The 134,365-nt window shown below is 32.6% G+C and overlaps 25 protein-coding genes, 2 long non-coding RNA genes and 1 other non-coding gene across 35 annotated transcripts in view; 15 read left to right on the forward strand and 13 right to left on the reverse strand.

Moving 5' to 3' along the window:
• Nucleotides 1–9,868: 9,868 nt before the first annotated feature.
• Nucleotides 9,869–11,146, forward strand: LOC108469304 (ethylene-responsive transcription factor SHINE 2-like). Its single transcript, XM_017770197.2, has 2 exons — nt 9,869–10,170; nt 10,250–11,146. The coding sequence occupies exons 1-2, from the start codon at nt 10,091–10,093 to the stop codon at nt 10,743–10,745; spliced, it is 576 nt and encodes a 191-aa protein (XP_017625686.1). The 5' UTR covers nt 9,869–10,090; the 3' UTR covers nt 10,746–11,146.
• A 4,738-nt stretch (nt 11,147–15,884) lies between these two features.
• On the forward strand, nt 15,885–20,354 carry LOC108470293 (DEAD-box ATP-dependent RNA helicase 15-like). Its single transcript, XM_017771592.2, has 12 exons — nt 15,885–16,068; nt 16,154–16,273; nt 16,494–16,594; nt 16,933–17,105; nt 17,214–17,445; nt 17,532–17,650; nt 18,194–18,250; nt 18,340–18,524; nt 19,127–19,271; nt 19,364–19,447; nt 19,528–19,591; nt 19,969–20,354. Exons 2-12 carry the CDS (start codon nt 16,158–16,160, stop codon nt 19,977–19,979), a joined length of 1,287 nt encoding a protein of 428 aa, XP_017627081.1. The 5' UTR covers nt 15,885–16,068; nt 16,154–16,157; the 3' UTR covers nt 19,980–20,354.
• A 547-nt stretch (nt 20,355–20,901) lies between these two features.
• Nucleotides 20,902–22,340, forward strand: LOC108469177 (probable sugar phosphate/phosphate translocator At5g25400). The gene has a single exon (XM_017770069.2). It carries the CDS (start codon nt 21,032–21,034, stop codon nt 22,082–22,084), a length of 1,053 nt encoding a protein of 350 aa, XP_017625558.1. The 5' UTR covers nt 20,902–21,031; the 3' UTR covers nt 22,085–22,340.
• A 391-nt stretch (nt 22,341–22,731) lies between these two features.
• On the reverse strand, nt 22,732–24,422 carry LOC108469105 (uncharacterized). Its single transcript, XM_017769991.2, has 5 exons — nt 24,052–24,422; nt 23,873–23,972; nt 23,675–23,774; nt 23,512–23,600; nt 22,732–23,243 (listed from the first exon to the last, which is right to left on the reverse strand). Exons 1-5 carry the CDS (start codon nt 24,275–24,277, stop codon nt 22,931–22,933), a joined length of 828 nt encoding a protein of 275 aa, XP_017625480.1. The 5' UTR covers nt 24,278–24,422; the 3' UTR covers nt 22,732–22,930.
• A 354-nt stretch (nt 24,423–24,776) lies between these two features.
• Nucleotides 24,777–28,125, reverse strand: LOC108467605 (uncharacterized). Of its 2 annotated transcripts, none has more exons than XM_017768311.2 (4): nt 26,265–28,125; nt 25,731–25,801; nt 25,231–25,621; nt 24,777–25,143 (listed from the first exon to the last, which is right to left on the reverse strand). In XM_017768311.2, the coding sequence occupies exons 1-4, from the start codon at nt 26,382–26,384 to the stop codon at nt 24,949–24,951; spliced, it is 777 nt and encodes a 258-aa protein (XP_017623800.1). In that variant the 5' UTR covers nt 26,385–28,125; the 3' UTR covers nt 24,777–24,948. The 2 variants fall into 2 exon arrangements, with proteins under 2 accessions (XP_017623800.1, XP_017623801.1); XM_017768312.2 differs by having other exon boundaries at nt 25,438–25,621; nt 26,265–27,694.
• Nucleotides 26,903–28,580, forward strand: LOC108468342 (uncharacterized). Its single transcript, XR_008287114.1, has 2 exons — nt 26,903–27,034; nt 28,105–28,580. It is a non-coding gene; the product is annotated as an uncharacterized LOC108468342 (long non-coding RNA).
• Nucleotides 28,581–31,112: 2,532 nt separating this feature from the next.
• On the reverse strand, nt 31,113–32,125 carry LOC108468344 (agamous-like MADS-box protein AGL80). Its single transcript, XM_017769233.2, has one exon. It carries the CDS (start codon nt 32,088–32,090, stop codon nt 31,317–31,319), a length of 774 nt encoding a protein of 257 aa, XP_017624722.1. The 5' UTR covers nt 32,091–32,125; the 3' UTR covers nt 31,113–31,316.
• A 1,492-nt stretch (nt 32,126–33,617) lies between these two features.
• On the forward strand, nt 33,618–36,303 carry LOC108469885 (APO protein 2, chloroplastic). Its single transcript, XM_017770978.2, has 4 exons — nt 33,618–33,757; nt 33,952–34,094; nt 34,495–34,847; nt 35,280–36,303. The coding sequence occupies exons 1-4, from the start codon at nt 33,727–33,729 to the stop codon at nt 36,109–36,111; spliced, it is 1,359 nt and encodes a 452-aa protein (XP_017626467.1). The 5' UTR covers nt 33,618–33,726; the 3' UTR covers nt 36,112–36,303.
• A 45-nt stretch (nt 36,304–36,348) lies between these two features.
• On the reverse strand, nt 36,349–39,204 carry LOC108469887 (uncharacterized). The gene is made up of 8 exons (XM_053017956.1): nt 38,683–39,204; nt 38,347–38,388; nt 37,729–37,811; nt 37,547–37,646; nt 37,244–37,460; nt 37,057–37,151; nt 36,738–36,977; nt 36,349–36,645 (listed from the first exon to the last, which is right to left on the reverse strand). The coding sequence occupies exons 1-8, from the start codon at nt 38,822–38,824 to the stop codon at nt 36,599–36,601; spliced, it is 966 nt and encodes a 321-aa protein (XP_052873916.1). The 5' UTR covers nt 38,825–39,204; the 3' UTR covers nt 36,349–36,598.
• A 706-nt stretch (nt 39,205–39,910) lies between these two features.
• Nucleotides 39,911–45,422, reverse strand: LOC108469945 (ubiquitin carboxyl-terminal hydrolase 23-like). Its single transcript, XM_017771077.2, has 11 exons — nt 44,869–45,422; nt 44,397–44,511; nt 44,086–44,196; nt 43,659–43,831; nt 43,142–43,468; nt 42,760–42,885; nt 41,708–42,328; nt 41,445–41,618; nt 40,722–41,355; nt 40,479–40,575; nt 39,911–40,336 (listed from the first exon to the last, which is right to left on the reverse strand). The coding sequence occupies exons 1-11, from the start codon at nt 45,208–45,210 to the stop codon at nt 40,177–40,179; spliced, it is 2,880 nt and encodes a 959-aa protein (XP_017626566.1). The 5' UTR covers nt 45,211–45,422; the 3' UTR covers nt 39,911–40,176.
• A 578-nt stretch (nt 45,423–46,000) lies between these two features.
• On the reverse strand, nt 46,001–48,103 carry LOC108468837 (40S ribosomal protein S12-like). The gene is made up of 5 exons (XM_017769698.2): nt 47,968–48,103; nt 47,809–47,852; nt 46,548–46,836; nt 46,359–46,424; nt 46,001–46,261 (listed from the first exon to the last, which is right to left on the reverse strand). Exons 2-5 carry the CDS (start codon nt 47,814–47,816, stop codon nt 46,208–46,210), a joined length of 417 nt encoding a protein of 138 aa, XP_017625187.1. The 5' UTR covers nt 47,817–47,852; nt 47,968–48,103; the 3' UTR covers nt 46,001–46,207.
• Nucleotides 48,104–48,106: 3 nt separating this feature from the next.
• TRNAT-AGU (transfer RNA threonine (anticodon AGU)) lies at nt 48,107–48,180 on the reverse strand. Its single transcript has one exon. It is a non-coding gene; the product is annotated as a tRNA-Thr (tRNA).
• A 3,899-nt stretch (nt 48,181–52,079) lies between these two features.
• Nucleotides 52,080–55,639, forward strand: LOC108467540 (VAMP-like protein YKT61). The gene is made up of 6 exons (XM_017768189.2): nt 52,080–52,597; nt 52,989–53,086; nt 53,585–53,689; nt 53,819–53,884; nt 54,916–55,002; nt 55,252–55,639. The coding sequence occupies exons 1-6, from the start codon at nt 52,405–52,407 to the stop codon at nt 55,300–55,302; spliced, it is 600 nt and encodes a 199-aa protein (XP_017623678.1). The 5' UTR covers nt 52,080–52,404; the 3' UTR covers nt 55,303–55,639.
• A 1,300-nt stretch (nt 55,640–56,939) lies between these two features.
• Nucleotides 56,940–59,074, forward strand: LOC108467976 (uncharacterized). Its single transcript, XM_017768814.2, has 3 exons — nt 56,940–57,368; nt 58,434–58,457; nt 58,566–59,074. Exons 1-3 carry the CDS (start codon nt 57,173–57,175, stop codon nt 58,865–58,867), a joined length of 522 nt encoding a protein of 173 aa, XP_017624303.1. The 5' UTR covers nt 56,940–57,172; the 3' UTR covers nt 58,868–59,074.
• A 1,383-nt stretch (nt 59,075–60,457) lies between these two features.
• Nucleotides 60,458–64,755, forward strand: LOC108467869 (calmodulin-binding protein 60 E). 3 transcript variants are annotated; one of them, XM_053018086.1, is made up of 8 exons: nt 60,458–60,986; nt 61,604–61,679; nt 62,191–62,249; nt 62,574–62,674; nt 62,783–63,067; nt 63,160–63,320; nt 63,410–63,613; nt 63,721–64,755. In XM_053018086.1, exons 1-8 carry the CDS (start codon nt 60,889–60,891, stop codon nt 64,459–64,461), a joined length of 1,725 nt encoding a protein of 574 aa, XP_052874046.1. In that variant the 5' UTR covers nt 60,458–60,888; the 3' UTR covers nt 64,462–64,755. The 3 variants fall into 3 exon arrangements, with proteins under 3 accessions (XP_052874046.1, XP_017624172.1, XP_052874047.1); XM_017768683.2 differs by having other exon boundaries at nt 62,574–63,067; XM_053018087.1 differs by lacking the exon at nt 61,604–61,679 and having other exon boundaries at nt 60,863–60,986; nt 62,574–63,067.
• A 56-nt stretch (nt 64,756–64,811) lies between these two features.
• LOC108469188 (two-component response regulator ARR12-like) lies at nt 64,812–68,223 on the reverse strand. The gene is made up of 6 exons (XM_017770083.2): nt 67,733–68,223; nt 67,347–67,499; nt 66,801–67,196; nt 66,634–66,713; nt 65,259–66,395; nt 64,812–65,073 (listed from the first exon to the last, which is right to left on the reverse strand). The coding sequence occupies exons 1-6, from the start codon at nt 67,872–67,874 to the stop codon at nt 64,996–64,998; spliced, it is 1,986 nt and encodes a 661-aa protein (XP_017625572.1). The 5' UTR covers nt 67,875–68,223; the 3' UTR covers nt 64,812–64,995.
• A 7,688-nt stretch (nt 68,224–75,911) lies between these two features.
• Nucleotides 75,912–76,792, forward strand: LOC108468975 (60S ribosomal protein L39). Its single transcript, XM_017769847.2, has 3 exons — nt 75,912–76,113; nt 76,280–76,383; nt 76,516–76,792. Exons 1-3 carry the CDS (start codon nt 76,111–76,113, stop codon nt 76,562–76,564), a joined length of 156 nt encoding a protein of 51 aa, XP_017625336.1. The 5' UTR covers nt 75,912–76,110; the 3' UTR covers nt 76,565–76,792.
• An 880-nt stretch (nt 76,793–77,672) lies between these two features.
• LOC108469804 (beta-adaptin-like protein A) lies at nt 77,673–83,732 on the forward strand. 2 transcript variants are annotated; one of them, XM_017770851.2, is made up of 11 exons: nt 77,673–78,376; nt 78,526–79,042; nt 79,137–79,261; nt 79,415–79,613; nt 79,987–80,215; nt 80,331–80,497; nt 80,584–80,793; nt 81,278–81,388; nt 81,501–81,677; nt 82,537–82,983; nt 83,205–83,732. In XM_017770851.2, exons 1-11 carry the CDS (start codon nt 78,324–78,326, stop codon nt 83,493–83,495), a joined length of 2,526 nt encoding a protein of 841 aa, XP_017626340.1. In that variant the 5' UTR covers nt 77,673–78,323; the 3' UTR covers nt 83,496–83,732. The 2 variants fall into 2 exon arrangements, with proteins under 2 accessions (XP_017626340.1, XP_017626339.1); XM_017770850.2 differs by having other exon boundaries at nt 78,067–78,376; nt 78,505–79,042.
• On the reverse strand, nt 83,414–86,698 carry LOC108469805 (uncharacterized). Its single transcript, XM_017770853.2, has 3 exons — nt 86,268–86,698; nt 85,173–85,264; nt 83,414–84,872 (listed from the first exon to the last, which is right to left on the reverse strand). The coding sequence occupies exons 1-3, from the start codon at nt 86,415–86,417 to the stop codon at nt 84,467–84,469; spliced, it is 648 nt and encodes a 215-aa protein (XP_017626342.2). The 5' UTR covers nt 86,418–86,698; the 3' UTR covers nt 83,414–84,466.
• Nucleotides 86,699–87,408: 710 nt separating this feature from the next.
• On the forward strand, nt 87,409–90,018 carry LOC108467845 (pentatricopeptide repeat-containing protein At5g25630). Of its 3 annotated transcripts, none has more exons than XM_053031486.1 (3): nt 87,409–87,598; nt 88,002–88,820; nt 88,935–90,018. In XM_053031486.1, the coding sequence occupies exons 2-3, from the start codon at nt 88,038–88,040 to the stop codon at nt 89,823–89,825; spliced, it is 1,674 nt and encodes a 557-aa protein (XP_052887446.1). In that variant the 5' UTR covers nt 87,409–87,598; nt 88,002–88,037; the 3' UTR covers nt 89,826–90,018. The 3 variants fall into 3 exon arrangements, with proteins under 3 accessions (XP_052887446.1, XP_052887447.1, XP_017624139.1); XM_053031487.1 differs by having other exon boundaries at nt 88,007–88,820; XM_017768650.2 differs by having other exon boundaries at nt 87,410–87,598; nt 87,912–88,820.
• Nucleotides 90,019–90,634: 616 nt separating this feature from the next.
• LOC108468866 (uncharacterized) lies at nt 90,635–92,957 on the forward strand. The gene is made up of 6 exons (XM_017769726.2): nt 90,635–90,987; nt 91,128–91,255; nt 91,367–91,470; nt 91,551–91,638; nt 91,851–91,912; nt 92,515–92,957. Exons 1-6 carry the CDS (start codon nt 90,875–90,877, stop codon nt 92,665–92,667), a joined length of 648 nt encoding a protein of 215 aa, XP_017625215.1. The 5' UTR covers nt 90,635–90,874; the 3' UTR covers nt 92,668–92,957.
• A 1,854-nt stretch (nt 92,958–94,811) lies between these two features.
• LOC108467581 (TOM1-like protein 9) lies at nt 94,812–100,976 on the forward strand. The gene is made up of 10 exons (XM_017768268.2): nt 94,812–95,222; nt 96,197–96,275; nt 96,405–96,503; nt 96,583–96,693; nt 96,864–97,024; nt 97,676–97,757; nt 98,165–98,250; nt 99,002–99,190; nt 99,632–100,089; nt 100,310–100,976. The coding sequence occupies exons 1-10, from the start codon at nt 95,122–95,124 to the stop codon at nt 100,885–100,887; spliced, it is 1,944 nt and encodes a 647-aa protein (XP_017623757.1). The 5' UTR covers nt 94,812–95,121; the 3' UTR covers nt 100,888–100,976.
• Nucleotides 100,977–101,638: 662 nt separating this feature from the next.
• On the reverse strand, nt 101,639–107,116 carry LOC108469132 (uncharacterized). The gene is made up of 12 exons (XM_017770020.2): nt 106,874–107,116; nt 106,673–106,800; nt 106,494–106,556; nt 106,032–106,150; nt 105,572–105,687; nt 104,658–105,465; nt 103,838–104,569; nt 103,473–103,694; nt 103,290–103,385; nt 103,013–103,207; nt 102,771–102,884; nt 101,639–102,089 (listed from the first exon to the last, which is right to left on the reverse strand). The coding sequence occupies exons 1-12, from the start codon at nt 106,966–106,968 to the stop codon at nt 101,829–101,831; spliced, it is 2,949 nt and encodes a 982-aa protein (XP_017625509.1). The 5' UTR covers nt 106,969–107,116; the 3' UTR covers nt 101,639–101,828.
• Nucleotides 107,117–108,470: 1,354 nt separating this feature from the next.
• On the forward strand, nt 108,471–111,418 carry LOC108467404 (probable beta-1,4-xylosyltransferase IRX9H). Its single transcript, XM_017768004.2, has 3 exons — nt 108,471–110,011; nt 110,370–110,619; nt 110,714–111,418. Exons 1-3 carry the CDS (start codon nt 109,104–109,106, stop codon nt 110,879–110,881), a joined length of 1,326 nt encoding a protein of 441 aa, XP_017623493.1. The 5' UTR covers nt 108,471–109,103; the 3' UTR covers nt 110,882–111,418.
• On the reverse strand, nt 111,254–114,087 carry LOC108467403 (protein NRT1/ PTR FAMILY 1.2-like). The gene is made up of 4 exons (XM_017768003.2): nt 113,880–114,087; nt 113,569–113,786; nt 112,255–112,784; nt 111,254–112,176 (listed from the first exon to the last, which is right to left on the reverse strand). The coding sequence occupies exons 1-4, from the start codon at nt 113,974–113,976 to the stop codon at nt 111,288–111,290; spliced, it is 1,734 nt and encodes a 577-aa protein (XP_017623492.1). The 5' UTR covers nt 113,977–114,087; the 3' UTR covers nt 111,254–111,287.
• A 7,952-nt stretch (nt 114,088–122,039) lies between these two features.
• LOC108468345 (uncharacterized) lies at nt 122,040–123,723 on the reverse strand. Its single transcript, XR_008269558.1, has 2 exons — nt 123,174–123,723; nt 122,040–123,095 (listed from the first exon to the last, which is right to left on the reverse strand). It is a non-coding gene; the product is annotated as an uncharacterized LOC108468345 (long non-coding RNA).
• Nucleotides 123,724–124,330: 607 nt separating this feature from the next.
• LOC108468007 (protein NRT1/ PTR FAMILY 1.1-like) lies at nt 124,331–129,185 on the reverse strand. The gene is made up of 4 exons (XM_017768852.2): nt 128,892–129,185; nt 128,586–128,803; nt 126,136–126,683; nt 124,331–125,314 (listed from the first exon to the last, which is right to left on the reverse strand). The coding sequence occupies exons 1-4, from the start codon at nt 128,986–128,988 to the stop codon at nt 124,426–124,428; spliced, it is 1,752 nt and encodes a 583-aa protein (XP_017624341.1). The 5' UTR covers nt 128,989–129,185; the 3' UTR covers nt 124,331–124,425.
• A 1,611-nt stretch (nt 129,186–130,796) lies between these two features.
• Nucleotides 130,797–134,365, forward strand: part of LOC108469561 (casein kinase 1-like protein 3) — a 4,527-nt gene continuing 958 nt past the window's right edge. The window contains exons 1-13 of one of the 2 annotated variants that reach the window (XM_017770443.2): nt 130,797–131,148; nt 131,268–131,308; nt 131,658–131,727; nt 131,837–131,985; nt 132,119–132,214; nt 132,310–132,380; nt 132,609–132,670; nt 132,759–132,822; nt 133,002–133,086; nt 133,186–133,312; nt 133,539–133,621; nt 133,847–133,907; nt 134,126–134,247. In XM_017770443.2, the coding sequence (XP_017625932.1) occupies nt 131,073–131,148; nt 131,268–131,308; nt 131,658–131,727; nt 131,837–131,985; nt 132,119–132,214; nt 132,310–132,380; nt 132,609–132,670; nt 132,759–132,822; nt 133,002–133,086; nt 133,186–133,312; nt 133,539–133,621; nt 133,847–133,907; nt 134,126–134,247 (1,107 nt within the window). In that variant the 5' untranslated portion in view covers nt 130,797–131,072. The remainder of the gene's footprint in view (nt 131,149–131,267; nt 131,309–131,657; nt 131,728–131,836; nt 131,986–132,118; nt 132,215–132,309; nt 132,381–132,608; nt 132,671–132,758; nt 132,823–133,001; nt 133,087–133,185; nt 133,313–133,538; nt 133,622–133,846; nt 133,908–134,125; nt 134,248–134,365) is intronic. The other variant, XM_053017943.1, reaches the window with a different exon arrangement.

Below are 134,365 nucleotides of genomic sequence, written 5' to 3' on the forward strand. Positions count from 1 at the left end.
CTCTAATTGCTCCTTAGTGAGTGGCAGTGTTTCCAGAGAAGCTTGTTGCCCACATTCCTCATTGGTCATTTGAAAGGCCTAGCTGTCTTCTAGTTGGGCAGTTTTGTATGGATCTTTTAGCAAGTCTTTTAGGTGTGCGAGTATTATTCTTTCTGTAAAAATCACACCACAATATCTTTTTCTTGTCATCTTAATTTTCAGCAACAAAAATGGCAAGAATCTATTCTTTGATTCCAAATTGGATATGATTTTTGTTTAACATTCTCCCTTATTTCTTCTCACCTAATTCTACAGAAGGTTTCTCACATAATATTGGTATTTTTTTTTCCTTTTTTTACCATATTCATAATTTTCTCTTGCATTATATTTATTTTTTCACATTGATACATAATTTTTTTTTCGATTTTCATATCTAAAATGTAATTGTTACTTTTGATAAAGACTACTAAGGGTACTAAGAGAAAGCGAGGGCCTACAAACATCAAAGATATATGGAATCTTCAACTTGGAACTCAGATAGTAGTAGATGCGAACCAATATGGCCACCTATTGGGATGGAAGCGTCCAAATTGGTGAATTTCTAAGATAATTGCAAGGATCGTGTAATGACCTAATTTTTAGTGGTGTCGGAACAGTGATTCGAGATCACTAAATCCAACAAATGAGTAGGAAATATTATTAATTTAGTGAGTATAAATTAAATGTGAAGTTAGGAAAATTTTGATATAGTGAATAGTGTACTAAAAATAAATATTAAAATAATTAGAATCGAAAACGAGGTATCGAGACCTCGAGAATTTTAAATTGAGCCATAAAAATTTATGGAGTGTTAATATGTTAGTATTAAAGTTTCGTCAAGAAATTTTAAAGTTCTGATAGTTAATTGAACAAAAAGGACTAAATTGTATCAAATGCAAAATTGTGGGAAATGATTAAATAGCTTAATTGATAAAAGAAAGAGGGTTTAAAAGGAAAATAGACCTAAGGTCTATTTGGGCTGGACGGCAAGGGCATGAAATCAGCAAGAAAATAAGGAGAATTAAGGGCAAAATTGAAAAATTGCAAAATTTACTTAATAAAGCTAGGACTAAAATGGAATTATCTAGATTTCTCTTTATTTTTCTGCATTCTCATCAGAAAAACTCCATGGAGGAGTTCTATTAAGCGGGTTTTTCATATATTTACTCCAAGTAAGTTCAATTCTTGATTATTTCTTGAAATTTTGTGTTTTTGTGACTTTTACAACTAGGTCCACTTGTTGAATTCATTAGTTTTTGATTCTATGAAAGAAATTGAAAGTTTCTATACATATGTGCTGGAAGTATATGATGATTTGGCATGGAATTAGAGTTTTAAATTGTTTATATGTTGATTTTATTGTAAGAATTGGATAGAAAGTGAATGTTTGGGACCTAATTGTAAAAGAGTTTGAAGTTAGAGTTTTATGTGGAAATTATGAATTTCAATAGTTATGAAATAACTTATAATGTTTATGAAAAGTATTAATTGAGAAAATTATCTTAATTGAGGGGTTAATTGAGCAAGGACTGAATTGTATGAATTGTGAAATTTGGGGCAAAATGGAAATCAACATTTTACACTAAAACTGTTTTGGACAGCAGCAGTAGTCTAACTTTTAAAAATCACCAAAAATTGTAGAAATGAATTAGAGGATGAATGAAATATGAAATTAAAGTTTATTGAGTCTAGTTTCTTATAGAATAAATAATGTAAGCGATGGGATTGTAAATCATGAGATATGATAAATTTTGTGAGACAATGTCAAAATGATTTCGGTGTTCCCTGTTCTGACTTTGTAAAATCATCAAAAATTGGAAAAAAATAATTAGGGGCTTAAATTTATATGTTCAGAATTTTGAATGAGTCTATTTTCAATATAAACAAACGGGAACATCATTCGAATCCTGTACGATGAGATAATTAATTTTTAGTGAAGAAAGGTCGGAACTGTCAGACAACAGAACAGGGGAGACTTCAATGAATAAACTGTATTAATTGGCCCAACTAAAAATTATGAAATTTTTATGGTAAGAAGACATATGAGTCTAATTTCTGGGAAAATTTATGGATCTTAATTTGGAGTTCTTTAGCTCAAGATAAAAATAATTTAGTGACTATGACATAGATGGACAGCTTGAATATTCACATAAGTAGATAGTGAAAATTATAGATAATGTTACCTACAAGTGTGTTGTTTATACTAAGGATGTGGATGGAGAGGAGGAGGAAAATATACAAAAATATATGAATGACTCGTGTATAAATTGATCACATGCCCGATTATAATCGATAAGTGTTGAATTAGAAACGATATAATGTTTTATTTGGAATATTTATTATGAAATTATGATTATCGCTATAATACAAAAATCGAACTTGTGAGTTTATATAACTAAATTTAGTGACTATTTGTTAATATTATTAAATTTCAATATTATTTTATGAATGGTGATTAATATTTATGTATGTTAATTGTTGAAAATAAGTAAATTATGTACAAAAGTTATGAAATTAAACTGAGAATTTCGGAGGAACAAAACGCAGGAAATGAGTACAATCTTTCAGTGAAAAAGATGAATTGACGGTAAATTACCCAAGTAAACCGAGATTCAGCATTTGTTGCGAATTCTCGTATTTGCTTTCCGTTTAGCTCTTACGAGCTTCCGTTAACTCATATGAGTTTCAGTTAACCCTTTTGGGGTTTCAGTTCAGCACTTATGTGCTTCAATTAGCCTTTGGGCTTTCGTTTAGCACTTATATGCTTCAGTTAGACTTCGGGCTTCAGATCACGATGTACTCAAATCCGTAAGCTGTTCCTTGAATGGACAAGTTGGTAAGTCGTAAATGTAACATGTGGAAAAAGAAATGTAAGTAATGTTATCATTATTATTATTGAGCTCAATTATGTGATTTTGTCACTCAGATATTGTGTTTGACAGGATATGTTAGTAAATCATGAGTATGTGAATCAAAGTGACAGAATTTAAACACCTAATGAGGTTGAGCTCATTCACACGAATTTGTCATTTGAAATTGTGATTGACAGGAAGAAACAGTGAATTGCATGCTTATCAATGGTTACACATAATTATCTGAAAAACAAGAAAAATGACGGTTATTGATATATGGAAATGTGAGACATTGATATATGAATGTAGAATATGTTTGATAAATGTGTTCATTCTTAATTATGGAATTATGTACCTCATGTGTGCTATTTGCATAAAGATGATATTTCAAATACTTTGGTGAGTAAAGCTTAAATATGAAATAGTATGAAATCGAGACAAGTTGTTATGAAAATATATTTAAATTATCTGTAAGTGTTTTTGTACTCCTCGGTAATGCTTCGTACTCTATTCCTGCGACGGATACGGGTAGGGGGTGTTACAGACTGGTTCTATCTGTCCTTTGAATACAAAACATTGGAAACATCTTTCTAAATATGTGTTGGAAAACATATTGAGAATCGTTCATGTATGTAGCACATAATCATTTTCTAATTTAATTTACTGCAATAATTTTGCATTATTTGAAATTGTATGTAATGAGTACTTGTTACATTATTTTGTTATATGTGTAGGAAAACTTTGATCTCCAAGGTAAGGTGGAGGACTCTGACATCCTCTCACATGTTGGAAAACTCCGGAAGGAGTTTAAATCGCTTTGAAAACTAGATACTACAAAGAGATGGTCCAAGAAGGTCGATCGATTGAAGAAATATACGAAAACAATCCTCCTAGTGTGCATGATGATCAATGGAAGTGGTTAGTGGACCGATGGGGAACACCACAAGCTGCGGTATGCACTCTATTACACTAAATGTCTTTTGCTTGCTTCCAATTACTATATGATAAAAGTAGGGGTGCATAAATCTGCATATGTTGAATGATTCATAATAAATTTAGCTTTCCTATTACTCTTATATTTTTTCTCATTAATTTAAACAATAGGCACAATCAGAAAAGGCGAAAGAATCCCAAACAAAGGTGCGTTATGCACACACTGCTGGTCGTACAGGATATGCGACCCTCAATGCACAGTTTGTAAGTATTACATATTAATCAATATGTAACTTATATTAATTATTCTGCACTCATTGGTGAATATTGTTAACAACTATTGTTTTGTTCTATAATAGGCTGAGAAGGAAGGCTGTGAACCGTCGCGTTTGGAGCAGTTTAGATTTCAATATTTGCACAAAGATAGGAGTGACAATTTCAGGAGTGATGCAGCAGAACAAGTTTATGTAAGAAACAAATGTGTATTATTTATTTATTTAGATTAATTTTGACATCAATTTTTTTATTTTTCTAATTAAAGAGAACTGTAGGATGAAGCATGCAAGATGGTTAAAGACTCTATGCCAATACTTGAGAGTTCTTTCACACCTTAAGATAATGTTGCAACAGAAAACAATGTCTATACATAAGTGTTCGGCCCTGGCAAGAATGGAAAAATGTTGGGATATGGACGTAGGATGACCAAATCCAGGTTGTTTGGCTATGGGTCAGTCACTTGAGGAAGCCAATCTGCATCGGCCATCAGTAGATTAATTGAAGAGATGAATGCTAAGCATGTCGAGCAAATACAAACAATTCAAGCCGAACAAGCAGTTCGAGAGAAAACTCTACTCGAAGAAGTAGAATCTCGATTTCGTACTGAGGTTGCGGAGCGAGAAGCTCATTTGATAGCTGAGGCAGAAGAAAGATTTATGAAATTAACTGAAATTCGAGAGGCAAAGTTCATGGATATGTTGGATGCTCGTGAGAAAAAGTATGAGGCTCTTATCAATGAGTGTATGGCAAAGGGAATGTCAAGTAAGTTACAAGGTTTTTCATAGTAAGCATAGTAAGGTGACTATTTTATAACTAAATTGTCAATAAGTTTGTTAATGGTTTAATAGACATTGATTGTTGTAATTGAATGCTGGGTTTTTATTTGATGTCTTCATTGCTTGCTCAACTAATAATTAGTAGATGTACTGATGAATATTCTTTATTTAGCTTCAATTTATGGTTCTTTGGTTAATATTAAAATATTCTTCCCATGTCTTCATGTTGTTCTCATCTTACTCGTATAAATACAAAATGTACATTGCTATTTTTGTAGTTGAATTTCAAGTAGCCGACTTGATGATAAAGCCTTCAGTTCGGATGATGATGAATGAGGCTTGCTGCATATTATGCATTACATATATATGTTATAGTGGTTGATGAATGCAGTTGTCTCATAATTTTTTGGTGTCATGGGAATCAAGTCGACAAAATGTTTTGTATAATTTTTTGATATCATGGGAATCAAGTTGACAAAATGTTTGCAACGTGTTGACTGTTTCTATTAGGATGTTGTATAATTTTTTGATATCATGTGAAATATGTTGGCAACATGTTCTCAACTTGTTGACTATTAGGATTTTGTATATAAATTACATTATTCAATGATAATTTTTATTTATATGATCTTTTTATGTTAATTAATTGTTCAATTAATATTGATTCAAACTTTTCCAAACCCAATGCATACAACTTTGCTCATATTTCACCAAAACAGGCTCTTAAAAATCAGGGGAAATGTTGTAAAAAAAAGTTATTTTAGACGGGTTTATCCTAACTTTTTTTAAGTTACATTAGAAAAGGTCTATCCTAACCTTTTTTAGTGTTGCTGTAAATAGGTCATCCCAACATTTTTAACGTTGTCTTAGATAAGTCAATACCAACCTTTTCTAAAAGTTACCTTAGACGAGATTTATCTCAACCTTTTTAAGGTTACCTTAGATGGGTTTATCACAACCTTTTTTAAAGGTTTCATTAGATAATATTTATCCCAACCTTTCCAAGGTTGCTTTAAATGGACCTATGCCAATCTTTTTTAAAAGTTGACTTAGACAAGGTCCATCCCAACCATTTTAATGTTGCCTTAGATAGGTCTATCCCAACATTTTTTAAAGGTTGCCTTAGTTATGGTCTATCCCAACCTATTTAAGGTTGCCTTAGATAGGTCTATCCCAACCTTTTTTTATAAGTTGTCTTAGACAAGATCTATACCAACCTTTTTAAGGTTGCCTTAGACGGCTCTATCCCAACTTTTTTTATAAGTTGTCTTAGACAAGGTCTATACCAACCTTTTTAAGGTTGCCTTAGACGGATCTATCCCAACAGTTTTTAAAAGTTGCCTTAGACAAGAACTATAGCAACCTTTTTAATGTTGCCTTAGCAAGGTTTCTCACAACATTTGAAAATGTTGGTTTTGACTAGGTCTATCCCAACGCTTTTCAAGCGTCGTTATTGATTAAGGCTTATGTTGACTTATACCGACACTTTTTCAAAAGCGTTGTCGACCCTATACCAACTGCAGTATATACAACCTTTTTGGAAGCGTCGGAAGAAGCGTCACGAAACCTATACCAATCTTTTTTGCGTCGTTTTAGGTCAAAAAAAGTGTCGCTGTAGGGTTATTTTGTTGTAGTGATATAATTCGTAATAAAGATTAATCTATACATATATTATTAATATTATGTTGCTTCATGTATATAATTGCTTTTGAATCTATTCACGTATTTTAATATATGTGTTCGTATATTTTATGTATTATATTTGACTATTATTAGATATATACTTGATACATACATTTGACATACATACATTATTAAATCTATGTTATTTTATATATGTAGTTTCTTTGAGGTCCATTTATATACATAATTATATTTTAAAAACTATTATATATATATATATATATATATATATATTGTCTATTTTAAATTTTATATGATATTTAGTGATATTGTTTTATAGGTTAACTATTTTGAGTTCTTTTTATTGTATATTGTAAATCTTTTATTATTTATTTTGAGATTTTTATGTTGCTTATATTAAAACTTCTTATATATTGTCTCATATATTACTGGTTTCAATTTTATTTTTCACATAATATTTGTCGTAAACTCTTCGTATGTTATTTCAAATCACTTTATAAATTATTTATTTTAGTTGTTCCATGCATTATTTTATTGTTTTGTACATGGATAATTTTAAATTGTTTTATGTAATTTATTTTAAATTCCTTTTAGTAGTGTCTACCTTAAACATGTTTTTCTATATATTATTCGTCTAAGATTACCTTTCATTTATTTTAAACTATCTTACATTATTTATTTCAATTTGTTTTGTACATTATTCGTTTTAAATTGTTTCATACATTATTCATTCTAATTTATTTTATACTAGTTACTTCAAGTGGTTTTATATACACTATTTCGTTTCATTTTATCCTTAATATTGACGCCAAACAATATGTGTTGTCGTTGTATTTTACAATTCTTTATTCATATTTTCATGCTTTTATAATTCATTATTGTAATATTTATTCGCAAATCATTATACCATGTTTGATATCATTATTTTTTCTCGTTCCATCTAAATCACGTCTTGTATTAAAGTTCAAATGCATGTTTTTAATATAGACTATTTTATTTCAAACAAAATAAACACCCATTGTTTAAATATCGAATTCGCTATTATTTAATAGAAAAAATTTCAAAATAAGGCAATGTTGTGCGTTTTGGAACATCGAAGAGTCGTTCCCTAACTTACGGGGTTTCGATTTTCTCGTTGATTCTAAATAGCCAAATATCCTTTCGATTTTCTTTTAAATACACGAAATTTCAATAAAATTAAAGACAAGCTTGCATTTGGGATTTCATGGTATTGTGTCCTAACTTACGGGATGTGATACCCCGATATCTCGAGACAAGAAAATCTTTAGCAATCGTTTTGAGCTAATTCAAGTGTTTTTTAATCGACATCAATAAAAAGGGATCGTATTTTAAAACTATTCTCGATTTTCAACGTTCGACATTAAGACACTAACTAATCAATTTGGTACCAACTTTTGGGCGTATTGAGGATGCTAATCCTTCCTCATACGTAACCGACTCCCAAACTCATTTTCTGATTTTCGTAGACCAAAAATTATCGTTTTAGTAAATCTTAACTTTTATTAAAATGATTAATTTAAGGTGATCCGATCACACCTCATTAAAAAAGATTGGTGGCGACTCTCACATTCGTTCTTTCATTTTCATCTTCAAAATCTAAGTTGATTCCCGTTTTCCAAAAAAATGGTTACAACAAGGTGATTGTTGGTAAGTTATCGGAGCAATTATGAAATATAGAGATTTCAAAGTAAGCTAATAGAATAAAAAGGATCAATATATCTTATAAAATGGCAAAATGTAATTTAACTGAAAAATAAAGTGCAAAATTTATTAAAATATGAATACTTAATTTATCTCTTTCAAACTTATCCAATTCATAAATAAATATATTCTCCTTCTTTTCCTCTTCCTTTGTAATTGTTTAGCTAAATTATTTAAATAATTATTTAGGATAAATTTTAAAACTAGACAACATTATATATTAACTTTAATTTTGTGTAATTTTTTCTCAATTAAGAAAGATATTAATAAAAGAAAGAGTCCTTACAAAACACAATCAACTAACACTAAAAATGCAATAGCAGCAAAACAATATCAAAACTGACTTAAAAATTATATTTATTTAAATGTATATAATTGATTTAAAATATATTTATTTAGTATAAAAAATTAATGTATTTATTTAAATACAAAAATTAATTTAAAATTAAAGATTCATATACACTTTTAAATTATCATTTAATATATGAAATTACATTTATATATGATTTTAAAATTTATGTAATAAGACCACGAATCAGTAATAAAAGTTATTGCAAACTATAGCTTTTTAGTTGAAATTGTAACCACCACATCAATTTCGCCATTAATTAATTTGCTCTGCCCCCTCCTATCCATGGATCCAGCAGTAAATCAACTCCACTAATAATAATTTTATACGTATATCATATGCTTTGCCTTTACCTATTCACCAATGGGCTTGCATCTTTTTCCCAAGTAAATCATTTCTACTACTTTGCGTTCACGATCTAGCATATACACACATAAGTACTAGAGAAGAAAAGCAGCTCTCCAAGTTTAAATCTGCTATTTTTGTTTTCAAAAAGGTTGGAGTCATTATGAAAATTTCACCAATGGGAGCCTAGCCTTTGTAAAAAATAATATTCTTCAATCGGAAAAGAAAAATATGAGGTAGCTTAATTGAATGCTATTCAGCATTATTCTAGCTATTAGCTCCTTTTTATTCCAATATAATTTGTCATATTCATATGCAAGCCCAAGTTTTGTATGATTTGTTTTGTTTTCTTTTTTTATTATTATGGAATTGTTGGCATTAATACTAAATTGTTGGCAAAACACGATATTAATAACACTTGTATCAATAAGAATAAAAAAAATGCATGATATACAAATTTTAATTAAAATTTTTCTAGAATTAAACTAATCATTTTAGGGTTTGTGGGTGTGTGTGTGAAGAAATTAAAGCGATAGTGATAATGACCCTCAAAAACCCTAGCATGCATCTTAGCCAATCACACCTTGCCGCCGGAAGTAAAAAAGTTAAAAAGGCAACCAATAAGTAATGGAGTAGTAGTGTTTTTATCTTTACCACTAAAAGAAGCCACTTTTTGCCATAAAAATCAGAGTCGGCTCCGTCGTTAATAATAATAATAATCAACTAACTTATTAGATTCCTATTAGTATTTAATATGCCAACTCAAAAGTTGCAAACTCCCGTGCCAATGTAGAAAACTTTGATCACAAAAATTCACTCGCTCACATCATGCTTTAAAATGTTGATGATCGTTGATAAATATGAAGCCAATAGTATAATGCATTAAACTGTGAACAATCCTTGATGAGCTGGTAAAGTGAAACGAGGAGGATGGTCATTTGTCAACATGTTATTCATTTATTCTTTCTAGTTGTGAAACCTAGTTCTGACATGGCTGCGTAGGTGAAAATCTTTATTATATGGAGTCTCCAGTTTCCATTCAAATCCGCCGACAGCGCAATAATTTCCAACTCTTTAAGGCAAAGATCCCACCATCCTCTTAAAAACTGAACCCCCTCTCAATGCTTCCATATTTATGAGATCTCTGCAAGTTTTTTTCTTCAAACCAAAAAAACATGGTACAAACAAAGAAATTCAGAGGTGTTCGGCAGCGTCAGTGGGGCTCTTGGGTATCTGAGATTCGCCATCCTTTACTGTAACTCCACCCACTCTCATCATTATCACCTTAATTGCCATATCTATATAAATGATTTATTTTATTTGTGTGTGTACAGGAAAAGAAGGGTATGGCTAGGCACGTTCGAGACGGCTGAGGCAGCGGCAAGAGCATATGACCAGGCTGCCATTTTGATGAATGGACAAAATGCCAAGACCAATTTTCCTCCTGCTACTGCTCACAAAGATGATTCTCCATTGCCTCCCAAGGCTCTTTCTGAGCTTCTCAATGCTAAGCTCAAGAAATGTTGCAAAGACCAGTCTCCATCTCTTACTTGCCTCAGGCTTGACACTGATAATGCCCACATTGGAGTTTGGCAAAAACGTGCAGGCACTCGTTCCAGTTCCAGTTGGGTCATGAGGGTTAATCTTGGGAATAAGAAGACAACTACACCGCCATCGGAAGATGGACCGGCATTATCATCGCCACCTATAGCCGATGAGATTGAAGGGGAAAGTCACGTATTGGGAGAAGAAGACAGGATTGCACTGCAGATGATAGAAGAATTACTCAATTGGAATTGTCCTATGGTTTCAACTTCAAGTGGAGTTTAAAAAAAGCCATATCCATATAGCTTGCTCATAAACACCATTGATCTCACTGTAAAACTGGTGCAATAAGCAGTATTTTTTTATTTACCTGGTAACTGTGAAATTTACTATATCAACATAAAGCAAGCACCAATGCCAGTGGCTTCAGGAACCTGAATTACCCATATGCTTGAATTGTCAACTTCTCCTTGTTCCCTACTTTTGTTACTAATATATAGGTGTCTGTCATGGTGGGGTATGAAGCAGCAGCTAATGCAAGGGTTAATAGATCAAATGACCTTTTAAATGTGTCTTATTAATAGGTTAATGTTCTAAGTAGGGCTAATTACATCCGTTTAGCTAGCTGCTGGAATATTTAGGATCTTGTAACGTATTAGCAGGGCTATGCTTTATTAATGAATAACACCTTTCAACTTTCAAAAACAAAACAAGTCTGTCATATACATTAAACACGGTCATAACCTAGGTAAATCGGATTTTGTATTTTTATATACAAGGCACCAAAACACCAAATTATCATCACTACTAGTAAATCATTTTTTTAAAAAAATTCTTTTAGTACGAAATGGAACCCTTAATTTGGTTAAATTAAGTATGTAGTGAGGTTTTTTTTTTCCTTTTCATTTTCGCCCGCATACATGATACTCTAAATTAGGCAACTTATACACAAAACCAAAGCAGTTAGATGATAGTTAATGATTTTTAGTACGTAGAAAAGTGAGAGAGATGTACCTTGTGATGTTTATTGATAGGAACTTGATAAGAGAAACATGGCATGATGTTGAAATCTTTCTAATTTTCCATTGTTTTATAATTTGTTGAAACTTAAAAGTGATGGACGACAATTCTTTGTCGATTCCTGTTGATTCGATGAGGTTGTAGTTATGGCCATGGGCCCTTGGCTTAGCCTGCCTGCATGCATGCATGACGACATAACCCATTGCTTCCCTCACCACAATCGCCTTCTCTTGTATTAATTTTATGTCTTTTTTTCTTTGTCGACTTTACAGCATGTTATATGTGATTATATGAACAGCACAATTATATTGTATTTTAAACAAAGCTTTGTTTTATTAATAGCAAAAAGAAAAATATTTGAAGAAATTACTATTACTATATACCAATTAGACTAATTACTGTCACCCTTAATATTCAACTATATATATTATACACTATTAATACGGTAATAATTAGGGAAACTATACAAATGGTCCACGTTCCTATTTTGGTCACGTAACTTTAAAAGTTTTCAATTTAGCTAGGCATTAATATTTAAATTTGTTCTTGTTTTTAATCATTTGCAGTTCAATTGGTAAGGAAAAATCTTTTTCTAACTGGTTTAATAACATATTTAGTCCTCAATACTTACATATTTTATCAATTTGATCCTAATTCTAAATAATTTAATAAATTTAACTCTTCACATTTACAAATTCTACAATTTGATCCTCAAACTTCCTAGCCAAATCTTTCAAGTTTTAAAACAAAGACATTCCACATCTATTAATTATTTTATTTTGGTACATAAACATTTTTTGTTTATTTTTTTAAATGTTAGAGTTAGAAATTAAATAAACACCATTAAAAATAATAGAAAAATATAAAATTTGAAAATCTAATATATATAGGAAAAGTACATAAATAATTTAATATTTGAAAGAAAGAAAATTTCACTCTACTAGCATAATTTTAGTTCTTAATTAATTTGGTAAATGATTTGACACTAATTCAGATTATTAATGATATGTGTTGCTTATTGTGAATTTAAAATTAAAATAAATAGAACACATAATAATGTTTAAAAATTTAAAAAATCATTATCAATGTATCAAAAGGAAATTTCTTTCATATATTTTCTTATGAAAAATTAAATGTTCATAATTTTTCTTATATAATTATTGATTGAACATTTGGATATTTCAAAGCCATATTTTTAACTTTGGATTTAAATTTAAATTTCAAGGACCTATTTCGAGGACTATTTCTATGTACTTTGAAGGAAATATCATATTGTTAACAACAATAGTAAATCTAACATGTTTTTTAAAGGTTTTTCATTTTATTTAGCCAAAATTTTATTAATCAAAGGGTCATAAAATCTTATATTTAGAAGAAAACTAATGAAAAAAGGAAAAAGAAATGATAAACTCATTCGTATCAAGAATTGGCTCGAAAAATAGCTTGTTAGTTGAGAGAAGGTTTTTTTTTGGGGGGTTACAAATTTATACTTTAAACACTAAAAGCTTTGGTTAGAAAATTTAATGATCAAATTAATAAAATTTGCAAATATGAAGGGTTAAATTTATTAACTTATTTAAAATTAGGATCAAGTTGATATAATATGTAAATATTGAGGACTAAATTAATGTGTTATTAAACCAACTAGAAAAAGGCATTCCGTTATCAATTTAAAGGCGAGTGACCAAAACATGAATATATTCAAACGTTAGTATCAAATTTTAAAATTTTTAAAGTTGAATGACCAAAAATAGGATCACGGATATAGTTGGATGACCATTTGTATAGTTTACCCAAATAATTAATTGATAAATTGATGAATTATTTTCGAAATTATACAAATTTGTCCCACTTATTATTTAAGCTGTCTCTCTCAGTCAACTTCCGATACTTTCACCATGGTAGCTAGCTAGGTTTTTTGGACTTGAAATAGATAGGACATCACAAAAAGGAGTCTCCAACGTGGAGCAAAACGGCTTAGATAATTTTATGTTTTTTTAATTGAAGATATCAAAATATTATGTTTAAATCAATGTAGTTGGTTTCTCGTCGTTACACCAATCCATGTGTATTATTTCAGTAATAATTTGAAATATCATTTCTCTTATCTGTGACAAAACATTGCACATGAGCTTATGTATGAATAATGCTAAAATATTTTTTACCAAACTTTAAAATTTTTATTAACCAAATTTAAACTTTAAACTTCAATTTATGTAAACGAGAAACTTTAAAAAAAGAAAAAATTTAAATAGCAAACAAACTCAAGAAAAGAAAAATCTAAATTAAGCTTCATAAACACAATGCGATATGAAGTGATATTATTGAGGATATTTTAAAGTAATGTTGTGGAATTTTGTTATTTAATGTGCGAGATACTTTTTTCTCTTGTTTATTTTAGATTTATTAAATGATGAAGTTTTATATTTGTGAATTTTATTAATAAATATTTTTTTATAATTAATTAATATTTTTATATACTAAATAGTTTTCAAAAACATCTATAAATTTGAAATGGTATATCAAAACAGACCAATACGTATTAGTTCTAGTAAAAATAATGATGCGGTACTAACTATTTTAGTTTAAATAATGATACTTAAATATATATTCATGTATGTATCAACACATAGATATTTAAAAAATAATAATAATAATAAAAGAGTTGAAATAAAATAATAAATTTATATAAGAGGTCAAAAATGTTTGACCTTTTGAGTACTCTAAAAACAAAGATGGCCCCTCTACAGGTCTCCTTCCTACTAACTAAAAGTCTACTACTATTTAAGTTACGGTAAACCATATGCTGACTTTGAAACTCTTTTAATGGAAAAGTAGGTAAATTTTTAGTTGGCAATGTCATACTCATTAATTTGTTTTTGTTACATAATGTGTCCAATGCAAGACTAGGTATCACCTAATTTCTGACTCCTTCCCTAACACCACTTAAAAGGAAAAACAAATAAAATTGTAGACAAGGATGAATTTCGTTGTAATAACTTTTTATTTGTCTTGGGCACACGTAATTCTGTTGGAAAATTGAAAAATGGGAATAAATCAACCGAAAAAACAATGCTAATTCATCTGACACGTTCATAACCATTTTTTTATTATCTAGAACTTGTTTTCATATCCTGTGAGGGGGGTTCATTGATCTGGCTTTGGAGATGTTGTTGTAATAACCAAAGCTTGATGTGAAATAATCACGTGCTGGTAAGATACATAGAGGAGCATGCAGCAGAAGGCAAAGCATGAAAGGAGTTAATGGAATATGTTATACATAGTAGTGATGGATACTGACCGAGCAGCTTTTATTTCTATATCCCTTGGTGGTGAAAGTCCTTATTATTTTTAAGCGTATATATGTTTGATTTCCTGAGAGAGAGAGAGAGAGATGCGTTGAGAAATATCTCGGCATCATCATGTGCTGGTATTGTTGTTAACTATAAGCATGGTTATGCATTTTCACCTTCACGTAGCATCTACAAGTTTCTATCATACTTTTGAAATTTCCATTCTACTATACCTTTTTCAATTCAAGTAGCGATAATGTTTACAGAAATCAAAACTAATCCTAAACCCTTGCAGTTGTTGTTTTATTATTTCGGCAGTATTCATCTAATTATGAAAAGTTATAAAATCGTCATTCAATTATTAATATATTTTTTATTATCCAAATATGAAAAATTATAAAATGATCATTCAATTGTTCTATTTTATCTTTTTGATAACCAATTATTTTCATAATTAATTGATAAAAAATTTCATTAATAGTTAAGTGATTACTAATGTAATTTACCCTAATTATCTTTATGGTGGTTATAAGTTTAGGGTTAGCTCAACCATAACTTTGTTTGGAGATATATAGATTATGATGATTGTTCTAACTCAGTTGAATGTTTATATAAGCAAGTAACTAGTGAACCATGGTTCGACCACCATTCTATCGGTCCTTCTCATTAGTGCATATAATAATCTTGTAAGATAAATATTAAAACTATACATAAACTTTGATTAAATGTGTAATGTCATATATGAACTTTGATTTTTACAATTTTATACATGAAATTTTAATTTAATTTAAATTTCACAAATCACTAATAACATTATTGAATTAACACCTTTTATGTTGATATATATATACACAAATAATTATATTAATTCAATATGAAAATAACATATATAATTATTTTTTTAACTGTGTATAATTAAATCAAAATTAAAGTTTTATATAAACATATAAAACACAATTTAAATTTTATGTGTATGATTGTACCAAATTAAAATTCTTATATTAAATTACATATTGAATCAAAATTAATTTATAAATATATTAAGGAAAAAAGCTTTGGGGCCCAAAATGGGCCACAGCCAACCGGGTGGGAGGGGGTTGAGGGTGGGATGGTAATTAGCGAAGAGCAGCTAGGGCATTCTGGGTCATAAGCTAGAAGAATTTCTCCCCAACTCTCTAAAAATCTAAGTTTTGCTTCCGTGAACCAGCCAGCCTGTTTTCGTTTGCAGTAGTGACTCTCCAAACCCTAACCCTAGAAACCTACTAGTTCTGCCCCTCTTTTAATTAATTTCTCTGGTAAATCTCTAGTCAAACTTGTTTTTAGCTATTTTCCGTCTTTTATTTGCTAAATTCCTAACTATTTTCTATTCGGATTTTGTAGAAAAATGGGAGAAACAAGGGACAACGACGCTTATGAGGAAGAGCTTCTCGACTACGAAGAAGAAGAAGAGAAAGCCCCTGACTCTGTCACTGCTAAAGCCAATGGCGATGCGGGCAAGAAGTGAGTTATACCTTCTTTCTGTTATTCTATTTTCGCTCTTTTTTTTATTCTCATATTCTTCATCTTATGCACCTCTGGTAGGAGAAAAAGAAGAAAATTTGAATGATAGATAGTTTTTCTCGGAACGATTATTAGTTGTATAATTTATTTTTGGTTTCAAATAATCCATGGAGAATTCTTTTTCCATCTATCTAATTTGATCTTTTCTCTGTCATTGTAGGGGCTATGTTGGGATTCACAGTTCAGGATTCAGAGATTTCCTTTTGAAGCCAGAGCTGCTTCGAGCCATTGTGGACTCTGGATTTGAGCACCCTTCCGAAGGCAAATTTATACTCTCCTTTTTTAGCATTTGTTAACCTATATATGCAGTTCCATCCCTAAAATTAGCTAGAAGGCTTGTTCATTAGCTGTTTGTTACTATGATAGTGTTTTCTATGACTGGGATAGTATGCAACGTGTTTGTTTCTGATTTTGACGTACACAACTTTTTCTGAATGTTTAATGTGTAACCTTTTCTCTGGCCTAAGATTTTAGTTTGTGATGCACTGCCTTTGCAGGTAATATACCACTATCACAAAGTTTCAATTAAAAGGATCTGGGAGGTTATATTTTACTTACCAGGGATTCCTTCGAAACAATTTTCTTTGGTTCTTCATCAGTTCAACATGAATGCATTCCCCAAGCTATACTGGGTATGGATGTTATTTGTCAAGCTAAATCAGGGATGGGGAAGACTGCGGTTTTTGTTCTATCAACATTACAACAGATTGAACCTACCCCAGGGCAAGTTGTTGCCCTTGTTTTGTGCCATACTAGGGAGTTAGCTTACCAGGTAAGAGCAAGTTCTCATCTTTTCTTGGAAGTCCTCTGGTCATAAAAATTGCCTTTGTACTAGTTATATCATACATGTCGACTCATTAGTTATGCCTTGAACATGTAGATTTGTCACGAGTTCGAGAGGTTCAGTACTTACCTTCCTGATATCAAGGTTGCTGTCTTCTATGGTGGTGTTAACATTAAAGTTCACAAAGATCTACTGAAAAATGAATGCCCTCATGTTGTTGTTGGCACACCTGGAAGGATATTGGCTCTGACAAGAGACAAGGACCTTTCATTGAAGAATGTGAGGCATTTCATTCTTGATGAATGTGACAAGATGCTTGAATCACTTGGTACAGTTACTGAAGCTGGATGAGGGTATATGTTTTTAATGTTCCATTTACTGCTATTCCTTGTATTTATTCTACTTATCTCACAGACATGAGGAGAGATGTCCAGGAGATTTTCAAGATGACCCCTCATGATAAGCAAGTTATGATGTTTTCTGCCACTCTTAGCAAAGAAATTCGCCCTGTCTGCAAGAAATTTATGCAAGATGTAATGTTCCGTGGCCAATACTACTTAAATTTAGAAGTACCTTTTTAATTAGTCCCAGCTTTCTCCAAGAGTTTTGTTTGCATCTGATGGGTCCATGTGCATATACTTCCCATTGGTTTTGCTTTAGTGCTGTGGCTCCTATTAGTCATTTATGGACTATGCAGATTGAAAGGGGAAGGTTAGTGGTGAATTCATGGGTTTGCAGTGGTTAGATTATTGAAGTAGTGTATCTGTGTGAGCTTATTTTTACTTTGGCTTAATTGTTTTTAGTTGTTCTCTATTTAGTCTATGGGTGTGGGTTTGGAGTGGGGTAACAAAAAGGGTTAGGAATCTGGGTTAGGGAAGCAGTATCTGTCCTGTAATAATGTTTTTGAGGGAGAACAGAACTTGCCTGTTTTTACTAAGTAAGCATCTGCAAGGAGGCAAGGAAGATGGACCTTAATCTCAATTAAAGGGATGTGCAACTGTAATTCATTTCATACTGGATTCCATTTGTTAAGGAAGCTCCCTAACATGAGTTACCGTAATGTTTGTTCCTTTCAGCCCATGGAAATTTATGTCGATGACGAGGCCAAGTTGACCCTTCATGGTCTTGTGCAGGTATCTTCCAAGAAGCTAGCTCCTTACCTTCTGATTTGTTTTTTAAAAGATTATTTAAGATCTAATCACCAAAAGGATTCTATTGACAGCACTACATCAAATTGAGTGAGCTGGAGAAAAACCGCAAGTTGAATGATCTCCTTGATGCATTGGATTTTAACCAAGTTGTTATATTTGTTAAAAGTGTGAGCCGAGCAGCTGAGTTGAACAAGTTGCTCATGGAATGTAATTTTCCCTCTATATGCATTCACTCTGGAATGTCACAGGAAGAAAGGTTTGTACATATTGTGTATCATATATTCTTGCTACCTTGTCTTTTTTTAGAAAGGCTTTGGTGTACTTTGTTCTTGTAAAAAATAAATGACTCAATAATCTTTATCTTGTGGAAGGATCCCTATCAAAGGCCTTTTTTATATATATTTTTCCTCATATTACCTTAATGTACCGATTTATGGTGGTATATTTGTGTATTTTCCACGGGGGAAGCTTTGGTACGGTTAGAACCCCGAAAATTTTATTTTGCCTTATTTGGTGATATGTTCAAGTTGTGTTAATGCTTCATGGGTATCTGTTATTTTATTTTTCTTCTTGGAGTGGTGCAAAACATACTTGAAGAGAAAATAGTGGCATTTTTTACTTTATTTTGGTTTTTTAGTTTACTAAATACTATGTTTTTCACGTGATCCCAAATTTAGGCCTCTTGTTTAGGATTTGGCTGGTTTTCAATTTCGACTGAATACTGTTATATCTTTTAGAAGTTCAGATTTCTTTTTCTGTTCAAGTAGGTTTATATTCCTTGTTTAAATATAATGTGGTTTGGCTTTTACCAATTAGCTTTGTTTTATAATGTATGCATCTGTAATGAATGCTCTATAGGTTGACTCGCTACAAAGGTTTCAAAGAGGGTCATAAAAGAATTCTTGTGGCCACAGATTTGGTTGGAAGAGGAATTGATATTGAACGTGTTAACATTGTTATCAACTATGACATGCCAGATTCTGCTGATACATACCTGCATAGGGTAAGCTTTGTTTTGACTTCATTGTCGTGGTAATCTTGCTTCTGTTTTCTGAGTACAAGTTATCTGACTGATGTTTCGTGATTCTTTGGCAGGTTGGTAGAGCTGGCAGATTTGGCACCAAGGGTCTTGCAATTACATTTGTTTCGTCTGCTTCAGATTCTGATGTGCTCAATCAGGTTTGTATTTAGAACTTGTGAATATTGTTTTGTCCCATTGATATGCCCAGCTCTAATTAATTTTGTTCAATCACATGCAGGTCCAGGAGAGGTTTGAAGTGGATATTAAGGAACTTCCAGAGCAGATTGATACATCTACATACAGTATGTTTTTCTGCCTTCCCTCTGCTTTTGATATCCTTGTACAATTTTATTAGTTTTAAAGATTTCAAGATGCTATTAGAATGCTTGATTACCAGCATGGTTCAACTTTCTTGTGGAAAGCGTTTGTTCTGCTCTACTATCAAGGCGCTTTTAGAAAGCTTGATTACCAGCATGTTTTAGCTCTCTTGTGGAAAGTTGTTTGTTGAATAGTTTAGTTTTTAGTTTGCCAAATTTCATAGCAGGGTGCTTTGAAATAATTGAGACCTTAAATATTTTGTTCATGTGCTGGCAATAGGATATGGATGTCGAATTTTATTCTCAATGTACTTGTTTGGTAACCAAATTTTCTAAAGCATATAAAATATTTCTTCATGTAGTGCCATCATAATGAAGGTTGAATCAGCAAAAGCAGTGTCTGATGCCCAAATCATGGATCCAATTTGTCTTGCTGGATATCATGGCCATGTGTACTTGTTGAATGAGTTGCTTGGGAGGAGCAGCACCCACCATTTCCTTGCAATGTTGGACTGCATCTGAAGAGTAGTGTTTGTAGCCATTTAAGGCCTCAGTTAATTGAGATTTAGCTCTGTTTCCCTTTTTTTAGGACTTGTTTTTCATTTTGCTATCTATAGATATTATGATGTGTTGTAATTAATTTGGGAGAGCATAACCTCTGTTTTTGAAAGTCCGATTTACCCTGTTATGAAACAATCATATAAACCAATATAATAACGTTATTGTATAAATCATGCCTTTTCTGAAAGATTGTCATCTTAGTGTGATGCTCCTCCCTTAATTGCAATTTGCAAACAGTGCGCGCGCGTACGTGTATATATTGGAAAATTTGACTTGCAAGTAACATAAAATATTTGTTTGGCCAGCAAGTCAGTCATTATTATTTGTTCGACGGAGTGATGGATTCGTCGTAGCCTACTCTAATTTTATAAACGGGAAAAACAGTTTTTTTTTTTTATTGTAATAAACAATCGGGTTAGATTCATTCAATAATTACATTTTGGAATAATAGTTTTCAAACAGAAGTTAGAATAATAATAAATAAAGATTTTGGATTAAAATTAGATTGTGTTTTATCTTTTTACTTAAAAATAGATAAATATATCTTAGATTAAAAAGTTAGTATTTTTGTTAAAATTTTATTTATTTTTATTGTTAAAAATTAATTTTTATATGTCAAAATGAGTGTACATTTTTTAACAAAAATGCTAAAATGTAATTTTACTCTTATTATATTTTATATTATTTTTCTATTTTTTCTAGCATCATAACAAGCCCAAGAGTAGGCCCATTGCCGCAACGAACCATTATGAAACCGAACTAATTTGAACTTCCCCCCTTGAATCCGCTCTGAGTCTGACCCCTTCCTGTTTCAGCAATCATCTCGATTATCCTCATCTGATCTGGTCAGGGTGGTCTGCAACAATGGGCAAGGGCGGGTCTTTGAGTCACAGCGTCCTCAGGAAGATCCTTCTCTCTTACACCTACGTTGCTATCTGGATCTTCCTCAGCTTCACCGTCATCGTCTACAACAAGTACATCCTCGACAAGAAGATGTATAATTGGCCTTTCCCAATCTCTCTCACCATCATCCACATGTCCTTTTGTGCCTCCCTCGCTTTCCTCCTCATCAATGTCTTCAAATTTTTCGAACCTGTTTCCATGTCTTCCCACCTTTACCTTTCTTCCGTTGTCCCAATCGCTGCCCTTTACTCTCTCAGCCTCTGGTTCTCCAATTCCGCTTACATTTACTTGTCTGTTTCCTTTATTCAAATGCTCAAAGTCCTCATGCCTGTCGCTGTTTATTCCATTGCCGTTCTTTTAAAAAAAGAACCCTTCAAGCCTAATACTATGCTCAACATGTTGTCCATCTCTCTTGGGGTCGCTATTGCTGCCTACGGAGAAGCTAGATTTGATACCTGGGGTGTCATTTTGCAATTGGGAGCCGTTGCTTTCGAGGCTACCAGGTTGGTTATGATCCAAATCTTGCTTACTTCTAAAGGGATCACCTTGAACCCCATCACTTCTCTGTATTATGTTGCACCCTGCTGTTTGGTTTTCCTGTTGGTGCCATGGATTTACGTTGAATTCTCAGTTTTGAAAGAGATATCAGATTTCCATTTCGATTTCCTGATTTTTGGGACCAATTCTCTTTGTGCTTTTGCTTTGAATCTAGCTGTCTTCTTACTGGTTGGAAAGACTTCTGCATTGACCATGAACGTAGCTGGTGTTGTCAAGGACTGGTTGTTGATTGCCTTCTCATGGTCTGTGATTAAGGACACCGTGACGCCCATCAACTTGTCTGGGTACGGGCTGGCCTTTCTGGGAGTTGCTTACTATAATCATTCCAAGTTGCAGGCTTTGAAGGTTAAAGAGGCACAGAAGACGACTAGAGAGGCTGGCGAGGAAGCTGGGAGTTTACTCAAGGATACCCAAGGTCAGGAAACTGGTACCAGTAACACCGAATCCCAGAATTAGATCACATACACTTTAGGATATGAAATATGGAAAGACGCACAGTTTTGCTCTTTTGGCTGCATTTTGGTTTAGAGGTTTCCAATTCATTCCATAAGCTAATTATTATGGCCATTTCTTAGTAATTTTAGGGGTTGGTTGCTTGTTGCAATGATTAATGTTAATAGAGGAAGAAGAATCTCACATGCCTTTTGTATTTTTCTATGATGTTTTAATTTCTTGATTCATTTTATCCCTTTTTTGGGGGGTATTGACAAAATGTTCATCTAGGTACTCATTATGTATGCAGAATACTTAGTGTTGTGTGTGTGTGTTGTTGCCACTTTAGAAACAAAAACACAACAAAGCTTGTAACTAAGCCTGTTGTCACATTGCGACAGCCGTGCCTGTATATATAGTCATCCTTAATTGATGGCATCTAGCTGCAATCCCCTTTATCTTTATCCTGACTCTTTGTATTTGGCTAAATCCGAATCTAAAATACCATTAGTTCGACCTTGCTGGACTTTTGAAAGTGCAGATAGCCAAAAGTTGAAAAGCAACCGGGGCATTGAGGACAAGCCCATTTCATGTACAAATATGGAGGGAGCCGCCGGCAACTTCCCATTGCTTAGCAAATATGGAAAAAATCTAGGAGGCTAAGGAACAAATAAAAATGCAAGCCGATAAATTTGTTTCTCCATTACTCCAACAATCAAACATGAAACATAATGCAAGTAAACAACCTTTAAAAAGTTGTGACACAAAACATAATGTTAAGGATTCAGAACAAAACAGCCTTAGTGCTAAGCTAAGTCAAAGCAACAGTAGCAGTAATGAATGCATATAGGCAACCTCCGAGTGGTCCCTTCATTTTGGCTTTGGAGAATATTTAGTAGTACCCCAAAGTTGATAGATTTTCCTAAAATTCCCCACAAAGCTAGTACCATCTCTAGGCTGGCAAACCTTGCCTTGGCTTGATCCTTTTCTTCTAATGGTTGACGTCTTTGAATGCGAGGACCAACTTCTCCATAACTGACCAAATTGGCATTCTTGTTGTACAATCATACTTCGCTTCTTGTCATTTCCACTCTTGCATGTCCCAGCCTCCATATCATCTTCATCTTCGTCTTCTTCACCGTTATGTTCACATGCTAAAGTGCTCGTTGAGCTTGATATCGACCTGCATATTTCGAATGGTCTCCTCATCCATTGTTTTGATACGGAAATTATGACAACATTAAAGCATGTATATATCGTGTTTACTATATATAAACCATAGAGTCTACAAATACTAACTACTTTGAGGTTCAATGGGCAGCATTGCTGTAAAAAATTGAAATTATAGGGGAATAAGGGCGGCCAGTACCGCCAAATCAGTTTTTACTTGTACCAGATTCTTATTTATTGGTGTTAAAAGTAATGTTTAAAACAAAGTTAAAAAGCCATACAAGTATGATTGTTTTTGGGCAGCCATTCTTCTCTTTGATTGAATCTTTGTCAGGTTATAGCTGGAAGTGACATGCCTAATAAAATGAAGCTGGTGAGGGAAAAAAAACAAGTCATTATGTGAAACTATGTTGTAAAAACAGAGGAAACATAACATGTACAAACCTGATCACCATCCTTGATGCCATAATTCATGATATGATCAGTGTCTGTGAGCAACTTCTGACCATCATAGCACAAGCAAAAATGTCCCCAAACATGTGGCCTCCATTATAAGTCAATAACACATGAATCAAAATCCTTTTGTGCTTTGCCAAGATGAACAAAAGAAGCTCCAAAATCGAAGAGTTGTTGAATTCATACCATGAAATCTTGCCGGGACCTTTCCTTGGCATATGACTAAACACGTGTTGAACAGCCAGCTTGAGGTCGGCAATGGTGGCTGACTTTATAACTTCAACATCTACGGAAACCAAAAACAAAGTTGCAAACATATGTAACAATTTCAACATACTGAAACGAAAGAAACCCGATAAAAGTACCAAAGGAAGAGCCATCCAGTTTCCGAACAGAGAGCTTGATGGGCTCCTCGGGAAGCTTAGAATAAGAATAAGAGGAACCAATGGACCGCCTTGGCTTCTCCAAAGAAGCCCTTGGGATCACCAAATCCTGAACTTGGTTTCTCAACATGCTGTCTATGAAATAAGGAGAAGCGCCTTTTTGTGTGAGTTGAAGAAACACCATATATCCAAGGCAGGCTCTACCCATTTTAGGCAGATGGTAAGAAAGAAGCAATTTGATTCTTTAGGGAAAGCCACAAGCATCATGGTGTAGCTTGTGCTGGGGGAAATTCTAATTGATAGAGAAAGAAAGGTCTTTTGCCTTTGCCATTTTTTGGCATAATTACAAAATTTACTGGTGGATTTTTTTCACTTTCATTCTCAACCGTAGCAAAAATTTTCAAATAAGATTAAAATTAATGAAATTCGTTACTCAACTAACAGTTATTTTTATCTGACGTGACAGGACACTTCAACTGATGATGTGACACGCCATGTTATCGCTGATATGACATTTTGAATTAAATTTATAAAATATGGAAAATGTTACGGAGGCTTTGCCAAAAGATATTCGAGAAAAAAACTTGAACAAATTTGTGGAATCTCTCAACAAGTAGTTTCGCACCACGAATAAAATGCAAGGCAACAAATTTACTTCTCGATTACTCCAAGAATCAAACATGAATGATGATGCAAGTTAAACAACATTTTGGTTTAGGATAAGCATCGATATTCATATTTATCTTTTATAAATTCATTAAATGCAAACTATATTTCCTTTTTTTACAAAAGCGAGAATAATAGAGCCAGAGGAGGGCGGCAAGCTAAACTAATAATTCCCAAACCCCTTAAAGCTAAGCACTTCCCATCACAAGAGACTTAAACCTTCAATGCCACCTGATCTTGCCATGTGATCTTCCGTTTTCCGACTCGGTTCGGGCCATTTCCGGTGTTCCAGCACGCTGATAGTTTAATATCATTGTGCTGCTCATCACTTCCTATTCTGAGTGAACTTCTCTTCAATTCCTCTACTCCCATTGAGTTATTATTAGCTTGTAGTTCTTCCTCCTCTGTCTGCAATGGATGAAAAGTTAGAAGGAACTAACCCCTTACACAAAAGATTATAAAAAGCAAATTCATACTAAACTACGAATAGATCACCGAAATCTGATTTAAATCGAAAACCGGCGCCATGCTTCGAGCAGTAGCCTCCTTTTCGCTATAAGGCCTTTCCTTCTGGTATGAGTCGAGAGCCGGTAAACTAGTTCGCAAAGTAACTTCCTGCTTTTCGCTGAAAACTTTCTGTTGCTTTTGGTTTAAGTCAAACATAGGACAAGGATGAGCTAAAGTGGTTTCCTTGGTCTTTACCTTCTGGTTCAAATCGAAACCAGTAGCTAGGCGCCCCAAAGTATGTTCCTTTCCGGTCGATTTCTTTTCCTCCGTATTTGGTTTACTTCTGATCACCTTATTTTGTGAATGCGCAAAGCTTTGTTCTGCCGGTGTGTTCGAAGTTCGGTTTTGCATCAAGAACTTGTGCCTCCGTTTCAAAAACCTTAAGAACGAAAAAGATGATCGAAACTAAAAATATGAACACTATATTAATAAATTACAGTGGTAACGCTATGCAAATCCAACAAATTTATGGAGGTACAGGATCATACCGAACTTCAGCCAAAAGGGTCAACTTTTTATCTTTCAAAACCTGCAATCTCTTTCTCATAGCCTCTGTTTCCTGAAGAACACAAAGCAAACATAAGCTGAAACAAAACTGAGGACTTAACTGTATAAACGAATCAATAATTCCAGAAACAACAAAACAGCAGCTAAATTTGGTACAGTAAATGAGCCTTCAATTCTATTTTTGAAGGAATAAGTGCTGTTCGGACTTAGTGTTACAAAGCCATGATCTTAAATTACTAGTATGAAATATTCTCACTTTTAAGAACTTGAGGATTTTGATGCAAAAAAAAAATAAAGAAATCAATATTTTTATCATCAAACGTTGCAGTAAACAGAGAACCATCAATTTAAACAAAACAAAAGAGATCCAAAAGATTATATCCAATCCTTATTCTTAGAAGATTGAAGGCAATAACATATACCAAAATAAATAAAGAAACAAATCCAAGAGGACTAAAAACACCGGATCTAATAAAATTTAACAAAAATATAAACAAGCAGCAAGAAGTTAATACCTTGAACAAGTCGTCGAAGTCTTGCATAAGGCTGTGGTGCTTGAACCTGTTCCTTTGGTCCTCGTATATGGGGTATGGAGAATACTCCACAGAAGCAGCAACCCCTTTCATCTTCTTCATGTTTCAGAGCACAGGGATGAGATTAAGAGACCCACAAATATGGAGAAGAGAAAGAGACAAGGGTATTTGACAAGAAATAAAGAGATGAGGGCAAGAAATAATAAAAAAGGAAAGAAAAAGTGTTGAGAGAGAGAGGAAGGTTCTGGCTTTCCTGTTTACTCTGTGAAAACTGTGACCAAGACAAAGAAGCCCACATAACTGGGTGAAAAAAAAATGGGATCTTTAGAGAGTAGAGACAGTGATGAAGATGACTTTTTGGGGGGGGTTGCAGAAGGGTATTTGTGGTAAACATGTTTTTAATTGGTTTGAGAGAGTTGGATGGAGCACATTGGAAGACACCTATATTATCATCCCCCTATCTATTCTTTTTGGTTTATCTTCTACATAAAAACTTTGGTCCAGCAGAGCTGAGCTGGTCCATTTAAGAAAGAGGGTGATGTGTGGACTTGAGTCTTGGAGAGTACGTGCGTGGAGTTTTCCCCATGTTTCCTTTGTTTTTCATGCCATGTCCCTGTGGGTTGTTGGTTGTTGAAAATAAAGCAGTGTGTGTGTGTGCGAGGACAGAAAATAAGATGATGCTCTTTCCTGATGTGTTTGTTCTTCTTGTCTTCTTGATGCTGCTGTTGGTGTTGGTGTTTCAGTTGCTCAAGGTACCTTATTTTTAGGCTTTGACTGCCACAAAGTCATCATCTTTTTCTTTTACTTTTTAGCCACTGATGATGGATTTCAATGTTTTTGGAGTTACATTAACCATTATTATTATATTTCAGGCCCATTCATTGTCTATAAATTTCCTAAGCTACCCTTTACTTTGTTCTCAAGGATGTTTCTGCATCCACACCATCTCCCCCATTTATGTTTTTTTTTAATACCTCCCCACCACCTTTCAAACCCTACCATCTATTAAAGAAAAAGAAGGGAATAAACCCCAAAAGTCACAGTCAGTCGGTCAACTTATTGAATTGATAAGGATCTAATTCAATTTGCAGGCTGCCTGCCTGCCTGCCTGTGTAGTTTCCCTTCTATTAAATTAATAGGGTTAAACTAGTAATCTCATTGAACCACCTTTTGAATGAAACTAGCAAGTACTACTTGACAAATCAACCCACCAAATCCTGGAATCAGACACCATGGCCATCCTAATCTTATCTTTCGAAGGCCTAGCCATCCATAAATGCTTGACAGTTGAAATTTTCTACTTTTCTTGACACTCATCACTTCAAAGAGAATCATCTTGAAATTAGATGAAAACCAGCAATTCATTTGTTAAATAGACCCCTTTGAATTGATATTTTAACAAAGTTCGAAAGGATGGTGAAAAAGCAAAAAAAAAAAAAAAAGCTTAAATGATGGATCGGGTAAGCAAAGAAGATAAAAGGTGGAAAATAATGTACTTTTTATGTTCCTCTATTGTCCCTCGAACAGTTTAAGCATGCTCTTTTTCTTAAAATCAAGTGCTAGTATCTTTGCTTATGAGTTAAGGCAGTGGGTCATTAAATGACAAATACAAAACAAAGTGGCCACTCCCACCATTGATGACTTGTAGTGCTCATTGTTACTGTTTACAAATCAGGATTGTTCCCTTTTCTTTTTCTCATTTTGTTTGCATATGAAAAAAGTGATAGAAATGATAGCCAGAAGCTGAGAATGATAATGGTGATGAAATTGCCTTGTGTAACAAATACTTGATCATCAAAGTGAAATTATTTTTTTCAAACAGGAAATTTAGTGAAAGGCGACATCCAAGGAAACTGCCAACAGTACCCTTTGGTTTGAAGGTGTTGCAGACAGAGATTGGAACAAGTGAAGGAAGGATCTGTTATGTTATGTTGAAGTGTCAATGCACAATTTTTTGTTATCACTGTTAGCGGTCCCTATGCTATACAAAGCTGAAACTGACAGAGAACCACAAAAAAAGAATGAAGAAAAGCTAAGCCGAATGACTTACCCAAACTTGTACTGATAGACTCTGCCGCGCTGCCTGCAATTGTACCCCTTTTAAGAGTCAAAGCTATATATGAAGGCCCAAAGGAACCATGGTGAATGAAAATTGGGTTTCCGAGCCCTTTACAGTTGTGGGTTAATGTTATAACATTGCAAAAGCCTGGTAATAACAAGCTATTTGCCTGTTTAACATTCCATCCTTGTTGAGGTCCAAATACGTAGTAGTTTGAATTTTGAAAACAATTTATGGAAGGATCCTCCTATCAATGCAAGTATGTAACATTGGGAAGCGGATCAATCAGAATGCCATATATCATCATTACAAAACATAGAAAATATCGGGTTGCCACAGGAAGGAATTTGCACTTAAACTTTTGATTCCAAACAAAGGCTGAGGTTGGTCAAATTTGGAGGTTTTAATGGCAACTTTTAATACACAAGTAGCAGAAGGTAAGTGGCAATTAATTAACTAGATAATGCATGTTTCTAGAGTATATTTCACAGCTACAGTTCGTGCTCATGAATGCAATGTCCGACCTGTTTCAATTCATTTTGAACATCGTTTTTGAGTGTTAAATTACAAAGCTTAACTAGTTTTGATGTTTGATGAAATCATGCAATGTCAGTCTTCAACGAGCCATTTGCAGCTGAATCCGAGCTGCCAAATTCTAGTTTGTTCCATCAGTACTTTAGCATATCCTTTTGGTTGATGATAAGAACTAGAGACTGTCCATCATCAATATATATATATATATAACGTTAATACATGGTTAAGGAAGATGCGAACAGATCTTTGGCCAGCCTCCTGCAACAAGGAAGCAAATGGATCCGTTTGCTGATGCTATATATGGAGCTGGAACAGATTTGAATTAGGTGCCTACCGGACGAAGCTCTTAGGATCAGGCTCACCTTATGTGCAAGGCAATGTAAGATGAAGTTGTAACTTCTTAGTAGGTGATTTTCCTTCAGCCGATGTTACTTCAAAGTGAATGATCAATATGTGATGAATAAATTGAAATTAATCTTGTTCCCATTCCTGCATAAGGTATGCACTAGTAAATACTTAGCTTCCGAATCGCCAACCCGACGTCATCTTAGAAACTGACTCGAACTTGTTTGTTTCATCCAGGGGCATTGGATGAGAGAAACTGAAACAAGTACATATTAACTTACAAGCCTCCTATTGATGATGTAAATGCACCTGATCTATACATTCCATTGATGGCATTTGGCACATACGTAGTTCTAGCAGGCTTCTTTTTAGGCATCAGTGGAAAGCAAGTCCCAACTTATCCCTTTCAATCCTCTTATTTCATCGAATCAATAACTTTTCCATGCCACAATCCTAGTTACAGATGAATTCCGAACCCGTATTTGTTGAATGTCACTTCTTACTGCATGATCCGAGTTAAGCCTCGAAGTTTTTCAATGCAGGTTTAGTCCTGAAGCTCTAGGTGTGCAAGCTACAAATGGAATGCTTGGTTGGTTATTCCAAGTCCTACTAGAAGCAACGCTGCATACATTCGGAGATGGAGACGTGCCATTGCTCGACATAGTTGCTTACGGTGGATACACATTTGTTGCTGTTTCCATAACTATCGTTTGGAGGACGATTTGGAGTTACAGTTTCTATGTAGTGGCAGTGTGGGAATGTTTGTCTATGGGGATGTTGCTTGTGAAGATCTTTCAAGAGAATTTTGATTGCAGAGGTTAGAAGGTCTGAAAAACATTCAAGCAAGCGCCATTGTCTTCTTCTTCGACTAGCTGTTGCTCTTTTGGGTTGCAATATTCTACTCTAAGTATTAGGAGCATTTGCTTAATTAGTATTTCTGTTTTTTTTCAAAACATTAAAAAAACAAATAAATTATCAATATTATTTAGATATACTACTATCTCCACTTCCTTTTAGTAAAACAAATAATCACTTATACCACTTTCGTAATTTGATCGAAATAGTTAATAATATTAATTATTATAATTAACAAATAACACATAAAAATATAAAAACTAAATTATGTTAAAAATTAAGTATTGAAATTAAAACTTAGATTTAAGCATAGAATAGTGATCAAAAATGAAATTTGACTATTGTGATAAATAAAACTATTTTTATGTAATAAGTAAATATAAATTAGTGTTACATATATGTTTGTGCCAATGGTTTGTACAATAAATTAAAATTAAAATTTCATCTATGCAATCATATAGAATGTACCTATCGGTGCACATTGAATGAAAGTTCATATATATTTTTTAATTAATTCTAAATTAGTTTTAGAATTTTAATAGTTTTCATTATATAAGTTATAAAATATTTTTATATTTTATGTTATTTTAGATAGACTTCTAAATTTTAATCTAAACTCAAATACTGAACTCAAACAAGACCCAACTTGATTTGATGTTAAAAGTTAACAATCTAAACCCGTCTAATTCTAACTTAAACATGAAATGACTTGAAAAATAACCTTAATTATTTGAATCCAAAATAATCTAACCCTAATCTTCAAAACCAAACGAAGATAAAAATATTTTGCAACATAAATTAACGGATTCAAATAAATTCAATTAAAATCAATTCGACTTATTAATTATGTCTATTTTATATTTATATATATATATATAATATAATTATATGTTAGTATTGGTTGGTGTTTTTATAATACAATTAATTCCTAATCTCCAAAACTCTTAAATCAAAAAATAATATATGTTTAATTTACGTCTAATTTATGAATCTATATATATTTTTCATTAAATAAGAATTTAAGTATAGAAAAGAAATTCCAAATGAAGAGAATAATATAATATAATATAACAAATGTGAAGTTAAAACAAGAATCATATGTTTGAATCCTAAGGAACATTATTTAGGGAAATGACTGTGAGCAAGATCAGCAAACGCAGTACTATCACATATGTATGCTGATCACATAAAATGATAAAAGGCAATACCAGAAGCAAACAAATAAAAATTGAAATGAAACTCTATTTTTCCCAAGGGAAAAAAGCATTGGACCAAAGGCCATTGTTGACGTTAGGATTAATGTTATCCCCAAATGGGAATACCGTCTCTTCGCCATTAAATCCCACATGAGTTTGTGTTTGTGTTTGTGGATTATTATTATTATTCATCAGCTCCATGATCCATTGTTGCCTCTGCATCCAATCCATGTTGTTCACCTCCCCTTGCACCATGTCCCCCGTAATAGCCACTTCGGGCGTTACCATAGGCGGCACAGCCACGGACGACGATGAACCCCCTTGGCCTTGAGGATTAAGAGATGTTTTAGCAAGTGCATCGACCCTTTTGTCGATCTCCTTCAAGTTTTGATCGATCAACCAAGCGAGATCGTTCAAGTCCACCACGTTTAATCCAAGGATACCGGCTTTGCCAATAAGGTTCTGGAACATGACATGTGTCATCTCCTTTTCCCGGTTTTCCTTGCACTGCTTCTTGAGCTGCTCATTGGCTTTGGCGATCCTCTGGGCTAGGAAACTCTCTTGGTTCACCATCTTTTTGCTTTGTTCCATCTCGGGTACCTTCTTGAACTTGGACAGCACACGTTGGACTCCCATAGCCGATGGCCAAACCTCCGGTTGGGACTCATATGGACTGTACATAATAGCACAAGCATCGATACCACAAAGGGTACTAAGTTCACTCACTTTTTTCATTAAACCCTTCTTTCTTTTCTTGAAGGTGGCTTTCCTTGCCGAGTCATTGGTAATATAGGCAAGCTTCACTTTCTTTCTCGTCATGCCTTGCAAATCAAAGGTTTTTTCTCGCGTATTGCTTACCCAAGGAGCAAGTTTATGTTATATATAGAGATAAAGGGAGTCAAAATCTACACAAATTTAATATTCAATATTATCTAATAATTTTTGTATATGGAAGGTATCATCGGATATGATAATTTCATAGAATTTAATTGTGATTTTTCTTTATGATAATTAAATTTTGGTTTAGATTTAATCATAAAGTAATTTTATATGTAATAAAAATTTCATCATGTATTTATATGGAAGATATCATTGGATATCAAAATTGTAATGTGATAATTACATAGAATTTAATTATGATTTTTTTACAATAATTAAAGTTTCGTGTAGATTTAATTATAAAGTAACCTCATATGTAATAAAAATTTCATCATGTATTTATATGAATTATATATAATATCAAATGATTTGTTAAGTAAAAACGATATAAAAAATTATCTTCTTCACGTAATTATACGAATAATATATAAATATATATTTGGGAATGACAGATATATAATGTATATATAAAAGTCTAGCCAGATAAGATCTTGATGTCAACTTAAAATAAAATGCATTTGCTCACAAGTACATTATATAGCATTTAATCATAAAACAATAAAATGAAATTTAAATTTATATATATATATATATATATTGTAAATTTCAGTTGTTGACACATATACCATGGGAATGTTTAATTATATATTAATGGAAAAAGAAAATTATATAAAAATATTTATTCCTTATTGTAAAATTCAAATATGTTTGTGGACCAAAAATAACGTTGTAATGCATAAATGGTATGTAGCAGTTGTATAATAACCATATTAGAATATTAATTACCTAATCAGTGTAATTATTAATTAGGAAATGTAATAATTTGATTTTTTAAAATAATAATAATGTGTTTGGATTTTGTATAATCAAAATGCATTATATACATTGGGAATACCTTTCCTTTTTTTCTTTTACAAAATTATTGTATCACAAACAAACATAATTGAATACTAATTTTTTTCTTAAAGGATAAATTTTAAAACTACACGAGAATTTCGGTTCAATGCGCAATGTTATACATCAAATTTTATTTTGATTAATTTTATTTTTCATTTGATTCAATTTTCACAAACCACTAAAATAATTATTAATATGATACTACTTTGTGTTTATATATTACATACACAAATAATTATACTTATATAATATAAAAATAAATTGATGTATTCATTCCTTTAAATATGTACGATTGAATCAAAACTAAAATTTTAGGTATATATCTAAATCAAAATCAAAGTTCATATATTAAATTACACATTAAATCAAAGTTGAAGTATAATTTTGACATTTATCCTTTCAACATTTCCATTTCTTTTACATGAAGAAATAGGATGTTGGAGCAGGCCACGGGACCCATACAACTTTGTCTTCTTGGGCCTTAGTGGATCCTTCAAAAAGAGTAATAAGGCTAAAACTAAAGAAAATTTTCCATATGAATGGCCTGCTAATTGTTAAAAGCATAGGCTTATTATTAGTTGAATCTCTGATTCTGTTGAAAGGTTGAGAATTTAGATAATATTTACAAAACAGAAAGCCCTTTTGTTAATCAACCGCTGATATTTCTATTGATGTAAAAATGTCAGCTGCCCCTTCTTCAATGCGCTGCTGTAAGCTTTTCTTTCCTTCTCTTAAATCCATTTGCTTCTTCTCCATCTTTGCCTATTTTCTGGGTTTCCATTCTTCAATTCATTCTCCTTTATTTCATTAATCAACCAGAGGGTTCTATTGTTTCTATTGTTTGCTTATCAAAGCTCAAAATACGAGTTTTTTTTTTTAAAGTATATTGTAATTATGGTTTCAGGGGTGGATTTTAATTCCAAGAATTATCTGTCTCATGGTAAATTAGTGTGTTTGCCTCCCAGAATGGGGTCATCAATGCTTTCATACCATTCCAGAGCTGATTTTCTGAAACTCAATAGCCTTACTTCACTTTCTTCTTTCCAGGTATGTTTGCATTTTACTCCTTACTTAGCTACTGAACTTACTCTTTGAATTTCGATTTGTCAATTAATAAAGCTTCAGTTCAAGAACCAATAGAATGGTTGATTCAAAATTCCAATTATTGAGATGTTTTATACTTGTTCAATACAGCCACAGGTAATAAATTTAACTTACAAGTAGATTTTAGAGAGTAATCTAACTATAAATGTCTTACAACTGTCTAGTTCAGACCCTTGGCATGTTTAATAGAATCCAGCAGTATCGTAATTTCAATACCATCATTCTTTAATACCAGATGAAATATGAGATTCTTGAGTCTCTTCTTTGTTTCCTAATTTTCTGTTAGTTTTAGTATACAACTAACTGATATTATGCATATTTTCGGAATCGGTGCATTCCACAGCATAGGAATGGGAAACTCAAACTTCAGTCAAAGCCTATGGCACCATCAAGAAAGTTACATCAACCATGTGCATTGGTTATTAGATGTGATCACCCTCAAAATGCGGATTTGCCTCGCTATTATTCCAAGAAAGAGAAGAAGCCCTTCCCTGTGCCCATAGTGGAGCTGAGGCGAGCTGCTAGGGAGAGGTTCAAGAAAAGCAGAGGCCAGCCTAAAAAACCAGTTCCACCTCCAAAGAATGGCTTAATTGTTAAAAGCCTAGTACCCCTTGCCTACGATGTGTTCAATGAAAGGATTACATTAATTAACAATCTTAAGAAACTCTTGAAGGTGGTGAAAGTTCATGCTTGCCGGTATGTTTTTGTACCTCTTTTTTGCTTATGTCCTTACGAACATCCTTATTCATAAAAGCATGGTGTTTTTAGTGAAAAATAACCTCTTTCGTTGTAATGTAAACAGTATACACCTATGAAATAAATTTTGCATTTGACATCATGATATTTCTTACTACATATTTTTCATTTTATTACCAATCCATCTAAGACCACTTTCTGCATTAAAGTTAATGAGTGCCATGTATGCCGCTTGGCCATCTTAGAGGTGCTATCAATGTTCTCGCTGAAATTATTTAGTATCCTAGTAATATCAATGTTCTCACTTTTCACGTTAATTACTGCACTTACTCACATTAGCTAGTCTTGCAAGTGATTGGCTGACTCTTTGTAAGATTATTTCAGCCTTCAATGTGTATGCTGAAGTGATCTCTTGATCTCACATGTTTGCAGTTATTGTAATGAAATTCATGTTGGTCCCATTGGGCATCCATTTAAGTCATGTCGGGGTCACCGTGCTTCCATCCGTAAGGGTCTTCATGAATGGACATATGCAACTGTTGAAGATGTATTCGTGCCAGTTGATTCCTACCACCTATATGATCGCCTTGGAAAGCGTATACGTCATGATGAGAGATTCTCAATTCCTCGGCTTCCTGCAGTTGTTGAGCTCTGCATCCAAGCTGGTGTCGAAGTTCCCGAATTTCCAACAAAGAGGAGAAGAAAGCCAATCATTCGGATTGGTAAAAGTGAATTTGTTGATGCTGATGAAAGTGAACTACCAGATCCTGTCCCAGAACCTCCCTTGAAACCCATATTGACTGAAATACTTGATACAGAGATAGTAGCTCCTCGTGATCAAGAGGAAAAAATCCAACTTGCTGAGGAAACACTTCAAGCATGGGAACAGATGAGGAGAGGTGCAAAGAAGCTAATGAGGATGTATCCTGTGAGGGTTTGTGGATACTGCCCAGAGGTGCATGTTGGTCCCTCAGGGCACAAAGCACAGAACTGTGGTGCCCACAAACACCAGCAACGAAATGGGCAACACGGTTGGCAATCAGCGGTGGTGGATGACTTGATACCTCCAAGATATGTTTGGCATGTGCCTGATGTAAACGGACCGCCATTGCAGCGTGAGCTCAGGTCTTTCTACGGGCAAGCCCCTGCTGTGGTGGAAATTTGTGTGCAGGCTGGTGCTGATGTGCCCGATCAATATAAACCAACCATGAGGTTAGATATTGGGATCCCTACTAGCCTTAGAGAAGCTGAAATGGTGGTCTGATCCTTGAATGAGTTTTGCGCATTATTTCGTATCTTCATTTATTGTAAATTTGTTCATCAGACGGTTGTAGAGCTTGCTTGCCTATACCATGCAGCAAAGCACTATTATTAAGTCTTTTACTTTTATTTTACTTGATAACCATACATGATTATATGATTGATTGGGTAGAGACAAGATTCAGACAAGCAACAATGTTTCCTTCTGCAAGTGAAAAGATGTGTGTGTTTCAACTAAAAGTTGTTTGTTAAATAACAACACCTCATTTCCATAACCAAAAGAATGTAACAATCAAAGGTTCAAAAGAGTTGAATATTTGCAGATTTCCCCCTTCTTTTTCGACATATTCCCCCTCGATCCGTTGCCTGGACCAAGTGATTGACCCGAAAACAGACAAATTGGAACCAATTTTGAATTGCCTTCTTCACCTTTTTTCCCTCTACCTTTCCGGCCATGAGAAATGAGAAGACATTGTTACAACTGAAAAAAATTACTTGTCGAGCAATGGATAATTCACGGTCGCCACAGACCTGTTTTCTGATAAACAAAGAAAATATGACAAGCTTCAAAGTAGAAAAAAAAAATTGTAGCTTATAAACAAATAGCTTTCTAGTTTTCATCTTGTGTACTTGTAGGTGGTTCCATCAATCTCACAGTACGTGGAAGAAGAAACTCGGCAAATATAGGATAGTGTGAAGATGGGTAATAACCATCCATGTTATCATTGACCACTTGACATAAAACCGGTATCAGAGATCGTCCCCGGAAAAGAATCCAGTCTATGTGTAAATCCTGAGTTTGTCGGTCCCAACAGAGGCACAGTGCTCGAAATACCAACTTAAGGAATTCAAGAGCGCCCTGTTTGTCACCTGAAAGGACGAAATTGTTTAAGTCCCGAGAATCATCACACCTCACTACTAAAGCAGCAGTTGGAGTATAAAAGGGTACCTTTGAAGCCGTGATAAGTGCGTATGAGGGACACATTTTTCCTCACCCGAGCATTAGGCCACACGTCCCTCATGTCTCCCACCACACCATGCTCTCTGCAAAGAAATAATACAAAAACAGCCAGCAACATTGGAATTTGCTTCATCGCTGAGAGACACATAACAGGTTTTGCACCAAATAAAAATACCTTGATCTCCCGAGAAGAAAACGCCCTGTCGTTGATTCCTTCTGTGTGTTAAATCCTCCGCAGTACACAACAGGTAAGCTAGGTGGTAAGGATGCAATATGTTGCCATGTAAGTAAAGCACTTCGTCTACGAGCACGAGGACTGAACTCATCCATGCTAGTATTTACTACTTGGAATGAGAATCCCGGAGGTTCAACTCCCTTAAGTTGGAACGTGTGTGCATCACATTAAGGAAATAAATAAACACAATGGATTTCTATGAATGGTAACAACAAGCGGTAAGCTGAATATAAAAGGATATAGCCCAAGTTGCAATACACGGAACTACAGAACCCCATGATGTACTCCCAGGGACAGAAGGTGACTCGGACAACCAAAATGTTCCACCTTCAATCAGTTCTACCTTCAATCAACATTGAAACAAATGTTAGCAAACTGTATCCCGGAATAATTGATCACGGAAATCAACAAAACTACTAAGATACCTTCTCCTTATCATAGAATATTGTACAACATTCATCCGAAGTATCCTGAGGCCCTTTTCTCGATATTCCAAACTGATCATAACCTATGGAAGGTCAAAAACCAAACCCATCCATGTTCAGCATGAGTCATAAGATAATCACAGGAGACAGAAATTTAATTTGTAGAACTTTTACACACTTTATAGAAGCAACAGCGGTAAAAATACCATGGAGGCCACTGTACTAAGTGTCAAATTACATTTTGCCTCCTTTACTAAAAAAATCAGCATATCAGACACTGTACACTAGATCAAAGAGCAAACTGGTCTTTTCTATTAAAATTTTCATTCATTTCTATTGTTAAAAACTGGCATGGCTGACAAAATAACCAAATAGTGTCACCTAGTATGTGTATCTCAAGCTAAAATACAAGGACCAATTTTTAACAGTAAAAATGAATAAATTTTTTAAGAGAAGGGCCTCCATGATATGATACTTTTACCAAGCAATAACAACAAAGCTTAAGCATAAATCTGAAATTCTAAATCTCATTATCTGGTGTAGTTAGAATATACTTTGAGTGTAAGATTTATAGATTATACTGCTCAACATTAGGCTAAAAATTGGTAGATTATATACCTGGCAAACCCTGCTGAAGATAATCCAGTTGAGATTTAACGCCTGAATGCAAATACCCAAAATGAAAATGATAACAATTACAATAAACTCAGATCCAGCAAAGAAAGGACGATCCCAAATTGCTTAAACCAGCTTGAATCAATCTCCAACACATTCAATCAGTTTCTATTCACCAATCAATTGTTTTTTTAATATCGAAAGCTCTAAAGATTAGCTCAAAGAACATAAAACCAGCCTCCAAAAGTCAAATTAGGAAACACCCAGATCATGCAAATCAAGAAAAAAAAAAACAGCTAGAACAAAGATCCAATGTATAGATTAAGAAGAGGGGCATACCTTGTTGAGTACAAAGAATAATAGGGGAGTAACTAGTGATGACGCTTATGCACAAATCCCTCCTTTTCTCCCACGAATTTGGGCTATCTTCTGATTCATCTTCGTGCAGGTTGAAAGTCATTACAGTCAAAGAAACGCTCATATTTTAATTGGAAAAACGAAGGAATTTTTCACTCTTTCTCTCTTTCAATCTACTTGTTTATCTTCAACAACTACATGTTGATTGATCAAACAACAAAACCCAAAGTCAAAAAAGAGCTAAAAGCAAAAGTTTGAGGCTTATGCCATGCTTGTGCGTTTAGCTGTATTGGCTTAGATTGCGGAATTTAGGGAAACAAAGAAAAAAAAAAGACGTGTTAGTTGAAATGTTTCGAGACAGAGAAAAAAAGAACAGCCGAGGGAAACTGAATTATGTCTGAACGAGACAGAAATCCTTCCAAGCATTACTGCAACTTGGTGTTACTAGTATGAAGCAGGAATTTTTCCACTTTTAGCTTAAAACATTGGATTGAAACAAAATTAACCCAAAAAACCATGAAAGTATAACTGGGCTTTCGGCATATCTTAAAGCATTGGGTCTTGGATTTTAATTTTGAATCCTTTGGAGGCTTTTCAGGTTTTCAGTCCAATCCAATTTCACCGAGTACAAGACATACATTGTCTGAAAAAGCCTAGAAAGTTTCCGAGCCGTATGTTGCGTAGTGCGTACTATGTAGTTCTGCTAAGCTCTGTACTAGATTTTAACAGTGACCAATGAATAGATGTTTTTTTTTTGGTAAAAGTAAGCACTATACTAAACTTAGATTATATTTTGTTCTCTATTTAAAAATAATATTTTATTAAAATTATCTATTTATATTATTAAAATTTACGTAATTAATAAAATTTATTTTTAATAATAAAAATAAATAAAGTTTTGATAAAATTATACTGCTCTTCAATTTAGTATACATATAGATTAATTTGTTCATTTTTCCAATAAAAAAATTACAATCCAACTTCTAAGATCCTCCATATTGCTTTAAATACGTTTGCAAATCAACTGAAAAAAAAACATGTTCTTAAGCTTTGACGCCAGTCCCAATGAATAGATGTTTACTGCTTTCTTGTTAAATAGCTTCCAGTTTGAAGCATCGAATGTAAATTTGGCAACTTGTAGGAAAAGTTAGTATTATTAACCTAAAATTTAGCAGCATTGGACTTGACCTACACTAATAGTAGACCAAAATTTACTATGACAAATTCTTTATTCCATAGAACAGGTCCTTTTCGTCCGTGTGTCCCAAACTAAAACTATATAATGAAGAAACTCCAGAAAAGGAAAAGGAATAGGAAAAACTACAATTATCTGATGTTTTTTTTTCTCCACTTTAGACATTCTCCTGGTTACAAAATACAATTTCGCTCATGTCAACAAGACAGCAAGAATTACTGCATAAACTATAACAGCAGACAGAGAGGTCAAAATTGATCCAAATTGATAATGGATTTACTTCATATCCTGAATGGTAGGTTTTCTGATTTAGAATGGTCTAACTTAGCCTTCTTAAACTGTGTTTTCTTAGTGGCGATTTGTTGGAAAAGATTTGCACCGCCGAACTTGTGCTTATTTTGCCTTATCTTCTTCCTCTTACCCCTGTCATATTCTTCATCCCTGTACAAGTTTAAACAGGCATTAGGAGATTACAAGCTTCAAACCAGGCAATGTTATCAGGAAAGCACTTTCTTTTCTGGATCTTAATGGAACTCGCAGTTGAAGCTCATAACATATAAAGAATACATCTATGTTCACTCACCATTCATCTGGAACATAACCAATTCCTTTACTTTCCGAATCATTTGCTTCTATGGTCTGAGCAGGAGATACTAGGTCCATATCATCCCATCTCGCAACTGCAGCAAGCAAAACAGCCCAAAGAATAACATGAATGGAATGGGAGCATAACAAAAAATAAATGCAGATGATTTACATGAGAAATGAATTTCAATGTACGTGGCAAAAACAGCTGATGAAATAGATACTTTCGACGAGTACGCACCAGCAGTCTCCCCTAGACCTTTGGTAAGCACATGCCTATTTGGAGATGAGCCTGTTTTTCCATCTTTAAAAGAACCAATTTCTCTTGAATTATGCCAATTTGCTTCTAAGACTGAGCCAGAACTCCTTTCTGCTTGCTGATCACTTGCAAGAACAGTACCATTCTGATAAATCCTCTCTTTAACTTCTCCATTTATATTATTCATCAAAGAACCGGAGTTAATGTTAACATTTTTATTTGCTGCCTTTTTCCTCCTATGATGAATCAAACCCAAACTGATTGTGCTGAATTTCTCAGATGTAGATGACCCTAGATCAGAGGGAAAACAATCCTTATCCAATAAATTATCTTTTAAAAGAACATGGGCCTTTAATGTGCGTTTCTTGCTCTTTTTATGTTTCTTCTTGCTGTGCATGTGCAGAGATGCCCTGAAAATTTTTAATTTTATACCGATATGCATGTTTCTAAGCTGACGCTTCAGATGCTTCTTCGTTGGCTTTTTACAGGGTGCTTTAATTTCCAAAGATCCATTTGGAAGGCTCGAAGGGGATTCGAAAATTTTCTTTTTGCCACTATTGTCTCCCCTCTCATTCAGTGTCTTATCAATGGTACTGTGGCTGGAAACATCTCCTGCCTGGAAATGGTAAGGGAAAAAACCATAAATCAATATACAAGTACTACTATTATTACTAGTGGCAAATACTGAATAAGATATATATTCACCTGACTACTGTTACAAATTGGCTTCTCTGGAGACATAGTAGCCTGAGTATTCTTTGATGTTTCACTAGTAGTACTCATAGATAGAGCTTTACCAGGAACTTTCTTCACTGCTTTTTCTATCAAATCTTCTAGTGCAACAGTGCTTGAAACCTCAATCTTTGAAGCAAAACTAATCTGCAGTCATAAACGTTTAGAAATTAGAAACAGGTGCCAATGCTGCCCATGAGAGAAGCCTGTGTAGGGAATAAAACATGCATATTTACCTTCTGCAGGGTCTCTTTACTCGCGATCTTTTCAGTGCCCGAGTTCTGGAGACCACCACAATTGGGTGATAAGGTCACTGGGATTTCAAAACCACCTTCAGTGTTTCCCCTCTCATTGCAGTCACTATCTTTGCCACCACTAATAACAGTTGAATTTTCTGCTTTAGAACTGCCAAGATTCCCACCTACAGAACAAGCTGATGGTTGCAAGTCTTCACCTTGAACCAGATTTGAAGCACATGCTTCTGATGAATCCTTTGATGGTACATTGAAAGGGGGGAAAATAGACTCCTTAAGCACTGAACCTTCTGCCGTTACATGGTTTTGCAGAGATGGCACTTCCTTCATGATTGTCTCCTTCGACAAGTCACCATTAACAGTAACCTTTGGAGTCATAGCAGCACAAGTGCCTGAAGCACTTAACTTTTTACCAACGGAACCAGTTTGCATATGCTCCTTAAGATTTTGATTTAAAACAGACCTTCCATTAACATTTGCTTTTAAGTTATCCCTCTGAAGAATACCAGGAGCTTTTCTTGAAGCAGTATTTCTTCTGTCACGAACATAGAACAACATGTAAGCTTTCTGCTCCAAAACAGTCCTCTCACTGACCTGGACAACCTGTTGCATTATATTTGAAACAAATAAGAAGGCTCATTCCCAAGATCAACAATAATGCTCCTAGAAAGGGATCTTTCAAGTAATGGAATAAGAAAGAAAAACAGTTCTTCATCTCCACCCTTAAATCTCTCGTAATCCAGTTACATGTAATGATATAAATCTATATAGCATGTCATATTTGAAAAAGTTGAAGTAGCCATCCAGTTCTAATAGTGGACATGTCTTGCAACTTAAAAACATAGCACAGTAAGCCACGTGACTCAAAGGTAACAATGAGCTTCCACAGCTTGCAAAAATAACATGGTCAATAACAGTTCAGCATCTTGATCCTTTTCCAAATGACAAGACAATAACCACCACTCACTGATAAACCCTACTAGCATTCTAATAGAAAGAAAAAATTCTAAAAGGAAAACAGTTGTTTCAAGTACCCTGTTGTCATCAAGGGAGTACCACATGCCACTTGATGTGCGAACAAAACAGTAGTAGTGACCAGAATGAGTGCTCCATCCACAATGAACCAGAACACCGTAAAGAGTGTATTTCAAATCTCCTTCCTGCCAAGTCCAACAAACTTAGTTTTTCAAGCCTAGGTTCCTCACAGCAGAATGCTGTAAATATTGCATAATGGATTAAAAAATCAAACAGAATAAATAGCAATTGAACAGTAAACTTCTTCCTAGGATCATTGCCCCTTAAAAGAATGCATTATTCTATTTATACTACTTTTTGTGTCTCACAAAGAATGGATTCGATAGCCTACAAACACACTCGACAGAGAAAAGTAACAGTATTCAACAAAAGCTTACTCACATTGGAACCACTGACAAAAGGCTTCATGTCTAAGGTCGGACCAAATTCAACTTTGCGGTCAATCTTTTGCCCAAAATCATATGCACGAAATCTCTTCAGATGGATGGTAAGTACATGAGGTGCATTGTAAACTGTCAGCTGTTTGATTGCCTTAACTTTCTGCTTGCAGCGTTGGCACTGATACTGCCGCTCTCCTCCATCTAAAAGCTCCGCAGCAGTGAAATTCTTAAGTGCCTTATGCAAGGAATCTGCCTTGACTATTTCAAGACTTAAATCTAGGAAGGGATCAAATGTGTTGGAGCAGTAAGAACACTGCATGCATTTAACCTGAAGAAGTAACAAGAAGCTATTGAATACTGTGTGGAAGCATCATTTTATAATAAGTTTAAACAAACTTCGAATATTTATTAAGTGCACAAATATTTCTTGCATAATTGCAACATGTCCAAAATTGTCAAGATCTGGCAGAACTATTTACAATTTGGTCAGATCATAGTTGAGCAAGGAAAAAATGTACCTGACTACGAAGGCGACCTCCAAAGATCTTGTGCACCAAACTCTTCTCATAAGAGCTAGGGGATTCACTTGATACTCCTAAAGGTAAGCAGCACTTGTGCATGGATTCTAGCAGGTTTACCATGTATTCATGTGCATCCTCCTGTCGAGAGTTTCGGAAGTTGCGAGATATGCCTAACCATGAGTTAAGATCCCAAGTTCGGTAACTAAAGAGCAAAATGTCTTAAATCAGGTGAAACAATAATTAGCCACTACTATCAATGCTACGTCAGGTTTAAACAAATAACTCCCTCAAATAAATTTCAGATATTTATAGCTAACAGCATTGCCAAACCTAATCTCTGTTGGGTAGAGATTAACAAGCAAAATTTTCATGCACCTCAGCTGAATATCAGAATAGTTGGTGACATGACACACAAAAAGGATACAGCGTAGGTTTGAGACCAGATCCTTTGGTGCCAATATCCTCCCAGTTGATTGTAGAGCACGGTTAACATGTTTCTGGATAGCGCATAAGGCACAAAACCCAGCAATACGGCCTTCATAAACCAATTGGAACATGGACATCATCAGAAATAAAATACATAAACATGACATGTAAAACTAGACTAGCATTAAGGCCGGAACACCAAAACCATATGCATAAACATTGATGCACATAAATCAAAACATTAGTCTATATAGTACCGCATAACAGGAAGAAAAGAACAATAGAGCGAAAGATCATAGTTTTGCTCACAAGAACTTTGATGCGTGCCACTTTGTAGATAAGCTACCAAAGGCTCTGTGTATGTCAGACATTGTAATACCGAATTAAGAAAACATGTATTTCCAAGGTTCTCCAAACCAGCACCCTGTCAATTTTGAAAACCCTGTTAGTGGCTTCATTAATTAAAAAAAAACACCTATATTAGAACTTTCCAATAATAACAACAACAAAATCCAACACTGAAGACTAAGTTTACTAATTTGATTGAAGACACTTCATATTATTTTCAGAAGACCAAGAAAGCTCAAATGATATAAAAGAGACATAAAAAAAACCAAAAACTGTATTCTATATAGAAGCAAGCTCAAAGAAGTAACCCAGTTTAACCATTCATGAAAATATCCAAAACAAGACAAGAAAAAGGATGGAATTTGAATAAATTCATAAAATTAAGCAAATACTAAACGCCACCAAGATAATAGAACTCGAAATAAAAGCTTACAATTTTACGAAAACTAATCTTCAAACCGAGAATTGGATCCAAACCAGTCTCCCACATATCCGTCCCATCAGCCTTCCTTCCTTTAGCACTCAATAGATCCGATCCCACCCCGTTTACACGCTTCGTATCCGACCCAGTGTTCAGCGTCTCGATTCTAAAATCCCCATCGTCGCAACTTTTAAACGCATTAAAGGGCTTCCTCGCTGGATGAAACTCGATCTTTTTCTTAGAGAAGTCAAAACTGATAGAAGCAGAATCCAATGACCCGTTTCCAAGATCCGAACGCTCCTCCATTTCAGCTTTGATGCTCAATTCCGAGTTACTAATCATCGTCGCTTCCATGTTAATAAAAAGATAGTTAGCCTATAAGTTCCGTCCCCGTTTTCAATTCCAACGAATAGAATTTTTTCAGTGGAAAAAAATGCAAAAAGAAAAATTGATAATAAAGCAGAGTGCTTTTTCGGCTTCTGCGAAAGAGGAAGAGAAAGAGAGAGACGAAGCTCACTATTAAACCCTACAGCAAAGACCCCAAAATTAAATTTTAATATTTTTTAATTGGTTGTTGAATTTTTTTGGTTAGCGTGGAGCGCGACGCAGCTGATTAGAATTTTTCCTGGTACAACGCGTTTGGAAACAACCAATGGGGAACCGCCACGTTGTGTGGAGATCAAAGAATTGGCTGGCCTCAATCTTAAAAAAAAAAAACTACAAATACAATTTCCTTAAAAGTAAATTTTATAAAATTTGCGATTACAATTTTAAAATTTTTCTTTGGTAATTTTTCTTATAAATACGTAGGCAAAAGTATATTAATTTATTTTTCAATATTTTTATGTATTCCGAATATATTTAAAAATTATATCTTGAATATATTTCAAACATTCATTAAATTTAATGCCAATATTTAAAAACAATGTAAAAGTACAATACAACCATTTAACATTGTATTTTACCTCTTTATTAAAAATTAATAAATTAATCTCTACATATTAAATTAAAATTTTAATTTTTATTAAAACCAATTTATTCTTTAATTTAAAATACAAAATTAATTAAAGACAATAAAATACAATTCCGCTTATAGTACATCTTCTAATACTTTAGCTTAAAAACAATGAAAAATCAGAGCAACTTATTAAAACCACAATCCCATGAATTTATATATATTTCAATCAACCACACCAGCAAGGCAGCAACTCAGCATTGCAACATTTCTCAAAGAAACAAAATCTCAACATCATTGGTCTGTTGTTCACTATCAAATCCATAAAACACAAAACAAAAAACTGCTTCTACAAAAAAAATAATAATAAATAAAGGGAACCATCCTCTAATTTGCTTAATCCTTGTGCTGCTGAACAACCTCGACAGCCTCGTGTTGTTCGCCGTAATCCTGCAAGATAAGAATAAGATAAATCCCGACATTCATAAATACAAATAAAAAAATGAGGTTAAAGAAAAATGGATTGGATCAACAAATATGTCCATACCTTGACAACTACACAAGAGCAGCCAACTACCTTCCTTGCTTTCCCCTCGGAATCTATCTTGCATAACTGCATGCATCAATGAAGCACATTTAGCATTTACAGTAATGGGTTATGGCTCTTTCAATTCGGTTGCATAAGCAAAAGATAAATAATTCGTGCTCAATAACTGAGTGATGAGAATTTACTTACACCAGCCCACTCGCCGAGAGCTTTGGCACTAGGAGCACGTAGCATTTTAACATTATGATCAGCGCAGAGGGCCTTGACCAGTTTAACATAATCTGGCTGATCACAGTCATCGGCTATAACACAAAGATGCGCGCTGTGTTTTTCAATTGCCTTGGCAGCTTCGTGTAAGCCTCGAGCAAGCCCACTGTGAGCTTTTGACTTCCTAATCACAAGTGGCAAGGCTGTGATAATGTCCATTGGCTCACCAATGACTGCTGCTGCGTCCGGTTGGGCAACCGCAACTTCTTCTCTGCAAAAACAATAAGGTAGAATACAATGTAAACACGTATAGATGAAGTAAAAACTAAAAACCGAATAAAAAAGTATGACATCTTTCAAAGAAACAAATAAAGACAGAAGCAGAAGTTCGGGGGATCATAATGGGTTGTGAAGCTGCCAAAAATATATGTTGGGAAAAATGGAATCCAAATAAGGCTTAATATCTAGATGTAGCAAAATAGAATGATTCGAAAACAAATAATATAAATGCAACATTCATCATTATTTTCCAAATCCATGATTCCTACAGATACATGTAACTTGAAATTCATGTATTTTAAACCTTTCAAATACATACTTCTTGAGGGGAGGTTGGTCTAGGACCCTCCAACAGTAAAGCTATTGTGCCCAAAGTGTCTATGCTCAGTTTTAGCCACGGACGGCCAAATGCTCACATTTCCTTGGTGGTTAGACGCTACCCGAACTTCGTGAACCCGTTGGGCTCTCCTTAGAGTCAGGAAACAGAACACGGGGATAAAAGTGAGCATAGACACCCAGGGCACAACACCTCCACTGTCTGAGGGTCCAAGACCAACCTCCCCTCAACAGTACTTAAATTAAACTTTGACTAATTTATACACTACTTAATGCAATTTCATTCTCACAATTTATATGCCAAAAGAAATCCAAATCCAAATTTTCGAGTTCGGTAATTGTAATTTCTAGAACAAAACAAACAAGTGAAACCAACTATGCAGATCATCTCAAACAAAATACAAAGCAACCTATATGATCATTACAATAAAACACCACAGCAACTTATTTCCGCACTTAAACAAACAAAACCCAAAGCCTATATAATGAAAAATGCAAACAATTTCAAATCAAATGGAGATACAAAACAAACCCAACAACCAGATCAAAATTTATGGGAAATACCATTGATATTCTTCTAATAAACATGGCCTTGAACTATTAGAGATGAAAAAAAGTATTCACTTACCCTGACATTTTTTGACCTCAAGTTGTGATCGTAAGCTCTGCTTCCTGGTAGACAAAGGCAACGAAACAGATCCCTTTAGTTAAAGATCAAAGGGAAAAAAACACAAAAAGAAATGAAGTAGCAAGAATAAGATTTAAAGACCCAATGAAGGGGGCTAACCTCGGAATGAATGAAACGAAGAGCGGCAACCACAACTAACCTAGTGAGTGGCGAAGGAGGAGGATCTAATTTTATACCGCAACCCTATTTTTAGATGTTTTGCCCTTGAAAAAAAGGGACGAGGTAAGAAAGAACGCTCTGCTTTCATTGAGAGTCGAACTCAAGACCTCCCGCTTACTAAACGGGTGCTCTAACCACCTGAGCTATGAAAGCTTCTTGCTAAGTGGCTCTTGAGGTTACAAGATATCGGCATTTACACGCATCCGCAAATGAATGCCAAGATCAGTTGGGAGACCATGGACCTTCTCGTCAACTTCTATAATGCACTTGTCATCGGCTGCTTCGCAACCAGACCAGCCATCTTCAGTACCCGTTCTTCTCTGCCGTCCGATTGTTTATGTCTAATATTTAGTGCAAATGGTTAGTAATATCATCGAACCATATTTGCCATAGACAGCTCAGAGGATAAGCCATGGAGATGGGGTTGAACTCTCTCACTTCAACTTTAGGTCTAAATGAATGAGGTTATATTGAGTTGGAAGGTTGGAATAGCTTTAGGAGTTAGAATAAAAGGTAGTGGGAAACAAGGTGAGCTGATGAATGAGATACTTTCCAGTTGTAATGCCCGCACAAGGTGACATGGATGACTGGACTAGTAGACACCATTACTTTCTATACCTTCACTTTGTATACCATTACTTAACATCATTGTTCATTATAATAAAGAAATGCTAACTTTGTTTTTTTTAAATCACACTACATTATTTATGTTTTTGTTTGTTTGATATCTCAAATCTAAAGGGTTATAAAACAGATTTAAAATTACGTGAATCATGAAAAATTAATAATTAATTTATAAAAGTTGATTTTATTTGGTGGAATAATTATTAGAATCAATAATTTTTTCTTTGAATATATCGACTTCACGAATATCATTAATCAATCTAAAATGATTAAATTGACAAGAATATTACCAAATAGTTAAATTTTGGCTCCATTTACCATAGTGAGAATAGATGAAATAATGGCATTTTTAATCTTGTCAGATATTAAGCTCATAAAAACCTATGTTTATGTTTTGTTTAGAAGTTTTAATCTCATAAATATTATACTAATTTATATGAATTTTAGAATATTAAATTGTCAATAAATGGAAGGAGGATAAATGTGGAAAAAACAGAAAGAAGGACAAGACAGGAGAGGAGTAAAGGTAAAAAATAGTGGTAAATAAAAGCAGAGTGGGTAGGGACCAGGGAGTTGTTTAGGGTTTGGAAAGACACGTTAGTTAAAGAAAGAGGCTTTGCTCTCAGAGGAGGTGGCTGGTTTCACAAGGGCGGTTGACCCAACTCCTCTGATCGACAGCGGAGCCTATGATTTCACCTCCTCCATCTTCTTCATCCACAACAGCCCTTTACCTCTGTCTTATTCTTACAACTAAAATATTCCATCGCTATTATTATGGCCTTCTGCTTCTGTTTCTGTTTCTGTTCTTTGTTTCTTCCCTTCTTCTTCTTCTTCTCTCTCGAAATGAGGCTATGATGATGATGATGTCGTCTTTTGCTTATAAAAGACCAGACTTTGAAGGGAAAAAAAACAAGGCCGTTGCTTGGCGGGTCAGAAACTCTTGCTTCTTGCAGCCGCCGGCCCTTGTTTCCTTCACTTGTCTGAAAAAAGGCGAATCTGAGCCTCTATTTTCAAACCCCATTTTTTTCTTTTCTTTTGGTTTGATTGTTTATTTGGACAATAAACAACTGTAATTTCTAAATTTATCAACAAACAAACCTCAAAATGTTTTAATTTGTTCCTATCCATTAGATCTTCCTCTTAGCTAATTATTATAGCTTAAATGGATATTTAAAATTGAAACTCGTTATCAAAATATAAACACAGTTATTACATGAAAAATAAATAAATTATTTTCGCACTCTCTATTTTTAAGGATAATATAAATTTTTACCTCGAATTTGAAAATCAGTTGACTTGAATCTATTTTCCATTCACTTTCGCACTTAATCTTAGCAAATACATTTATTTTGATTTTTAACTTCTTGAAAAATATAAAATATAATGACAGGAATATAATATTATCACCTGAAATTTAAAAATTTTATATAAATTTATATATTGATGCGATTCGTTGAGAGCACCAAAAATATTTTATTCCTTGTAAAATAATAAAAATAACAGTAAAAAAAAAATAGAGTCGAATCCTCAGGAACCGGATTGTACGAATACTTGTTTCTTAAAATCTTAGACAATTTTTTGGCCAAGAAACTTACATTCCTGAAAAAATAAAAAATAAAAATAGAATTAAGAATTTTAATTTGAAAAAATAAAAATAATATTTAAATTAAATTGAAATTACGAAATTAAATAAATGACGGAAATTGAGATGAGAATATATAAAAATAATAAAGAGAGTTAAAGGAAAAGAAATTCTTATTGGTAGATTCTAGCCTCCAGTTGTCTCATTCCGCCTTGGGTTTAATACTTGCTTTTAAGCCAGTTATAGTGGAAGAGGACGCCTACGATCACTAGCTCTAAAGATTAGACTTACAATTTTTAAAGAATCTAACTTTAACCAGTAATCTATGCTAGATTAACGCTTCTCAATGGCGAATCCCACGTCATTTTGTCTCTTTAGCTTGCCAACTTATGATGCAATAAGTTAACGAACCAACTGTGTAATCCTTCCAAAACATACAAAGTAGCCGCCTTGGACGGAAGCGTCAACCCGTAGTGCGAAGAAATAATAAATACTTGTCGAGAATGCTAAGTACGGATTCTAGGCCTCAAGAATAAAAAAGAGGATTTTATTGAAAGAAAATGTGAAAAAACAAAAGCTTAAACTTTCAGGGAGAGAATGTTTACAAAAAAGGATAAACTTCAAATAGAGTCACTTCACCCCCTATTTATAGTGCTAGGGAGATAGTCTAATTGAACTTAAATTCTAAAAAGATAAATACATTTAATTAAAGATAAATAAAGATAATTAAAATAAAATCCTAAATTTGAATAATTCTAATAATTAGTTAATATTAATTATCCTAATATAAATAAAATGGAGTCTTATAGAATAAAATCTCTTCTTTTTGCGTTTTTAGTCCTTGTGTCTTTCACGCTCGCACTTTTGGCACAATCTTTTTCTGTGTCGCATATCACCCAATGTGTCTCCAAATTAGCATACATCCCTTAATTTTGCTTTTGCCTCCAAATCAGTCCCTAAAAGATAAAAATACATAAATAGCTCAAATTAGTAGGATCAAGCTCGAATAAACACATGATTAATACATAAAATACGTTATTCTAGAGCATTATCATATATTGAGATACAATTTTACAATATTTTATTCTTGTACTATTGACAAACACTCATTATTTATTAAATATTGGAAAAGAAGATGAATTAATAGGTATTTTATCACTCAATTATAAAAAATTATAAAATAGTTAATTATTATTATTTTATTATCAACCTTTAAATAGTAATAAAAATTTAATTTTTAAAATTAACATAATAGTAATTTTAACATTTAATATTTATATACTGTATTAATTTAGTCATAATTTAAAAGAAAATAATTATAAACATTTACACATTGTGTATTTTTATAGTTTTATTTTATTTGTAACACTAATAGTTGATTTTAAAAATATGAGGAAAGATGAAAATTGTTATCTTAGATTTTTGATTATTTTTGTAATTTATATATTTTCTATAAAATTTAATTGATAGGTTTTTAGTTTTTAACGAAGAAAAGTAAAATAAATTGATACAATCTATAAATATTGAGGGTTAAAATGACTGTTATATCATTAGTAATTTAAAATGACAGGTGATAAAAAAGAAATTTTAAAAATTAAATGATAAAAATGAAAAGTTAGATAAATAGATTATTATTTTGTAATTTAATAATAAAAATAGTTAGGTCGCGTAGTTTATCAAATTAAAAAAAAATGCTTTATATGATTTGTAAATTTCTTTGGGCTATTAATACAATCCAAGCAGGCCGACCAAATCCAATCCTCTTAAGTGGATTAAGTATAACTAGACTGAACGGGTCCAGCTTGAAATGTACAATTATAATGAAAAACGGCCATAAAACGAGATTATGGTAGGATCAAACAGATGAACGGTCATAACCTATCAAACTTCCTACGACCTTTTTTTTGTCGGCACATTAAATGCGAGCCAGCTAAGCGATTGCAACGAGTCTAACAAAATTCCGGCTATACCAGATCTTTATTCCCCACTATCCTCTTCCCTTTCCTCTTACGAATCTTTTACTTGAGAAACCAAACAGACACAAAAAAAAAGCATTTATTTTGTTATCGCCAGAGCGAAAAAGTGAAGAAAATAAAATTTATTATTTTATTAAAGTTCTTGTTTTGTGGGAAATTGAGAGAAAAATTTGAAAAAAAATAAAAAAATCCAAGATGAAGATCACATCGTTAGTAGTGCTGAAGTGCAACCCGGAAGGATCCGATCCGATAATACTAGCGAACGCTACCGATTTGAGCCATTTTGGTTACTTCCAAAGGTCAAGCGTCAAGGAGTTCATCGTTTTCGTTTCTCGAACTGTTGCTAAACGTACTCCTTCTGGTCAGCGCCAATCCGTTCAGCACGAAGGTAAGTCATTTCAGTTCAACACGATTTTAGTTTATTGTTTTCGCGTTTTAAGGATAGTATTTGTTTTCTTGATGATCAATATCTGTAGTGATTTGATTCGTAACACCTTGTTTAGATCTTTAGTGTTATATATTGTATTAGGTTGTTAATTTTCTTGATCTGTTCCTGAAGGAGATTTTAGTAGTAACAGAAACCATAATTCGGATGCTTTTCCTCACGATTTATAACTAATTGACCTTGAATGTTTACTTGATCTTTTTTTTTGTGGATTTCGTTTCTCTTTTTAGGGTTTTTGAGAGTATCATTTGATTGACTTTGATGAGACAGTGAGAAATTATTTTTGTATTTTTCTGAAACTTCTAAATTTGTCTTTTTGGTGATATTAATGTAGAGTATAAGGTACATGCTTACAACAGAAATGGACTTTGTGCCTTGGGATTTATGGATGATCATTATCCAGTTCGAAGTGCTTTTTCGCTTCTCAACCAGGTAAAAGAAACTAAGTGCTTCATTTCTTTCCGTTTCATTATTTCCTTTATGCTTCACTGTCTTCTAATATTTTTTACTGCAACCAAGTGAACAAAATTTTAGCTTTTAGTTCTTGTAGCCAATCCTAAATATATTATGACTAAGGCTTGTTCGTTTGGTTTGGTTTGGTTTGGTTATATAGAAAGTATCGATATCTGTTGAAATTTTCTTTTAAGTATGATTACACTTTGTTTTAGTTTCACTTTAAAACTTGTCATGTTTATGCTTGTTGCTTAGCACGACTGTTAGTGTATAGATGGATAGATGAATTTGTTGAGGAAAATATTGTGTTTACAATGCCTTAAAGAGTGTAAGATGATGTCAAGTGTCTGTGGATCGCATATTATCATATCACATTTGATATGCATATGTTTTTTACCATTCTTTGCTTCGATTTTGTGAGAATTTTCTGATAGTTTGTATCTTTCTTTTTATATTTCTAATGATTATGTTTGGCAGATTCTAGATGAATATCAGAAAAATTTTGGGGAGTCTTGGAGAAATGCACAAGCTGATAGCACTCAACCTTGGCCGTATCTGAATGATGCTTTGACCAAATTTCAGGTATCTCTTTCCTTTTTCGTGCGTGTTTGCTCTAGTTTTAATGTGCTCGGAAGCTATTTAAAGGATATTACTTGGAGATTTAGAGAAGTTTTTTTGAAAATCCTTTTCTGACCCACTTTCCACCTTCAGGACCCTGCAGAGGCGGATAAATTATTGAAAATTCAGAGGGAGTTGGATGAAACTAAAATCATCCTTGTAAGTATTCTGTGTTGATGCAAAGATTGAGGATTTCGTATGCTTTCCCTTTAGTTTTCAGATATCATAGCTTGGGATCTTCTTGGAATGATCATTTTGTTGACAATTCATACTCGTATTAAATCTTGGGTGTGTAACATGAAAAAGTCATGCTTTAGATTGAAATTATTTTTTCTTTGGTGTTTTGATAAATGATAACATATATAGAAAGATTTGTTTATATACAGCAAACCTGTTAGTATCATCATGGATGTTGTATAACTAGGAGTGTTGTTGAGGGAACTGGATTTGTGCTTTTTGGGTTGCATGAATAGGAGTATAATTTGCAATTTTGTCTGTTTCTTTAATTCTTACTTTGTTATCAGGAAAACCGAAACTGGGTTTGTTTATGTTATAGCATATTGCATCGCCCATTGGTTAGTATCATCATGGATGTTGTATAACTAGGAGTGTTGTTGAGGAACTGGTTTTGTGCTTTTTGGGTTGCATGAATCGGAGTATAATTTGCAATTTTATCTGTTTCTTTAATTCTTACTCTGTTATCAGGAAAACCATAACTGGTTTTGTTGATGTTATAGCATATAGCATCTGGGGGGAAGAAAGATGTTAGTAAAATATTCAAGTTTAGGCTATATGGCCGCTAAATGGCTATTTGGGTAAGAAAAAGAAGGTTCATTCTTTGCATGTGGGATTTATTACAGAACCTTCAGCAGATTGTTTTATAGTTTCATATTTTTGGCATTGTTTTATAGTTTCATATTTTTGGCACATGAGCAATTAATGAGTACCGTATGCTCATTCTCTCTATTTTCTTGACTTCAGGATTTTTAAGGAACATCAGAGATCTAATGACTAATGGTTAAATAGCAGCCTGTTTTTCATCTTCCCAATCGTTAATTTTCTGTCAACTGTTTGCTTTTAAACATGTTACCTGAAGATGAAATGTTGAAATAATTACTATGCTTGTCTTAGCGTATGACTGATTATTATTTTTTCTTGCATTCGTTGAAACAATTATTTTATTGATGCAGCATAAAACTATTGATAGTGTGCTTGCACGAGGTGAGAGGCTGGACAGTTTAGTTGAGAAGAGTTCAGATCTGAGTGCTGCGTCTCAGGTAACACTTGCGGCACTTAACAAAATCCCATGCATTAACCATTTTACATATACATCAAACTCTACTAATCATCATCAGTGTTTCGTCCCTATTTAACATGTTTATTACTAGTTTTCCATTGTAGTGTCGGTTTTACTCTGTCCCTCATCCATTCTATTTCTGTTTTAGAACTTCTTACTACTGTCTTTTCTAAATTGGAAAAACCATTTATGTTGCTAACATTGAACATAATTGTGGTCTTTGAAACAGATGTTCTACAAGCAGGCTAAGAAAACCAATCAATGTTGTACCATACTGTAAACTTGCAAGAGAAAGCAACAATGTTGTGATATGGGATTCGTTTATGTTGGCCTCTAAAGTTGATGATGATTGATGACTGAAAACTTGTGTTTATAATATGGCTTTTCAAGATTGTTTGCTGGTGAGAATTCCTGATCTTTCCCCTTTCTGGGCAATTTGTTGTTTGGATGAAAAGTGGAAGGGTAAACAACTGGTCTCACCATTGGCGGTGTATTAGATATTTTTTTCTTTTCTTTGTACTCGACTTGACAAATAGATCTTATTTCTTGTTTCTGTGGATAGTAATATAATATAATATAATAATTTGTGTTGGCTTGTGTTGTGTTGTTTGATTAAATCTGTTATTTGTGTTGGTTTAATTATGGTTAATTCAACGCATGTTGAGATCTGTGGAACGCATGTATATTAAATAATAATTTATATGGTAAAAGTACTATAGAGATTTCTATATTGGAAGTGTAGGTTATATTTTGCTTTTTATTTAGAAAATGGTCGATTTAATTTTTGTATGTTAGATTAAAGTGTAAACTAGTCATTTTATTAGAAATTTTGTTAGAAATTTTATTTATTTGTGTATTTTATGTTAATGTACATTAAATTTTTAATAGAAAATTTAATTTGTTCTTTGATTTAATGTATAGAAATTATTTGAGTAAATAATGTAAAATGCAATTCAAATAAAGGTCACTGTAGTACTTTTATTTAATCCATATATGATTTTGTTTTTGTATTTGATAGACTACTCTTCCATAGGGATATTTTACGGATTTTATGAGGTTTGGTATTGGTTACGCCCTATATAAGGAAAATTTGCTTTATGGTATTGTTAACATTTCGAACTGAGCATTACCGAGCCTACGGATTGGCCATCTTAAACCATGCTGTTGGCACCGACAAAAATGTGTCTTGAGTTGTCACTCTATCGCCAGCCCTTTCTTCATTTCCAAAATCCTTGCCGACTTTGCTTTATAATATGGTATAATTGTATTTTCAACTTCTCTAGTTATTTTCTTTAACATGTTCGATTTTGGTTCTGCTGTTAACTGCTATGAACCCTCTTATGTATTAAAGACATTTTGTTTTCGGATGTTGTTGGGAGGCCTTTCTCCCGTACTGTTGATTTTTAAATTTAATGTTTCTGCTCCTTATGACAATAAATAAATAAAAAAGGTTCTCTTTAACATAAAAAAAATTGGTTTTGATTTTTTCTGAAATATATAAATTTATCTTGGTTTTCTAAGACAATTTCTAAATATGCATTTCATTTTACCATGCAAACAAAATGATTGCCGAGAACAATGTTAAACTCAGCATCTACCTTCAGATTTCTATGCAAAATTCTATAAATATACATGTTCTTTAAAAGTAGCTATGTTCGGGTTTTGTATTTAAATATGGAATTTTTTTAATATTTTCAAATTGGAATAACAGTATTTGATGATTTAAACTACTAAAATAATTTCATCTCTCTCAAAAAATATATTTTATGGAACTAATAATATTATTTTCACTATTCCCCTTGAAATAAAATAAAATGAAAGAGGCAAGCTAAAAAGTCAAAACCGACAGCACTTTGACGGATGAGAAACGGATTCCATTTCATAGAATTTTTCAACATTTACAAAATAAATTATATTTGTTGGGCCTCGATAATTTAACTTTGTGACGGTGAATCTACCTCTGCCTTTGGTTTACACTGACTTCTTCAAAACTAACCAAGCTTTTTTTAAAAGAAAAAAAAACCCATTAAAATGACAGTTGAAGCAAGCAAACAGTAGTTTCATATAATCACAGCAATCAATTCATCCCTGGCTGAATCTCAGTATTACATAGAAAACCCAGACTAAACAAAAACAGAGATTGAACCATCATGTCACGGCGATCATCAGGGACATGGTTGAGGTTATGCCTCGTAATATTTGCAGTAGTTTCAGCACTGGCAGTATGTGGACCTGCTCTTTATTGGAGATTCAAGAAAACTCTCAGATTCGTCGATTCCAAATCCTCTTGTCCTCCTTGTATCTGTGATTGTCCTCCTCCTCTTTCCCTCCTCAAGATTGCCCCTGGTATTATTAATGCTTTTCCTTTTTTGTGCGTGTATTAATCGATTTTTTTCTTTTTCCTGATTCTGGGGTTTTCTCAGAATTTGATTTGGATCGGTTGTTTGTTTGTTTATTGGAGTGAAGTTAAGCTTACCCATTTCTTGAATTCGAGGTTTTGATCTGTTTTTGTTGCTAATTATATATGTTCCGTAGCTTTCACCCAGTGAGATGCTACGTTCAGTTTTGGAGTTAGAATTAAAATTTCCTGTTCCTTTGATTTGAGATTTTGATCCATTGCTGCTGCTAATTTCAGTTTAGATTGTTGCTTGTTTAATCATGTATCGAGTCAAGGAATTTAAGAACAACTCGTTTTGATTTTGTCATTGGCTACTAATTAAAGAACCCAACTTCTCTACACTGTACACAAACCTTATTCATAGCCTTGAAGAAACAATTGTTTCCTTTTTTTCTAGTGTTTTCGGTCTTTTCATTTTAGGAAGGTGGATATAAACAACAACCTTCTTGGATTTGTCCTTCAAAGGAAACCGCTATTAATATATCCCGGCATGTTAAACTTTGTCTTGCTGTGTTGTTGAGCTTGTGAAGATGAGTTTATTGATACTCAATAATGAAATACATGAATGTTCTGTGAATGATGGAAACGACTATAATTCAGTAATTTCATTGATTATTTTCGGTGCCATTGCACCATTGATCTTGCTTTTAGTTAAGTAACTGTCCAAGTGTCCAGAATATGAATAAATCTGGTGTTGATCATGAAACAGTACTTGCATTTATGCTGGTCGTATTCTTCACAAACCACATTGATACAAAATAACAAGCACTGAGTGAAATTTATCGAATTTTTATACATTACATGAACTTCCATTTTTGTACTTGTGAGCAGAACCTGCTGGTCTTTTGTGCTGTTGGTTTCCTTTTGTGTTTGTGTGTGTGGGTTCCTGCTAGTCATCATGGTGGTGCTTGTAAAGTTTTGTAACATGTTTTCATGTATCTGGTACTCGAAACTTTTGGTTACCTATGTGAATAGCTCACATGTTTTTCTGCTTTTTTTGGTTCTTTTGGCAGGGTTGGCCAATCTCTCAGTCACAGGTTAGATTTATTCCTGCAACTCGAATCAGTTGATATTATAACTTATTGCTTTATACTCGTCATTTTTGTTTATCGTACATGCATAATATGATTAACGGTGACACACAGATTGTGGAAGCAACGACCCCGATCTCAAGAAAGAGATGGAGAAGCAATTTGTGGACCTTTTAACCGAAGAGTTGAAGTTGCAAGAAGCTGTCGCCGAAGAGCACACTCGCCATATGAACATTACCTTTGGTGAAGCCAAAAGGGTGGCTTCCCAATATCAAAGGGAGGCAGAAAAGTGTATTGCAGCCATAGAAACCTGCGAGGGAGCCAGAGAACGGGCTGAGGCGTTGCTAATCAAGGAGAGGAAAGCTACCACGATATGGGAACAAAGAGCTCGACAAATGGGTTGGGAAGGTGAATAACTTTCTACACAGTTCATATGAATTATCATAGTCTCTAGAATTTGATATTTATTGAAGATGGCAAGCTAAGTTGCTTATGCCTTGAGCAGTGTTGTTAGGGCAAATGGCCCCATTTATATAGTTACCTTAAAATTCCTTGCAAGTATGTAAACAATTTTCACCTCTAATTTTTCATACTATTGTCTGCAATATCTTCACTTTAAACAATTTTCTTGAATTATTTGAATTAGACACTTGTGTCTGACACATGTTAGGTCAATGTTAGATAGGGATAATCAAAGTCCGGGTTAAATTGCTGTTTTAAATAGATTCTTAGAAATCCAAACTTGGTAAAAGTATCATAGAGATCTTTGTATTAAGATTGTATTGTGTTTTGCTCTTTTATTAAAAAAATGAATAATTTAGTTCTTTTATGTGAAATCAAAGAGTAAATTAATCTATTTTGTTAAAAATTTCATCTATTTTTATAGTGAAAATCTGGCATGATTGTCAGAATAACCAGACAGTTATGTGTGCTTTATGTTGATCTACAATGACCAGTTTTTAATTATAGAAATAAGTTTTTGCTTTGCTTCTTAATCTCCTCCCGCCACACGTCGATTCCAATCGTTAGAAAAAGCTGTTCTCGAACAGGTAGGTATGGTGGTCTCCTTATACGCAATTTCAAGTGATATTTTTAACAAAAGAATTCATCTGCTCTTTAATCTAATACACATGAATTAATTCGACTATTTCTTTAGTAGATGGAGCAAATTGTAATTTAACTCTTAATATAAAACTTCTGTGATACTATTACCAAGTTGTTTTAATATGGCAATTAACTCTCATATCTAAATCCTAAAATAGTTAAGATTCACTTATATTTAAATATAATCCATGTTCCCCCACTTCTAAATGGCATGGACCGACAGAAGGAAAAATATTTTGTTTTTTCCTTTGTCTAAGTTAAATAAGTTTATATTTATGTAAAGATGGTATTGTATTTCAAATACAAGAATAAGGTTTTAATTTTACTTTTGCTTTTAATAGTGTGTTTCTACATAACAGAACAAAAAATGGTGGAAAGGACTATGAATTTTTGTCAAAACATCCATCATTTTCTATTTTCCTTTTTTCCTTCTTCCTACAAACAAAAGGTAAAATATCAAATTTAGCTATTAATATTTATATTTTGTCAATTAAATCTAGTTATTTTAATTTTTAAAAGAGTTAAATTTAATCATTAATTTTTTAAAAATAATTAAATTAATTCATTTTAATAGAAATATTAGCTAAATGGTTAAATTTTAAATATGAAAACTTGCATAACATCTCACGATACTAAATTATAAATAATATCATATCAACATAAATTGTATGTGGACGGTTACCAAGTTAACATGTAAAAAGTTGAATATTTTAGTCTATATTTTTGTCTAAAAAATTATTTAACTCTTTTAAAATGTAATTAATTACTAAATTGATAAAATATGATTCTAACATAAAAAACCAATAATGGTATGATGCATTATGCATACATGGATCAAGCATTGACTTTCCTTAAGAGCCAAACACAAACAAAGAGTGTTTTCAAACAGAAAAGCGCACATGCGTAGCATTTGAGTTAAAAAGACATGAAGTGAGATGAGATGCCTAAAAAAACGCGGTTTCAATACTTTCAACGTTCATGCACCCAGTCTAGTCTCAAAACACAGCTGTGTTTTCTTCTTCAATTATATATAAATTTAAAAAAAATTATCAACATTATAATATTGATCACTAGACAGAAAGTAAAATATAATATTATAAATCTAGATCTACCAATAAACATATATTTTAGCCCTTTGTTAATTTTACACCTAGATCTATAATAATTGTCATTAACTTCATTTTCTTAAAAAAAAAAACTAAAAACAAAATGAGTCTAAGGTTTCGACCTTGGTTTAGGGAACTCAAAGTTTTGTTCTAAAAGTTTCTTCTTTGAATCTTCTTTGGGATATCTTGGGTTCTTATTATTTTTCTTTTATTTTCTTGTTATCTAAATGGAAAACTCAAGGAACAAGAGAGGGCATGAAGAAGGTATTGAAGATGCAACCTATATTACAGAAACGAAGAAACCAAAGTTACCAGCTTTGGCAAGGTACTTACTTTGCTCAGCTTGATGGGTGCTTTTTTATTTTTCCTTTTTCTCAGCTTGATGGGTGCTTTTTTATCTTTCTTTTTTCTCAGCTTGATGGGTGCTTTTTTATCTTTCTTTTTTCCTTACTTAGATACTAAGTTTTGATTTAATTTGGTTTGTATTTGTTTGATGAATTGGGTGATATGATAGCTGTTTAAGAGATCTAATCTGATTGATATGCATGAGTTTCTTCAACTGTTCTCGTTGACTATATATGCATATCAGCTGATTGCTTTAATGTAAACATAACAAAAAGCTTGACCTTTTCATTCAAGGAGATTTCAACTATTCGAAAGCTATGGAGATGGCTATGTCATGAATGGCATATGTATGTATATATTGACATTTAAGTTATAAAACCAGTGACTTGTGAAGGCAATGTGTTTATTCTAGTCCATATAGGAATTTTTATAGATTTCTTGAATATCACAGTTCAAGATGATGTAAATGAACAAGTTTTGTTAAATTTGATGAGTTTGTTTAACATGGTTTATACGAATACATATGCAAGTATTGAATGTCGAAATTTCTGCAAAGTCCATTCATGTTGACATTATTATACATACATGTATATGCAGTGTAATAGTGGAAGCTCTGAAGGTGGATAGTATGCAAAGACTTTGCTCATCTTTGGAGCCTATGTTACGCAGAATTGTGAGTTCGACTTTTCATTTTTCCTAAAGTATATGTATCCAAGACATATTCGTACATCAATATCGACTGTCACTCTTACAGTGTATGGATAAACTTAAGAAGAAAAAAAAGAAAAAAGTATACTCGTATCCGACGCTGACTAAAGGAGTAACAATTCGAGAACATTACGAGTATGATCTATTTTTACTATAGCATTTATTATCTCTTGTTTGATTTATGTAAATTTAGTCCAAAAACTGTGCTAATGGAAGCTAGGTTTGAGCAACCGTGAACAGTTAAAGCTATGGTTTTTATTTTATTTTTTAAAGTATCAGTGTTCAGCATTTGTGTTTGATACGTATTTAGATATGTGTACCAAGGTATAATTCTTTAAAATATGTTTTGAACACGTACTTTATCCAATGCTCATGCCCGAATCTGAATATCGTAGACATTGGCTAGAATCTTGATGATAAACATAATTCTACCATGAGTGAGCTTGTACTGATTCTACATTTTGAATGAATTACAGGTCAGTGAGGAAGTGGAACGGGCACTGACAAGAATAGGGAATGCTACATTGACTGCCAGGTTTGCTTCTACAGTTACACCTAATATTTGGACATTAAAACTTGAATTTTCTCTTTGGTTCTCTGTCACCATATTCATGATGTTCATAAAACTGGGTGATACTTCTCATTTTTTTCTGGAAATATTCGCGTTTGGTACATATTAAGACATGGAGAAGTATGATCTTTCAAATATAAGGAAATGCTTTAAAAAACATTAAGTATTATCTCTATAAAACATGCTGGTATCTAACACTCACCCAATCACCTAGAAATGTACCTTAAACCAGAAGAAAAGGGTTTTGTCGTATTGTTAATAATGAAATTGCTTTCCTAATCATAATAGGAATTCACCACCAAGAATACGAAGTGCAGATGGAAGAAACCTACAGCTTCATTTCAGAACAAGAATGCCGCCTCACCTATTCACAGGAGGGAAAGTTGAGGGTGAGCAAGGGGCCGCCATCCATGTTGTCTTACTCGATTTGATCTCAGGCACTGTGGTGCAAACTGGACCTGAATCAACTCTCAAACTCAATGTTGTGGTCCTTGAAGGTGACTTCAATGAAGAAGCTGATGAAGATTGGACTAAAGAACAGTTTGAGAGCTATGAAGTTAAAGAACGCGAAGGGAAACGACCGCTTTTAACCGGAGAACTACAAGTAACACTCAAGGAAGGTGTTGGAACTCTAGGAGATCTTACATTCACTGATAATTCAAGTTGGATCCGGAGTAGAAAATTCAGACTTGGTTTGAAGGTTGCTCCCGGGTATGGCGAAAGGATTCGTGTTCGTGAAGCTAAAACCGAAGCTTTTGCTGTTAAAGATCATAGGGGAGAATGTGAGTTTTTCCACTACAAATTACCTTAATGCCCTGCTCTTAATATATATCCATCATTTCCCCCTTAAAGCTTTTTCATTGTTTACTTGCAGTGTACAAGAAACATTATCCACCTGCATTGCATGATGAAGTGTGGAGATTGGACAGAATAGCCAAAGATGGAGCATTACATAAGAAGTTGTTGAAAGCTGAAATTGTGACGGTTGAAGATTTTCTTCGACTTCTTGTTCGGGATTCACAAAAACTAAGAAATGTAAGCCATTTCTTTTCCAACAGATCTCTGTTTTCTGCTCGTATAGCCTCGTTTTTTACCCATGCATTCTTTGATTTCTTGATATATAGATCTTGGGAAGTGGGATGTCAAATAGAATGTGGGAGAACACGGTGGAGCATGCTAAGACTTGCATCTTGGGAGGAAAGCTTTATGTTTATTACCCTGATCAAACACATAACACTGGTGTTGTTTTCAATCACATTTATGAACTCAGAGGTCTTATTGCTGATGGCCAGTTCCTATCTTTGGAATCACTTAACCACAATCAAAAGGTTCGGCTTTTTCTTATATTTGCAATGCTCCACAGAAACAAAAACCGGAACACAAACTGCCCCTGCCAAGAACAATATGACTAATTGACATGAAATTTTGCGTACAGCTTTTTGTTGATTCCCTGGTGAAGAGAGCATATGAAAATTGGCATCAAGTTATTGAATATGACGACAAGGTTCTCAATACCCTTAGAAGGACAAAGGTAGCAAACCCGTCAGCTGCACCGGTAAACGATAACAACTACGATGCAGATTACTATGCCACAACTGCTCAAAAGAGTAGACAGCAGTATATCACCTCAGAGCCAAGTCCACAATGCCCTAATAATAATACCCACCAAACAGTCCATCAGTTGATTGAATTTCCCTTTGGAAGGTCTGATCAGAATGCAATAATGACAATGAATAATCAGAAAGCATTATTACCTAGTACCACCACCATAAGTTACATGCCAATCGGAGGAAACTCGACAGCTGGGGTATCAGGTTTTGCAGGAGATTGGTCTCGGCCGAGGACCGGGCATGGATTTGAAGATTTCTTTGCTGAGGAAATCCGACTTAGGAGTTCAGAAATGTTAGAGACCGATGACATGCAAAGACTGCTGAAAACATTCGGTGTAGGTGTTGGTATGGGAGCTGGTTTTGGTCATCCAGATGAATCTTCTTATGCATACACCATCCCATATGATCATCAAATGGATCACCCTTATCCTTATGCGCCAGAACGTGGCAAAGGATCGGGGAAAGCGGTTGTGGGGTGGCTTAAGTTAAAAGCTGCTTTAAGGTGGGGAATATTTATAAGAAAGAAAGCTGCTGAAAGAAGAGCTCAGCTTGTTGAGCTTGATTAACTGTTCTGATGCTTAAAAAAACGTATTTTAACATCATTATCTATTAGCTGGTTGACAAAGGATTGGTGCCTCAGCAATCATTAACCTTCATTTGGCAACATTGTTGAAAAATTCCAAGTTCTGTTATCTTTGCCAATATTTGATAAGGCATATTCATCAGAGAATGCTGATTATATAACAAATCAGAATTTCTGTATATGAAGCTTGTTTCTCTTTGCTCCATATGTGTAATATTTTCATGCTTTTTAACACTTAAATAATAGTTTGATTCGTTTTATTCTTACATAAATATAATATATATATATGTATATATATATGAAACAAAAACAAAGGAAAACTGAGAGTGCAAATTTTCTAAAGGTACCATTTCAAAAAGAGAGAAATCTGAAAAAGGAGAATGCTGTCATCAATTTCAAGCAGAAAGAAATGGAGCAACAGAGAATAAACTAAGATAATGATAGAGACTCCTATGGAAAGGATTATTGCTTTATGCCTTTTTCACATCTTTTATCCAATAATCAAGCACCAACTGTATCACATGCACGATCCAAGGGGGTATGCAACATCAAATCCGAATCCCCCATCCATGAATGCAGTCTCATTATTTTGCTCCTGCATCAAGGGAACAGTCATCTTAAAGAATTTAAAAAGGAAACTAATCTACAGAGGCTAACTCTGTTGTTTACCACACTTTACAGAATCTCATATTTCAATACGAATGCTAACTATGACAAGAACGAGGAAAAAGAAAGCATAAAAAATGTAAATAACAAAGACAGGAAGTTCTCTTGTCATACCAGTTTGAAAACGGGACTCATTATATCCTCCAAGGATTCAAAATTATTTTGACTGAAACCGTTCTGTGGCTTTGACTGCAGGAAGAGGAAGTTGTCATTGGACCTCAAATCTGTGTCAAACGATGATTTGTCGCCCTCAGAGAGCCAAACAGCAAAAGGAGCCTCGCCATTTAAATGGCTGAACAAAGAAACATCATTTGTGTTACTACTAACAGCATTGCTTTGGTCCATCATAGACCCACTTGCAGAAACCCGGGAGTCCACATGGCTGTATGAATTATTTAGGCCAGCTTTGCAGAGCATGTCAGCCCTAGAATCCCCCAAAAATGCTGAACTTGCCATTGAAGAAAGAGCAATACAACCGTTACTTGGGGAAGAGTTCCTCCAAGGGATGCTTTCTTGCAGATTATTACTCGGCAGCTGCTCATTACTTGGTGGGAAATTGGATAATTGAACAGTGCCCTGCCAGTTCTCACTGCATCTACCATGTTCAAGACAATTAGAAGAACCACGAACACTCAGGTCATTAGATTCCCGATTCAGTGATGTCATACCAAAAGAGGGTAGATTTTCAAATGCAGCACTACATTGCACCTGTTGCGTGTTTCCTTGTAACACCAAAGCGTTGCCTGAGGCAGTTGACAGAGAATTGCTTGAGCTACCAACCACCACTCTAGCATCTGGGAAGCTAGAGGAAATACGAAAAACATTCCGCTCATCAACACAATTGTATTCTCCAAAGTGATTAGTGGACTTGGTCTGCGACAGTTGGTTGAGCTCTATAGAAGCCGTGATCCCTTGAAACAAAACTCCATTTTGATTCTGGTTTGCAGGTAATACCACAGGCTGAATCTTTCCAAGACCATTAACAGAATTTCCAGGTTGAATCACACCAGAAGAAATACCGCTTAGGGTCAAAGCAGCTGAGGAGTTCAATCTACCAAACGTTCCACGTGATTGATACGATGGTAGAGAAGCACTTGAAAACCTTCCAGGTCCAGTGAATGAGCGAAAATCCCCAAAGCCATCCAGTGAACCTGTACGTAAGTGAGAGGGACCTCTACTGCCTAATGCAACAATCATGTTTGCTTGTTGTGTTGCAACACTGCTGAGTCTTCTCAGGTAAAGCCTATATTTCTGCAAAACAACATAAAACCGTGAGCTTAAAGGGGAGACAAATATCCAGTTAACACACATTTTTATAGGAGGTTGTGGTTCAAGTATCTGCACTTTTATACAGAAGGACAGCATCTTGACTCGATATCATGTCTACCTCAAACTTAAACATGCATACTGTACTAATTGATAATTGTTGCAAGGCAATATATAGAAGACCATAATGCAGAAATAAAGGTCACCAAGGAAAGGGATTCACCTGTAGATGGCTTGCTACATTCTCCCTCGTAAGCCCTTCAACATTCATGAGGTCAAGGATTTTCTTTGGAACAGCCTGGTCTGCATTTGAATAAAGAGAAAATGAATAACTAAAATCAGAAAATGCAGTCGGGCTATGTGATCACTGGGACAGAACAGAAAACTCACCGCCAAGACCCAATTGATTGACTGCTGCAACGAACTTCCTATGCAAATCTACAGACCAAACAACTCTAGGCTTCTTCTGGCACGAGGAGTCTTCATTCTCACGTCCGTTATCTTCAGTCTCTTCTTCCTCATCTTCACTTTGGTCCTTTCTCTTCTTATTGACTTTCTGATCCGAACTGCAGGCCACCCATGTTTGACCAGCTTCTCCAGTTCCTCCTCGAGCTTTATCGTGATTTGGGGCCGCAAGTTCATCCTTAGAGTCCGGTTTCTTTCTTCTGACCACGTGTTGCCATATGTTTTTCAGCTCCTCAATTCGAACGGGCTTCAATAAGTAGTCACAAGCACCATGAGTAATCCCCTTCATTACAAGCTTGGTATCGCTGTGTGCCGACAACACTGGAATCAATTAAATGATAAATCATTTCAAAGACAACTCTAGTCCATTACTCAAATTTACCACAAAAAGAATCAACGGAAAATAATACAAATGAATATTATTTCATTTTAATGCCATTAAATGAAACAAAAAATGGGTTAATGCCTTACTGATTACAGGCAGGTCCATTTCAAGCCCCACAAGCTCAAGTAGCTTAAACCCATCCATATCTGGCATATTAACATCACTAATAACCAAATCATATCTGTTTTTGTTTTCCCTCAACATTTTAAGGGCTATAATTGCCTGATTGGTCGTAGTAACTGCAAAAAAAAAAAAAAAGAACAACAATAACATAAATGAAATGTCAAAAAGTAGCCTCAAATTCAAGTACTTAAACCCAACAATTATAGAGATCCAAATCAAATGAACACTGCAAAGCAGGACATACATATTTTGCTGATAGAACAGTATCCAAGAGTTAACCCCATAATTTATCTAAAGTTACTACAACATGAACAAAACTTTGAATTGAATTGAACATGAAAGGACTGACCCTGATATTGGCATTTACACAGCAGATTAGCCAAAATCTTGAGGCAAATAGGATCATCATCAACAGCTAAAACACGCATGCCAACTGGAAACTGGTCCTCCCCACTATCTTCACCATTGGAACCACCCATTTTCTCCTCCATGGTTATTTTCAAAATAAGCAAATGAAACAAAAAAAAAACAGAGCAAAAACAGAGATCACAAAGCCAAAGCACTAAGCTTTTCAAGTTTAACCACTGTTTTTAAAGGTTCAAAAGATAACACAGATTGCCAAAAACGCATTTAAAAAAAGGAAGACAAAAGTACAAAGACAAAGATTGGGTTTAAGAGAAAAATAGGAGATGAAAAAAAAAAAAAGAGAGGGCTTTGCAAGTAAAAAGGTTGTACGAGGAGGCAATGATGGAGATAGCTAAAACAGAGTTTACCTCCTTTTTCTTTTTGTGTATTTTCTTTGTTTGTAAGCCTTTTTCATTGTCAAAGCAAACATCCTTTATTTTTATTTTCCACATATATTCCACGTTTATATATTGTATTTTACAATTAAAATAGAATTTATAATATTTAGCATTAATAATAAAATGGGTTCTTTTTATCATTCAAGAATGTTAATTAATTTGAATATTTATTTATTTTTCATCTAATAAATTTATTTAACGACTATAATAATAGATTAAATTATTATTATTTTATAAATTTGTGTATTCCTAATTTATTTATTCCACTGTTTTGATAATTGAGTTTTGTGTGTTAAAGGTTATAATAATAATAAATTTTTATTTTTATTTTATTTTTATTTTATTTTTCCCCAAACTCGGGTCGATTTAGATTTAGATAGGATATTAAAATATTATTTTCATTTAACATACACTTCTTTTAAAGGCAACCATTCCTAAAATTAGTGTTAAACTGTTAATTCAGGATGTGTATCTTTGACTTTATGTTAAATATTTAAATTTTCAAAATTTTTATAAAAAAAAGTATATGTTTTATGAAAGATTACCATTAAAAAATGGAGCAATTATAGTAAATTATTTATAGCCTTTAATTAAGTACTAATTGGCATCACTTTTGCACCACCAAAAAATTCGCTTCAATCCCCCACCCCCCTTAAATTTTATTTAAGAATTACCATGTTTAAATTAAGCCCTCAGTGATAAATATTTTTTAGGTTTTAAGTCTAAAAAATTCTCAAATTTAAAAAAAAACAATTGAGTTTCTCTATTTTTTTCACTTAATTGAGCATTTTAACTTTCAAAATGCATCAAAAATGTTCTCAAACTTAAAAAAAAAAAAAAAAAGACAATTAAGCCTCTGTTTTTTCATTCAATTGGATACTTGAACTTTTAAAATACATCAAAAGACCCTTAAATTTTTTCAAAAAAGCAATTAAGTCCATGATCTTATTAAAAATTAAAAATATATAATAAATAATAAAATTTTATTAAATTTTAATAAAAAATAAAAATTTCTAAAATTATTAAAAATTAGAAATTTTTATAAAAATCGTAAAAATAAAAAAACTATAAAATTTTATAAAAATCATACAAAATTAATGATCCCTAGTTTTTTAATTAAAGTCATCATCTGTAGCAACACAAAGTGATATGTGACAAAAAATAATAAAAAGTAAAATCAATAAAATTTATAGAAAAATTATAAAATGGTTCTTTTGGTATGATAATTTTTATAAATTTTTATGAAATTTATATTTCTTTACATTTTTATAACTTTATTAAATTTTATAAGTGTTTTATATTTTATATTTTTACGACTTTTATAAAATTTTACTTTTTATATATTTTTACATTTTTATATTTTATTCTAATTTTAATATTTGAGTTTTTATTAAAATTTAATAATATTTATAGATTTTACTGATTTTAAGTTTTTTTTCTAATTTTAATAAAAGTAGGGTTTAATTGCTTTATTTTAAAAAGTTTGAGGGTCTTTTGATACATTTTGAAAGTTTAAGTACCCAATTGAGTGAACAAAAAGTAGGGGCTTATTTTTTCCTTTTAAAATGTTTGAGAGTTTTTTTATGTATTTTAAATGTTTAAGTACCCAAATAAGTGGAAAAAAAAGTAATAACTTCATTTTTTTTAAGTTTAAGAAAATTTTAAACCCTTTAACCTATTTTTTATTAGTGAAGGGAGTAGGGTTTATTAGTTTAGTTGACAAGTTCTTAATTACAAGCGTTTTATTTAGAGATTCAACCCAAATTTTGATGTTAATTAATATTTTATTTCAATTTAATCCTTTTACCGGTCTTAGTTGGTGCCTTATAATTGGGAACTTATTTTTTAGGTTTTCTTTTATTGCTCATTTCAAATTGACTATTTTTAAATTTTGATTTAATATATGCATATTTTAAAAACTTTAAACTTTAATTTTGTTGAGAGATTTTCATGAGTCAAATTATTTAGAATAATATTAAAAACATTTTATGTTAATACAATTTAATAAAAATATTTTTATTAATTATAAGATTTAAATCCAATCATATAAGTCTAACTAAAACCTAACCTTATACATATTTACATTTCTATAAGTTAGATCTGTTTTAGACATGAGGGAGTAGTGATTAAGTTTTTTATTTGCAGGGGGGCTTAGCTCCCAATAATAAAAATTTTGCTATGCAATTGCAACCTCTTAAGAAAATATTTAAATTATACATTAATATATGATTAAATTTACTTTAACTCTTTAAAATAAAAAAATTTATGTTAATTCTTTTCAAAAAATTATATAACCATAAAATTATATTTTAATCTTTCAAAAATTTATAATTCAATTTTAACTTTAAAGAAATTTTGAAATCGTCATTATTTATTATAACCCAAGGGCTAAAACTCTATTATTCTCGTCCTCTCCCTTAATTTGTAACATGTAGCCCAAAAATTAATTTCAAAATTATTATTTTTCTTATTAATCTCAACTCTTCTATAATCTTTTTCTTTCCTTTTATTATTTTGAAGACGATACGTCTTAACATTTAAATAAAACTACATAATAACTTAAATTCCCATTAAAATATTCAAAAAATTGACAATTGTTAGAAATGTGTGTTTTACTCCTTAAATGTTCTTCATTTTATTATTGCCTAATCATGATTCATGAGCACATTCATTTTTAATTAGCTCCTGCTCAATACAGGATAAAATGAAAAATATATTAAAATTTACCATTTTATTTGAATAAACTCAAATAAGTTTTAATCTGTAATTTCTAATTAAATCAAGCATTTAATTTTATCTAAACACATATAATGTAAATCAATTTTCCATTTGAAATGATTCAAATATTGCGTGTTAATACTGTTTGCCAAGCCATCAAATTTCCTTTGAGACGAAAAAACCAATAATTACACATCAATTTTAGTTTTATTAGGTCTAAAAACATTGCAAATTTCTAAAATAATTTTATTGACTTCTTTTACTTCTTTATATACTGATGTTTAATTCCTCATTTTCCACGTTCCATCCTTAATTATTTACATTTTCTTTATAATATTAGTATTTATTTTAAAAATTATTTTATTTTATCAAGCAACGAATAAATATATATAATATTAAGAATTCCAAAGAAAATTTTGAATGTTGCATTTCCTTTGCTAATATATTGACCACGTAATTTTACGATATGAAGTTTGCATATTAAAATAGAAAATATCTGATCCGATAGCAACATTTAAAAGTTGTATCCACCAAGTACAATTTAAACACGTGCTTTCATGATTTTTTTCACATTTCTTTTTCTAACAATTATTTATCTACATATAAGTAAAACACAAAAAAAATTTACATAACTGGATATAAAAGGTTATAATTTTTAATAATCAAATCGATGATAAAGTTGATTAAATTATTAATTCTGATTTAATTAAATGTTTAATTTTAAACAAATAATTAAAAATATAAAATATAAAAAATTATAAATTTAAACTTTTTTAAATTTTAAGTAGTTCATTTAACATTTAATTAATTCTTTATGCCCAGATTAATATATCAATTGGTTTTTTATTTAATTAATTCGACTAAACAATATAATTTGATTCAAATAATAATAATGCTTAGGTTTAAGTTTTTTATGCACATTTATACATGTGGGGATACTTAATTGATTTTAGTTCTTGTTATATGAATATATTATTTGTAATTACATATTTAAAAAAAAAAGACATGAGTTATGTCTACCTCCTAAATTTATTTTTAAAATCTTTTATTTCATTGACTATAGGTAAAAATAAAATAATAATATTTTTATTTGTTAATTTTAAATTTTGATTTTCACGTTTTTCAGCTATATTTTAAAACCATTCACTTTTTCGATTAGAAGACATTGACTTTTTATTCTAGCATTACTTGTAAAAGTAAATATCCTTAATTATTTAAAAATAAAAATGTAATTTTTTAATTTGTTTTAATTAAAATTTTATTAATAATATATTAAAAACTAACTATAATTTTAAACAAGCACATTTGACTGATTTTCTCCCTTCGTTCCACTTCAAGAAAATTCCTTGCTAAACATATTTCATCGTTTCATTTTTCTGGTACATTAATTAGTCGTAAAATATTACTACTTTATAAATAAATATTCGATATTCTTTTGTAAAAATATGGGCGGTGATTCCCACGCTATAAAAAGGAGAGTAAGAAGGGTGGTGTCATTTGTGTCCTTGAAAAGAATAGGTCAGGGTGTCCCAAGACGAGAAGTACCAAAAATAGTAAAATTTTTAAAATTTATTTATTTTGTTTCTCTGAGGGCAGCCCCTGCTTTTGTTTCATCTTCCCATTGGCAAAACGGTTTAACCGTAGGTTCTACTTTAGATTCCGGACCGAAAACCCGAACCGAAATGCAGCTTTAATCAAACTGATGGGTATAAATAAGTATATTAGGTTTATTTTACGTGTTATATGGCATTTTATTCATTTATTAAAAATGAGTAAATAAATTCTTATGTATTAGATTAAAAATAAATTACTTTTTTATTCAAAATTAAATCAAGTTTTATTTTTAGAAATTGATGGTAGAATAGTCAAATAGTTATAATAAAAATTAATGAAAATTTTAACATAATTAATTTACTTTTTTATTTAATATACAAAATTAATTTATCCATTTTTAATAAAGATGACAAAATTTAACTTTACAAATATAGGGTCTTTATGGTACTTTTATTTATCTTACTCAATTTAGAATTTTAATTTAATTTAATTCAATTTAGATTAAAATTGTACAACTTAAATTAGAAATTGATTTATAATGCAAAATATTTTAATTCAAAATATAAAAAGATCAATTTTTTATATATTATACTTAAATTTTAAGAAAAATTAATATTCATTAGTCTAAAATTAAAATTTTCGCGAGAGACTGTTAAAATTGAAAACCAGTAGAATATGTTCTTAGAATATCTCAAAATTTTATATTATATAAATTACTAACGTGTCAAAAATTTATATAAATATATAATAATTCAAATATGTAAAAGAATATCTAAGTATACATTTATATGGTTATAATAAAGTGAATCGATGAGTTAATGGGCCAACAGTCTCCTAGTGGAACATGGAAGCAAAGCAATGGGTACACATGATATTTGCATGTGAACATATTTTATGTTATAATTAGTCAGATATTTATATACTTGTAAATGTATTTTATTTATCTTAGCGAAAAACATCTATATTTTCTAAAGCATAGCTTAAATACGACAATGAAAGATCAATGGTGATTAACATCATAATTAATGAACAGTCCAATAGTTAGATGTCATATAGCTATAAAGGGATAGATCCAACAAGGCTCACAAATGAGAAATGTATATAATTCGATGAAGCAAGTTGGTTGATGATTAATTAATTAAATACTTTAAATCCACGACAAATCCCTTTGATGGTCAACAAGCCAATTACAACCTAAGCAATGTTTTCTTCCCATTTAGTCTTCATCTTGTTGAAAATATTAACAACTTCTTATTAAAAAAAATAGTAATTAATAATAATAATTCAAGTTAAGTGGAGAATTACTTGAATTTAAAAGATATATATAACGATAAATTTAATTTTTAATATTTGTTTATTTTAAATTTTACTTAAATTATTTTTTAAAAGGATAAGTTAATTAGGTCATTAAAATTTTTACGATATTGATGTGATAATTTGTGTGATAGTCCATTTGTACATCATCATTTTTTAACAAATTTCAATAAATATAATATATTTTAAAAAATATTCACATCAATAATGAAATACACATAAATTATTATGAGGGTTGTAACGTCAATATTGTTAAAATTTTAACACTTCAATTAACCTTTTATCTAATTTTTTAAAGATTCAAGACAATTATAATAAAAAATAAAATAAAATTAATAAAATGAATAACCATTAAAAATTAAATTGAATCAATTTAATTCCAAAGTTTCCAAAGGGTAAATAAACCAAAATTTGAGTGCCATATTTTTATTTTATTTTTAAAATGGTCCACGTCAATGGGTGTGACATGAAGCAATTGCTTTAACCTCATCTTACAAATAAAGTTGATTATCCTAATAGATAATAATAAATTCAGTATTAATATCTTTCGGTTCATAAAGTTGAGAAGTTGTATTATGATCATCCTCCAACTTAGTGTGATAGTGAAAGCCTTAAAAGTTTAAAGTTAATCGAGTTTGATGTAGTCACTTTATTTTTAAAATTATGTTTTATAAAATAAAAACAAAAAAACAATGTTTTTAGTAATAAATTATTTTATTATTAAAAATAGGAAAAAAATAAACACCAACATAAATTATTTAAAAACATAGTAAAAACTTGTTTAAAATTGTTGAAATATGAATTGAGAGTATGCTTAGCACTTAGATATTGCAAATCTAGTTAGCTAGCCGTTGTTTGTTGTTCTATTAATATAAATAATTTTTGCCTTTGAATTGACAAACACAGATATATATATTTTTTAAATTTAAGTCACTATTAAACTTGGTCAAATCTCCCTCTCTCTATATTGGTTATAGTGGCAAACCTTTTGATGAACAAGGACTGTATCTCTAAATATTAATGTTTTTTTGTTAATGAGAATGGCACTCAATGTGATTTTGATTGTGGGATACATGTTAACAAGTCACTATTCAATTCGCAGCTTCCTTTATTTAAAAGAAAATCCCAACTTTAGAAAATAATTCTTAAATTGAAATTATTTACTAAACATAATCGTATAATGTTTACATTCAAATGCGTTAAATTTCATCTAGTATAAATTAATGGGTTCGTACCAAATTGTAAAAATCTAAATATCAAAATAAAATATTAAAATTAAATTTAGATACCAATTTTTATATAGATTTGATTCAATAATTTGATGTAGATTTAATTAGTTTTGAGTTTAAATTTAATGTATGTACTCGGATACATCTTCACATGCACAAATGTTCAAAATTTATAGACTAAACAATAAAGTAAAAGCATTGGAGATAAAAAGGAGAGCGATCGACGACAAAATTTGCATGGTCCATCCATGATATACCAGATTATATTGTTGCCTGACAATCCGACTTGAGATTTAAATTACGATTATAAAAGCTTTTTTTTCGATTGTATTTTATTTATAATTGCAAAATTTATTTAAAAAATCAAATTATATTAACTTGTTAATTATCCGAGAGAAGGTTATAATATTGTATTTAAAACAATAAGGGTTAATATAATATTTGTTACACGAGTTTAGTTTTGATGTTTAATTTTGCACTTAAATTTAGTTTCAATGTTTGCACTTGAGTTTTTTTAAAATTGATACTTGAGTTTTCTTTTGTCCTAGTTAAGCATCTTAATGTTCAATTTGATAATTGAGTTTTTTTTTTTTGGTCCCAATTAAGTATCTATAATATCTATAATTTTTTACTAGAACATGCACGTCAAACATTCATTAAGTCACATGCTACCATTTGGTTTGGGTACTAAATTGAATATTGAAGCCAAACTCATGTACAAATCGGGGCAAAAAAAATTTAGATTCCAATTTGAATATTAAAGTTAAATTCAAGTACCAATTTGTATATTAACCCAGAAGAAGGCCCAAACAATTAAAAGAAGTGGTCCGCATGGGATCACAAACCCACCTTAATTTGGGCTGTAAATCACCAACACAAATCCACATTTTCAAAGTCCACGAATCGTCCATTACGATATAAACCCTAAAATCCCAGCAAGCATCCTCATTTTGTTGAAGCGTTTTCCACCTCCGAAGTTGAGAGATTTGTATACACAAATCCACATTTTCAAAGTCCACGAATCGTCCATTACGATATAAACCCTAAAATCCCAGCAAGCATCCTCATTTTGTTGAAGCGTTTTCCACCTCTCAACCGCCACGCCAAACATGGTAAATCAACCTACTTCCTTTCCCCTTCTTCTTTACCTTTGATAATAATTGCTGACCCATTCATTTTTAGCTGAAATGGTTGCTTCAATCTCTGAAGAAAGGTTGAGTTTTAAAATGGTATCTCTCTCTGTTTGATATTTTAAATGGTTTATTCTTGGCATTGCAGCCTTCACATAAGACTTTCAGAATCAAGAAGAAGCTGGCCAAGAAGATGAGGCAGAACAGGCCTATCCCTTATTGGATCCGCATGCGCACCGATAACACCATTAGGTCTCTATATTTCTTCAATTTTTTTTTTTTGCTTCAAATGTTTACAAGTTTTCGTTATTGCTTCATTTTGAGTATTTTCTAAGTAGTAATTGATGGGTTGCTTTTAATTTTCGCTTTTTTGGTGCACTGCAGGTACAATGCGAAGCGTAGGCACTGGCGCCGTACCAAGCTAGGGTTCTAAGCTTTATGTGCCTTTTTTGTAGTTTTGTACTCAAGCAAAGCTCTGTTTTTTTGTTTATTTCATGACATTTTGATGTGGCGTTGAACCTTTTTATATGATGGTTATTGACGATATTTAGCCATTGTTTCGACTGTTGTCTATCTAATGTTTTGATTTCGAGCGTTGAATTTTTATGAAACTGAATCATTATGTTCTTTAGAATTAATGAAAACTGTTATTATTCAGTAATGCTGAGATTGTTTAAGCCAAATCTTGTCATTTATTTACTTTGATAGCATTGAAATTCTAGAGCAGTGTTTGCAGTTTATTTGCCATTTTATTGCTTGGGGACTAGAGAGTCTGTAAAACTTGGATATAGCATGAATTGGAACAATTGAGTAAACAATATACTCGTGTTAATCTACTTGGATATTGAACTCAGTTCGATTGGAATCGAGTTGAGCTAGAGTAATTCAAGTTTTTGAACAATAGTAGTAGAGGAAAGCGCTAACTGAATACATCGATTGTCAGCAAAATTGTAATGATAATTGGATGTGTAGCCTCCAGCATCAATGAAACCTCTTAAGCAAGCTTGGATTATGGTTTTGTTGTGGGGGTAGATTAAAAAAGTGACTACATGGTCAATTTACTTTCTCTTGTTGGGTTGCCTGACCCTCATTCAAGCCACCACCTCGGCTGTTTCCACTTCCATGAAATGTTGCATGATTCTTGATAGCCAAATTGGCTAGTGCCTATGACTTTGTTGAATTGTTGTGGGGAGGGGTGATGCTTTTGACACCAAATAAATTTGGAAGGTGTTGTGGAAAATCAAATTTCCTCCTAAAGTGAACTTTTTCTTGTGGGAATGCTATCACAATACAAAGCAATCCGATCTGGGTCCTTCTTAATTAAAAGAATGTTGCCTATTCAAGATGAATGCCCCTATACATTATAAACGCAGTATCAACCTCAAGAAACTAGTCTGCTATGAATTGGCAATTGAAGAACATAGGTATCGTGAGGGCTCTCCACACAATTTTATGCAATAGCACCTTATTTTGTTTATGCCTAGAGGTACTTATGGATCTAACCTGAAATAAAATTTTGTTTAAGTTGGATTCTATTTTTTCTTTTTTCTTTTTTACTAAGGAAGCACAATTACTATCCCCCAAATTTCTTGTCACCAAAGGTACCCTAGATACCTTATTGGCGACACACCCATCTTCAAACCAATCCACTCCACAATAGCCTGCAATTCAGATCGGTAAACTCCAGCACGATATAGCTCACTATTTGAGGAATTTACTTGCAAACCTGACACTTCATAAAAATATTCCAAAATGTTATTGATTCAATAATTCCTTTAGTGGAAACCAACAGATAATCTGTAAAATACGTTGCGTAAGTTGCAAAGTTTTACAGATATTTAAATATTTACCAATTAAATTTTTATTATACTAATTTAAAAAATATTAAATTATTATTCATTAATCATTTAATGATAGAGTGATGAAATTATAGTTTTTTTTAATAGCAACCATTTAGCTTATTTTTTTTAAAGATAAAAATATGGTTGTAAAATAGAAAAATTGTAAAAGAAAAAAATCTCCGTGACAATTTTACAACATAGAGAAGCGCACCGCTTGTTCACGGTGTCGTCTAACAAAATCACTCTTTTTAACTCCAATCTCAACCATTTTGTATCTTTCCTTCGACGGCCGATCTGTTTACTGGTAGATCTTTCTTTAAAACTGAACTTTGAATCAGTTAACCACCAGCCATGGCGCCTCCAGCTCAGTCCCAACGATCACCGTCGCCGTCTCAACCTTCTGGGTAATTATAACAATTTCATGCTCCAATCCTTCAATTTTTGCTGCAATTTTGTCAATCTATTTTTTAATTTTTATCATTTCGAATTCTGATTTAGTGCTCTTTCTCTTTTTTATGGAACTGTAATTAAGCGTTCTTATTATGGTTAACAGTAAAAGTGAAGTCTCCGATTTGAAACTCCAGCTCCGGCAACTTGCTGGAAGCCGAGCACCGGGTGTGGATGATTCGAAGCGAGAGCTTTTCAAAAAAGTGATCTCCTATATGACGATTGGAATCGATGTGTCCTCCCTCTTTGGTGAGATGGTGATGTGCTCGGCCACATCTGACATCGTTTTGAAGAAAATGTGTTACCTCTACGTCGGTAATTACGCCAAAGTCAACCCCGATCTCGCTCTCTTGACCATCAATTTCCTTCAAAGGGATTGCCGCGATGAAGATCCAATGATCCGAGGGCTAGCCTTGCGGAGCTTGTGTTCGTTGCGTGTGGCGAATCTGGTGGAGTATTTGGTAGGTCCGTTGGGATCCGGATTGAAAGATAATAATAGTTACGTGAGAATGGTGGCGGTCATGGGAGTTTTGAAGCTTTATCATATCTCAGCTTCAACTTGTATTGATGCGGATTTTCCTTCCATACTGAAGCATTTGATGCTCCATGACTCAGATACTCAAGTGAGAGCTAGTTAAAAAGCTTGAATTGATTGTCTAACGTTTTATTTTTGTTTGTGGATTAGCTTGTAGATTAATGAGTTATTTTTTTCATTAGGTGGTTGCAAATTGTTTGTCTGCATTACAAGAGATCTGGAGCGCGGAAGCTAGCACATCTGAAGAGGCATCAAGGGAAAGGGAAGCTTTGATTAGCAAGCCAGTCATATATTACCTATTGAATCGGTATGTTCCGTGGATAAAAATTGAAGAATCAATGGGAAAGTTCAATTCTTACTGTCTTCTTGTGATTATACTGTCATTTATGCTACTGTATATGTAATACTAAGTGCTATGATGTTATTAATTGAATGCTTCTAAATGGGTTTTTATGTGTAGGATCAAGGAATTTAGTGAATGGGCACAGTGCCTTGTGCTTGAGTTGGTGACTAAATATGTTCCGTCAGACAGCAGTGAGATTTTTGACATTATGAATCTCCTTGAAGATAGACTTCAGCATGCAAATGGCGCTGTTGTCTTAGCCACTATCAGAGTGTTTTTACAGTTAACCCTGTCCATGACTGATGTTCATCAACAGGTGCCTACCAGCCTTTGTTATGTGATTCTTTAAAATGTGGCAAGTTGTTAAGTTTCTACTTCAATCAAGCTATCTCCTGCATGTTTACTATCAAGGAGGTGCTTTTCAGTTAATCTTGATCCTGCAATTCGTGCTTCTTTTGTTTGCCATCAATATCTTCCCCTTTCTTTTCTCTAAAACTTTATAAAGCTTGTAATTTAGTCATTAATTTCCTGTCATTGAAGCAAATCTGGGCATGTGTCTTCAACCGTGAATCATCATACATGGCCTTGATATTATTAAACTATACTTGATTGTGTGTGATAGATTAGTAATAGTCTTATACTAGTTTACGGAATCAGGAGTTTTCTAACGAAATTCTTTTGTTGTAAAGGTGTATGAACGTATCAAAGCACCGCTGTTGACCCTTGTTAGTTCAGGAAGCCCAGAACAGTCTTATGCAGTTTTAAGTCATCTACATCTCTTGGTTATGCGAGCACCTTATGTGTTCTCCTCAGACTACAAACATTTCTACTGCCAGTATAATGAACCATCTTATGTCAAACGATTGAAGCTTGAAATGTTGACTGCAGTGGCAAATGAGAGCAATACTTATGAGATAGGTAAGTAAACAGCCTTAGTTTCTTTTGAGGGCCTCTTTAGAGAAGATGACATCAGTAAATTTTCAATTCTTCCTCTCAAGTATTCTGATATGCATCATTGTTTACTAAATTTCAGTCACTGAATTATGTGAGTATGCTGCAAATGTTGATATCCCAATTGCCCGAGAGTCAATCAGAGCCGTTGGCAAAATAGCACTACAGCAGTATGATGTTAATGCAATTGTCGATAGACTTCTTCAATTTCTTGAAATGGAGAAAGACTACGTGACTGCTGAAGCTCTGGTAATTAAATATTTATACCCCTACTCGATGTTTGGTCTCTTAAATATATGCATAACATTCCTCTATTTATGAGTTCTTTTATGCAGGTGCTTGTGAAAGATCTTCTTAGAAAATATCCTCAGTGGAGCCATGATTGCATTGCAGTGGTTGGGAACATAAGCAGCAAAAATGTACAGGAACCAAAAGCCAAGGCAGCTCTTATATGGATGTTGGGGGAATATTCTCAGGATATGCAAGATGCTCCTTATGTTTTGGAGAGTTTAGTTGAAAACTGGGATGAGGAGCATTCTGCTGAGGTAATCAACCTTCATGGATATTATCCAATGATTCCATGTTAAACCATGTTCTGTTTTTCTGAACCATTTCAGATTATAGTTTTTGTTTCTTAGAATCTCTCTTGTGAAGATAAAAAGAGGTTGTTGAGCCAGTTGATTCAACTTTCAGCTGTATCTATTATGGCATTTCTAACCCTTGTTGGTCCTCTGATGTTTTCATTCATGTCTCTCTACTGGATATGCTATGCTGCACACTTGTATATTTGATTCACGCAATATTATCACATCCCCCTTCATTCCTCTCCTTCCTAGCTGTGTCGTCTCTCATCTCATTCCACAACCAAGGACACTGCTGCTTTCTTTGTTATTGTTAGATTGAGCATTTGTTTTCATTTGATAGTAGAATTTGAGCCTCTTTTTATACTGAATTTCTGAAAGCTGGATTAAAAAATCTGTGTTATGAATTGCTTCATTTACTTGGTTGATGGAATATGGAATTCTACAGGTTCGTTTACATCTTCTCACTGCTGTGATGAAGTGCTTTTTCAAAAGGCCTCCTGAGACCCAAAGTGCATTGGGAGCTGCATTGGCTGGAGGTATTGCTGATTTTCACCAGGTATGAATGTCTTTTTATTTCTTCTTTTTTTCCGGCTCTTGCATCCATAGTACTGTTTGAGTTGTCAAGCTCTTTTCTGGAAACGATAATTGATCCTTCAGCTTGACTGCAGGATGTTCATGACAGAGCGCTATTCTACTATAGGATTTTACGGTATAATGTATCAGTAGCTGAACGTGTGGTGAACCCTCCAAAGCAAGCTGTTTCTGTTTTTGCTGATACTCAAAGCAGTGAAATTAAAGATAGGATATTTGATGAATTTAACAGTTTATCTGTCTTATACCAGAAGGTAACTACTAGATTCTCCCAACCTTTTGTTATAGGTATTTTTCTATTTTCGACCATTTTGAAGCTCTTGCAATGGGCTGTTAAAGCATCCAAACTGCGTATTAAAGGGGGAAAAATATAAGGCTTGTATCAGGAGGAGTTTGCCTTGGTTCAAGTTGGGCCGAAATGTCTGCAATGAAAATGCTATTCAAACTTTGTGACCTAAAAGCTACTTGGCAATGAGGACCAGTCTGGATATTAATTCTAAAAGATACCTAAACAAAGTTTATTTGGGACATTACACTATTTAACACTCCCCTAGATGTGTAGGCTTGATTCCTTCGAAACCACTAGACCAAGATGTTTAAGCAAAATGGGGCTCCCTAAGTAGGTCTTATTTACTTGATCTCCTCATGCACAAGTCACTTAGTTGTGAACTTAAGAGTGAATGAGTTTTTTCTTTCCATACATTTTTAAATGAGTTAAGGTATTACATAACAAAATACTTGCATTTCTTAAGTCATTCTTCCCTTTTGTCAATTCCTTATCTTGCATCATTGTCAAATCTAACAACCAATGGAAGATCTACCAACAATGCTCATGGAATGGACTTGCAACTTATCATCTTTCTGTGATAGCTGTGAAACAAATTGCAACAACTTCGTTTTGTTTACCGTTGAGAGCCAAACAATTGACTTCTCTAATAACAGCTTTGTGCCTCTCCAATCATTTTCTTCATTTTATGCAAAATTTTCATTCTGCTATTAGACATTTTAGTGTATTACAGTAATTGCTTCTCATTTTAGAAACCTAGGTTCTTCTGGTGTGTTACTCAAATCATAAAGGAATTGAGTTTAACTGATATTCATAAATATCTGCAGCCATCTTACATGTTTACAGACAAGGAACACAGGGGTCCACTTGAGTTTGCAGATGAACTTGGAAATCTATCTATTGGTGAAGCAGCAAATAATGTTGTTCCTACTCAGATGGTGGAGGAAAACGACAAGGATCTGCTTTTAACTACTTCAGAGAAAGAAGAAACTAAAGGTTCACGCAATAATGGTTCTGCTTATACTGTTCCTTATGATGGTTCGTCTACATCCGTCTTTGCCTCACAAGCACAGATAGAGTCGGCAGTTTCAAATCCCACCTTGGCAGGCCATTCTCCTCAAGCAAGCTTCGCAATAGACGATCTTCTTGGTCTTGGCATACCAGCAACACCTGCTGTGCCGTCTCCTCCTCAATTGAAGCTTAACACAAAAGCTGCTCTAGATCCAAGCACTTTTCAGCAGAAGTGGCGCCAATTGCCTGTTGCTTTGTCGCAGGTTTGCTTCTGAACATTAAAACCTTTTCTTGGCTAAACAATATGCGAGGATGCTTCTATTTTAGTACTATATTTTATTTCCCGGACTTTTTTGTTTCTAGCTGATGACCACTTATGCTATGATAATCTGGTCCCTTATGTCAGCTCTTAAGTCATGGAGCAGAAACTGTGGTTATATGTTCACTCCCTTCTTAGAGCTCAACATGTCCTTAATTAATGCAGGAAATCTCGGTAAACCCTCAAGGTGTTGCAGCATTGACGGCTCCTCAAGCGTTACTTCGACACATGCAAAGCCATTCCATCCACTGCATAGCGTCAGGTGGCCAATCCCCTAACTTCAAGTTTTTCTTCTTTGCACAAAAATTCGAGGAATCATCTAATTACCTTGTCGAATGTGTAATCAACACATCATCGGCAAAAGCGCAAGTAAAGATCAAAGCCGACGATCAAAATACATCCCAGGATTTCTCAACACTTTTCGAATCAGCCTTGTCCAAATTTGGTACTTCATGAACCCTAAATCTGTTCTTCATTTAATGCCTATGGGTAAGATGTTCTGAATAGTTTTTTTATATTGAAATTTCTTTTTTCCTTTTTGGAAGAAATTGAACTGAATTGTTTTTGCAGAGAGGATTGTGAAAACTCTTTTCTTTTTTTTACCTTTCTTTTTTGTAGTTGTAGATGTCTGTGAATGTAATTTGAAATGTACATTTTCTTTTAATTTCCATCATAATTCAGTTATTATATATATTTTTGAAACCTCAAATTTAAAATTCCGTTAATAAATGTGATTCCAGAATAGGAATGAATGATGCCTATACTTCAATAGTAAAGTCTTAGATAGCAAATTTGGCACTATTTATATGTAAATCTATATAGTGTTTTTTCTTTCTCATGTCAATTATGTAAAGATTAATTAGATTGAACTTATTTTATACATGATGCGTACTAAATTTATTTAATTGCTAGTGTAGTATCGGTAAATGGTAGAAGGTTAAGGTTGTAGGATTTTAATGTTTTAGTTTTAAATTTATTTTAATAAATCAGAGGATATTACGCCTTTATTCGGCAAATTTATATTGATTTAATTAAAAATATATTTTAACAGATTCAGAAATCTTGTGAAAAAAAGGAGGATTTCACGGATTTAAATTTAGATATTTCAAAAATTGTAAATATTCAATCGACCATCATCCTAGAGACTTTTCTTTTTTTTTTTAAAAAAAAGAAAACCGTACAGATATAATATCTCACTGTTAAAAGAGAATTACCAAAATCATTTATCAAGAGGAATGAGATAAGAGAATAACAATGATCACTCGTATCCCAAAGGGTTCAAAAAGTCCTTCAATGGAGCATAAATTTTCTTCCTTCCTTTTTTCAATTCTCCAAAACTAGTATAGATATATATTTCACCATGTATATGCAAAATGATGCCAAACAAGTCCTTCAATGCATCAACATCAAAGTTCTCAATAAATGTATTAACCTTCATCCTTTTTCTCCTTTGAATGTATCAAAGAATTCAGCCATTGCTTCCATGGAGCATCCTCTTGTTGTTCGATCCACGACAAGAAACAACTATCCAACAAGCAGAACATGTTTACATATAGAAGTTGGTATCTCACCGGTATATATCGGAAATTTGCGACTTGAACAATCGGCCATAGCCCTCCTTCGAGAATTAATGCCGGTACAAAATCCCTCTTTACATCTTCTTTGATTTGGGGAACACTCTTTCCCGCAGAAAATCCCATGTAAGTAAAAAACACGAGTAAATCCAATGGCCCGAAGATAAACCCGTCGACTGCAACTTTAGTAGCCACGAAACGAAAAGAATATGGTCGTAAACGAAGTCGAAACCTTATGCATCGGTCCAAACCTTCGTACCTATAAATGTAACCATAAAATTTTAAAAGAGTTTCCAACAAAAAGTTTTGCATATGGAACAGCAGCCAAGCCAAAATAAAAAATAAAAGGAAAAAGCGGCCACCATGAACCATCTTTAGGTTCCGTAATAAGCCCCTTATGTATTGTAAATCACTAAATCTTTCGTACATTGTAGTTTCCTAATGCACGATGAATCTTATGATGCAAGCTCGGAGAAATGCAAGTAAGCAGTAAACATCAGCGTAATGTGACCTTAACATTATTTAACCAAGTAATCCATGGTGATAGGTAGATGATTACCAGTAATGTCCGACTGGTCCAACAAATCCTAAACCAAACAAACTTGTTGTAGCCACACGTTTCCAATTAACCTTTAATTCTTTATCCTTTTCCTGATACAAAAAATAAAAATAAAAAATCTTTCTTACTAAATAGAAATAAGCAGATTAATGCTAAAATACTCACAAAATTAAAGATGAGATTATACACAAGGCAGAATGCAAATTTTCCATTGTGGACATATATATTACAATAGTTAAATTATTTCAAAGTGGTGAACTTTTGTCAAGAGGAATAATGGGGATAGGATCTAAGGTAACTCTAAAATCACGTTCTTCATTGCATCTATGCTACTAAGATTATAGTATGAGTACTTGTACAACATGATTATGTTCAATCATTGGATAATGGGGATAGGATCTAAGGTAACTCTAAAATCTTGAAGGGTCATATACGTAGGAAATGAGTGTTGGACACAGGTACTTCAAGACAGAAAACGAAGAGTTGTATTAACATAGCATTGCATTGCAGATTGCAGCTAGACAAGTGCTGAACGATGAAAAACGGCAGCCATAAAATTGAAGCTCCCATCACAAAAAGAAACCATTTTTTATGCATGTAAACAATAAACAAAAATAGAAAAACTCTCCTTTTTTAAAGGATTCAAACCAAGAAAAATTGTAATAAATCACTCAAAATTCCTTACTTATCTCAGCAGGTATAATTCTAGTTTCTCTTCAAAGGGGAGTGTTTACACACACACACACACACATATGGCTTGTTCTAAATGTTCATAAAATTGGCAGACTAAAAGCAACATCAACAAGAATCAACAGATAAACCTCAATAACAGAGAAAAATGTCAAAACTGTACCCAAAAACAGTGGTTATAAGCTCAATTTCCATAAAGAAGCTACCAATTTTATCAAGAGAAGAAAAAGCATATATGCAGCAATAAAAACCAACCCTTTTTCTATTACAACAATAATTCAATGGCATCAAGAACAATATCAAGATTCACCAGAAACCAAACAAATCAAACTCAAACAAGAGCAGGAAAGAATGGAGAAATTAAAGACTACCCAATATGTTAAAAAGTCGTAAATATGATGGTACCTGCAAATGATGGTGTTTTTTGGCAGTAGAGTGAGTAATAGTTTGAGCAGCTATGTCACCAAAAGCCCAAATCAAGCCTGAGCTTAAAACCTGTGTCTTCACTGGGTGGATTGCTAAGCAATTTTGATACCATTTCCACAACTTCAACATTTCTTTTCTTTTACAACAGAAATGAACACACACAGATCAAGAAAAAATGAAAAAAGAAATGATCATTCAGATCTAATGTTTAGTTACACGGTTTCATTTTACACAGTGAGATAATGGAATCAAAGAAAGATTATTTCTTTTTCTTTCAAAAACAAATTCCTTTTTCAGGGAAGTCTATGAAATATAAAAATGGTTAATGTTTTTTTTGGCTGCTTCGCCTTCTTCCCTGGGAAATGTAGGTGGGCCAGAATTTGTCAAATCTTTGCTTTAAAAAAATATATATTCTTTGTTCTGTTTTTGGGTTTTAGAATATTGAAACTATTAAAATTCCAGAGCCAGCCCAGCCCTGTCAAACCTGGACCTTTCTTTCTCCATGGATAATAATATTCTACCACTTTTTCTGATTTCAAATTGCTGTTAAATTATTTTGATTATATTTGTAAGTGTGAAATTTGAAATAAAAAATATTTTAATAGGTATGTAATTAAAAGAATTGTAATAAATATGAATTTAATAAAATAAATTTAATAGTGTCATGAAATTTAAAATTTAAAAATAGAGATAATAAATTTCTATAAATAAAAGTAAAAAATTAAATTCTAAATTTAAAAAGAATAAAAGATTTATATAATATATTTTAACTATTTAAATAATAGCAATTAAATTTATTACTTAAAATAATATAATTTTATGCAAGTATTTGAAAATAGTAAGTAGAAATTACATATATATATTATAAATACGTTTAGGGCATAAAATTTTGAAAATATTAATTTAATTTATACTATTTAACAAAATTGATTTTTTAAATATAAAAATTAAAAATAATTAAATTTACAACTTACAAGATTAATACTAAGAAATTCAACAAATAAGTGAATAAAAAATTTTCATGAGAAAGAAGAAAACAAAATAAAAACGAATCATGTATGAAAAAAATAAATAAAAAGAAAGCACTAAAAATTTTCAGCCCCACTTTGTGGTTTTCTTATCACCACATCTTTGATGTTTTTTTGTGGGTGAGTAGATAATATTTTAGCTTTCAAAAAATAAAAATAGATAACATATTTTAATGCATTCCAAGAAAAAAGCCTCCATACTTCAACCATTCAGTAACCTCTGTTTCATTCTCTCACATTTTTTTTTTCAATAATCCAAGATTTCAGCCCCAATCACCCCAGGTACTATTCTCTCACCATTTTTTCATTGCTCAGCAGCACTGCTTATTTTTCTTTCTGGGCTTAAATTAAGCTGTTTTGCATCGCTATCTGATTTCCCTTGCTCTTCTTGGTTTTGTGAAGTATGTATATTATATGTCTCTGTTATGTGGTTATCTTTGTCTGATCTATGTTTCCATTTTCATGAAGTAGCACGCTTGATTGCTTGTATTCAATCCAGTTTCGTATGTTTCTGTGGATGGGATTACAGTAATTTCGATCTCCGCTTTAGGTTTCGTTAGTCGATTGATTTACTGTTTTTTTCTTGTGTTTCTAGTACTTAGATTTTCATGTGGTAGTTAACTTCCACATTGCTCCACTTATGGATCAACAACATCAATCTCATTGCCGTGCCTGTATGAAAAAGGAAAGCTGCAGAACGGTACGGTCCCGGACTAAGCTAATGAACATCCTAATAGAAAGAGGAAAACCCCAAGAAGCTCTGTCTATTTTCGACTGTTTGATCGAAGGAGGGCATAGACCATCTTTGATTACATACACAACTCTCTTGGCAGCCTTGACTATCCAGAAGAACTTCGGTTCCATACATTCTATCATCTCTCAGGTCGAAGAAAACGGCATGAAACCCGACTCGATTTTTTTCAATGCTGTTATAAATGCTTTCTCTGAATGTGGAAATATAGAAGAAGCCATGGAGACTTTTTGGAAGATGAGGGAAAGTGGACTGAAACCCACCACTAGCACTTATAACACGCTAATCAAAGGGTACGGGATTGCCGGTAAGCCCGAAGAATCTGTTAAACTGGTAGACCTAATGTTGCAGGAGGGGAATGTCAAACCCAATCTCCGAACCTATAATGTACTTGTCCGAGCATGGTGCAAAAAGAACAACATGACAGAAGCTTGGAATGCGGTTAATAAGATGATTGCCTCCGGAATGCAACCAGATGCTGTTACCTACAATACCATAGCGACCGCTTATTCACAGAATCAAGAGACTGAGCGAGCCGAAGGTGTGAGTTTAGAGATGAAGAAAAATGGTGTGCAGCCTAATGAGAGAACTTGTGGCATCATTATCGGTGGATATTGTAAAGAAGGTAAGATCAAGGAGGCCTTAAGGTTTGTATATAGGATGAAGGAACTCGGCGTCCGTCCTAATCTCGTGATGTTCAATGGATTGATCAAAGGTTTTGTTGACATCATGGACAGAGATGGGGTTGATGAGGTAAGTAAACCAATGCAGGATTTTATGACTTGTGCAAATTTTGATATCTGATATATGCTAATACGAGGCTAGTCATCCGAAGAACATGAATAAATACTTACCTTTGATCTGCAGGTACTTTCTTTGATGGAAGAATCTAGGGTCAAACCCGATGTTATAACTTTTAGCACCATTATGAATGCATGGAGTTCAGCAGGATTTATGGGTAAATGCAGGGAAATATTTGATGACATGGTGAAAGCAGGAATACAGCCTGACATTCATGCCTATAGCATTCTTGCTAAAGGTTATGTGCGAGCACAAGAACCGGATAAAGCCGAAGAACTTTTAACAATCATGATTGAATCAGAAGCATCCCCTAATGTTGTGATCTTTACTACCGTTATCAGTGGCTGGTGCAGTGCCGGTAGAATGGATCAGGCAATTAAGATTTTCTACCAAATGTGTGAATATGGAGTATCTCCCAATCTGAAAACCTTTGAGACCTTAATATGTGGATATAGTGAAGCCAAACAACCATGGAAAGCAGAAGAACTTCTCCAAGTAATGAAAGAGTTTGAGGTTAGGCCCGAGAAATCAACCATATTCCTTATCGCCGAAGCTTGGCGTGCCGCTGGATTGTCAAAAGAAGCAAACAGAATTCTGGGTTCGGTTCATAGCAAGGAAATGAAAATCGAGACAACAAAAGAGATACCAACCGAAAGCTTAGAGAAACTATATCACAGGCAAACTACAATGCCCTCACATTCAAGTCTCTTACAGATACCAAACATGGTTACAGATGATCAAAATTGGTCAGCTCTGTCTCTTCGAAAAGGTCGCATGGTGCTAAGAGATGCCGATCCTCCGTTGGATTGCTCGTGGCTTGTTACAAAATCGAAGCACATTCCGTTGGGCTGTAAATTTAGAGCAAGGTGTCCCATTGTTTGCCAGAAGCAATGCCAACGGCAGCTCGGAATATATGGTCATCTTACACATTCATGTACAGTGGTTTTTCTTAACTGAGTAAAAAAAAGACACTCATGAGCTTCTGTTATTAAAGTCATGATTTCATTTCTCAAAAGAAACAGAAATTCGTCATCAAAATACTTTAAGATTTGTAAAGAGAGCTCTTTCACATTGACGAACTACTTTATTCCTTTTGTTTTGCTGAGAAATGCAAGTAAATATTGATCTTTGTATCTGTTTACAATCTTAATCTTTTTGTGTGCGAATATTTTATGTTAGGAATTTTGCAGTGTAGTAAATGGAAAAATCGGTTTAGATCGAATTAACCGATATAATAGATGTTTTCAATCGAGTTGGTTTGGTCAAATCAATCTTATGGTAGTTAAAGTGGTTTTTTAAGTGGTTATCGATTATGAATTTTCATAATAAAAATATCTATTTTATCATTTTAAAATATTTTTATAATATATAAAAAAATAAAATATATTCGATGATGAGTTCTCTTCCCTAGCCAACTTAATGAAACCATCTAATTTTTGCATTCAATATGATGAATGTGTACAGAAAACTTGACAAATGAGTAGTATTATTTAGATCGAATTTATATTCCAAAATTATTATTGAAAAAATTCATATGATTAAACTTAGACCGATTAGAGATATGGTTAATGAAAAAAAATACTGTCTAATACAAATTAATCGCAGCTGAACAAAGAAACCAAGGATTTTTTCTTTTTGAAGGGGGATAAAAATAGAATGATATTTACTAAATAATTTCCGTTTTAATTTTAATATCTCAATAAGAATCTAATCTAATAATATTAAAAATATTTAAATGAGGGTATTTTGGCCATTAAGAATTGACTTTTATATCGATATAATATATTAGAATTTGAGAAAACTTGGAAAATAATTTTTTCATGAGGTAAACGCTGTCAATTTGGAAAAACGCAAGCGCAAACAGTGATCGCATTAGGTTATCGGTTTTTTTTTTTTTTTTTTGCAATTTCCTTCAACTGAAAGGGGAAAAGTACCCTAATTTTGTCTCTGGATTGGTCTCCCAAGTGAGGAAAGGGAGAAAAAGAAAGAAACTTTGAAGAAAAAAAATGGTGTTTTACTTCAAAGCCCGACCAGAGGTTGGTGATTACACAATTTTAATGGGTCTCGACAAGTACGAGAACGAGGAACTCATTAAATACGGCTTTCCCGAAGACATTTGGTAATTTCGAATTGCCTTTCAATTTAAAATAAAAAGTTCCTGAAAATTCTTCATTTGTGCTATAAATTAAGTATTTAGGGTTATTTTTTTTCTCTTATAACTCTCTATGAAATTTGGTGATTGAATTTATTTTGTTGCAGGTTCCATGTTGATAAAATGTCTTCTGCTCATGTTTATGTAAGACTTCATAAAGGTCAAACCATTGACGATATAAGCGAAGGTTTGCTTGAAGATTGTGCTCAGCTTGTTAAAGCTAATTCCATCCAAGGTTTATTTTAATTTCATCAATTCCTTATATATATATATATATATGTAATTTGTATATGTTTGATAATAAGTGGCATTCTTCTTTTTTGTTTTAATTGTTATGTGAGATTAGGGAACAAAGTGAACAATGTTGATGTTGTTTACACTCCATGGTCCAATTTGAAGAAAACTCCTTCCATGGACGTTGGCCAAGTTGGCTTTCACAATTCCAAGATGGTGAGCTTCTTTATTTCTTCGATTATTATTTCTACTTTTATTCATCTTTAATGTTTGTCTGATTTTATCGCATGATTTAGGTTCGGACAGTGAGAGTGGAGAAGCGTATAAACGAGATAGTTAACAGGTTGAACAAGACTAAAGTGGAAAGGAAACCTGATTTGAAAGGTATGCATATCTCTGCAGTTTCATTTTTCGCTACAACGTAGGACTTGTATTATCATTGTCTATGAAAGAAATTTGGTGGTATGCAGTAATGTCGTTTTTTCCAATTGCATTTTCTTGGCTATGCTGCATTAACTGTATTGTTTTTTTAAATTCAAATTGTCTTGTTTGTTCTTGATGTAACTAATGCAGCATAATATAATATGTTATTGCAGCTGAGAGAGAAGCTGTTAGTGCCGCAGAAAGGGCAGAGAGAAAGCAACAGCTAAGGGAAAAAGTGAGCCACTTTTTCTTTATCTGTTTTTAACTTATTTCTTAGGTTTGATACTGGCTATTGGCGACATCAGCTGATGGTTTTGTTCGAGTATGCTATAGAACATGAATATTCTAAATGATTGCAGCATGAAAAATGAAAGTTACCCTACTGGATTTTGTTTAGGATAAAAGTTGTTATACCGTACTGGATTCATGAAGGGCAGAACTGCATGAGCAATTATTGCACATATAAATTTTAATCTCAATAAACATATATGTATGATGTTGTTGTTCTATATACATAATGATATATTTGGATTATGTTTCTTGTCCAGTTTCTTAAACCAAATACATAAGTATTCTAATAAAAATAAAGTAAATGACTGTAAACTATGATCTGAATGGCACGATGTTTTAATGGACTTATATTCAGCTTCACTTTGCTGCTAATAATTCAGATATTTACGATGAGATCAAAGAAGTTCTAGTAGTTTTGTTGATGTTGCTTACTAAATACTTATACAATAGGTGCTAAATGCTGGGATTATAGTCTCATCCTTTGACCTCATACGAACATTGTTATTTGGATAACTAAAATGAAAATCCATTTGATTTCTCTGGCAGAAACGACATGAGGAACTGCAAAGGCTTGAAAAGGAAAGACAAGCAGAGATAAGAAGCTACAAGGGTCTCATGGTCTCTGAAAAGATGACCTCAAACAAACAAATTGCTACAACAAGCAAATCTTTGCAGGAACTTGAAGAGGATTTTATGTGAACATATTGGTATTTCAATGCCAATTAGCAGCCAAAAACATACTGCCTGTAAAAGGAAAACGGCGGTTTGATGTTACTTTTATTATTGTTATTATTACTATTGCAAGCTCGAAGTTGTTTGCCTCAATAATAAGTTACCAAAAAATAGGCTACAAGAATTGGAACAAACTTACTAGGTTGAGGGTGAGGGGAATGAACTTCTGTTGTAATTGGCAATATATTCTACTAAACATGATTGTTAACTCAATTGCTGGTTAATTTAACACATAATTCTGATTGCAAATGTGCAAATCATCATGCCATGTTACTTTGGTTTTGTTTTTGTTTCGCTTGTCTTTGCAATAAGTTCATTGGCGCCATCAAGGGATGCAAAAGGGTTGGACATTCTTACTGCATATTAAATGCTGACAAATTTTATATTGTTGTGCTTGGTGCTTGTTCCAGAAATGATGATTCGTGTGGTCTGACTTGGTTTTGGTGATGGTGTTTTGCTTCTTTGTTGCCATGTTTCGTATTTCTTCTTGTTTATAGAGAAATTTTGGTTAATGAAGCATGCGTGATAGCTTATTGTTGGTTGTAATGGGTTATTTATGTTGCTTTACCTTTTCATTTTATTATTATTATTGCTACAACTACAAAGCAACACTCATGTATAAAGAAAATATGGTATGAAAAAAAATAAAGAATTTTTTCGAAAGTGATACTAGTATAATCAAAGTACAAGTGCAGATATATGTTCAAGTAACCACAAGTGTTAAATTGTTATAACACAAGCATGTTCAAGTAACCACAAGTGTTAAATTGTTATAACACAAGCGGATCACAAAGTAAAATTAAACCATTACAACATTACAACAAAAAAATAGATTAAGAACATGTATTATCTAAATTAAAGATGACAAACAAAACGATAAAATACCATGGTAGGTCTTGTAATAAGAGTTGGATTGTATTTTATCTCATTTACTCAATAAATAAGAATAAATTGGTCCTTTTGTTACAACTTTAATTTATTTATAATGTTTGCAATTAGTCATTGTACATTAACATTAAGTACATGTGTGACATGCAACGTGGATTTATCTACTTATGTTATCACCATGTCGCTTTTAATAGTAAAATTAGATAAAATTTTTAATAGAAAGGACTGATTTGTTATTTGATCTAATTTATAAAAATTAATTTTTCTATTTTTAAGTAAAGAGACAAAATATAATCTAACTCTTAATAAAAAAAAATTTATAATATTTTTACACAAACTAAATTAAATCTCATACATAATAATCATACTTGATAAAAACTCAAATATCTAAACATATAATTATATAAGATAAATTTCAAACTTGAATATTCAAAAGGCAAGAGTATGGTTTTTACCAATTGCATTAAAATCTCATTAGCTAAAGAAAATAATATTTAATGAGGTTTTATTTGTAATCTTTTAGGGAGTGAGTAGGAAGCCGGTTTTCTTTTTGGTTTGAAAGTTGGAAACCGTTTTCAATCATTAAAAATAAATAAACAAATAAAAATAGATAAGTGTATAGTCACAAAAATCAATCTGTCTTTTCAATGGACAGCGAAATAAACTAAATTAGATCACACACTGTCCCTACTGTGTCCCCCTTTCAACTTCAATATGTTAGAAACGGCACCCTCATTTTACATTTTTTTAACCCCATCCCTCGGTAGTTGTTCGTTAGTCACGTGTATAACCGCCACCTCATTCCTCGTCTTCTAATATTTTGTTCCTTTCTCGGCATTTTGGATAAGATTAATTGTTTCATATTTTATCAATAATCATATAAATTTTAACATCATTTGAATATTCCCTTTCGACCGGGTGTAATAAAGTTACTGTAATATTTTTAGCGTATTATAGTTTTTTTATATTTTTTTGAAAAGAATACAACATTTCTTATATATTAAAAATATTTTATAAAATAAATTTAATTACATAATATGATATTAATTTAAAATATAAATTTGACTGATAATTATTTCAATTTTTATGTGCATAATGATATTACCAAATTTAGGCGGACAATAATACACAGTTCGCATATTAATCAGCGGTCAGCAACCATCCGTATCGAGGCAAGTACATCTAGATATATCACGTGTGTACTTTCTCGACACGTGACATATTTTGATTCGCCTTCCCTTTTATTTACTTCACCTCTCAAATAATTTTAATTTTTTTCTCTAAATGGGAAAAACGAAAAAAAGAAAATTCGATTTATACGAGATAGAGACAGAATTGGTGGGAGAAGCGAGGGAACAGAGAGGAACTGCCGATTCCTCGCTGTTTGATTTTATTTTTATAAATATTGAATTTTCTGGTGGCGTCTCCGGTATCGCAGTTCGTCGCGATCTCTCCAAACGGTGGCCGGAATAGGATTGATTTTTTCTTCTCTTTTTTTTAGGCGGGAATTGCTTTTCTTTTTTCTGAACGAAGATGGTGAGCTCTATAGTGGACAAAGCAACCAGCAGCATGCTGATCGGGCCTGATTGGGCTAGGAATCTTGAGATCTGCGACATGCTATGTCGCGACCCTGTGTATGTGTTGCACTGGATTCCAGTTTCTCCTCTCTCTCTCTCTCTTAGAATTATTACGTCTGAATTTTATTAAGAAATTATATGAAGATTGTGAATCTAGTCTCGTGTCTTATTATTATTTTTAATTCTCATGAATTTTAAAGAAATTAAAGATATTTGGCTTAAGATGTTTGTCTAGATTGATCAGTTTGCTTTATTCTTTTTCTCTTTTGACTGTTCAATATGTAATTAAACTCTCTCTTTTTGAGAATTATTGCGTCGAATTCGATTAATAAGAAAGAATTGACGAGATTGTGAATATAGCTTCTTATCTTGTTTCGGAATTTTGTTATTGTTTTTTGTTGTTGAAATTTTCATAAATTTTATAGAAATGAAAGATATTTGGTTTAGGATGTTTATGTAGATCGACCAGTTTGCTTTTTCTTTTTGGTTTCTCTTTGTTCAATATGTAATTTAATTCATGGATGCATGTGATAATACAGCTTTTAGATATGGAGTGGGTTGATCGATAGAGAATAAAGGATTTAATTTCACGTAAAGACAGTCTGGTAAATGGTAACAGAGAGCTCAGCTATTTGTCTCAAAGTTGAAATATTACCATGTGATAGATTATTTTATTGGTTGTGACCTTATTATCCTGATGTTTCAATTTTCCTTTTTCAGATATGAACTAGATTTTTAGTTACCTTAAACATGATCAGCTTAATGATAATTATGTTGTATGCTAGTGCTTTTGTTTATCATTTGTGGTCATTTTCTCTGGACGGGTTCTAGTTAATTTGAGGCATTTTGAAAGCAGAAAGGGTTGAAAGGTTTAGTTTCCTCCTTTTTTTGGTTAATATTGGCCCTTCTTTTTTCAATTTTCTCTCTCCAAAGGAGGAAGGCTGGAAGCTTGCTGGATTTATATGTTTTATGTTTGAATTTTGTGCTTTCTTTTAAGAAAAAAGCATTGAAACATGATTGTTGTTTATCAGGCAAGCGAAAGATGTTATGAAAGGCATAAAAAAGCGGCTTGGAAATAAAAATCCTAAAGTTCAACTTCTTACACTAACTGTAAGCTCCTGAGAAGTTTTACATTGATTTCTACTAATCAACGGCTATAATTATCACACGTTTTCTTTATCATCTTTTTCTTATATAGATCTAAATTTGTTCAATTTTGATCTATTTCTTATGTTCTAGCTACTAGAGACTATTGTAAAAAACTGTGGGGACATTGTCCATATGCATGTTGCAGAGAGAGATGTTCTCAGTGATATGATTAAAATGGTCAGGAAAAAGGTAAGTAAATGTAACATCCTTATGGATCTATTTTCTCGTAGTAAAATGTGTTCTCAGCTTTTGTACTGTTCAATTGTAGCCTGATTTTCATGTCAAAGAAAAGATATTGGCTCTGATTGACACTTGGCAAGAGGCTTATGGTGCAAATTCAAGATATCCACAATATCATGTTGCATACCAAGAGTTATTGGTATGTCTACTGAGGTCTCTCATCTCAAACTGCATTTCTTAGGATCCATTTACTCGTATGCTATATTTTGTTCATGATACCGTTGTGCATGCTGTTATGCAAGTAGCAATTTCACATAATTTGGCCTTTTCCCTCTTTTTTCTCTGACCCAAACTGGTTTATTGTTTCAGCGTGCTGGGGCAGTATTCCCTGAGAAGAATGAGAGCTCTGCTCCTGTATTTACTCCTCAAACACAACCTTTGTCTTATCCCCAAAGTATTCGTAATCCTGATAGGCAAGAGAGAGTAGAGAGAGTTGAGTCTTCTGCAGAGCCCGATTTCCCAACCCTGAGGTATTCTTTTGGTTCCTCAGTTGTAACATTGCCAAATTTCTTTAAAGGAAAATCTCTTAATGATGTCTTTGTAGAAAACTGTTCTGCAGTAATGATTAAGCAAAAGTCTGCTGCTCGTAATAAATTCTTCATTATCTATTATTTGAACTAAAAAGCTTGTTGAAATAAATGTCTTCTTTCTTCTGAGTATTACAGTAAGGTTCAATTATTTAATGAGGATAGTACTCCATTCTAATAAGAACATATGGCTCTTTTTTTTTTTAATTTTACTTTTTCCATATTACAACAGGAGTAATTGTCAGAACAAACTTTTTGTTCACTTAATGTACAGTAAAGATGGATCAAAATGAATTATTGAGTGAAAAAAAATTGTATTTGTTTTAACTTCTCAATTTGGTGAATTATGCTCCATGTCCTTAGCTGTTAAACATGGTTATTTTGTACTCGGATCAGTAATTGCCCTTTCCTTGTTGAGGTAGAGCAGTAGGGACTTTCCACAGATTAGAGTAGTTATAATAGTTGAAAATTTTGTATGGACTATTATTCTGTCATATTATTGATAGCGACTTACATTCCTAATTCATCGTTCCTACTTGGTACTTTATCATTGATCATGCTTCTAGTGTTCTAACTGGAGTTTTTTTTTATCAGTGTGACAGAAATTCAGAATGCACGGGGTATTGTGGATGTCCTTTCAGAAATGATAAATGCATTAGATCCTGCAAACAAAGAGGTATGGGTTCTCAATTTTTTATTTTGGAATTAGTAGGTTCACAATTTGAAATGTAGAGAAAAGTGATATATTTTGTTTACTTGCTAGAACTATTTCGTGTTCTCACAAGTGCATAGTGATGTGGATTCCCAGTGACAAGTTATTAATTGGATTTAAAGTTACTATCGAAGTTGTAATATAACTGATTTGTGTGGTGATTTGGTTGGCTATGCTCCAATTTGTCAGATTGTGAACCAGTTTTCAGTGTAAACTTTATGTTTTGCCAACTCTGATAATGAAGAACGTTTCAAAATTCATGAAAGTTTGACACTGCTAAATCGTCTAATAATCTTTATTTTGAATATTATGGTTTTTTAAACTTCATTTTCTATTTGCATGTTCACTGATCTTTCGTTCTACAATTTCAGGGACTTAAGCAGGAGGTGATTATTGACTTAGTGGAGCAGTGCCGTGCCTACAAGCAAAGAGTTGTACACCTTGTTAATTCAACAACGTAAGGACACCCTGTTAAAGTGGTGTTATCCTACATATGTTAAGTCTTAGATTTCCTTAGTCTTCTATTCATGTTGGATCTCTCCACCTATTGCCGATTGATTTTTAGTTGGATGCTTAATATTGTAGCAGAGGCCATCTGTCTTCTTTTGTTTCTGCCTAAACACGTGAGGTTGTCCACATGTAGAACTCGTTAAGCTACATGTGAGTGAGAGTTACTGACAATTGGTTTTAGGTCGGTTCTTAACACTTTTACCATTACCTTCCTAGTTACTTAGTACATTTCTATAGTTTGATGATTTGATGTTATCATTTGTTGTCATGGTCCTGACATTCTTTCCCGGGGGCTTCTTTGTTGCATTCCATTTTGTATTACCTGACCCTTTAGGTTATTGTGCAGTATCACTTGGTAAAATGCATGACTGAAAAGAGGGAATGGAATCCCGACTGTTGAGATCAAAGGATTTCATTATTTTATTCAATTATATTCCTTTTAATGCTTTTCTGGCTAGCTACCAGAGCAGTCTGTGAAAGGATTAATTTCTTTTCTTTTCCTTTTTTGCTTGAACCTCTCTGTGATTACCTTACTGAATACCTTTATGTGCATTTCTATTCAATTTCCACATGACATTGTCATCTATTCTTGAATGTATGGTGTATGAGTTGCATTGGTAGTTAGTTTAACATCCGTGGAATCGCAGACGAAATTGTAAGAAATATCTTTTTCATATAAACCTTTGTCTCTCTTGTAGGGATGAATCACTCTTATGTCAAGGTTTAGCATTGAATGATGATTTGCAGCGTATACTGGCAAAGCATGAAGCGATAGCTTCAGGAACTTATCAAGCAGACAAATCTAAGCCTGAAGCTGCAAGAGAACTTGTGAATAGCACTGGTGGCCTAGTTGATACCGTGGGCAACAGCAAACAGTCTGAGAGAAGGTAATTATGCTTCTTTAAGCTGGACTATTATATCCTGGGATCTGGTGATCAAAATTCAAAATTATTGGTCTTTTGTGTTATACGAAATGATAGAATATTTCTAAGAGCAATAATGTCTATCATGCATGTCTTCTTGTCCTAAGCATTACCCTGGAACTTAGTTACAAGTTTCTTACACGAATCCTTGACAAAATCTAGTTGCTGGATTTTTTTGAAATAGTTTCCTCACTTCAGGTGCTTGATATTGTTTTAAGTGGAAGCTTTTTGAGCATTTTCAGATATAGTTATTAGTTGCGCATTTCTCTGTGAGGAGAGAGTGAGTTGCTTATCAAATTTAGGTTGCTAGGACTGACATTGAGATTCATTTAATTCCAAGTTATCTGAAATCCTTAATTAGATGTTTCCGGTAGTTTGAGCTTTAACAAAAAAGATTCTTCTCAGATCTATCTCCAACACAAATTCTCAAGCCCCTGCAACTAACGGTTCAACTCCTCCGGCACCAGTAAATCCCAAAATGGACCTTCTTAGTGGTGATGACTACAATATGCCGAAGGCAGATGATTCACTTGCCCTTGTTCCTGTGGGAGAACCACAACAAAATACTCCTGCGTCATCACAGCAAATGGCCCTCGTACTCTTTGATATGTTTCCTAACAGTAACAACACTTCTAATTCTGTAAACACCCAATCTTCAGGTTTGTCCGGACCACTATATCCTTTGGCTCCTCAAATTCAGCAGCAGAACATTTTGGCTCCTCAAATTCAGCAGCAAAATGGAAATGCACCAAACATCAGGTTACCTCGATATGAGCAATCATTTGCTCAGGGCTCAGGTCCTGCCTGGAACAATCAGCTGGTTCAGCAGCAGCAGCAACAGCAGTCCCCGTCACCCGTCTATGGTTTGTTTCAGTTTATACTATGCTTTTTTATTCTTAGCAGAGCATTTTACTTTGGGCAAAGACCATTTTCATTCCAGATTTCACTCGAGGAAATCATTAACATACATATATCGTAACGATCTTTTTCTCAACAAATTCATTTTAGTAGCATTTTAAGCTTCTGCTACTACTAATACTATGTTAGAATTAATGAATGCTTCTTTTTTTGTATGTTGAGAAGGTGCCCCGAGTAGTAGCTCACTACCACCGCCACCCTGGGAAGCATCAGCGGCAGACCCTGGCCCAGTCACAGTTCCTCAGTTTCCCCAGCCACTGGTTACTCAAGTTGTTGCAACACACGGCCAACCTCCCTTAGGACCTCAACCTATGGGAAGTGAACAAGTGGTGGGTATATACATTCAGCCAATCACAACCAGTCATTTATCGGCAGTTAATAATCAGCAACAGCCTGCTGTTTTCCCTCCCCAACAAGTCCAGGGACCGCAATATAATATCAGCATGGTTCCACCACAAATGGCAGTAGTTCCCCAGGCAATGGCTCCAGTGTATCCTCCTCAACAAATGTATGGTGGCCACCAAACAGTACCATATTGCAGCGGTTATGGTGAACAACAACAATATCTTGATCAGCAAATGTATGGGCTATCCATCAGAGACGACAATGGTTCCACTTCATCTTACAACCCACCAACCAGGCCTTCAAAACCAGAGGATAGGCTATTTGGAGACCTGGTTGACATGGCCAAAATTAAATCAACAAAAACCAATCCCGCAAGATCTCGTACTGGTAGTATGTGAATCATCAATTTTTTTTTGTTACATATTTTTTGGTGACTAACTTGTATACCTTTTTCTTGAATATGTATATATTTTACTTTTCTATTAAATATATGTATATATTTGGTTTTCTTCTTTTATGACAAATATTAATTTTATTGTGATATAATGTATATGATGAAATTCTTTTCCAAGTTTTGAAGACTGTTAGGCCTATGGCTGTTATATTATGGAATTTGCAATTGACTTATGGAATTAGAGGGTTGTCTTGAGTTATATTTGAAGTGCAAGCAATCTTGTTTTAAACCAAAACTTATGGATTTCTAATCACAAATTGGTTGGCTGCAAATAAGGATGTAAATGTGGCATTGATACTTATCACAAATTATTCAAGTTTGATTAAAAAATTCGAACTTGATTCGGTAATTATCAATTTAAAGCTATAAGTCGAATTTGAGCTTAATAATACTCGGTTCGAACGGCTCGTAAATTTTATTGAAGTTTTTATTTTTAATATATATTTTAAATATTGTATATTATTACATTATGTTATTGCTTTTAATATATATTATAAAGTTGAGCTCAAGTTCAGATTTGTTAGTATCCAGGTTTGACTCAGCTCAATTGCACTCTAGACATAAAAATTTCAAAAAGTATCAATGAACAATACCTATTTCTACTCATAACCCTTTTTAAGTTAAAAGGAAAAACTATGCCTTTTCGATTGTTGTAATAACAACAATACTGGTTGAGCTTAACAACAAACGGAAAATCAAAACCACAAAATAATGATCATAATATTATTATCATCGTTATTTAAATTCCTAATTTCGGATTTACAAAAATTTCAGAATAAAAAAATAGCATTCAAATCATAAATCTAAGTCGTCCGCAAATCTAAAAAAGAAAAAGGAAAAGGAAAATTCAGTAGGAAACTGTAATGTGCGGGGACTTGCTTCTTATTATCTCCATCTATCTTGTAGTTCTTTCCTCTGAGATAAAATCCAAGTAACAAAGATTGCGGCTACAAGCACCACGATTGTAATGAGAAGCAAGGCATAACTAAAATCTTCAGTGAGTGAATCATAGGTCCTTGAAGGTGCGTAATGTGTGAAAAACAGGTCCAATCCATGTGCAAACACTAGTGTTGTTGATTCTAGCTTCGCCGCCACTGTTATTATACTTTGAAGACCTTCCACTCTAAGGCTATGAGTAATATAAGACTGGAGAAAGAAAATAAGTAATCAAAACACCCCCATCACTTCAGAAAGTGCTCATGGTCGGCCAGTTCAGCATATGCATATGCCTTGGCATTTCATGCATTTTATTGTACTGTGCTTAAAATGTTTTATATTTTTATACATTTTGATGTTATTTATAGTTTGTATTATATAAATTTTTAAACATTTATGTATTTATGTTGTATTTATTACTTCTCGTATCATATCATGTTTTAGATATTTTTATATATAGTATTCTTGTCATTATTAGGTTAATTGAATAGTAAAGAAACATCTCAATAAACCATATATATATATAAATTTATATTCATACTAATATATAGATCTATATATTTAAATGGCATGCAACCACAGGTAAAAGATTTTATTATGTTACTGTAAATAAAAACTTGGCACCGTTAACAAAAGCTAAGAACTGAGTTTGAGTCTCATCATATGTAATTGTGTATATGTAGGTCTTCAATTTTAAATTTTAGTTCCACTCATTTCTGATTTTTTATCTGTATGTATTATAATAATTTAATATTACTTTATAGTTACACATATATTTATACCTACATCTTATTTATTGTTATAAAAGGTTGTTTAGAAAAAAAATATCTTCATATATAAAAGAAACAAAGAATAAGCTGGCCAGGGTGAGAACAAATACGGGTAACTAACCTGAGGAATGATTGGCAATGAATCTGTTAGTGGTATAATGCCTTCTTCTCTCTCTGCTTGTTTGGGGTTAACTGATCGACGTGGATCCAGGAAACGCTTGTCCAGTGCCAAAACCTATAATACATACGCTTAATACATTGCTACCATTTGTAGAAAACAGCAAATCTCTTAAATCTTTAAGAAGAAAACATGAAATAACTATAGTGTAGAAATGAAGAAGGCAACTCCATGATTGAACGAACCTGATCACCAATCGTACCAATGAGAAGCTGTTTTGAAGTTATACCCTTTACTGTTAATGTCACTGCTATAGCTTTCAATGAATGGGTGAAAAAGTAGGACTGTGATTTCGTTATGACCTCTGCTCGAGAATATGAAGAAACCGGTGAAGTAAGGTTGTGATTTCCAACAACAAGCTTCCAAACATCTTTGTTGTCCTGTGGATAGTGTTTGGAAATGATAAATTTAAGTAAAGTTACTTGCAAATTCAACATAAACTAGTCGACTTCATATGCTTACAGCTCGAGACTGGTCGTAAATTTCGATGACCGACATCTCATATCTATGTGCTCTAAGGTTGAAATAGTGGTAGACTACCCAGTTCTCACTTAAAACCTACAATAAACAGAACGAACATCATCAACTACATACCTTTTGATAGCTAATAATGACATCAATATGAGAAAGCCAATGAGAACTTACAGCTTGTACAGGGCCCTGTGAACCATGATGAGTCATACGGTGCAATACACGACCCGTTACAGTGTCGATAAGATATACAACCAACCATGATTCTTCTGGTGTAACAGATCCGATTTCACCACTGGCTTTGGGTGCAACAGTTGCCACGAAAAGTAGATTACTTGATATATATTTATACATGACATCCTGGTCTGCTATAAGCTTTGCTTGAGTATGTACCGCCTGTAAAACTCGAATCATAAAGCATTAACCACATGACACCGTTGGGAAGTAACCATATTTACCTATCTTCCATAACCCCATTAACCACATCACTAAGCAAAAATCTTGGAGAAAAGCCATGGGGGAGGAGGAAAACACTTTACCTCGTTCAACTTTCTAGTGGCAGTTGTAATGATCTTTTCTGATTCAGAGGGCAACACAATTGACCACAACTCCCTAGAGTCAAAGCAGAACTCATCAGCCACATTGCTACTGCACTTGGTCTTCAAAGCATACCCCTTGATGATACCATTATCATCGTCGACAGAGTACCAGTATACATTTGAAAACTCACTTTGGAAACTATCAATAGCCTCAGGAGTTTTGGGGTATAAATGTGCATGCTTATCGGCATCGATTAGGAGATGGAGTCGCTGCTCTGTTGAATCTGTATATGGCAGCGGAATAACTTGCGCAACGGAATGAACAAGACTTAAAGAACTAAACTCCTTTCCTGTATAAGAATCAACAAGAGAAAGTACACCTAGTGCATCTGAACTTGGACCACACCTTCCAACTACAAGCACAGATGGATTTTCATCCAAAGCATGATGGTGGGGAACCTGCCACTGATACAAGTTAAGTACTATTGGCTGTCGACATGATTCCGACTTGTGTAGAGACTGTAGCAAGTGAGACCAGACAATGCGTCCATCTCCAGTATGCAAGCCAAAAAGCTTCCCTGCCCTTGTTAGTGCTATCAGCAGCTTCCGGAAGCCATTGTGGTCTCGGGTCATTTTGCTCTTCTCAGAACTTTTTAACCTCATATGTTGTATGGCAGCTATATCTTCAGGGGTTGCAAGCATTAGTGTTCCCTTCAGTTTCAGCACATGTCCCTTAAGAAAAAAAGAGCACCTTGTCAAAACCACATTGTTGAAATCATAACATTCTTGAAATCAACTTAAAAGATTTTATGTTCCATACCTTAAGCCATTCAAAGAGGTTGAGCTCCACTTTTGCGACAGATACACCAGCCTTTTCCACAGGGAGTTCTGAAGTAGTTACATCAATTATTGATGCCAAACCATCTTCCCTGCTCCAGACAATTGCACCTTGTTGTAATAACAACAATGAATGATCTTCCATCACAATCAAAGCCCGAAATCCATGAGACCTATCAGTTCGGATATAATTATTTATAAAAACCTTGTGGACGAACCCACGTTGCTGGTCCATTTTAATGCTTTCTTTAAGCAAATTACTATCCCAATCATGTGCTGGCTTGACTGTGAGATGAATACTGCTGCCTGCATGTTGAACCAATGCAAATGCTTGTTGGCCCTCAGAGATTGAGAGAGCATCACTAACGACTGTTTCATGATTTGTTTTTTCCACCACTTCTAACTTGCCTTCACCTATCACTCTAATAAATATAGTAGCTGCATCAGTTTTAATTGCAAATATTCCTGTGACTGATGGATGTATTATGACTGCCAGTCCCGGAGAATCCTCTAAAAGATTTGAAACAGGTGTCTGTTGAGAACTAATTTTTCCATTGTGAAAACTTATTGTTAGCAAAATTGACCCTGTGGAATCTAGAGCCACAACTGTCTCACTAGAAACTAGTGAAACTTCTCCCGTAAACCGGCCAGAGAAGGCTGTGCTTTCATGTTTCAGCAACTCTCCATTCTTGGCATTGATTTTATACATCTCAAACTGGGATGATGCAGCAAATCCTAAAACGTATATGAAACCACTGCCAGGAGGCTGAATTACCTGCTGAACCTCAAGGCTGCAAGTAACATGGCAACATAGTACATCAATGATGCGTTATTTTCAAAGGGGAGTGAGTGGAGGAGGAAAGCTGTTGAAATATTAAACTTCTTATTTGGACTAACCTTTCTTCTTCAAAATCCTTCTTCCAAAGAACCTCACCATCGATGCAAGAAACAGCATTAAGGCGACCATTGCTGAAAACGATGAGTACATTGTCCTTTTCAATAATCAAATTTCTCTGCACAATGTTGATATGGTAAATCAAATAGGCTGGTCAAAAGGCAGGATCTGAAGTTTTCGAGAAGATAAAAGTTCGAACAATACTTAATGTTCAACAAAGCACACTTCTTTACATAAACTAGCCTATTTCTTTTGTACGTGCTACCAGACAACTATATATCTTTTAGAACGAAAATCTAATGAAACAATTATAATTGTGCTACAGAATAACAAATATAGCATTGAAAGGTCCAAATTTCAGTAACCATGATCCACAGAAAACAGATCGACAGTGTCAAAAAGATAGAAGCAAAAACAATGTTAATTGGAAAGATTCTGGAAAATGAAAATTCTAATGCTAACCGTTAACAACAGTGGTTTTGAGTGCTTTGGACCATGAAGTGAAGATTCCCACACCATCTGCCCATCAGGAAGATTCCATGCTCTTAAAATACTTCCTCCTGATGAAAGGGTAATGACATCTGCAAGAATTAAATTTATTCAAAACTTAATCAGTTAATAGAAGCAAGAAGTTCACAACTTTCCTTACTGATAGCAGAAGGAGAAACAGACATTTAATCAAACAAAATATATCCAATAAATATTGAACAAACAAAAGTTGGAAAATAAATCAAGCAATGCAAGTAACCTCTCTACGTTACTCAGATTTTAAAGATTTTTTCAAGATTTTCATGTATCATGTCTCCGTAGATTAATACTTTAAGAGAAAAAAATGAATACTCGAAACAATACAACGAAGAATTGAAAACTAAGGCCATATAAGAAATATCTTTCAAACTAAAAATGGATAACGAGCATACTTACATTTTCCCAGAGCAATGTCAATACCATCGACAACGTCATTAGGTCCAAGCACATGTCTCCAAACTAAATAAAACAACCAACCAGAGTAAATGAAACAAAAATTGAAGATGAAAATAAATAAATAAATCAACATAAAAATACGATAAACTTCAATTGTGATCGAATAAGATCGGACTTACAAATCTCGCCTCTGCGAAGATCGAGTGTAGCTATAATGTTTTGTTCGGTGGATGCTACGACTCGTTTTCGACCAGTTTTATGAGTGTGAAACACTGCTTGCTTCACTTTCCCGATGTACTGCTGATGCCTGAAGACTAAACAATTTATTAATAAGAATTAATGTTAAATTTGAATTGGAAACGAGATAGTTAAAAGATTACCAATCCATGAGGCCTACTTGATCTTCGTAAAGAGAAAGGATCGGTTGTAGAGAAGAGAAAAAGAAGAAAACGAAAATAAAAGACATAATCGCCATTGGCTAATGGCTAATGGCTAATGGCTAAGGCGAGGATTGAAGAATGAATTGTAAAAGATCTGAGAGAGATGTGGAGATGACGACTATCGGCACAAACACTGCTTCAGCTTTGCTTCCATTAATGCCGGTTTCTACTACCTATTAGCTAGTTTAATTTGTTTTGCATTTTTACTAAATACGTGCTTAATTTTTTGTATAACTCTGCATTTCATCCTTATACTTTACTAAAACTGATATGTTAGTCATTCTACTTTAATTTGTCACAATTTAATCCTTATACAAGAAGTTTGTCGAGTAACATTAGTTTAGCCCTTATACTTTCTGAAAACCAAGAAATTACTGTGTGTTCAGCATTGCTATTGGAGTGCAAAAAACAAAAAAATTCATCCAAAAGCATTTCTAAATACCTGACTTTTGAGGTTGATTAAATACAAAAACCGAGATTTAGATACTTGTGACTTTTGTGTTTTGAAGTATAAATTATTAAAATACTCTTATTTGTATTAACTATTTAAAATTTTGAGTTAATTTATATTTTATGTATCATTATATTAAAAGGTAAACTATTGAACTAGTTAATTTTGTTTATCTTAGGTTACATTTTAATCACATATGTTTAAAATATTATGTTTTAGTCACTTACGTAATTGTGTTGTAACATTTTAGTCACTAAGCTATTAATTGTCATTAATGGTGTAATGGTAAGCTAACTTGGTATGTCAAATTATCGTTTTAAATAAAAATTTTAAATTATATTATACAATTGATCCCCATATTTTTTGTTTTGGGCCATTTAATTTTTTCCTTTTTAAACAAACTAAAATAAAAATAAAAATTTATGATAACAATTAGACTATCTATTGCTATATTTAATCTTTTCATTTCGACTCTTTATTATTATTATTTTTGATAAAACATTTCGACTCTTTATTGAATCAATGACAATAGGGGCTCGGACATAAAAAAATTATATAAATAAAAATACTACGTGCTTCCTCGCTTCTCAATAGTTCAATAGCCAAGATCTTCACAAACTCCTTATATCGCTATCCTCAAAACTCGTATCAACGTGTGCTAGTTTGAACAAATTTATTTTATCTTTCAATTTTATAAAAAAATATCTTAACCTTCTATTTAGTTTTTAGTTTTTAATTTTAAAATTTATATTTTTATTAAAATACTTTAAAATAACAAAAATTAACATTTTATTAATTTTACTAATATAATATACACGTGAATTGTCATGTAAATAATATTATATATTTAACTAATTTTTGAAATATTAAAAAGTATTTCACCTTTAAACATATATTTTACAAAAATAAAATAAAATTAAACGTACTGGGAATGTCCCAAAACTACTAAAAATTGAAGTAGATTTTATTGGAGAAATCAATTATCAAAAATTCCATTTGGGTTAGAGCTGGTGGGTCCATTGAAGCATTTTCCAGCTATCACGTGCATTTTACACCGCAATCATATACGTACTACCGTCCGTCGGTCACGTAAAAGGTGTCCATTAAAAAATTAAAAACATAAATTTATCGTGTCATGTCTGAAAATCTTTGTGATTGAAGAAACCAAAGACTGTGTGTTCTCTGAACTACAGTTAATTCTCTCTCCTTTCTCAACTCTCAAGAGCCAAAGGCCATTACGGAGATCACCCAACAATCAACATCTTCTCTTTGGTTTAACCCAAAGAAAGATCCAAAAATGCTTATGCTTTTATTTTGTTCGTAAAAGAAAAGAAGCTCGGAGATGATGCTGGTTCTCTCATCTTTGTGACTTTTTTGAAAGAAAATCGAAGGCCCATTCTCCATTGGAAGGTAAATTGGTTACCCTTTCCATTAGATTCTCTTTTGGAACCTCATTTTTTGTATTCAACTCTGGTGGTGCCTTTGGAATTACTGATAGTTAATTCAGCAACACTGTATTAGATGAAAGGGAAAGTTGTAATTATTTTTTTTTAGATTGAACTCGGCTCGTTGAATGTATCTGGTACTCTTGATTGTTGCAGAAAGGAGCAGTTAGTGCATACTCATGTTTAGAATGAGCTCTGTAATAAATTTGGTTGCTGTCTTATGGTGATTCTTTGTTGATTAAGGAGTTTCATCATATTAGTGTTGAATTTGTTGATGGCATCAATTAGAAGAACACTGTCTCCGGTGCCTCGACCGGGGACTCCGGTTACAGGGGAGGCTGAACGTTCAGTTCCTTCTCCTCTGTCGAAGTCGACAATGCCGCAGACTGGTGGCTTGTTATCTTCTCTTATAGGTTTATCAGATTCTCAAGCATTGGTGTTCGGTGTTTTTTCGCCGAGAACTACTAGGCCTGTTGATAGGCCGAATCTGAAACACAAAGGACAAGTATGGAGGAGGGCTCTTTTTCATTTCTTCATTTGTTTCCTACTCGGTTTTGTTATCGGATTGACATCATTCGTTTCCGTAGGCTTTTCTTATATGAACCTCATTTCAGAGCAACAAGCATTTGCTTTCGAGGTAGAACCGACTTTTGCAAGTTTCCATATGCATGATGGTTCAGAAAGGAATGTGACATCAATGGCGGATGACACTGAGGTTGAAAACAATGTCACATTGAATCCACATGCATTGGTGCAAAGACAGGGAATGATTGAAGGGAATTTAGATAATGCCCTGACTAATCAATCACTTCCTCAAGATATAAATCTGGGATCCCGGAAGCTTTTGATTGTTATAACTCCAACACATGCTCGACCGCATCAAGCCTATTATCTAAACCGCTTGGCATACACATTAAAGCTAGTTCAACCTCCATTATTGTGGATAGTTGTGGAGATGACCTCACAGTCCGAGGAAACAGCCAATATCCTAAGAAAGAGTGGCATTATGTATAGGCATCTTGTTTGCAAAAAGAATCTGACCGATATAAAAGACAGAAATGTTCATCAAAGAAATGTGGCATTATCTCACATTGAAACTCATCGACTTGATGGAATTGTCTACTTTGCCGATGAGTATAATGTCTATTCAATCGATCTCTTCCAGCAAATGAGGCATATTAGGTAAATACTTATATCTCTTGCTTGATATTGTAATGCAAATCTGGTGACGTCATTTTAGATCATGGCTTGTTTTGGATCATGGCTTGTTTTGTTCTTCCTTTTCAAGCGTTCGGTGAAAGTGTGAGAATCATTACTTGTCTCTTGATTATGCCATGTGATCATGTCTCGACTCGAGATAGGCTTCCTTAAGACGATCTCATATACATACATGTTAGCAAAAAAGTTGACTGCTAAATGCCTCCACTTTGGCTTTTGTCTGCACTTTGCTTATTTATTTTTGGTTTCATTGCTGTGATCTCCTTCTCCCTTTTACTTGTGCCTATTACAGCAGTTTATTTTTCTATGGCCTTTGTTATAGGCAGTTCGGGACATGGACCGTGGCCAAACAAACACAGGACAACGATAGAGTTACACTGGAAGGCCCTGTTTGTAATGGAACTAAAGTCATTGGATGGCACCTAAATGAACTAAGCAAGAGATACAGAAGATTCCATGCTGAAATGCCGGGGTTTGCCTTCAATAGTACCATACTCTGGGATCCAAGACGATGGCATCGACCCACTCTTGAACAGATTAGACAACTCGAGACAGTCAAAGATGGCTTCCAAGTTAGTCAATTAACCCCTTGGAAGAGTCTCTTGCAACATAACTTCTGTTGAAATGCTTGATACTAACGTTTAACTCATTGATTTGAATTTGCAGGCAAGCTCAATTATTGAACAAGTCGTGGAAGATGAAAGCCAGATGGAAGGCTTACCGCAGAACTGCTCGAGAATCATGGTTTGGGAGGTTAATATCGAATCTAATTCCTTCTATCCCCAAAAATGGTTGATGAAGAATAACTTAGATGTTATTGCTCCGCTTGCATGAAATTCCGGGTTTGAAAGGACTTGATTTTGGACGTCAGGGTGAGTGTCGGTCCTTTCCCAAGTAATCAAAATATTTGTTCAAAACGTTTTACGTTTGAAAAATTAAAAATCAACACAGAATCTTTGTACAGCATATTTTTTTTTCCCATTTCTGCATTGCCTGCTGATTTTGGTTGGTCCTGGTTAGGAAAGGATGATCATATTGTTACCTGGCATCTATCTTATTCATTTGTGCTATATTGTTCCGGCTTTTCATTTTTCTCGAATTACTGTATTTGACATCCGTGTACGACAAGAGGCTCATATTTTTTCTTAAAGCTTTTATTTCTATGTACTCGGTCAATACAGAAAGGTTTTCGTTCGACATCACACATACCTAACTGAAGTGCTCGTATATTCCGAGAAACTTAACAATCATCTATACTCTCATGATCTCCTAATCCTGAGTTCTCGGCCTCGTTTTCGTTATCTCCATGACAAGGACCGTGAGCTTTGCAGCAAACCAGAAAGTACACAAAATTAAGCATGCTCAAGCCAGCAAGAAGGCAATAATAGTAATCATAATGCCCTTTATTCATATTACTCGAAACCCAGCTTTCCCCTCCTTTTTTAGTAACATTGTCAACCATGCTTGTTATTAAACTGGCCACCAGGTTCCCAGTGAAGCCTCCCAATCCACTAACATTGGCCGCAATGGTTGACATGGTTTTCGGTAAATTGGAGTAACAGAATTCAATCAGTGCAATTGCATTGAAAGCCTCAGACAAGCCAGCTAGGACATAAAATGGCAGTACCCATAGTGCAGACATATGCACAACGGCTTGCGGTTCATCAGAAAATCCTTCTTCCGTCGCGATTTTCCGCCGAGTACACTCTACAAATGCTGAGGCTACCATGGATGCACAAGAGCAAAGAAGACCAATCCCCATTCTTTGTTTTAAACTGAGACGAACCGGTTTTCCTTTAATCTTTGAAGCTAAAGGAAGAGCTATCTGGTCATAGAATGCGATCCATACAACCACAGAGATCATCATAAACAAGCTGAATGAAGCTGCTGGAATTTCAAAGTTTGAAGTTACATGTCTGTCCATGGTTCCTGCTTGAATTACCATCAATGAGCCTTGATTAACGGTTACGGACAGTATAATTCCTGCGGAGCAAAGCGGCATTACTCTGATCAATGCTTTTAGATCCTCTACTTGATCTATTGTACAAAGACTCCATGGGTTTGAAGCATTTCCCTTCGAGGTTAAGTCCTCTTGAGGATTTTTTATCATGCAAGCTTTATTCAGAAACCTGGACAGATTACAAACAAAATACAATGGACAAAGATGATCTAGTTAAAATACACAATATATATTGTGATGCTAGTACCTTAGTTTTTCACTTGGCACTTGAAGCATCGATCCCTCTCTGACATAATAAACTTCATTTGTGGCATGGGAGGGTAACTCAATGTGCCTATTTTTGAAAGAAGCCACTATAACTTGAGCCAAACCAGTGAGCAAGCTTGCCTTAGGCTTCAACTTGATGTAAAATGAAGATGCTAAGAAGAACGAAAAAGCTGAAAGGAACATCAGCATTACAGGTACCCCCAAACCCATTTTCCACCCCATGTTATCTTGAATATAAACAATCAAAGTTACAGCGATTAGAGATGAAAACATGAGTGTAACATAGCACCAATTGAAGAAACTGTGCGAGTTGTTTCTCTCATCCAACTGATCTACACCGAAGGCCATGAATGGCGATCTTATGCCACCAGCTCCGATAGAGATTAGGCCTAGTGAAAAATATAAGAGTACAAGTTGGGGTATTGCTGGGGCTTCACAGATGGTGTTGAATTGGTCGCAGTATGGCCTTGCTTGTGGAATCATAGCTGTTGACCATAATAGAATCATCCCCTAACATGAATAAAAAGATGGTTAATAGAGATTTGGCACTACATCTCCCCATAAAAAGTTGAATTTTTTTATGAGGAACTCCTGGTTAGAGAAGTTCCGATGGCCATAGGATTATATTACATATACTCGCATAATACTTGTTATGAAATATTTAATTGGATTTGGGCATAAAAACTAAAAAGTTGAATTTTTAATATCATATTTATATCATACATATATACCTAAATCTAATTAAATATTTTTGTTCAACAAATTCAAGCTGAGTTCTGATAAAATGACTACGTTATTTCAATATCCCAACATATGGACTATATATATTTTTAGGGTCTAACCAAGGAATATTAAAACGGTAAGGTTATGTGTTTGTTTTGATTATTAAATTATTCAAAAAATTATTTAAGTTATTAAATTATTCAAAAAATTTATTTAACACGTCGGGCATTGTAAGTGTTTTTCTTTAAGAAAGAATTTAATTAGTGAGCTCCTATCAACATTTTAATGATTAATAAGGTGGATCAATATTTTAAAAATTTATTCGTATTCTAATTTTTATAAATTTGTGATATTTAAAATTATTTTAATAGCTCATTTGATGCTGTGGAAAATCATGTACAGTAATAATTTTAATATATATTTTTATGATTTTAAAGTTTAGCTATAAAAACCTAAAGTTAAGAGTTTAATGCCTTGAGAGTAGTTCAAAGAAAACGGCATTGGTAAGAACAATCTACAGGGAAGCTGAAATGACAGAGAAAGTTCGAGGGTTTTAAAGAAGATTTATTACCAGAAAACCAATAATGGTTCCGATTCCGATCATAGGGTACTTTCCCATATAAGAATCCGCAATAAAAGCACCAATGATGGGTGTGAAACCGGTGGCAGCTGACCAAACGAATATCACATTGGCTGCTGTTGCGGTTTCCATGCCGAATTCTTCCGTCAAATACACTATCATATTCGTAGTTATCCCAACGATAGCCACCCTTTCAAAGGCCTCCATTGCTGTCACTCACAAAGTTGCATGAAATTAAAAATATATACATAAAATCACCATTGAGTGTAAAGTTTTTTTTTTTGGGGGGGGGGGCAACGAACCTAAGATGAAAGGTAGAGTTCTGAAACCACCCTTTGATGGAGAGGATGTAAGGAAAGGTTCACTGAGCTTGCCGTGTTCATCTGTAGGCGTTTCCATGGTGGGGATTTTTCCAGGCTATGGAATTGCTTGCTTGCTTGCTTGCTAAGCTTTGAGAGTACAGATGAAATTTTTTCTTTTTAAAGAGATAAATGTACGCTGTTGATGATATTTTTTATTTTGGGATAATATAATTTTTAACCCTGAACTTGTAATCAGATTCACTTTGCCACTTTGGAACTAATACTATTTTTGTCCACTTTGACACTAACACTTGATAATTAGGTCCATTTTGGTCTCTAAATTTAAAAAAATATAAAAGTTATACCACAACATTACTTGAAAATTTTAATAATTGGACTAGTAATTAAGCATGTTAGACCACTTTTTTCCAATTTAACCAGTTCAATTAATTTGACTGTTGAACTAACAATAATTAAAAATTCATAAAAGTTTAAAAATGTAAAAAAAATATTAAATTGGTTTTTAACTGTCAATCTTTATTCCAGTTTTTGATTTTTACCCATTGCTAGTAGTTTATGAGTCAATTGATTCAACATTTTATTCAAATCATTATATTAATCAATTCTTGATCTGTTCGATCCAATCTTATTCCAGTAACACTAATCACATCATTAAATGACAAAATCAAGTTTACCAAATAAAAATGAATTAGTTGCAAGTTCAAGAACAAAAATAGATAAATAAAAAAGAAACACACAAGTACCAAAATAGACCTAATTACTAAGTTTAGGAGCAAAAAATTATATTCTCTTTAATTTTGATCACTCCGACTTTATTATGTATGACTAAGCTTAAATATGATTCGTTGTTTGATTATAAAATCAAAACTTGCCAGCTTATTGATTTAGTGATAAGAGTATTATGTTTTAAGTTGAGAGTTTGAGTTTAATCTCAAATAACTCCACTCTTCACTCCAATTATGTAAAGAAAAGTAAAATAAAATAGAGTTGAGATTTCATTAATCATGTTGTACAAGTGCAAAGACACCCCACTTAGGGGCGAAGGCAGAACAATTTTATAGGAGCCGAATAAAATTTTAATTTTTTATAGTCTATATCTTTATAATTTTTAAAAGATTAAATCAAATTTTTATAATTTTAAGGAGAGCCAAAGTGTAATTTTACCTTTACTAATTTAAAATTAAAAAAAAAATAGAAAACTTAAATGGTAATTTTTTATTTTAGGGGGAGCCGGGGCCATGCTAGCCCCCTAGAATCGCCTCTGACCCCACTGAAGAAAATTTTGGTTTTTCTTTGTCTTAAATGAAAAATAAATAATTAAACTATACAAATTTTCTCATTTAAATATTTGAATTTTTTTTGTCAAAGTAGACACTTAAAACTTTATTTCATTATCATTTCTAGTCCAATAGTTAATTATTGCTAAAATAAAATTTTAGAAACAACTAAATTATTACACGTGATTTTTAAATAAATAAAAAATAAAAATTAACATTAAATAAAATTAAATTAGAAATAAAAGATTCTATCTCTTTCCTTCCCTTCCCTTCCCCTCCCTTCCTTCATCATCTTCTTAGCAAAGTGTGAAATAAGAAACCCTAAAAAAAAACAACTTGTCATGGTCTAAAAAAAAGGAGAAAATGGAGGTTTTCTTTTCTGTTACTTCTTTTTCTTTCCTGTTTTGAGTTTCTAATATTGAAAATGGGTTTGCTTTTGGCTAAGATGATGATTTATTTTAATATTGAAAATGAGAGTTTGTTTTAATTGGAAAAATTTGAAGTAGAATTTATTTCAAAAATTGTAAAAATTTCTTTCAAAAATATATGAAGATGAAAGGAAAGAGAATGTGAGATCATCTTTTATTTAATTAAAATGTCATATATCATAATTTGATTGATGTAAAGTTTTTTTTAACGTGAGTTAATGATTGGTACCTAAAGTAATAAACGAATAAAATTTTAGGTAACTACTTTAATAAAAATAAAATTCAAGTACTTAAATAAAAATAATATTTATTATTTGAATGGAAAAACTAATTAAATTGTTAAAACTTTAAACACAAGGACATGATGGTATGTATGGCAATTTATTTTACTTCATTGTTGACATAGATATTTTTGAAATTGTTTGATTTTTGAATGATATTTATTGTTTTAAAAAATTTATAAAGTATACCTAAACTATTAGGTCAATGTTGTCTATGTGAATGTAAATATATTGAAGCAAATATGTGTGATAATGTCCAAACGACAATAATTCGTTCATATGTAGTCAACATATTTTATTTCTTCCCTTTGCATGTTTATTGATTTTATAATAAAAAAGGCTCTAAACACGTTTTTAGTAATAATATTTTCATCTAGTAGTCAAAATCAATAATATTACGAGGCTTTGACTGCATTCCAAATTGTTCTGGAAAAAAGATGAAAGTTTTAGATCCTTCCCGGAACCGAAATTAAGGAAATAATAATTTAACATCTAGAAATTTCGAGGATTTCTCTTCACCTTATAAATGCTACAATACAATACAAAAGGTAGATTCATAAAAAAAAAAAAAAAAAAAAGAAGTCTATAAATTTTAATAGTTTTAATGACTTGATAATTTTGTTTAGTAATATTAATAGTTTTTACCTTATTAAAATAATTTAATCAATATATTATAAATCTTTTAAGTAATGTTAAAATATTTAATGTTAATTTTTTGAACAATACCAATACTATAATAATTTTACAGTAAATTATTTAATGGTCATATAAATTTACTTTAAATAGAAATATATATTGAAATTTACAATCTTTTAAGTAATATAAAAAGTATTATTATTATTATAATATTTTAATGTTAAAAATACTATAATATTTTTGTAATAAAAAATCATAATTATGAACATATACTTAATTTTAAAAAGAATTTTGATTATTGTTATGTTATATTAAAAATCATTCAATAAAATCTAAAAATATAGTTAACAAATGTACCATTGGCCATTGCTTCGTTTTATCTTTTCTACTTTCTTTCCCACAATTTTTCACTTTTTTTCTCTTTTCCTTTAAATCTAGAGTTGTTTTTTTTCTTCCATTTTGCTGTCGTAAATAATGGAAGAAAATAAAGATGGAGGGGAGAGAGAAAGTGAGAGAGAGAGAAAATCTAATATTAAATAATTATTTTATTTTATTAAAAATATCATATGTCAACTCTTAATTAAATGAAGAGATTTTTAATAGAAATAATGAATATGGACTATAATAATTACGGAATTTTAGTTTAGTTATATAAAATATATAGTTTAGGGCTTCTTAATAAAGGTATAAAATTGTTAAAAACCCATTTTAAAAATATAAAATATTGTTAAAAATGGGAACATGTTTAATAAGAGAGTTAATTTTTCAAACATTGTTAATTTAGAAAAAGCTTAAAAACAAAATCTTAAAGAATAAGTACAATATTTTAAAATTTTAATAATGTTTAAAACTTGAAGAAGAAAAAAAATTAATGTTATTCAACCAAGGCCAAATTTAGGGGATTGGTAGGCCTACCCTCTAAAATAGAAAATTTTATATTTAGATTCTTTAAAATTTTTAAAATTTTAAATTAATAAAGATAAAATTATATTTTCACTCCTTAAAATGATAAAATTTTAATTTAATCATTTAAAAATTATATTTTACTATTATAAAATTACAATTTAATTTTAATCTCCTTAAAAAAATTCTGACTTTGTTCCTGTATTCAACATTTGTTTTTAATATTTGATTTTACTGCACTTTAAAAACTATACCAGCTTTAAAACAAAATTTTAAAAAATCATGATATAATTGTATGTTTATTTATTTACTAATAAAGGAAAAGAAATAAAAGCTCTAAAATCGTTTTTATTATAATTTTTGCACAATTTGTCTTTCCTTTTTTTAATAATAATTTATTTCATGTTAATAATAAAAAAATGATTGGCATAATGGTAAAAATTGCTCGACGAATACTATCATTTGCACTGGTTTTTACTTGGAATGCTTGAGAACTTGTGAATTTATTTGTTAGATATACTGTTTAATGCTTTATGCGGGCAAAAAGTTAGATTGTGATGGTGCATGGTCCCAACTTACGTGTGATTGATTGAAATTTTTTTGATGGACTGTCAAATCAAGCTATAATCTTGTACCCATATTTTATTTAATTTTTGCTCATATTCAGTAGCGTAATCAGAACGTTGTCGGAGGCTGGTCCTTGAAATGGATAATTTATTATTTAAATTATTTATGAATAATAGTAATATTACATTTTAACATCTCAAAAATAATAACAATTTAATTTAATATTTTAAAAATTATAAAATATAAAATATTAAAATAATAAAAATATACTTTTATTATCTTAAAATATATAATTTAATTTCCGTCTTTAAAACATTTTCTGACTCTACCATTATTCATATTGATTTAAAATGTTAGTGTCCTTATTTATTTAAACTACTATTATATAATTAGATTTTATTTTAGAAGAGAATAATAATCTGAAGAGATGTTAGATTTGAGCTTATTGTCAGTTGTAATGATCTTTGCAAAGGAAATTATTATTTCAACAAAAAACAATGTCTTATACGAATATTTTTCATTCTTTAGTGATGCAACAAGTTTCCTTTTTTATTCCCGCTTTAATTTTCACAACTTTTCATTTATATTAACCCCTTTTATTTTTCCATTTTTTGCTGCTGAAATAGAGGGGAAGAAAGGGAGAGAGAGGTGAAGATGAAGATGGAGTGGAGTGGAGAGAAGGAGAGAGAAAATTATAATATTAAATAATAATTTAATATTTATATTACTAAAAATTATGTGTCTAACTCTTAATTGATTAAGAAGGGTGTTTTCCAACCGAGAGAATTTTAAGAATCATAATAGTTACTAAATTATAGTCTAGAAATTTACTTGACCAAAAAATTTAAATATTTAACTCAAAAATGATTTAGTTTAAAGGTTGCTTATTAAATTAAGCCTAATAGTTTATAAAAAAATGAAAATAGGTTAAAACATATTTAAAAATATAATACTTACTTAGAAAAGAAATAAAAACATATTTATTGATTTCATAATAAAAGAAAAGAAATAAAAAGCTCTAAAAACGTTTTTAATAATAATTTTTGCACGATTTATCTTTCCTTATTTATTTTTTAATAATAATTTATTTCATGTAGTCAAAACGATTTCATAATAAAAAATGATTGGCATAATGGTAAAAACTGCTTGAGGAATACTATCCTTTGCACTGGTTTTTACTCAGAATGCTTGAGGGGTTTTTGTGAATTTATTTGCTAGATGTACTGTTTTATGCTTTACGTAGGCATAAAAGTTAGATTATGTAGGCATACTGTTCCATGCCGAATTCTGTCGTCAAATGTATAATCACCATTGAATGCAATTTTTTTTTTTTAGGGCAAGGAACCTAAGATGAAAGGCAGGGTTCTGAAACCACGTTTTGATGGAGGGGATGTAAGGAAAAGTTCACTGAGCTTGCTGTGTTCATCTGTAGGAGTTTCCATGGTGGGATGTTTTCCACGCTATGGAATTGCTTGCTTATTAAATGAGAACTAGAAAAAGGGGGCGAACTAACTTTTCATTTTCTACGGATCAAAACAAAAATATCTTATGATGATATTTTCTATTTTGTATGGAAAAATATAATTTTTATTCTGAAATTAATAATTATATTGATTTTGATACTTATATTTGATTTTGCTACCTTTAAAAATTATACTAGCTTTAAAACAAATTTTAAAAGAAAATTATGGTGCTTGAAGTGAAAAAATTAAAATTATTTAAAACTGAATTAAATGAAGTAATACAACCAATTTAGTATGCAAACCGATTATTATTATTATTATTATATATTTTAATTATTTTTTCTGTTATTATTCTTTTATCACACTTAAATTAATTTTGTTTCAATATATATTGAGTAGTGATAAGGCTAAATTAGAATAATTTTTAGAGATATCGAATGAAATTTTAATTTTTATATTTTATGTCTTTATAAATTTTAAATGATTAAATTAAATTTTTATAATTTTAGAGAAATAAAATATAATTTATCTTTACTAATTTAAAATTTTAAAAAATTTAAAAGAATTTTCAATTTTAAGCCGAGGCTCTAACCAGCCTATAGATTCTATGAGTAAAGGTATTGAATATGAATATTTTTAAAATTTTAGATAAAGGCCAAATAATTTTAGAAAAAAATTTAGGCAAGAGATAATGTTTGGTGTAGGGTTCTGTAGTTGGAAAGCATTTGGAGTGTTGTAGACAGGTTGCCATTAAATGCAAGGAGGGCTCAAATTCTAGGATCCGTGGTGAGATAGTGTTGGATGGTGTGTATTTCGTGAGAGCATTAAGTTATCCTTTTTAACATTACTTTCCTCCTTTAAAAATACAAATATATATATATAAAGTAATCGGATTAGTAGTTAAATAATTTAGATTATTGATTTTTTATTTAATTAGTTTAATGAGTTTGAATATTGGATCAATAACAATTAAATAATTAATTGGTTTAATATGTTCAACTCTTGATTTTTATTTAGTTTTTTTATTTTTATTAATTTTAAATAATTTTTGATTCAATTAGTTTAGTCCTTTTGTTTAGATTATTATATTGATTAGTTTTCAATTCGTCTGATTTGATCTTGTTTTAGTAACATTGCCCACATTATTAAATTTCAAAAAATCTAAGTTTAATAACTAAAATGTATTTAATTGTCAAGTTTAAGAATCAAAATGCTAAAAATAATATTATTCCTTTTACTTTAATCACTCTACTTATATTCTATATGACTAAGCTTGTATGTAAACCTTCTTCGGCCAAAGTGGTCCGATTTGGACCTGTACCTTTGTCAAATGAAAGTATACCTTCTTTGGGAAAAGCTTGAAGTTGAATATGATTGATTGTCCCATTATAAGACCCACAAACTTGGTGTTTCATGGACCTGTTGGAAATGTGCAAAGCCACCCCACTTAAAAAATTATTGGTTTTTTTTTTTTGGCGTATACGAAAAATAGATATTCAAATTATGCACTTTTTTATTTAAATATTTAATTTTTTTGTTAAAGTAGATATTTAAAAATTTATTTCTCCGGTTGCACGAAATTATAGGTGAGTGTGGGTGGTTTCTGGAGTAATCAGAACATTCGTTCAAAAAGTTGTGCACATGAAAGAATCCTTGTACGGTAAATTGTTTTTCAATTTCTGCTGATTTTGGTTATCCGCCATCAAAGTCATTCACTGTTTTGGGCCCACTAATTTTTGATTTTAAGTTTATTATATATAAAATAAAAATGTTAAAAGAAGAAGAAGGAGGAATCATATGAGCGAGGAGAAAGAAATGAAGGCACCAAACTTGGAGTTCATTCTAAGTTGTAAGACTTTTTAATTTAGTTTTCTTTAATAAATATGTTCTTAGCTTTTCTCTATTATAGATATTTGATCATTTCTTTTTGTTTTTGTATACTTTAATCTTGAATCATGATAGTAATCGAATGATAAATGTTCATTAAATAACATTAGAAAGAAAAAACAAAAACCAAATTGGAATATTTAGCTTTAGGGCCTTAAGTATTTTAGATGTTTTGCTTTTTAGTCCTTGGAATCTTGGGTGCATTTAATTCCTACTTCGGTATTATTGTGTATTTATAATATTTTTTTTATAAGGTAACAACCCCATTTAATATAGGTCATGAATCTATTACTATGTTGGGTGAGACATCATTGTTGTTTATTAAAATTGGGATGTCCTTCCGAATTGAATAGGTTAAAATCTTTATCTTTTAAATAGAATTTAATATATTTTTAAACTCAAAGAATATTTAAAGATATTTTATTGTGATTTACTATAAAAAATTTATTATTTTTTAGATCACAATTAAATAGTGAATTAAATTTATATTTTTAAAAATTAAGACAACATGAATTTAATAAAGTACCAATTTAAAGGTGGCGAGGGTGTTAAAAATTTAAAATCTTTTATTTGAACTAAATTTTAAAATTTCTTTTAAAATTTTACGCAGATCCAAAATTATGTTTTTTTAAAGATTTTTATTTTTAAAAACAATTTTATAGATTTTCAATCAATCCTAGCAAAAAGAACGACTTCCTTTTGAATTTAAATTCTCCTCGTTCAATACGATCCTGTATTTTTCTTAAATTAAAAAAATTCAACATTTTTCAACAATTCGTGAAGCTTATTATTTTATTTTCAACAAGATGTTCGTTCGACCTCACACATATCTAACTGAAGTGCTCGTATATTACGAGAAACTCAACTCTGATCTATACTCTTATGATCTCTTATGCCAGAGTTCTCAACCTGGTTTTTGTTATCTTCATGGCAAGGACCGTACGCTTTGCAGCAAACCGGAAAGTACATAAAATTAAGCATGTTCAAGCCAGCAAGAAGTCAATAATAGTAATCATAATGCCCTTTATTCATATAGCGCGCTTGAAACCCAACTTTCCCCTCCCCTTTTAGTAACATTGTCAACCAAGCTTTTTATTAAACTTGCCACCAGGTTCACGATGAAGGCTCCGAATCCGTTAACTTTGGCCGCAATGGTCGACATGGTTTTCGGTAATTCGGAGTAACAGAATTCGATCTGTCCAATTCCACTGAAAGCCTCAGCCAAGCCAGCTAGATCATAAAACGACAGTATCCATAGTGCAGACATTTGCACAACGGCTTGCGGTTCATCGGAAAGTCCTCTTCGATCGCGATTTTCCGCCGAGTACACACTCTACATGCTGAGAATACCATGGATGCACAAGAGCAAAGAAGACCGATCCGCATTCTTTGTTTTAAACCTAGACATACTGGTTTGCCTTTAATCTTTGAAGCTAAAGGAAGAGCTATCCGGTCCTAGAATGTGATCCGTACTGCCATAGTGTTCATCATAAACATGCTGAATGAACCTGCTGGGATTTCAAAGTTTGAAGTTACATGTCTATCCATGGTTCCTGCTTGAATTACCATAAATTGACCTTGATTAACGGTTATGGACAGCATGATTCCGGCGAAGCAAAGCGGCATCACTCCGATCAATGCTTTTAGATCCTCCACTTGATCTATTGTACAAAGACTCCATGGATTTGAAGCAGTTCCATTCGAGGTTAAGTCCTCTTGGGGATTTTTTATCATGCAAGCTTTATTCAGAAACCTGGACAGATTACAAAGAAGATACAATAGACAAGGATGATTAAGTTAAAATAGACGATGTATATTATGATGCTAGTACCTTAGTTTTTCACTTAGCACTGGAAGCATCGATCTCTCTCTGATATGGTAAACTTCACTTGGCACTTCAATGGTTAAAATAGACGATGTATATTATGATGCTAGTACCTTAGTTTTTCACTTAGCACTGGAAGCATCGATCTCTCTCTGATATGGTAAACTTCACTTGGCACTTCAATGTGCCTCTTTCTTAAAGAAGCCACTACAACTTGAGCCAAACCAGTGAGCAAGCTTGCCCTAGTTTTCAACTTGATGTAAATAAAGAAGCCAAGAAGAACGAAATAGCTGAAAGGAACATCAGCATTATAGGTACCCCAAAACCCATTTTACACCCTAAATTATCTTGAATATAAATATCAAAGTTACAGCGATTAGAGCTGCAAACATTGATGTAACATAGTACCAATTGAAGAAACTCTGCACGTTTGTTTCTCTCATTCAGCTGATCGGCACTAAAGGCCATGCATGACGATTTCACGCCATCAGCTCTGATAGAGATTAGGCCCAATGAACAATGTAAGAGTAGAAGTTGGGTTGTTGTTGGGGCTTCACAAATGGTGTTGAATTGGTCGCAATAGGGCCTCGCTTGTGGAATCATAGCTGTTGACCATAACGGATAATGAGACCAAACAATATAGAGATTCCGACGTATACACCCCATCTTCGCATGAAAACTTGAAATCTTTTATTTGAAACATCATATATGTATTTAGAGCTAAATTACATTTTATTTTATTAAAAATTATTACATAATATTGCTTATGCATTGTTTCTTATAATTTTCACAACATAAAATGTTAAAACAAATTTTAAATATTTTTAATTAAAATGTTAATTAGGATAAAAAGTTTGTTATAATCGATTTTCATAAGTAGATTTTTATAATTTGTAATATTGTTAAGTAATGTTAATATTTTTACTTTATTAAAATATATTTAATAATACTATAATATTTTATTGTTCAAAAAAAATACTATAATATTTTTAATGTTAGACCGGTAGAATAATAACTTTACAATAAAATATTTAATAAGCATATAAATTTCAACCCTCTTCTATGTAATCTGTTTACTGATTGGGGTTTGTGCTATATTATTGGGGTTTTTTTTTTTTTTCTGAATTACCATATTCAATATTATTCAACGAGAGGCTGATATATTTAGTTCTGAAAACTTTTATCTCTGTGTAGTACTCAATCAAAACAATAAGATTTTCATTAGACATCACATGTATCTTACTGTATACTAAGGAACTTAACTATCATCTATACTCTCATAATCTCCTTTTTTGGATTTCTCTGCCTGGTTTTTGTTATCTCCATGGCAAGGACCGTAAGCTTTGCAGCAAGATAGAAAGTAGATAAAATTAAGCATGCTCAAGCCAGCAAGAAGGCAATAATAGTAATCATAATGCCCTTTGTTCATGTTGCTTGAAATCCAACTTTCACCTCCTCTTTTAGTAACATTGTTAACCATGCTTGTTATAAAACTCGCCACCAGGTTCGAAATGAAGGTTCCGAATCCGTAAATGTTGGCCGCAATGGTCGACATGGTTTTCGGTAATTCGGAGTAACAGAATTCAATCTGTCCAATTCCATTGAAGGCCTCAGCCAAGCCACCTAGGATATAAAACGGCAGTATCCATAGTGCAGACATATGCACAACTGCTGGCGGTTCATCGGAAAGTCCTTCTTCGATCGCGATTTTCCGTCGAGTATACTCTACGATTGCGGATGCTACCATGGATGCACAAGAGCAAAGAAGACCAATTCCCATCCTTTGTTTTAAACCAAGACGAACTGATTTTCCTTTAATCTTTGAAGCTAAAGGAAGAGCTATCCGGTCGTAGAAGGGGATCCATACAACTATAGAGATCATCATAAACATACTGAATGAACCTGCTGGGATTTCGAAGTTTGGAGTTACGTGCCTGTCCATGGTGCCTGCTTGAATTACCATAAATGAGCCTTGATAAACGTTGACGGACATCATGATTCCTGCAGAGCAAAGCGGCATTACTCTGATCAATGCTTTTAGATCCTCCACTTGGTCTACTGTACAAAGATTCCATGGGTTTGAAGCATCTCCATTCGAGGTTAAGTCCTCTTGAGGATCTTTTATCACGCAAGCTTTATTCAGAAACCTGGGCAGATTACAAAGAAATAAAATGGACAAGACAAAGATGATTAAGTTAATGTAGGCAACATTTGTCTAACATGTAGAAAGAGAGATTTCCGTATAGGCAAGGGACTTGACCCTTAGTGCCTTTTAGGCTCTTAAAATTTATCAAGTTGTAGTGAAAAATGGTAAAATTGGTGCTTTAGCCCTCAATATTGTACAATTCTAATTTGGATCTCCCGATATAAATTTTTTCGCTTCATCCTTTATTAAGGTTAAGGAAGAGGAAAGGGTTACAAATACCAAAGTTTGAATATTAATGATAAGAACCAAGGTACAATAATTAACTCTAAACTCAAAATTTCAATGATAATAGTGTAAAAATATTAGGTGAATGTACATGGTAGGTCTGTTGATTATAGGGACTAAATCAAAATAATCCCATTATTGTTAAATGGATCAATTTAGTCCTCGTACTATTAAAAAGAATCAAATAAGCCCAAATAATTTTAATGTCATTTTTAAATCGTAAATGTTAACTCTATTTTTTCTAAACCGTAAATGTTAATTCTATTCCAATTTAGCCTTATTTAATTCTTTTTAATAATATAGGACTAAATTGATCAATTTAATAGTATAGGGACTAATTTGGTCCAGTCACTATAATATAGGGACTTCATAGGTACTTTCTCCAAAGATATTATGACTAGATGTTATACTTAAGGCTAAAGAAAGAGAAAATGGTTGCAAAGACAAAAAGAATGGATGCCAACTTTTTAAGTAGAGTTCCATGAACTAAGTAGACTGATATTATGATAAGACGATGTAATGATATTGTGATAGTACCTTAGTTTTTCACTTGGCACTTGGAGCATCGATCCCTTTCTGATATGGTAAACTTCATTAGTGGCATGGGACGGTAACTCAATGTGCCTGTTTCTGAAAGAAGCCACTAGAACTTGAGCCAGACCAGTGAGTAAGCTTGTCTTAGCTTTCAACTTGATGTAAAAAGAAGATGCTAAGAAGAAAGAAATAGCTGAACCGAACATCAACATTACAGGTATCCCGAAACCCATTCCCCACCCCAAATTATCTTGAACATAAACGATCAAAGTTACAGCAATTAGAGCTGAAAACGTGACAGTAGCATAGTACCAGCCGAAGAAACTCTGTAAAGTTTTTGTATTTTCCGGGTTGTTTCTCTTATCCAATTGATCGGCACCAAAGGCCATGCACGACGATCTTATGCCACCGGCTCCGATAGAGATTAGTCCTAATGAACAATATAAGAGTAGAAGTTGGGGTGTTGTCGGGGCTTCACAAGTGGTGTTGAATTGGTCGCAATATGGCCTTGCTTGTGGAATTATGGCTGTTGACCATAATAGAATCATCCCCTAGCATGAAGAAAAAGATGATTAATGAGACCAAAAAAAACTTGAAATCTTTTATGAGGATCTCCTGGATGGAGCAGTTTCTATGGCCTGATTACTTTTTCTTTAAGGATTATCAACGTTACATTAAGCTTTAGGGGATAATTAAAATCTTAAAAAATTTAAGAGGTTTAACTAATTTTTTTAAAACTAGGGTTCTAATTAAAATATTTAGAAACTTTTAAGAAGATTAATGAGATTTTTGAAAATTTTGAAGTGTTTAATTAAAACTTTAGAAACTTTTGTAGGGTTTAATTAGAATTTTTAAAAATTTAAGGGATCTAATTTTATTTTAGTTACTCAACTATTATAATCGCCGATATATAACTTTCTCTATTTGCACCGTTTGAATTTTTTTTTTCCTTCTTTGTTCATTACTTTTAAAGTTGTTTCATGAGAAAAATTAAACTGTAGAGGAGAAAAATAGAGGAAAACTTTCGATTAATGTAGATTATAGGAATAAAAAAGTTCATATAACAATAATTATAATATCTCAGTAATTTAAATGAAAACTCTCAAATTATTTAATAATTTTTTTAAATTGAATCATAAAATATAATTAGTGATAATAAACGTAGTTAACTCATATACAAAACAGGGTTATTTTGATAAATTTTTCGAAATCCAAGCCCGACTCTAATCGGATTCCAAAACTTTTAATTGGAAACTCATTTCCCCTCGAAATCCGATTTTTATTTTAAAAAGATATCTTCCGGTCTCGAATCTAGATTCGAGTAACATATAATATAAGAAACAAATATAGAAGAGGAGCTGACAAAACGTTATTTTCAACATCTCACCTAGAAATGCAATGAAAGGAAAAACGCCTCCCTACCCACCAATAAAATATGGCACAATTATTTATCTGACCCTTCAATTAAAAAGTTATTTTAATTACTTATTTGATTTTTGTTTCTTTTAATTATAAAATTTATATTTTCTATTATTAAATCAACTAAAATATATAAAAAATTAACATTGCTGATGTAGCATAGACATAGATAATGTATCGACATTCAATTAATTTTTAAAATTTAAAAATATTTTATAGTTTTTATACTTTTTAATAATTTTAATTTTTAAAAATAATTTTTATAATTTATTTGAATATTAATTAAATGTATATATGTTGTCTAGGTGACAATTCACATGTATGCAACATCAACAGAGTGAACAAAAGTTAACTTTTCTATCCATTTTGGATTGATTTGACAAAAATACAAGTTTAAGGACTGAAAAAAGTAAAAAAATTAAATAGAAGGTTAAAATAATATTTTTATAAAATTAAAGGACCAAATAAGCCATTATGCCATAAAACATTAACAAAAGTGACAACATTAATTGTAAACCTAACAGCAACCTTTAATGTTTAGTTCTTTTGTCAATTTGATTCGTATTTTTTAGTTAAAATTGACTTTCAACATTAAAAAAAGAAAAGAGAGTAAATTTAGATCATCAAACCTTTCAAAAAAAAAGCTAAATTATTGTTTTTAATAGAAATACCAATGATGACCAAAAACATAGAAATACAAACTAAAACATTAAAATTTTAAATATAGCAATTCACATCATAATCGTTATGTACTTTATGACTTTTTAAATTTTTGAATTTTTATTGTTTGAATATTTTTCTAAATTTTAAATTTTTGTTGACTTGATATTAAGATAAAAGAATACTATATCAATATGAAGTATACGTGAATTATCATGTGAGTTGCACGCCAGCATTTTAATTAAAAAATATGGGTTAAATTTAGCTCCAAAAAAGAATAATGACCAAATTGACAAAAAAAAATAAATGTTGAAGGCTAAGTTTATCATTATACCAAAAAAATTTTTGAGGTTTTCAAAGGGGATTTGAATTACCAGAAAACAAAGAACGGATCCGAATCCGATCATACGGTACTTTCCCATATAAGAGTCGGCAATAAAAGCACCAATGATCGGAGTGAAGTTGGTAGCAGCTGACCAAAAGAAGATCACGTTAGCAGCTTTAGCTGTTTCCATGCCGAATTCTCTCCTCAAATACACTATCATATTCGGTGATAACCCAAGAGTCGCCACCCTTTCAAAAGCCTCCGTTGCTGTCACAAAGTTGAATCAAAATAAAAAATAAAAATCATAAAATCACCATTGAATCCAAAGCTTTTTTGATTTTTTGAGGCGACGAACCTAAGATGAAAGGCAGTGTTCTGAAACCACCCTTCGATGGAGAGGATGAAAGGAAGGGTTCTCTGATCTTGTTGTTTTCATCTGAAGGAGTTTCCATGGTGGGATTTTTTTCCCCCGGGCTATGGAATGGAATTGCTTGTTTGCTTGAGAGTGTAAATGAGGATTAAAAAGGAAAAAAAGAAATGATGTTGGTATTCTCTGTATGACTAAAGCTTGAATATGATCGATATTTCAGTTATAAAAAACAAAGTGCAGTGTCCATGAATAATGACGAACTGCATGGTTGTACGCCACATTCATTTTGTATCTTTAACGTGTCAATCAATACCCACTAAAAACACCTTTTTTTTTTAATTTTTATACTTTTTAGTTATTTATTTTTATAATAATTTAAAAGGATTTATATTTTGAAGTATTGATCAGATATATAAATTTACTCAAAATGGCGTAATACATTTATTTTCAATAAAAAATTGCAATAAAAACAATAAGATATGACGTAAATATTAATATATTAAGGATATTTATCTATGCTTGACTAAATTTTGTTCTTGGTAAAATACACATAAATAAATTTGCTCATTTTTATACATCTTATTTTATTTTTAGTTTTTTTATTGAAACCTTTTATATAAAATAAAAATATCATTATATTAATATTTATTAAAATTTGATTTTAATAATTTTTATGATCAATTTAACGTCTAATTGATTAAAAAGTTATAATAAAAGCAATGAAATATAAAAATAGTAGGGGTTATTATGTATGTCAAATGGCATATATTTAAACATTTCAACCCAGTTTAAAACACTAGATACTTCTCTCGATAACTTCATATTATTTTTAAAATAATAATATCTCTATATAAATATTCATATAATTTTCATCCTTGCACCAGGACCAGGTGGTGTGGTCCATGTTTTCTAGTTATCTTGAAAATGAAAGTGTTTCTAATGGATGGAAAATTCAATCAAATCAACTTGTTTAATCGATATAATTTAATATTGAATATATCGTCTCATAATGACTCAATTATTGAATTTTATAATAACATTTAAAAAGTGATGAAATTACTGTAGATAAACAATATATATTAATTTTGATACTAAATCACGATCTACCATGTGATTATATTAAATAAATATATAATTTTAAATCTGTACCTTTTTTTAAATAAAAATTTGGTTTAAGCTTTTTCTAAATTATAAGGTCACTAAATTATTAATAAATTTATACTTTTAACATTTAAATTTAAAAATTATAAATTGATTATTAAACTATTCAAAAGATTTTATTTAAATTATTAAGTTTTTAAAGTTATTGTTATATGACATTTTCTATTCACACCACTACATCATTCTCTCCTTTCTCTTCTATAATTCTGTTTTTTTCATAAAACAGTTTTGAATATCATCAATTTGTAAACTAAAATTTAAACAAGTTTCTTATCCAATAGATCTATTTAGATCTATGGTGTATTTTTCTAATCTTTTATGGGTACTGATGCACCGTACCGATCATCCAATTGTTGCTTAGATTTTGCTAATTGAATTTAAAAAAAAAAACTTAACAATCCATTAACTTAAATCAAAAACTTTTGAATACTTCAGCAATTTAAATAAAAACTTTCAAATAGTTCAATAACTATTTTGTAACTTTTTGAAGTTGAGTGATCAAAACGTAAACTTACTAATAGTTTAATGACATTAGGTGTAAATTACCCTAATATTAAAACTAGAAGTATTATTTAAAAAACTGAGTTTGAATGACAACCCCATAAATCCTATAAACTACAAATCCTTCCCTATTATTTGACAATTTGCATAATTTGCATTGGTCAATCTATTTTTTCTTTTTACGTCCCTCGCATTCTTTAAAATTTCAAAACGGTCCCTAATCCTTTTTACCCGTTACCGACTTCCTTTTCCCAATCGTCATCTCCGTTGAAAATCTTTCCAAATTAATCGAAATCTCCAAAACACCCTCCTCAAAAAAAGGTCACCATTTTTCGTCCTCCACTTCCTTTCCTCGATATCTCTAAAATCTTCCTTTTTCGCTTTATCAATTTCTCAATTGCTTTGCCCTAATTTTCTCTCCCTTTCACAAATCCATCAGCAAATCGACTGATTCCCGGGAAAATCCAGAGAGAAAACCGAAAGAGAAAGAATTCCAGCTGATATATGGAGAGGATCGTCGGAGAGAGGTACAAGTTAGGTCGCAAAATCGGAAGTGGATCGTTCGGTGAAATTTTTCTTGGTATTTTTCAGTTTTTTTAGCTCTATTTATTCTCTTATTATGCTAATTCATCTCAATTTTTTTTTTATCAATTTGATGCATGTTTATTTATTTTTTCGTTTGGTTTTGATTTGTTTCAGCTACTCATATCGAGACGGGTGAAACTGTCGCGGTAAAGATTGTAAGTCTTCACTTAGAAATTTGTAAGCAAGTTCTGATTTTTGTTTGTTTCTTTCACCATGAATGGTTTAAAAGAAAAAAAAAATTCAGCTGTAATATTAAGGTTTTAAGGTGGATACTAATTGAGTAATAGAAAATTTATCTGATTTTGTAATTGTTGTAACATTTTGTGGCTAATTTGAAATTAGCCAAGTATTTTGTTAAATTTGTAAAATTGATTTTGCAGCTTGATTGTATACTTGAACAAGTGCTTGTAGATTTCATCATGTTTATGAAACAGCTACTTCCTGTGAGAGTAAAACTGAATTGATATAAATTAGTGAAATTTATATTTTTTGTGTTGCTGTCAGGAAAACAGGCAGACAAAACATCCTCAATTGCTATATGAAGCCAAGCTCTATAATATTCTTCAAGGAGGAAGTAAGGAAAACTTTTTGGTAGTTTTATGTTGAGAATGCAAACTTCTTTTTAGATGTTCTTTCAGTTATGCTAATGCAATTGGTATTTGCACAAATTTATTTGTTTTTAGGTGGCATTGCTCACATAAAATGGTGTGGAGTAAATGGCGAAGATAATGTGCTTGTTCTTGACTTGCTGGGACCAAGCCTGGAAGACTTATTTGTCTACTGTGGGAGAAAGTTTTCATTGAAAACAGTTTTAATGTTGGCTGATCAAATGGTAAACAGTTAAAGAATTTGCAAATAAGAGTTGTCCAGATCTTCATCCTCGTATGACAATTTGATAATTTCTCTTTAGTTGTTATTTGCATAATGCTCCTTTTGATTTTTTTTTTTCCTTTGATGAGTTGTAGATTGCTAGAATAGAATTTATGCATGCTAAGGGGTTTCTGCATAGAGACATCAAACCAGATAATTTCCTCATGGGTCTTGGCAGGAAAGCAAATCAGGTACATTTCTTCAATGCTTGATTTGCACAGATGATACTTCTCTTGTTTTACTTTCTGCTTTATTTATTTCCATAGCTCTTTTTTTCCCTCATCAGGTCTACATAATTGACTTTGGTCTTGCTAAAAGATATCGTGATCCCAACACAAATAGACATATTCCTTACAGGTAGTAATCCAATTACCAAGTTCTTGTTTAATATCTGGTTGGCTTTCCTTTTTAACGTGTTAGTAAACTGGACAACTTTACTTGATGATGCTCTGTTTCTGATCCATTTTAATTTTTATGTTTAAGCCTGTAAAAGAATTCAGTTTTAAACATGTTCTTTTTCTTGATCTGTTTATTAGTGCTTTCCCCCCTTGGCTAAGAAGTGTTTTTTCTTTATAATTCTTACAGGGAGAATAAAAATTTAACAGGAACTGCACGTTATGCTAGTTGCAATACTCATCTTGGAATTGGTAAGGATTGTTGCTTTTTTTCCCTATTCTTTTTTAATATTGCAGCTGAGCTCTAAAGGTGTCTTGACTTTCTCTTTAATCTCCACAGAGCAAAGCCGTCGGGATGATTTGGAATCACTTGGCTATGTTCTTTTGTATTTCTTGAGAGGAAGGTATGCCCCAATTCATCTGCCTTTCTTTTTCTGCTACTCAATTACGTTAGGGGTTGTTAGAGCCTTGATTTTGCTTTAATCTATACCTCATTCATCCTGATGACTTCATGTATTCAAATGTTATCTAGCACTGTGCTTCTGACTGTTGTCTGACTGATTTTGTTAATTTCTGCATTTAGTCTTCCTTGGCAGGGTCTAAAGGCTGCTACAAAGAAGCAGAAGTATGATAAAATATGTGAGAAGAAGTTATCAACACCAATAGAGGTATTTCCTTCTTTGATATTTCCCCTCACATGAAAGAAAAATGTTTTGAGCATCTTTTGTTGTTCATTGCTTACCTATCATTTGTTTCATGTTCAAAAGGTCTTGTGCAAGTCACACCCTGTGGAGTTTGCATCATACTTTCACTATTGCCACTCTTTAACATTTGATCAGAGGCCTGATTATGGATTCTTGAAGCGTTTGTTTCAAGATTTGTTTACCCGAGAAGGTAATCAACTGCTAAGTTCACCATTTTTCTCATGTTCTTCCATGTTGCATGTTTGGGTTGCTATGTTGACAATTAATAATATTTGATGAACCTAGATTCTAAATTGATAACCTTGTATTTTATAGTCCTGTCTGGCTGTAATGGCAACATCATGTATCTGTGTGGACAACATCGAATTGATATTTGCATTTTCTGGTTTTCAACTTCCTCAAATTCTATGTTGCAGGTTATGAGTCTGATTACATATTTGACTGGACAATTCTAAAGTACCAGCAGACACAAAGGACAAAGACACATCCTCAATCATCTGTTAGTATTTTCTTAATTCCCTCTTATTATTTTGTCTTTGGTTCTGTCAATTAAAAGACTTGCATCTCATGAATATTTTTGGCCCAAATATTCCATAACTTCTCTAACCAAAAATTTATCAAGAGGGATTTGTTAATAGTTGCATGACAATGTTTGGAGGCTGCTTCATATTCTGTTAATACTTGTTATATGGTAATACTTGTTTCACCTGATATTTTTTTCCAGGATGTGCAGCCTTTTTCTGGAACAAGAAACAGCCAAGCAATGACTACCGATAAGCTTAAAGGTCCATGCTCCAAGAATTTGCTTATAATTTTTTAACAAATTTTCAGTTTGGTAACTTGTAGTTATTTCCATCTTATGGAGAATGGGGCATTTCTGCTTATAGTTTCAATCTTTCATGGTTTATAGTTAGTTTCTTCCTGCGGAAGATATTTTTCATTTTTAACTCATTTTGGAACTTTTCTTTTATGACACACATCTTGCCTTATTTTTGAATTCCAGGAATCAAGGATGCTTCTTATTCAGGTGAAGTTATGGAGCACAGAGGACCAAGTAACCTTGGTCGTCCAGATGTTCGTATGCAGTTTAGACCATCGGTTAGTCAAAATATGGCTGAGAAACATGTAAGTTGCCTGATGAAGCATGTTATATCATGTTTCATGTATACTTATAAACTGCCTGTTTAAATATAGAAAAAGGAATTGAATTGAAATTAATGTGGCATGTTTTAAAGTGTCTTAG

Source organism: Gossypium arboreum, chromosome 8 (assembly GCF_025698485.1).
Source record: "Gossypium arboreum isolate Shixiya-1 chromosome 8, ASM2569848v2, whole genome shotgun sequence".
In the NCBI taxonomy this organism is placed as follows: domain Eukaryota; kingdom Viridiplantae; phylum Streptophyta; class Magnoliopsida; order Malvales; family Malvaceae; genus Gossypium; species Gossypium arboreum.

Excerpts from the sequence above, each read along its gene's own strand:
- LOC108467403 (XM_017768003.2), bottom strand. The coding sequence starts at position 113,976 with ATGGAAACGCCTACAGATGAACACGGCAAGCTCAGTGAACCTTTCCTT. Across the intron at positions 113,787-113,879 it reads AACTCTACCTTTCATCTTAG|CAATGGAGGCCTTTGAAAGG; the intron begins GTTCGTTGCCCC and ends TGTGAGTGACAG. Across the intron at positions 112,785-113,568 it reads GAACCATTATTGGTTTTCTG|GGGATGATTCTATTATGGTC; the intron begins GTAATAAATCTT and ends TATTCATGTTAG.
- LOC108467976 (XM_017768814.2), top strand. The coding sequence starts at position 57,173 with ATGTCACGGCGATCATCAGGGACATGGTTGAGGTTATGCCTCGTAATA. Across the intron at positions 57,369-58,433 it reads CCTCCTCAAGATTGCCCCTG|GGTTGGCCAATCTCTCAGTC; the intron begins GTATTATTAATG and ends TTCTTTTGGCAG. Across the intron at positions 58,458-58,565 it reads GGCCAATCTCTCAGTCACAG|ATTGTGGAAGCAACGACCCC; the intron begins GTTAGATTTATT and ends GGTGACACACAG.
- LOC108467605 (XM_017768311.2), bottom strand. The coding sequence starts at position 26,384 with ATGAAGAAGATGAAAGGGGTTGCTGCTTCTGTGGAGTATTCTCCATAC. Across the intron at positions 25,802-26,264 it reads ACTTCGACGACTTGTTCAAG|GAAACAGAGGCTATGAGAAA; the intron begins GTATTAACTTCT and ends TGTGTTCTTCAG. Across the intron at positions 25,622-25,730 it reads ACCCTTTTGGCTGAAGTTCG|GTTTTTGAAACGGAGGCACA; the intron begins GTATGATCCTGT and ends TTCGTTCTTAAG.
- LOC108469304 (XM_017770197.2), top strand. The coding sequence starts at position 10,091 with ATGGTACAAACAAAGAAATTCAGAGGTGTTCGGCAGCGTCAGTGGGGC. Across the intron at positions 10,171-10,249 it reads GAGATTCGCCATCCTTTACT|GAAAAGAAGGGTATGGCTAG; the intron begins GTAACTCCACCC and ends GTGTGTGTACAG.
- LOC108469805 (XM_017770853.2), bottom strand. The coding sequence starts at position 86,417 with ATGTTGAAGTTGTGGAAATGGTATCAAAATTGCTTAGCAATCCACCCA. Across the intron at positions 85,265-86,267 it reads AAAAACACCATCATTTGCAG|GAAAAGGATAAAGAATTAAA; the intron begins GTACCATCATAT and ends TTTTTGTATCAG. Across the intron at positions 84,873-85,172 it reads GGACCAGTCGGACATTACTG|GTACGAAGGTTTGGACCGAT; the intron begins GTAATCATCTAC and ends TTACATTTATAG.
- LOC108469887 (XM_053017956.1), bottom strand. The coding sequence starts at position 38,824 with ATGAGCGTTTCTTTGACTGTAATGACTTTCAACCTGCACGAAGATGAA. Across the intron at positions 37,647-37,728 it reads TATTCTATGATAAGGAGAAG|GTAGAACTGATTGAAGGTGG; the intron begins GTATCTTAGTAG and ends TGTTGATTGAAG. Across the intron at positions 37,152-37,243 it reads TTTCTTCTCGGGAGATCAAG|AGAGCATGGTGTGGTGGGAG; the intron begins GTATTTTTATTT and ends ATTTCTTTGCAG.
- LOC108468007 (XM_017768852.2), bottom strand. The coding sequence starts at position 128,988 with ATGGAAACTCCTTCAGATGAAAACAACAAGATCAGAGAACCCTTCCTT. Across the intron at positions 128,804-128,891 it reads AACACTGCCTTTCATCTTAG|CAACGGAGGCTTTTGAAAGG; the intron begins GTTCGTCGCCTC and ends ACTTTGTGACAG. Across the intron at positions 126,684-128,585 it reads GATCCGTTCTTTGTTTTCTG|GGGATGATTCTATTATGGTC; the intron begins GTAATTCAAATC and ends TCTTCATGCTAG.
- LOC108469804 (XM_017770850.2), top strand. The coding sequence starts at position 78,324 with ATGGCGCCTCCAGCTCAGTCCCAACGATCACCGTCGCCGTCTCAACCT. Across the intron at positions 80,216-80,330 it reads GAGCAATACTTATGAGATAG|TCACTGAATTATGTGAGTAT; the intron begins GTAAGTAAACAG and ends ACTAAATTTCAG. Across the intron at positions 80,498-80,583 it reads ACGTGACTGCTGAAGCTCTG|GTGCTTGTGAAAGATCTTCT; the intron begins GTAATTAAATAT and ends TCTTTTATGCAG.
- LOC108467845 (XM_017768650.2), top strand. The coding sequence starts at position 87,957 with ATGGATCAACAACATCAATCTCATTGCCGTGCCTGTATGAAAAAGGAA. Across the intron at positions 88,821-88,934 it reads ACAGAGATGGGGTTGATGAG|GTACTTTCTTTGATGGAAGA; the intron begins GTAAGTAAACCA and ends TTTGATCTGCAG.
- LOC108469177 (XM_017770069.2), top strand. The coding sequence starts at position 21,032 with ATGGGCAAGGGCGGGTCTTTGAGTCACAGCGTCCTCAGGAAGATCCTT.
- LOC108468344 (XM_017769233.2), bottom strand. The coding sequence starts at position 32,090 with ATGACGAGAAAGAAAGTGAAGCTTGCCTATATTACCAATGACTCGGCA.
- LOC108467404 (XM_017768004.2), top strand. The coding sequence starts at position 109,104 with ATGGCATCAATTAGAAGAACACTGTCTCCGGTGCCTCGACCGGGGACT. Across the intron at positions 110,012-110,369 it reads CAGCAAATGAGGCATATTAG|GCAGTTCGGGACATGGACCG; the intron begins GTAAATACTTAT and ends CCTTTGTTATAG. Across the intron at positions 110,620-110,713 it reads CAGTCAAAGATGGCTTCCAA|GCAAGCTCAATTATTGAACA; the intron begins GTTAGTCAATTA and ends TTGAATTTGCAG.
- LOC108470293 (XM_017771592.2), top strand. The coding sequence starts at position 16,158 with ATGGGAGAAACAAGGGACAACGACGCTTATGAGGAAGAGCTTCTCGAC. Across the intron at positions 16,274-16,493 it reads AATGGCGATGCGGGCAAGAA|GGGCTATGTTGGGATTCACA; the intron begins GTGAGTTATACC and ends CTGTCATTGTAG. Across the intron at positions 17,106-17,213 it reads CTAGGGAGTTAGCTTACCAG|ATTTGTCACGAGTTCGAGAG; the intron begins GTAAGAGCAAGT and ends TTGAACATGTAG.
- LOC108468837 (XM_017769698.2), bottom strand. Across the intron at positions 46,425-46,547 it reads CTCTCGGCGAGTGGGCTGGT|TTATGCAAGATAGATTCCGA; the intron begins GTAAGTAAATTC and ends TGATGCATGCAG. Across the intron at positions 46,262-46,358 it reads GCTCTTGTGTAGTTGTCAAG|GATTACGGCGAACAACACGA; the intron begins GTATGGACATAT and ends CTTATCTTGCAG.
- LOC108468866 (XM_017769726.2), top strand. The coding sequence starts at position 90,875 with ATGGTGTTTTACTTCAAAGCCCGACCAGAGGTTGGTGATTACACAATT. Across the intron at positions 91,471-91,550 it reads GCTTTCACAATTCCAAGATG|GTTCGGACAGTGAGAGTGGA; the intron begins GTGAGCTTCTTT and ends CGCATGATTTAG. Across the intron at positions 91,639-91,850 it reads AAGGAAACCTGATTTGAAAG|CTGAGAGAGAAGCTGTTAGT; the intron begins GTATGCATATCT and ends ATGTTATTGCAG.
- LOC108467581 (XM_017768268.2), top strand. The coding sequence starts at position 95,122 with ATGGTGAGCTCTATAGTGGACAAAGCAACCAGCAGCATGCTGATCGGG. Across the intron at positions 96,276-96,404 it reads TTCAACTTCTTACACTAACT|CTACTAGAGACTATTGTAAA; the intron begins GTAAGCTCCTGA and ends CTTATGTTCTAG. Across the intron at positions 96,504-96,582 it reads TTAAAATGGTCAGGAAAAAG|CCTGATTTTCATGTCAAAGA; the intron begins GTAAGTAAATGT and ends GTTCAATTGTAG.
- LOC108467869 (XM_017768683.2), top strand. The coding sequence starts at position 60,889 with ATGGAAAACTCAAGGAACAAGAGAGGGCATGAAGAAGGTATTGAAGAT. Across the intron at positions 62,250-62,573 it reads AATGCTACATTGACTGCCAG|GAATTCACCACCAAGAATAC; the intron begins GTTTGCTTCTAC and ends TAATCATAATAG. Across the intron at positions 63,614-63,720 it reads CACTTAACCACAATCAAAAG|CTTTTTGTTGATTCCCTGGT; the intron begins GTTCGGCTTTTT and ends TTTTGCGTACAG.
- LOC108469105 (XM_017769991.2), bottom strand. The coding sequence starts at position 24,277 with ATGGGTAGAGCCTGCCTTGGATATATGGTGTTTCTTCAACTCACACAA. Across the intron at positions 23,775-23,872 it reads GGTCCCGGCAAGATTTCATG|GCCACATGTTTGGGGACATT; the intron begins GTATGAATTCAA and ends CTTATAATGGAG. Across the intron at positions 23,601-23,674 it reads GCATCAAGGATGGTGATCAG|CTTCATTTTATTAGGCATGT; the intron begins GTTTGTACATGT and ends TTCCCTCACCAG.
- LOC108469132 (XM_017770020.2), bottom strand. The coding sequence starts at position 106,968 with ATGGCGATTATGTCTTTTATTTTCGTTTTCTTCTTTTTCTCTTCTCTA. Across the intron at positions 104,570-104,657 it reads ACCTCTTTGAATGGCTTAAG|GGACATGTGCTGAAACTGAA; the intron begins GTATGGAACATA and ends TTTTTTCTTAAG. Across the intron at positions 102,885-103,012 it reads TTGGTACGATTGGTGATCAG|GTTTTGGCACTGGACAAGCG; the intron begins GTTCGTTCAATC and ends TATGTATTATAG.
- LOC108469945 (XM_017771077.2), bottom strand. The coding sequence starts at position 45,210 with ATGGAAGCGACGATGATTAGTAACTCGGAATTGAGCATCAAAGCTGAA. Across the intron at positions 42,886-43,141 it reads CTTTTGTCAGTGGTTCCAAT|GAAGGAGATTTGAAATACAC; the intron begins GTGAGTAAGCTT and ends TGGACTTGGCAG. Across the intron at positions 40,337-40,478 it reads GGTTATGTTCCAGATGAATG|GGATGAAGAATATGACAGGG; the intron begins GTGAGTGAACAT and ends AAACTTGTACAG.
- LOC108469188 (XM_017770083.2), bottom strand. The coding sequence starts at position 67,874 with ATGGAGGAGAAAATGGGTGGTTCCAATGGTGAAGATAGTGGGGAGGAC. Across the intron at positions 67,500-67,732 it reads GTGTAAATGCCAATATCAGG|TTACTACGACCAATCAGGCA; the intron begins GTCAGTCCTTTC and ends TTTTTTTTGCAG. Across the intron at positions 66,396-66,633 it reads ATGTAGCAAGCCATCTACAG|AAATATAGGCTTTACCTGAG; the intron begins GTGAATCCCTTT and ends GTTGTTTTGCAG.
- LOC108468975 (XM_017769847.2), top strand. Across the intron at positions 76,384-76,515 it reads CGCACCGATAACACCATTAG|GTACAATGCGAAGCGTAGGC; the intron begins GTCTCTATATTT and ends GGTGCACTGCAG.
- LOC108469885 (XM_017770978.2), top strand. The coding sequence starts at position 33,727 with ATGTCAGCTGCCCCTTCTTCAATGCGCTGCT. Across the intron at positions 34,095-34,494 it reads CTTCACTTTCTTCTTTCCAG|CATAGGAATGGGAAACTCAA; the intron begins GTATGTTTGCAT and ends TGCATTCCACAG. Across the intron at positions 34,848-35,279 it reads GTGAAAGTTCATGCTTGCCG|TTATTGTAATGAAATTCATG; the intron begins GTATGTTTTTGT and ends ACATGTTTGCAG.
- LOC108467540 (XM_017768189.2), top strand. The coding sequence starts at position 52,405 with ATGAAGATCACATCGTTAGTAGTGCTGAAGTGCAACCCGGAAGGATCC. Across the intron at positions 53,690-53,818 it reads ATGCTTTGACCAAATTTCAG|GACCCTGCAGAGGCGGATAA; the intron begins GTATCTCTTTCC and ends TTCCACCTTCAG. Across the intron at positions 55,003-55,251 it reads ATCTGAGTGCTGCGTCTCAG|ATGTTCTACAAGCAGGCTAA; the intron begins GTAACACTTGCG and ends TCTTTGAAACAG.